General features: G+C 40.8%; 4 protein-coding genes across 8 annotated transcripts in view; all 4 read right to left on the bottom strand.

Moving 5' to 3' along the window:
• Positions 1 to 9,105, bottom strand: part of frmd8 (FERM domain containing 8) — an 11,199-nt gene extending 2,094 nt beyond the window's left edge. Inside the window, exons 1-11 of one of the 2 annotated variants that reach the window (XM_080780593.1) lie at positions 8,586 to 9,105; positions 6,374 to 6,471; positions 5,401 to 5,568; positions 4,698 to 4,799; positions 4,261 to 4,319; positions 3,819 to 3,985; positions 3,111 to 3,326; positions 2,635 to 2,758; positions 2,151 to 2,300; positions 1,694 to 1,931; positions 1 to 1,136 (exon numbers count right to left, since the gene is read on the bottom strand). The exon at positions 1 to 1,136 is cut by the window's left edge and continues 2,094 nt beyond it. In XM_080780593.1, the coding sequence (XP_080636719.1) occupies positions 1,024 to 1,136; positions 1,694 to 1,931; positions 2,151 to 2,300; positions 2,635 to 2,758; positions 3,111 to 3,326; positions 3,819 to 3,985; positions 4,261 to 4,319; positions 4,698 to 4,799; positions 5,401 to 5,568; positions 6,374 to 6,464 (1,428 nt within the window). In that variant the 5' untranslated portion in view covers positions 6,465 to 6,471; positions 8,586 to 9,105 and the 3' untranslated portion in view covers positions 1 to 1,023. The remainder of the gene's footprint in view (positions 1,137 to 1,693; positions 1,932 to 2,150; positions 2,301 to 2,634; positions 2,759 to 3,110; positions 3,327 to 3,818; positions 3,986 to 4,260; positions 4,320 to 4,697; positions 4,800 to 5,400; positions 5,569 to 6,373; positions 6,472 to 8,585) is intronic. The other variant, XM_080780594.1, reaches the window with a different exon arrangement.
• Positions 9,106 to 12,859: 3,754 nt separating this feature from the next.
• On the bottom strand, positions 12,860 to 17,119 carry rom1a (retinal outer segment membrane protein 1a; the record flags this gene model as incomplete). Its single annotated transcript, XM_080781110.1, has 4 exons — positions 12,860 to 13,042; positions 13,901 to 14,147; positions 14,512 to 14,942; positions 16,970 to 17,119. 4 exons carry the CDS (start codon positions 17,117 to 17,119, stop codon positions 12,860 to 12,862), a joined length of 1,011 nt encoding a protein of 336 aa, XP_080637236.1.
• Positions 17,120 to 30,876: 13,757 nt separating this feature from the next.
• Positions 30,877 to 42,346, bottom strand: zfpl1 (zinc finger protein-like 1). 4 transcript variants are annotated; one of them, XM_080779606.1, is made up of 8 exons: positions 42,203 to 42,346; positions 38,082 to 38,194; positions 37,855 to 37,966; positions 37,185 to 37,378; positions 36,748 to 36,826; positions 34,716 to 35,168; positions 34,302 to 34,425; positions 30,877 to 32,762 (listed from the first exon to the last, which is right to left on the bottom strand). In XM_080779606.1, exons 2-8 carry the CDS (start codon positions 38,181 to 38,183, stop codon positions 32,579 to 32,581), a joined length of 1,248 nt encoding a protein of 415 aa, XP_080635732.1. In that variant the 5' UTR covers positions 38,184 to 38,194; positions 42,203 to 42,346; the 3' UTR covers positions 30,877 to 32,578. The 4 variants fall into 4 exon arrangements, with proteins under 4 accessions (XP_080635732.1, XP_080635733.1, XP_080635734.1 ...); XM_080779607.1 differs by having other exon boundaries at positions 34,716 to 35,132; XM_080779608.1 differs by having other exon boundaries at positions 34,716 to 34,988.
• Positions 42,347 to 54,145: 11,799 nt separating this feature from the next.
• On the bottom strand, positions 54,146 to 124,386 carry flrt1a (fibronectin leucine rich transmembrane protein 1a). Its single transcript, XM_080780550.1, has 3 exons — positions 124,266 to 124,386; positions 77,613 to 77,886; positions 54,146 to 56,366 (listed from the first exon to the last, which is right to left on the bottom strand). The coding sequence occupies exon 3, from the start codon at positions 56,270 to 56,272 to the stop codon at positions 54,218 to 54,220; it is 2,055 nt and encodes a 684-aa protein (XP_080636676.1). The 5' UTR covers positions 56,273 to 56,366; positions 77,613 to 77,886; positions 124,266 to 124,386; the 3' UTR covers positions 54,146 to 54,217.
• Positions 124,387 to 144,179: the final 19,793 nt, after the last annotated feature.

Raw genomic sequence — 144,179 nt, 5'->3', positions numbered from 1 at the left:
CTTCAGATCAGATGTCATGCATTGCAGCATGAGTATAGGTTTGTTTTGGTAAACAGACTGAGGTTTGAACGGCATACACTCACAAGTCCTTGGATGGTTAGTGTGGGTCATATTACATTTCTTCGCCTCTTCGTTCACACAGTGGTGTGACACTGAAGTAAGCCATTTACATTCATTTTTCAGATATTTTGAGCTGGCCGTAGCAGATTTCACACTCGTAAATAAAATTATTTGAATCATTTTATTAGGAGTTATTTTATTTTGTATATATTTTTGATAGTCTATTCTGCACTGCTGCTTCACGTGTGGCGTTTCTATTGCTTGTTGCTTGTAACTCGGTCGTTTGGAAGCATTTTTAGGCGAGTGACTTTTTTCATCTGGGAAGAAGCACTTTGAGGACACAGCCTTAACCTTTTTCCTTAATGTAAAGACTTGTTTTCTTAAGCTTTTTCTAGTGTCTGCTGTGCTGAATGATTGTTCTGTATTTTATATTTGTCACCAAAACAGTGTTTTTTGTTTTTTTAAGTGAGTAATTTTCAATTTCCAAGTCCTGTAGAGGGCTCACTTATTATCTCTATGACTGAAGTCTGCACAAATAGGATTGCATAAAGAGGGAATATCTGTGGAGTTCTCTGTAATCTGTGCCCTTGCCTGCTCTCACCTTGAAATGTACGTTTTCCTGAAGGAGAACAGTGGGATAAAAGTTCATTTTCAATTAAGCCAACAGCCACAACATACTGCTTCAAAAAGGCTATGTATATCATATTTCATCCGTTTCATTGGGACCATAAAGTAGTCATGTTACCTCAACCTCTGAAGCATAATTGCTTCTTAGATAATTACTTTTTTCACATTGCTCTATTCTCTTAATATACACACACACAACTTTAAACAAATTATTTCCATTCACACCTAGATCCCTCTCTTGGTCCGTTGCATTTTCGTATTGTTATGAGTTGCTAACCCAACCTTCTGAAATGTCTCTGGTCTTTGAGTAGCTTGGAGCAGAGCTGGATCTCATGGCTAACCCTGTTCCAAACTCTCTGCCACCTGCACGGCAGAGTATGAGGTTGCAGGTGCCTGTCGAGTGAAGAAGGAAGCAGCTCTTTTAGGCTTCAGGCGTTTTATTTCCTTACCTGGAAGACAAGAGTTTTTTTTAATGAATGTGATAAATATATTACTATCAGTTTCTGGCTCCCAAGCTCAGCTCAGCTGCCAACATGGTGCTTCATGCTTGGTGGAATTATCCACAGAGAACAAGATACAGTAAGTCTGCCTGGAATGTAGAAATCTGAGATGGGAGATGACTTCAAGAGATGGCTCTTTGTGGCTACAGTAGAAATCAGTACTGCTGTACGGTGCAGTAGTTGACAGGACTAGAGATATTAGATGGTAGGAGTATAAATGAGATGAATGGACTGATGAGATGAGTTGGTACAACTAGTGAAACAAGATATGACAGGTGAAATGACATGTTAGGACTAGTGAAATGATAGGACAAGAGAAGATGAGAAGCAGAGAAGATGAAGAAGAGGATGATGAGCAGCAGAACTATAGAAATCTCATCATTATCAGGACTAGGATAATAGGAGTTTTGGTTGGACTAATGCACAAAATACTGTATCTATGAGGCTGAAGAAATGTACGCCTGATTCTTCATAGCCTGGCAGTCACTCAACAGCACGTGACTCACCGTTATCCACATAGCTAATGGTGTTGAGTGAATGGACCCGGCTGCACACCACACTGTTTTGGCGTTGCAACTTCCCACGACGCCCACGTCCTTTCGGCACGCCACCGCCATCCTGCGCTGCAGCCTGATGGGATGGGCTAAAATCGCCGTCATTTTCTGCTGCTGCGGCGGCTCCGGCACTTTCAGATGCAGACCTCAACTCCACACAGAACTCAATAAGGCCACTCATGAGCTCAGCCTGGAGACATAATACAAACGCGACAATTAAATCTAGTCCTTCACGATTATTGCCACATACTGTAACAATGACATTGTAAATAAATGCAATTGCAAGAATAGTGTCGACATTTTTACACTTTTGACTAGATTTAATGTGGGCTATATTTATCCATCTTTGGTAATTTATGTAATTTCAATCTGGTGTCCCAATTTATGTGCTATGTTTGATAGAAATTACTTGTTTTGAGTAGATCTTCAGTAACTTGTTGACAGGTGTGCCTTCTTCCTCTCCATCAAATTCTAGCCACAGAATATGAGAATCCCCCTCGTCCTCAGGGTAGCTGTGGTCCCAGGACAGCTCACTGAAACGAAGGCCAAGGAGCACATGCTGCAAGGAGAAAATAACAATCTTCTGAATAGATTTTGTGGGAATTCACACTGTGTGTGTGTGTGTGTGTGTGTGTGGTTCTATGAATAACCAAGCATACATAAAAGGAGAAGCATATAGAAATCTTGCGTGTTGATTTAACTGCAATGCCACACAAAAGCAAAGAGCAATAATGTTTGTGTTTTAAAGTAAATCGATTTGTGATTAACCACTTCAGCCCTACTTTATACCTTTTATTGTACAACAGTGTTGTAAATAAAGAAATTTAAATGATTTAATTAAAATCTATATGTTTGATTAACTGTTGCACCAATATACTACAGTAAGTGCCCACCTTCTCTTTGATATCCATCACGTAAACTCCATCCAGACTGATCCCAACATTGACTGCTTTGCGCCGTCCTCTTTGCAGGATTCCTTGGACGGGCTTGTCAATCTCTCCAAAGAAGAATGCACACCTGTTTAGGTTAAGTTGAAAACTTTAAAGACACGCCAGATTGCAGAAGTCGCCAAACTTATATTTTGTGTCGTAATTTTTTATCTTCTACATTGTTACCATCATTTTTCATGAATTTGTATCAAGGTGGCCATCAACTGTTTTATGTACTGTACAACATTGAGAGGTTGTACAAAAAATGACTTTTAGGTCTTAGACCAGCAAAATTGCCATGTGATCTTCAAGTTTGCTAAATCTCATCTGGACACAAATGACTCACTTGTAACACATCTTCCCGTTTTCATTGTGACACTGGGTTTTTAAATCCCATGATATTGCTTTGTATTCTATAAGGGTGTAATGGGACTTCATACCCGTAGTAAGGCAGAGAGTGGCATTTGCTGAGGTACTGGCGAAGGTGCTGTAAGGACTCTGGTGAGTTGCTGGCAGACGTGCAGAGCTTTTTGTATTCTTCCAGCAGGTTGTGCTCCATGCCTGCATGGCGGCTCCCTTTCCCTCGCAGAGCAGAGAGAAGTCCCCCCGACCCTGGGGTAACGTGTGCAGGCAGGAAAGATGATAGCTTCTTCTCCCTTTGGCAGGTAGATGGCAGCCAATTAGTCCACAAAAAATAAATAGACTGTATCCACAAGTTGGTCAGTTAACACCGATTCAAAACAAAACAGATTCTGCTGACAACCTCCATTCAAGTGTAAGATTGTACCAGGTCATGCTTAATTGGTAGCAAGCATATAAAAAGAGCTTCTGTGAGAGAAATCCAGCACCATGCACTTGTGTTTATACCCTCAAATTCAGGGATTTAAAACCAGTGACTGAATTGATTGTTTACCCGTTTCCAAAAGTCATTCACAACTAAAACAATCCAGAGCTGTTGAGAGTTGGAACACGAGATTAGCTCCAGAATCTGACAGACACACATACACACACAGAGCCTGTCATAGATGGCCAGGCTATTGCAACGCCATGCCGTAAAAAGAGTTGGATAGAGCTAAAACATAATTACGTACATAGGAGCATAAATCAGTAAAAGGTGGAGTCTGGAGTGGCTTATGGCTTTAACCTACTTCAAAATAGCAGTTAGTTTCTGGTTGTCCAGACCAGATCCCTCATCGAGAGCAAGAGAGAGAGCTCCAAGGCCTGTCCACTGCTCTGGGTCACACGGGTAGCGACCAGAGAGAATGTTGCTCCTGGCTTCATCATACAAAAGTCTCAACACTCCCTCATCATCCATCTGTTAAACAGTGACAGTAACAAACAGACATTTAGAAGGAGAATAATCGCAGTGCTACCAGTCAGCTTGTTATATCAATTGATTGTGGGTGTTGTGTAATTTATTGTAAATTATAAGACACAGAGAAAAACTGTTTCTGAATGAATAGGAACAATTTCCTTTCATTGGCATTTATGAACAATAAAACTGTGAATAACTATTATAAAGAATATTTTATAACAAAAGATTTTCCCCTTTAACATTTTAAAGGGGGGGGGGGGGGGTGTTAATTGTACCTGTAACTCTTTAGATTTGGGATAAAACACATTCCGCCTGTATTGTAGACATGGTTCATCTGGAGGGAAATAACAGAGGTGTTTTTAATCAAGAAAATATGTAAATCATGTACTGTATGTGTATACATAGGCATATGTATGTGCACTCTATTTTTATTCCTGCACTCTGTACTGTACGGCACAAACTTGGTGTGCCTTTTAAAGTTCTCTATAAAGAATTAACTTGACTTTTCATTTTTGGCATTCAGATTGATGTACTGAGGTAGATTAAGCTTTTTCTCAATCAAGTGTGGAAGATTTTCAAGTATTTCTAAAGGTTCATGTCAATACTGTTTGAAACAGTTGGGTGTTGACTGTTCTGGAATCACATACGCAAGCTTCAGCACCCGTCGGAAACCACTAGAGAACCAGGCCCTCTGACACAGACACACCCTCACCTTGTGATATGTCTTCTTCTGAGGCCTCAGTGAAGCGATATAACAAGTCTTGCCACTGTCGACACAGTTTGTACGGTTGGTGTCTCGGTTTTAATTGCAACTCTGAGAATATGGGAAAAACAAAATAAATCATAATAGCCCAATTAAGCAAAATCTTGGTTACCTTGCAAGATCATCATGTCTACGCAAAACAATATTCAGTAGACAAGAGTTGGGAGGATGGCTAAAGATGTTATGGTAAAAATACTGTAGTTAAGAAAATAGCACTGTAGATGGATACATATGGGCCTCTGGAACCACGCCATTACATCTTTAGACCATAATGATTTACTGTGACCACTGTGGGTCCTGTCTGTCCATAAATGAAAGGATATCCTTGTCTATCAACAACCCCAACAAAACAGTTAATATTACAAATTAATAGTCTCACATGACGATCTGTGATTTCCGCCATCTGGTGACATTTAATTCAAAATAACAGGCTTGTTGGTTTTCAAAGCAGTTGCCACAGATTTGTTAGCGGCTGTTCTCGCCCCTACATTGATATTAGTAGGTGGAGATCTCTCATCGTCTGGCTACGCAAGACTAGCGTATAAAACATGTTAAACACAAATACATTTCATGAATACTAATTGCTGCCACAATGTTTCCTTGATGCTGATGCATAAATTAGGCAAACAAGAAAAGAAAAAAAGCGTATTACCAAGCAGGGGAGAGCAGAGCCAGAAGGCGAAAGCATCCTGTGCTGAGTCAGGTATGTGGAGAGCCTCACGAACACTACGGCCCAATTCCTGAACAGTCACACCACCTACCCCTTCTACACACAGGTGCACTGCACTGTCACCCACCAGGTAGATAAACACATCTTGAGCTGTGTGACAGACAGACAGACAGACCTAGTTTCAAACATTTTTGCCTGTACGGACATGCCCAAAATAAAGAAATCTGGGTGAAAAGGCATAGGGTCGATTCATACTCCTATTTTAGAGCCGAATAAAAGTCGGTTCGGCGCTGTAGAGCCTACAATTTGACGTCATTTGAGGTTCGGGGGGGCGGGTACCGTCCTAAAGTCGGCTCTTCGGTGCTACTGAAATTCTCTGACGAGCCGAAATCATTTCGGCACTACAGCGCCGAAACAGGAGTATGAATCGGCCCTTAACCTGACTTTGCCAGCTGGGGGCGGTATTGGGTAACTATGTTCCCCAACACCACATCCATCTGGAATCTCGCAGGGAGTTGAGCTAACGCCGAACCGCTCCGTACCGAACCAATCAGCGTGAGCTAAGGGCGGGATATGTGCGAAACCGGATGTGAAGCTATACAGACACGTCAATATGATTGGTTGTGTTTGCACGCCCACACGGTGATAGACAGACGGTCCCATCCAATCATCTACCATGTATCTTGAAAAAAAGGAACAGCCCCGTCATCGAATTTGCTTCCGCGATCCCAGATCCCAATAAGCTGTGAAACAAACATGTGTAGCAAGCTTCTTGGATCTGGCAGCGTCAGGTTAGAAAAGGCTATCTTCAAAAGTAATTGTGAAAAGTAAAGAAAAGTCATACTGAGCTTAAACGTGCTTACAACAAAGATTCAATTTCAAAATAATGCAGTGAGGACTGGAGGGCAGCTTTGTTCCTCTAGTAATAACATTATTATTATTTGCAGTGCTGTACCACGAGTAAGTGTTGCAGAGGAAGCAATGCTTCCTCTCTGTGACTGATCATCTGATGCTTCTGGTGGAAACCCACATTCATCGCCTTCCATCTCTAGCCTGAAACACAAAGAGCCACATTCAAAAATGTGTCACACAATATAGTATTGTTGTGGAGCACTCGCTCTCGAACAGTCCATAACCACAGCATTACTCATGCTTGCAATTAGTTTGTCGAACAGATGAAATTGTATGCATGCACAGAAAAGGTGTATTATTATCTCACGTCACCCATTAGTTGCCATTGATTGAATAGTAATAATAATAAACTTGCTGTGTCAGTTACTGATAATTATTTAGAGATAATCTAAACTCATTTCAAAAGTAGCAATACATAATGCCAACCTTTATGCGATATCACAGGAAAAACTGCAGCACCACATAAAAGTGCAGTTGTTGTTTACCACACTTCCTGATGAGCACAGCACAAATATGTAAGCACTTTGCAGAAGTTTGCACTGGAATTTAGCGTTTATAATGAAGTTACTTTTTCAGATGCTCCGTTTCAACATGGAGCCTGCAAATTTTAAAGATGCTCAGATGATTGAATTTAAGAATACAAACTACATCCACCAGATCCAGTATTAATCAAATACATAAGACTGAGCAGTGAGTAGGGCATTTAGCATGCCCAAGGGATTCCCAAACAAGAGAAATGCTGCAACTCTAATGTTGGTACTGCGTTCTAAAAATCATTGCGTGCCAATGATGCTGAGCTGACTGACTGGGCCTTGATGTAGGTTCTCTTTTGAAGTAGAATTGGCAGAGTCCACTCCACACCACTCTCCTTGATATTAGTGATATTGAAAGACTTTATAAGGGAGGAACAGAAATGTAAATGTACATGTGGCTTTGGAGACAGTAGTCTTAAAATGCTGACTGAGCATATTATATTGTCAGTGAGAAGAACCACTTTGTTCAATTCATCATAACATTTAGAGACGTACAAATAATATACACATATTATATATATATATATAGCCAAAAACAGGAAATCATCATAGAGGGGGTAAAAAGATAATACAAAAAAAAGATAATGCTTCCGTTAGAATAGAATTACTGGTATGACCAGAACGTGAGACAATCTCTGCTGCTATCGAAATTTTATTTTCAGAAACCTCAAATCAGACCCAAAATTATATTTAGCTTAGCTTGTCATTAGAGTAATGCATTGGACATAGTCTTACAATCCAGTGGCTTGATCTTAAAATGTTTTACAATAAAAGTTACATGATGGCTTATGAATATGATTCAAACTAAGGTGTAAATGACTCAGACTTATTACATTTGACTTGCCCTTTACTCTTTAATATTGTGACTTTACTTGTTTAAACAGGGTTTAGGACTATTTGACAGTCACCCAGTTTTAGAGTAGACTGGATTTTCCAGACAACCAACAAAACCACAAGGCTCAGTCTACGGTTAACTACATATTATGCCTTACTTCAGCTATTCCAAGGAGATCTACAAGCTTTGAACATTTTTGAAAAATGTGAGGAGAGAAAATATAATTAATTCACCATTGATTGACATGCCTAGCCTTGGATCAAGACTATATGTATTTTATTTTAGTTTAATATAAATATATTAATGATATGCTTGCAAATGTCAAAATCGATTACATCTATGATTGATGATACATAATAATACATACAATAGATATATGATAGTCTTATACAATTAAGGCCCATGATACATGCATGATACATGCCCATGATGTGATATTGTCAGATAATCTCTGAAGATTTTAATTGAATCTACCCATTTTATCCAGAGTGGGTTGCAGACAATTCAAATTTCAAACAAAGTGAAAACAAAAAGAACAAAGGTTAACGTTAGGTTCAATCAATAACACAGGAAGTCAGGAACTAAACACTGAAGTCTGAGCGCCCTGCAAGAGGACGGTCTGCTACTGCTACATTTTTGTCATGATTTATGAACTATTATTTTGACAATGTTAAGCCTGTGTAAAATCAAGCAAGTCGTTGTCAACAAGGACCAATAAGAAATAATAACGATCTACCCGGCCATTATAAAAAATACTTTTAACAACACAATTAGGAAAAAGGGAATGTTGTGGCATTCCACATTCTGGGTTGTGTTATTGTGGGAAGCTGTTCATTAGCAAGTAACGTACAAGCCACGGTACAAAATGTTTTTCAGCGCCTACTCACCCTTTAGTACCTGTGAAATGATCTCCTCTCACCGCTTGTTTAGGTCCGATGCAGCCAGTATGACAGAAACTTCAAACTTACATAAATAAATAAAGAGGTATTTTAAGTTAGCTGCTGCTTGTTAGCCAGTTGGCTGCTAGCTTTCCCCATGAGCTTTCCTTCCGGGCAACTGCCTCAGCCTGTCCTAGGCAACTGCAACAGTTACGATGATGTGTGACAGTGTGACTCACGGACTCACGGTCGATTCGTCTATTTTGATCCAAACCTTTTTGGGGTGTGACAATCACCACATTCTATCAATAATAATAAATTAATAATGCAGGGGGGGGTCATATTATTAAACAAATGTAAGGTATAATTTAAAGAGCTGACTGCGAACAACATGGGATGTGTACACAGTAGTAATATTGTCAAATATAAATATTTTCAGAAAGACGAATATGATAAGAACTACACGAAATGATGAATGAAAACGTGTCTTTGCCAAAATTGGGTCGAAAGAGCCTGATCCAGAAAAATGATCAGATTTTTCAGTGGAAATGCAGACGCGTCATCAAGTCACGTGATCAAAGCAGGGAAAACAACGCCTCCTCCTCGTCTATTTAGCACCACCTCCAACGGCCAGTGGTCGGCAGTGTGGTTCTCCCCAAAATGATAATGTAGACCTGTAGGATTTGTAATTTTTGTATAGAAAATATGTGAAAATAAGTGAAACATATGAGAAAATAAGTGCATCCATAAGAGGTTACCTGCTATGTGGGCTGTATTCTTGACAATCTCAATGTTACTAAAAACTATAAGCTTCAGACCTCCTAAAACAAACTGATATGACTACGTCTCGTTCTCATCATTGACCCACCTAATTCCAACACACTTTGTTAGTTTGGGATGGCTCAGGCCAGGGAAGAAGACAAATATCAATGGGATTGGTATTTAAGAGGGACAATGCCCTCAATACTCATACAGTAGGCCTACCTGTCAAACTACTTCTCCAAAGTGAGTGACACCCACTCTAGAGGAAGCGGTCATCTGGTACCAACTAAGCTTGCATGGGGCCGCAAGGTTAGGTACCACCCAAATTTCTGAACAAAGGTGTTAAAATCCTCATTCTACTACTGAACTCTGCCACCACAATGTGGAATGCTCTGACATCATGCATTAATGTGTAACACTTACACTGGTTTCTTTCCAAATTGACCTGAAAAACATCTGACCACAAGGGGAGGTAAATGTAAGTATCCATCTGTTTTGTACATAATTATGGCCCTAATTTCTTCAATGCCTTAACCCTTATCCCTAAACTTCTTTGCTTTTTTGCTTTTTTAGGGGCGCTGTAGTTTTTTGTTCTTGTGCTTGTGCTTTTGTCCGCCTATTTTAACTACTCAGAAATACTCAAAATAGTAAAAACAATTGAGGAATAAAAGGCAAATAAGTTTATGGATAACTGGTAAGGGACTGATGAGTCTGACAATAGGACCCATAGTGTTTGTATGTAAATTGTGGATGACATGTGTTTAGTGTGTTATCCTTTTAGTCTTACTGGCTGGTTTACAATTCTGATTAAAGTATTCAATCAATATACATGTCATACAGTATAGAATCAGAAATTGCATAGTTGGCTACCACATATTTTGCATGTTTTTTTTGTTTTATCTCTACAAGTTAAAATATCACTGAACTTGTCTGAACTTCTCCAGGGACTATTTTCAGCTAGACGTTTGAAATCAGTCCTGGCTTATTATCTTTTTTTTATGGATTTAAAGGAGAATTCCATACTAGAAGGCGAATTCTTACCTTTATTTGTAGTTGTTACGTCCCCACCAAAGAGGTCCAGGTGTTATTTTGTGCAAAAGCGCATTATTGGCTATTTCCCCTGCATAAGCCCTCAATGAATTGCATTGAATTGAATGGGGCTATGGGGTGTTGTGCTAATTCGCTTATTTCCATCGCTCAATTTATTTTTATTTATATATATATATATATATATATATATATATATATATATATATTATCCTCTCTTCATAATGTAAATAGTATCCCAAGCGGCACACTTTACTACTTATTTTGATGGAAATAAGCTAATTAGCACAAAAACGCAACCCCCATTGAGGACTTATGGTAGGGGGAAAAGCCAATAATGCACTTTTGCACAAAATAACACCTGGACCTCTTTGGTGGCGACGTAACAACCACAAATAAAGGTAAGAAAGCCTTCTAGTATGAAATTCTCCTTTAAAACACAAAGATATTGTTAATTACACAAAGAATAGCCACACAATTAAATGAATTGTGTTGGATTGGACGTCCCTGTAGCCTACTCAAATGAAAGGTGCATGGCTTCTTAAAATAAAATAAAATAACTAAAATAACCGAGGGTGCTCTTATCATCATACATAAATCAATCAAATCATGACATTCCGTGCCACAAACACATTCCGTGCTCAAACACATTCCGTGAAACACTCAAAAACAGTAATGCTTTGGAAAATGGTCAGTAGCGATGTCAAGAACAGAGAGTCATAGTCAATGGCCTATGCTCCTTTAAATTGTACAATAGGACATTGATAGTACATCACACTTGACATGTACTGTAGTAGTGTAGCAGTGTAGGATTGCTAGGCCAGCAGGTTGAGTATTAACCTATGGGATTAGCATCGTTTTGAAAGGTGTCAGGGATAGAGGACACTCACAGCTTTCACTGCATTACTGACACATGTCATCAATCCTTTTAATCCTTGTCCAGGTGAATTAGGGTGAAGTAGCAGACAGAATGTAGGGTGTCATGGGAGCTATGGAACTCTGGGCCCACTGGCCGAATTCCACACAGGACCCCCAGAATTGATCAAACAATAAAACATCTTATATCTACCTACCGGTATAGATACCTGTCAACCTTGCACTCCTGGAATGTTCCTACGGTTTCACTCCTTGAATGTGTTCTCACGCAAAATGTGTGTTTTGGATCAACCAAAAGAAGAAAAGTGACACCACCCCACAAGGCAATTAGAAAGTTAATATTTTAATACATATACAATGTTTCTTTATTACAATGTCATACAGTACTCCTGCTTTGCAGTAGAGCGGTGTGCCTCATGTCTCTCTCTCTATGATCAGCGACACCATCTTTTATGTAAAGAATTAAAGATATATACATCAATATAATTTATCTGAAACAATTATTGTGTAATTTACCAAGATATTTGTGATTGATTTTAAAGAGGCTTTATTAGAAATTGTGATAAAGACGGTACTGCAGTTTGATATAATATACTCATATGGAGTATATTGACAATTAATTATAGAGTTTCTAAATTATGGAAAATAGTGCTTGCTTTTCTGGATTAAAAGGGCCATGAAGGTTCAGCCAAATTCAAAATTCAATGTGAAACCTGAATCTGAATATACCCCAACACTAATTATTTTATTTTTCTCCCCCATTTCCCTAGCCTGACTAGTCTGAATTTTCATTTTGTTCGCAAGGACATATTTTGGAGTGGTGCAACCACTCCAAGGAACAGCAATGTCCGTGTTCACCTATGTGTTGGTTCACCTATGTGTCCGCCTATGTATGTGTTAATGAGCACCAGTATGACTATTAGTACCAGTAGGGACGCTGTTGTGACAGAAACAGAGAGAGAGAGATAGTGCTGCACGTGCTGCACTGTTGCCTGCTAATGAGAGAGAGAGAGAGAGAGGAGTGGTGGGGGAGTTGCACCACTCAGTTGTGATTTTTTAATGGAAGCGATTCAGGGCTGGAACCAGGCTACCATTTCCCCCCATTTTCCATATTTCTCCCAATTTAGTCTTTATGCCGATATACCCAAACACAACACACTATCCCTCCCATTTCTGCTCCCTGCCAAGCATGCACCCTAACCAATTTGTAGGTGGCAGTTCTGCAGCTACAGAGAATGCCATCCCCACCTGGCTTTCCACCCACGAACGAACATGGCCAATTGTGTTCGTTGGAGCACCTGGCCAAGCCAGAGGCATCGCGGAGGATTCGAACCCCAGTCTCCACGGTGGTGGACAGGAACTTTACCCCTGCTCCACCCAGACACCCCGTAACACTAACTCTGTGTTTCTCAAGTCGTTAAACAAATGAATGTGCATCATAATAATAATAATATTAATACTATTATTATTATTATGAAGATGATGATTATTTTTTATTTTTACAGATACAATAATGTGATCTTGCGTCTGGTCATCATAGGGTAGGCTACATATTTCTCACCATTGGATTTTATTGTCCATGGTGGAAAAAAGGACATTCATTCATCGCCTTCATCCACCTGGTTCAGGTGGAGGATTGTCAGGACAGGCTTGAGATATTCCTTGATAGTCTCCTTTAAGTCTTTCTCCAGCAAGTACCCCTCTGTCGTAGACTCTGCGTTACTTGCTGTTACTGACTCCATGGAAGTCTGCAGGTACCGTACACTCACCAGCACAGATCCCTGGGAATGGCAAGGTGGAGAAAAGTGGGATCCAGTTAAACATAGCTTTTTTATAAACTGGGTGCAGCAACCGGTAGGACAATTGTGTCTCTGATTGGTAAATCATAGCCTTCTGTTCTGTAATGTCTTAAAAGTATAATAATACATCCACTGTATATTACAGTCAAAATGAATAAAAACTGATCATTTTCATTTGAAGGTTCCAGGATCATGGCAGTTTAATATGTTGACACTGACCAACATTCAAATTTCCCTCTAAATTATGTCCAGCCTTTAGAACTACTTTAGAATCATCTGGGAACGTTTTAAAGGACAGTGGGGTGTCCATTATCTCCTTCTAGGAGTCATCGCCATGCTGGCTTGCTAATGAGCTAAATATTACCAGAAACACATAAAGAGCTAGCCCAAGTGTACGGACACACATCATGTCCGTGTACGGATCATATAATGATGACCCCTGATCCCCTCCAGTAAGAAAGGTACTGGAGGGAAAACTCATGCAGGAGTCCAGATTGGAGAGGCAACGAAAGGAAGGCATTGTCAAAACCTTTTTATTTTATTAGATACATTTTCCTACCAAACCCAGGGTGAATCGAATATCTAGTGTTGAAGCTTTTCCCATGCACAATGAGCTCAGAGACACACAATTATGCGGATTGACATAAATCACTCATGTATAGTGGAGTGGTTCTCAACCTATTCTGGCCGTAAACCCACAAAATAATCATATTTGAAATGGGGACCCCTCCCAACCTGATAAGCACTTGGAATGTAGGAGTTGAGGCATTCAATTTAGTTTGACTATAGGTTCCACGGATAAATAGGTTGAGAACCACTGATGTAGTGCAAGTACAGTACCTGTATCAGGAAGACAGAAAGTACTCCAACAGAGATGGTGGTCATCAGGTTCCCGTAGTAGCTGAGTAGGGCTTCTCTGCAGCCTCGCAAATAGATGTTGAGCTCCTCAGTCTTGTACTCATAGTTGTAGTGAGCAGAGTCGTTGGTGAGTTGGTTCTGGATGCACGGCCGTGGGGAGGCTGGGTTACAGCAGCTGAAGGGGACTGAGTCCAGTAAGTAACGGCCTTCGATGTTGTTCTTAACACGTCTGGAAGGGACAAGACAAAAGTGGATTTTGTATGTTTTGTTCATTTTGAGATGAGAGCCATACATCTCAATGCTGTTTACCCATGTCTTTGTCCATGACTTTGACATCATGGCACAATTATTTGTCATTTTCATTTCATGTACATGAAATGTCATACATAGATAGTCATGTGGTTCTAATGCACTACTGTGTACTATTTGCTGACCAAACTACTAGGCCTATTACCTTGTGACCAGATAACAACTCTGATGCAACTTCAAATTATTTTCTGTATACATAGATTTCAGAACTTTCAGCCACATATAGACGTTGAACCTGGCAAACCAAGATACTTAGGGACAACTTGATGGACTGAGTTACTCACGTTTTCACTTCCTCAGAGTTGTAGTCAAGAAAACGGTTACTGATCCACTGGACTTCGAACCAGTCCTTGTGGTCATTGTTTCCGCAGCAACGGAAATCCATCTGCACGCGATCTACGCTCTGTTTCAGGAAGCAGCGGCCAGGGGTGTCCGTATCCTTGTAGAAGCGGATACCGTTCTTCAGACCAATCCTCAGGGAACTTGACAGGCTGAACCTCATGACAAAGCTCAGGACCACAGACAGCAACATGAGGACGGTGAAGAAGCAAGAGATGCCAAAGTAGGGCTTCAGGAATTTTTTCCAACTAGGGAATCTGCCAACATCTAGGGCATCCTGACTGATACGGCCGGCAAAGTAGTTGATGCCCATTGATACCAAACCGACAATGATGAGGGTGTTGGGAACAATATTAATATCAGAGTTGGCCATCACCTGTAAGTCAGACAGAAGGCAAAGGCAACTTATTAATTCATCTTTTCATCTTCAATGTTTCTTGAGGTGCCTTTAAACAGTTTATTTTTCTTGAAATGTAAGGCCATGCATGTCAGTGAAGACAGAACACAATGACAAAGGTGCATGGGTGATGCATTGGTCATCTGATGTCTTATGGCCAATTTATGTAACCCAAAGTAGTGGATATGAGTATGACTAAAGCTCACTCACTGCATTGAGTCATACAAGTTAGCATTAAAGGACTACTTCACCCATTTTCAACCTAAAACCTAACCACTATGTCGTGGGTAATCTCAGACACTCCAAAAATATAGGGCTTAAATGGTATAAACAAAATGTACATATTGATTTGATTAATCACAAAGAAATCTGTGGAATAATCACTGTGAAAATAATGAATAGTTGCAGCAGTGTACCTGAAGAGAACATAATAATACAATGAAACTCTACGATGAAACAGAAACAGGGCCTGGAGCCTGGTTTCCAGGGCAATTTAGATTTTGATTTGGGACCAAAAATAATGACCTTGTGTCTCAAATTCAGACAAATGTCTGTAGGCAGATTGACCACAAAGACTGTAACAACAAAAACACTTCCAAAAAACAATTCCAAGCATATATAGCTATGCTATTAGGCTTACTGAAAATTAGTACATGATGTTGTATTGTCTAATTTGTCTTACAACTCTCAATGTGCTGGACCCTTTACGGACCAGCAGGTATTTTATTATACCATTTAGTGGTGTTTGTAACGCAAAATCTTTATTATGACATAACCTATTCTAGTATATTTTGATGGCATATCACCTGCTTGGAAAGGGCCTTGCTGGCCAGTTCAAAGTCTTACGAGTGAAGGACACCAGGGTATTGATATCAGGACTCCAAGGATTTGGAACAATCTGCCTGAGAGCTTAAGTCTAATTTATACTCCATCGCACAACAATGTTGCTAGCATAATGTTGCTTGTTAGTTTAAATGTATTGTCCACATGCCTGTTTTATTGTGGATCAATTGATGCATTTAACATTTTGTTTTAAGTTCACATCAAGCGTGATAACTATAACTATATCTACATAGTCTAAAGACATTTAAGATTACTATTATTTATTTATCATTTGACAACTTGTTATAATTTTGATGTTTATTTTATTTGGTAAATGGTAAATGGTGCATTTATATACAGTAGCACCTTTATCCAAGGCGCTTTACAGAGATTGTGCATTACATTCACCCATTCATACACCGATGACAGAGGAAACCATGCAAGGCACCAACCTGCTCATCGGGAGCAATTAGGGGTTCAGTGTCTTGCTCAAGGACACTTCGACACTAACTCTGGGGGAGTCCTGGTTCGAACTGGCAAACTTGCGGTTTCCATCCAGTCACTCTACCCCCCTGCCACTGCTGCCCCTATTTGCCTGTAAACTGTTGAATATAACACATATAGTTTTAGGACATTGAATATAGTTTATAACGTTATTATAACCTAAATTCACTATTGCATCAAGGGATAGGGCTACCTATTTTTATTATATTCATGACTGGCGACCCTAACTCCCCCAGAGTTAGGGTCGAAGTGTCCTTGAGAAAGACTCTGAACCCCTAATTGCATGTTGGTGCCTTGCATGGTTTTCTCCACCATTGGTGTATGAATGTGTGTGTGAATAGGACAGTGAATGTAATGCACAATCTAAGCGGCTTGGATGAAAATATATATAAATATATATATAAATGCACCATTTACCATTTATGACTAAAGAAGGTCAGTAGACCGAAAGCTTGCTAAATAAATACATTGATTGTGCGCAGACCTGACTGTGCGGAGCTTCCCTTTATTTTTGACTGCAATTATGTAAAAGAAACACACAATATTTGTTACATATAGTAGCCTATATAATATTTAGTTGAATCTAAAATTCAATAAGAAATCAAAAACATAAAAACAAATTATAATATACCATAACAGCTACATTAAGATACAAAAACGTAACACTACAGGTACTGTACCTGTTCTCTTTTGCGAATCTCCGTCTTGAGGATGCAGCCCAGGGTAAATGTGAAAACCGCAGCCAATGTGGCCACCCACGACAGCATCCACAGGCCCTGGGCCAGCTTCACCCTCTTCTCAAAGGGGAACTTCATCGGCTTGTACACCATGGTTGCAGCAAGGGGTTTCCCTATGGGTTTCAACAGAAGGAAAAGGGGTGAATGTGACAAACAAAGGATGAAGGCGCTGCCTGTGACACTTCGTCCTATCTGTGAGGAAATTGACGTGACTGCAGAGACTAATCACCTGCACTAATACAAAATGCTACAGGAGAATTAATTCAAATTAAGATCCACAAGCAGAATTAGTTGGGGGAAGAATTAACTCTTGGGAGTGCTTTAAAAATAAAAATAAAATAAAATCAAGAAGGAATTGCGAATATCCACACAAGAAACAAGTAGCCATAATCCCAGATGTAATCGATGTTAATCCTCAGAGAAATCTGTGAACCAGAAAATCTTGGATCTTGGATACATTAGGTGATAGTGTTGAAGTTCACCTGCTTGGTGGCCCCAAAAATTGCTGAAAAAAGTCCAGATGTCACCTTAGATCACTGTTCACTATCCGGTGTTGCCACACTGGATTTGGCAAAACTGAATGGCTGGAACGATTTAACACTAATCCCTAACTATCCTATTAAACTGGTCTGTGAATCCAGGCCATTGTCTGCTCAGCACACCTATTCACTTTCAGATTGCAGAGGGGGGCGTGACTGCGTGAGTGACAAAACAAATTTACAGGCAGGTATATGATAGGGAGATATTATTAGGTCTAATATGAGGAGCATTATATACTGGAGCTGCTTGTGACTGGTGGAGAGCTGCTTGGAGTTGTTCCCCCATATCCACACCAGATCCACAATGTATTCATTAACCAATACAATCTATAAAACACAGAATTAGTTGGGGCCCATATTAATTTACATTTAGTAGTTTGGCAGTGTCACATGGCAAAAATAGCTGATATACAATATCATGACACGTCGAGAATGATGCTTCACATTGTGAGCTTGTAGATCAGCTATTTTCTCCCCAAAGGTTTTGAGGACACACTTGTAATGATGTGCCCAAAATTGGTTGAAAGTGGTTACGTTTTCATCCCTATTTGGCACTCCTAACTTTTTGTGATATTACAACTTCCACTGACATGCACATGCATCCATCTGCACCGACATCCATCTGTGCAAGTGATGCAAGTGCAAGTAAGAAAACATTTCTGTACTCATTAGAGTGCTAACGTGTAGTAATCCGGAAGTGAGTTTGCAGTTGTAATTAGTGTTCACTGGTCCAGTTCCAGTTTTGTTTTAATCACTTCAAATTTCACTTGTTTATATTGTATCCTGTATGAGTTCTCTCATACAGGATACAGTTGGGAGTTCCCCATAATTTATGTTCTGTTCCGAGATTGCCAGACCCATTTGAACAAATGTTTTTTATGTTTTTTGTAAAAGTTAAGTAAAACAAATAATACTTCAAAAACTTCAATAGGCTTTAATAGTGCTTATGAGAAGTGTGTTTATTTGTTGACATTATATGTGTGAGCATAGCTTTCGGGGAGGCCTACATAACAATCTAACAAACTTTTGTCCATCCACAGTAGTACTAGTAGTCCTCATTGGCTTTGGAGAAGGGAAGGTAGATTTGTAAAGAGAGCAAGTGTTGATTATCCTTTCTAATACCTACTCTATAAGATATAAGAGGCTCAGTAGCTCATTCTGCGACTCTGTTTACATACAACATCCTAGTTAGTGAATGCAATTGCACACTCAAGTAATAATGTTTGGCTTTTAATTACTATTTTAGTACTATTACACAATGGTCAAAGCCATTGTGGGTTTGCTATTATTTCACAACTACTATTACACTACTGTAATTTTAGTATTACACAATTACTACTACTATACACCAGTAAGACGCCTGAGGGCGAGAAGCATGCACGTGTTCGCCTCGTTGACATTGTAATTGGCTAGCAAAATTAGTGGGAGGGGCCTATGTAAGCAATTGCGCAACGTGCTGTCAGGCCAGAGCATATACTGTACGTGGCTACGTGGCATGCCACATAGGGGAGGGAACAGATGGTGGAGGTGAACGTAACACTGTCCTCCCCCTCCCAGTGAGCTGTGGCGTTCCACAAGGAAGCATACTAGGGACTTTACTGTTCCTATATGTTAACGACATGACATCAGCTTGTGGCTGCAACTTGTTCCTGTTCGCAGATGTTCAGCAGCACTGCTGGTCTCAGACAGGAACAAGCTGCAGGTCGAAAAGGCCCTCAGTTCTGAGCTCGGTAGAATCTGCACCTGGCTCGCTGATAACAAACTATCTCTACACCTGGGAAAAACTGAATCCATTCTCTTTGGTTCAAATAGTAATCTCAGCAAGGCAAGATGACAATATTATCACACAAAAAGATGAAATTACATACCTAGGTTCCATCCTGGAGGCTAATCTTTCCGGTGATAAAATGGCCACCAACGTAATCAAAAAAGTCAACCAAAGAACAAGATTCCTATACAGGATCTCCTCACTGGTCAACAAAACACCTTTTAGACCCTAACAGGAGCCCTCGTACAAGGTTTATTCGACTATGCATGCACCTCCTGGTACCACAGCACCTATAAGGCCCTTAAAACAAGGCTCCAGACATCCCAAAACAAACTGGTCAGGCTACTACTTGGCCTCACTCCTGCCAACTTTGACAGTCTAGAATGGCTTAGGGTTGACGACAGAGTACAGCATCTTGCAATGGGTCTGGTCCACAAGATTCGCTACACCACCAAGATATCCATGACAAGTACCTGTCTAAATACTTCCTTAATGTCCACACCCACAACACCAGAGGGAGTTCAACAAACCATGTCCAACCCAGATTCGGAACAAACATGGGACTAAATTCATTTCGCTCCTATGCCACCAAAATGTGGAAGTGGAACGCCCTACCAACAGTCATTAAGACATGCAAATCCCTTGACTCCTTCAAAACCGCTCTCAAAGGGCACCTACGGACAGCTGAAATTCGAAACTGGCCCCCGTAAAATCTGAATCCCCCACCCACCCCTTGGCCCTGTTTAAACAAGTGTAATGCTTTATGGTGTCGTCCACTCACAGTTAAGAGTTTTTGTATTGAGTTGTACTTCTGCAAACTGTTAATAAATCAATCAATCAATGCGCCTGGACCGCTAAGCCAGCGGGCGCCCAATTTTACACTGTTGCATGTTTAGTGGAATACATTTATAGATTAGTTATTAAGACAGTTGGAGATGGAAACCCTTTTCCATCTCATGATGAAATATACAGTACATAGGATGAAACACTATAACACTTGACTCATGGTAAAAGAAAATGTTGATTGTAAAATAACTATGACTTATTTAAGTATAGGGTGCATAGGCCGTTGACAAATGCCCATTTCATAAATTTCTTCTTTTTTGAGTGGTGCAACCACTCCTATAGAAACAGCAAAGTCTGTCCCTTCCTATGTCTGTCTGTATATATGTCCGTATGTATGTTTAGGGTACCAACAGGGGGCGCTGTTGCACCACTAACTTCAGACAGGTCGGATTTTTGTAAATATAGTCAAATAAATGCAATTGTTTATTGAGTGTACATTTTGAAAATGTGTTATTTGTCAATACATTGATGACAATGCTTTATTGTCTTAATGTTTATTTATAATGTGACACAAGTGAATCAGTTGGAATATGTACTGAGTCAGGTTTTATTCACATACACACCTGTGTAGTCATGCTTGAAACCCATGGCAGAAGCCTGCAATAGAATGAGCGGTAGATGCTTGATTTATCCTGCGGGAAGCCTGGGTTCAAAAGTACAGTAGGTGGTTACACTGGGAGTTCATCCAAGGTTTTCCCAGTGGGGTGGAGGTCAAAGAGGGGTGATTTGGCCAGGGAAGAATTCCCTTTGGCTGACCAGTTTTTGTTCATGCAGGAGACAGGGTTCACATCCATGTGGTTACACAACATATCATTTAGGAACTTGGCTTCGTATTTGGTATTTTATTTGAATCGGTTACATATAATAACATGATTTACACACCAAGCTACAATTTTGAAATTAAAGAGAGAAAGAGCTTACAGGAGAAAACAAAGAGATTATTTTTGCATTTTTTTACAGTGCATTGCAGTTGTACATAAAACTTCATAATTGTAATAACACAAATATATACGATATACAAGATGAAATATCATGCAAGAAGGGAATAAATACAGAGAAGATATATGTTTTCTACTCACGCATCCGCCTGGATGACAGGCGAGTGCTGGCGCTTTGGCATGGGGGGTCAGATCAACATATGGAATGAATTCTGTACTGGCCATATATGGAGCGTGTCTTGAGTGTACAGGGTTTGATGAGGTCAGATCAACATAATATAGAATGTCAGAACAGGTCAGCTCCATATATGGAGATCTAAGGGTGGCAGTGGGGGCAGTGTCTTCAGTGCACAGGGTTTGATGAGGGCGCAGGTAGAGCCAGGCCTTAATTTTCGGGCCTGTTGAGAACTCTAGTTTTCGCCGGGGCAGACCAGTCTAGAGTTTGAATGGACAGGTATCTGTCAAAAGGGGACACCGAAGAGGAAGGATGGATGGGGAAGGATCAACATATGGAATGTCAGAACAGGTCAGCTCCATATATGGAGATCTAAGGGTCAGATGTAGAGTACATTACACTACAGAATCATGTGTATGCTTAGAGTATATTTATACAACAGCCTGACACAGTCCTCATACTGTCCACAGTGATTGTCTTTGAAAATACCACAACCAATCATTACTTATTATGGTTTTCAACATTGTATTATGCTACGTATTGAGAATTGTACTCTATAGGAGGTAGAACAGGTGAGATTCAGGCATGCAGTGAGAAAGGAGCCTGAAGTAGGGGAGACAATTGAAATTGTGGGTCCCATAAAAATATATTACATCATAGTAAATGGTGATTCCAGTAAGTGTACTGTATATCGTGCACAGGTTTTACCGTCAGAGCTTTGTTCGCCCTCCTTCTAGACGTATTTCCACCACCTTGTCCCGTCTGTCACCCTCACTGGGCAGCATGTCACAGATGAAGTCATTTAGCATCTTCTGGGCCGACTGCAGGCCGGCCACGCTGCTCCCTGGTTCTGACTGACAGCCGCCCGTCATTCTCCATCGGTGAAGGGTCTCGTGGTCTGAGTCTTCAGCAGCTTCCTTCTCTGCACGTTGGAGGTCCTCGAGGCTACCATACCGGACACTGCAGCCGCCTTCGTCTGTCACAGCCGCCTCGGTGAGAGCACCCGGAGTGTTCTCGGGGTACACGCTGAGCTGGATGCGAGGTACCTGCAGTGCAGGTTGAGCATGTCGGTCGATAATACCCTCTCCACCTGACCCTGTGTCTGCATCCCCCTCTCCCTGCCTCACCCAGAGCCCATGGCTTTTAGAAGTCTGTTCATGGGGACCCCTGTCTGACCCTGCGAATACAAATATTGGAATGCCCTCGCCTATCTCCGACCAATCAGATTCCTCTTCCTCTGGAACTGACCCCAGTGGTTGGTCCTGCTGTCCATTTACGGCCTTTCCAAGATTATTACTGTCCATAATCTGCCCTGGAGGCAGAGTGACGGGCACAACCCATTGACTGATGGAAATATCTGACTTGTAATGGTGGTCAAAGCCTCCGTGTTGCATTGATGTTACCTAAGCAAGAGGCCATTGGGGAGAAATCGAATGATTCATAAAATGGATTGGCCTTAACTACTTAATCCCTTATACTTCATTGTATTATAAACAGAAAAAATATCTACCAGCTCACAATAATGATGTGGAAAAAAATAAAAAATAAAGGTGTGTGTGTGTGTGTGTGTGTGTGTGTGTGTGTGTGTGTGTGTGTGTGTGTGTGTGTGTGTCTTACTCTGCTCATATGTTTTGGTAAAACTCTTACTTTAAGTGTCTCCATTGTCGTGGAAGTTCTTGCATTGCCAAGCTGTTCTGTTGGTACTGAAAAACATTGATTCAACGCGCCTCCTTCCACAGTCTGGAAAGAAAGAAAATAAGGCATGAAGGCAAGTTATGGGTTATGTCCTTTTTAGTTTCACATGGAAGACATGAAATAAAATGTAGTGCGGATCTCACCACGGAATGAAGTTTCTGATCTGGGAGATTATTGGTGTGTGGTGTGGAGTTAAAGCTACCATGAAATCTATAGAAAGAGAAAGAGCAACATGATTTTCTTTACACAAAAAAGGCAAAGATAGACTGCAAACTCAAATGTTCTGTCAAAATGTATACGGTATGTATAGTTTTAAAAGCAAAACATTTAGTCCAGTAATAATGTAATTTGACCTCAAACTAATTGCAAAAAACCCAAACTCAGCTGATTTTGTATCTTACATATGTCCCATAGCCACAAATGTGCTGACCTCATCACATTTGTGATGACGGCTATGGCCGTTATTAGCCCAAGGAGTGTTTTTATGCAAAACTAATGCTTGGAATGGACTCAGCATCATGAAATACCCTAGTTTGACATGTCACATGCTACTTAAAGCAAAAGGAAAATTTGAAATTATTTGCCTTATATAGGATGTCTATGGTGGCCATACTACATTTTTGCAATTAGTTGGAGGTTGACCCCTTTTTTCCCCATATAATGCCTGTACTAATTCTGACACCCTCTATGGACATCCTGCTGAATTACAAGTAACAGACTTAATTATTCACATACTTAGGGCTTTGTAGCTGTTTATCAGCATTTAATTAACCACAACTGAGAGTTTTGAGAAAATAGCTTTATTTGAACCTTTTAAACTTTTCTGTGAGGCTGCTAAGCTCCTTTCGTGTCCTCTGAAGTTCTAGCTCCAAGAGCTGGTGGCTGCTCAGAAATTCTTCACCCAAACATTCCATTTTCTCTGCTGTCTGGAGCAAGCTGTGGTGCAGAACTTCATTCTGCTCCTGCAGGGTCCTTTGAGCACCAGCAAACAAAAATACATACGCTATGAAAACTAAATGGAATGAGTGAGAATGTAATATCTCTATTGAGTTTATGTTGAAGTGACACATACTATACAGCAGCGGTTCTCAAACCTATTAATTCATTTCAAGAACCCCTATAATCTCAGGGTTACAGACCAGTAAGGGTCCATTTAGAACCCCCTCAAGGAACGCCGAGGGTGCCTGGACCCCACTTTGAAAACCACTACTGTACAGTACACACCGTTCTAAAAATTAGAATTTTAGAATAGAAATCTTAGAAATTAGAATAATAAGAATTGCATTTTAAAATCCATGCTAAATACCAAAGTAATGTGAGAAATATCTATGAATACAGTATCATGTCTCATATAATTAGAAAGGATAGATGAATTAAACTTACATTCTTTTGCAGAGATCCTGTGCCGTACCCTGTGTTGAAAATGCACAAATATTTATTTTAGTGTTTTATAGTTAATTTTTAGACTTTTTAAGTGAGAATGGCAATTGATTTTTAAAGCTCCAACATGATCGACTGGGGAAACCAATAGAGAAACATGTGTGTGTGTGTGTGTGTGTGTGTGTGTGTGTGTGTGTGTGTGTGTGTGTGTGTGTGTGTGTGTGTGTGTGTTCTATTGTTCTTACATAATGAGGAGCATGCTTGATTACAAATCAATAGGAAACCAAATGAGTGGAACAATCTTACATAAGAACTCAATCAAAAACATAGAAAATGACAGTATTTAACAGTGGATGTACTGTACTGTGACATTGGACAAGTGGACATCGTTAGGCCTGTCACAATGTATTACATAATCGCCTGATCGCAATAATTTGAGATAATCGCAATTAGAATTAGAATATTTATGTATTGGTACCACTTTGTCATATCTGACCCATGCCATTTTTGTATACTAAGGCAAGCAGAAAGTTCAATGGCAATAAATCATTAATGGCAATTATTTGTTCGTGTAATATTGTATAATATCGTATCTTGTCAATCTCAAAGATCCTGAGCCAAACCAAACTTCATGTAAAAATTATATTGACGACATTCACGCAGTGGCAAATTCGCTCTTACAGTAAGTCCTACTCAGGGCGTGGGAAACCCCATCCTAGTCAAAGGGGTCATTCAGACCACAGATTCTTCTCCACAACGTGCTTATTTACGCTCTGTAATGTGATGCTTTTGCATGCAGAGAATAGCAGATGTACAAACTCAGAACGCATCGTATCCGTGGCACGTTGTGAGCTTGTAGATTGGCTATTTTTGGAACGTGATACCATCATACACCAGTATAAATCGGCTTAAAAAGGGTTTTGTCTAGTCTGACAGGACTGGACAGGAGTTGTCTCTGCATGTATTTAATGTGAAAGACCTCTATACAAAATGTCTTTACCAAAATTAGGCGATCTACAAGCTCATGATTTCTTGTGATGTGTTGTGAGCTTATAGATCAGCTATTTTTGGCAAATATTGGCCCATGAATCAGGATGCTACGGTTCAAGTGGTTAAGAGTAAAATGGCTGCTGAATGAATAGGGTAAATTGTACTACTGTACCTCATCCTGACCGCAGGGACTGCAAGTAGTTGTTGAGGAATCTGTCTTGCAGGAATGACACTCAAGATTCCCTTCGAATGCTGGAGAATGACCCTTAGATTGGCTATGGTGGCTGTGGAAATGACCCGTCTGTGCATTCAGGGCATGGTGACGGTGACGGGGCTCGGTGTGACTGGAGTGATGGTGACCGTCTGATCGTTGGGGAGAGGACTGGTGGCCGTGTTCAGAACCTGAGAGGGTCGAGGGGTGGACGTCTGACTGAGAGGTGCGATGCTGATGATGAGGCTCACCACGATGGAGCTGCAGCTGGGAGTCTGACACGGCAGGGTTATGAGACTCACAATGGTTGTTCTGGGAATGTAAAGGACTGGGATGTGATTCAAGACCGTGACTGAGATGATGATCTGGGCTGTGGTAGTCTGCATGGGGCTGGTGGTCTGCATGGGGCTGGTGGTCTGCATGGGGCTGGTGGTCTGCATGGAGGTGGTGGTCTGCATGGGGGTGGTGGTCTGCATGGGGCTGGTGGTCTGCATGGGGCTGGTGGTCTGCATGGGGCTGGTGGTCTGCATGGGGGTGGTGGTCTGCATGGGGGTGGTGGTCTACATAGGGGTGGTGGTCTGCATGGGGCTGGTGGTCTGCATGGGGTTGGTGGTCTGCATGGAGGTGGTGGTCTACATGGGGCTGGTGGTCTGCATAGGGTTGGTGGTCTGCATAGGGTTGGTGGTCTGCATGGAGGTGGTGGTCTGCATGGGGCTGGTGGTCTGCATAGGGTTGGTGGTCTGCATGGAGGTGGTGGTCTACATGGGGGTGGTGGTCTACATGGGGGTGGTGGTCTACATAGGGGTGGTGGTCTGCATGGGGCTGGTGGTCTGCATGGGGTTGGTGGTCTGCATGGAGGTGGTGGTCTACATGGGGCTGGTGGTCTACATGGGGCTGGTGGTCTGCATAGGGTTGGTGGTCTGCATGGAGGTGGTGGTCTGCATGGGGCTGGTGGTCTGCATAGGGTTGGTGGTCTGCATGGAGGTGGTGGTCTGCATGGGGGTGGTGGTCTGCATGGAGGTGGTGGTCTGCATGGAGGTGGTGGTCTACATGGGGGTGGTGGTCTACATAGGGGTGGTGGTCTGCATGGGGTTGGTGGTCTGCATGGGGGTGGTGGTCTGCATGGGGCTGGTGGTCTGCATAGGGTTGGTGGTCTGCATGGAGGTGGTGGTCTGCATGGGGGTGGTGGTCTGCATGGAGGTGGTGGTCTGCATGGAGGTGGTGGTCTACATGGGGGTGGTGGTCTACATAGGGGTGGTGGTCTGCATGGGGTTGGTGGTCTGCATGGGGGTGGTGGTCTGCATGGGGCTGGTGGTCTGCATAGGGTTGGTGGTCTGCATGGAGGTGGTGGTCTACATGGGGCTGGTGGTAGGTGGGGCTGTGATCTCCATGGCGATGAAGAGAAGTTTGAAACAGGTGCTCTGTAGTGTGATGAGTTTTACCGCCACCATGGTGATGATGTTGCCATTGGTCTCTAGGGTGACGGTGATGTGAACTTTGAATAGAGGTATCCCCATGGTGATGGGGATGAGATGGGCTACAGTGATCTCCATGATGACAGCTAGTATTTAGGTGGTGTCTTTGGTGATGATGTACACTATGAATGTGATGGGGTGAGTCTCTCCTAGAGTGATGGTGCCTATGGTGGCGGTGCATGAGTTTGTTATCTTTATGAGTTTGACAACTAGAATGGGAATGTATGCTAGTGCAACTGCTGGAGTCAATGGAGTCTGTACTGGCAGGCCAGTTCATCTGGGGTCTGGGCGTCTCCATTCTTCTTTCCATATTAGGTGAGGCCTGGCCTGAACTGCTTGGTCTATGAGTGTCTGTAACACCAAGGGTGGTGAGCCTCTGTGGGCTGAGAACCTGCCGAGTAATCTCATTCAGAAATTCAGAGAACTTAAGTTTCTCCGTTACCAAGTCTTTTCTGGCTTCATTCTTTCTCCTCAGAATGTCATCTTCATTGTCAGCTTCCTCTTCTTCACGGCTGATGAGGGCCTCCATTGACTTAGCTTTGCGGACACTTCCCTCTTTTCCTGTTACTGTACCTCTTGAAATCCTCTGCTTGTTCTTGCCGTTGCTCCTGGTGTTGCTGAGGTGAGACATTGGCCCTGTAGCTCTGGTAGGGATTTTCAAATGAACTTCGTCGTCTATCAAGGGCGTTGTGTCATCCGCTTCGTCAAAGATGTCAATGCATGATTGTGAATGCTGGGGCTTATTTCTCTGTGGATGTTTGCGAAAAGACTCAATGTAGCCGTCTGAAGACAGCGAACGGGAAGAGGATGAACTGCTGGAGGAAGATGAAGAAGAGGAGGAGCCAGCTGAGGAGGTTGCTTTAACTGGAGTGTGGGAGAACCCATCAGCAAAGTGTTTTTGTTGACAACCGTGGTGATGAAAATTTTCAGTCTTGTCAGCGTGATGGTGGAGGTCATGCTGGTGCTGGAAAGGACAATCCTCTGCTGTTGAATGGGTGCTATTGCAAGAAACCAGGGTGAGAGTGTTATCTTAAGGGGTAATTAAATGCTAGGCTGATTTTGTAGTTCGTTTTCCAATTAAGGTTCAAAACTAGGGCAATTTAAAAATCCCCCTTTAATTCTATTAATTAAAATGAATTGACACAAACTCCCATAATGTGGCTCCCTGCTATTTTAATAATCAAGAATAATATTAAATACTGTAATTGAATGAGCCCGTTATCACAATTAAGCACAGCTAGATTGGATGTATTAATTAGAAGCTCATTATTCATGTTCATACTTACCCATGATCTTCGTTATCTTCTGAATGATGGTGGTAATTAGGATGATGATGATAATGACCTCTGTTCCGTTGGTGGGGAAGGAGATTCTTGCCCTGAGATCTTGGGCTATTCATCTTCCCACGTCCATGGTCCACCTCATGGTAGTCATGAAAGTCATCCTGATCAGGCTTGCTGCACACGTTGCCTCTGCTGTCCTTGTGAGGCAGTACAGGTGTAAAATACTCCTCCATAACCCTGGTGTTGTCTCTGAAACCAGGGCAACAGGGGAGCCTAAACAAACATATCATTGATGTGATGTCAGGTGGAAACCTAGCTTGTACTGCATCATCCAAAACGGTTACTTTTCAGGAAATGGAAAGGAGACCGAGTTCCCTGAGGTTTTCGCCAGCTCTTGCATACGGGAGAGCTATCATTTAGTCAAAAACTATTGTTAATACTTCTCTTTGGTTCAATATTTATAAAACCCACAGACACACAAAACCACAGAAAATATAATAAAAATATGAAATATGGATACAGGGATTTTAGCTGTTTTTCACAGGGGGGGGGGCGGGGCATTCGAGCATGGGGCTAAATATGTATTGTTTTACAAAATGTTATAGCGATTTATTTTATTATTATTTACTATAGTCCTCCTAGATCACAGGATCTACTGAATGTGAAGGAGGACTACTGGGGGGAAGCCACACTGTGTGTCGTATAGGCTCAATATGTCAGTTTGACACATTCAGTAGATCCTGTGATCTTTTGTGGCCAGATGTAATTTATTGGGGTCTAGTAAGACTATAGTAAATAATAAAAAAATAAATCGCTAACAAATTTTGTAAAGAAATACATATTTAGCCCCATGCTCGAATGCCCCCGCCCCCCTGTCAAAAACAGCTAAAATCCCTAAAACAAAAGCAAGCAGCACATGAAATAAAATTAACACTCATCTTTTACTTTCTCTAATAACAACCTAAAACATGAACCTTGGTTGAAAAAAACTAAAGTTGTCCTTTAAGTCTATCAGTCTTTTGACATTCTTCTCATGAATCGGATGCAATATTCAGATTTTAATTTCATATTAACGTCGTGATGAATTAGTACAGATGAGAATCTAATTAATCATAAGGCAATTAATTAAAATTACTATTTCTAAAATAAATCTGATTAATTAGTTTGACCTGAGATTAGTTCACTCCTAAATTGCAGTACAGAAAACATAAAAAATCTACAACTGAATTGATCCCCAAGGGAAAATGTGTTTCTTCCAGCAATCAGTAGCAGGATAAAGATAGTATTCATAACATTACTGCCACCCCATTAGGGGCCAGTAAATCATCTATGGCAAATGCTAATTACAGTCCCGTCTGTCAAAACACAGTCAAGTCAGCAACAATGTGATGAAATGTTTTAATAACAAGCCAACATCTGTTTCTAGCAGCGTCTAACTATTAACTGTTGTTTTTACAAATAATTATATACATACCAGCAGCTGAAGGGTAGCTGTGCACACAGACGTCAGGAATTAGCCCATATATTTCTGTTAATAAAATGACCGTAATGCCAACACCAGTGCTGAACTCTGTCACAGAAGGCATTGAAATAACGTGCGCAAGGTGCTCGATGATGTTTTGTACCAGGAGATCAATGACGCCCTTCCTCTTCCTCTGTTGATCCCGTTTTAACTGGGATGCACATGCTAAACACATGCACATCATCAATACGTACTCTGTGTTATTATTGGCCACACAGTTGTTATGGAAATATAGTGGTGGGAAAGTAAGTACATTTACTCAAGTAGGCTACTATACTTTGAGGCAGGACTTTACTTTATACTTCTACTTCACATCTCAGAGGCAAATATTAGATTCTTGGCTATTATTGAGCTTTGAATGTTTTTATTTTTATATTGCACTATTGTTACTTTTACTTACTGTACAGGTAAGTAAAAAGAAGAGAAAAAAAACACCCATTTTGACATTGTATTTATTTACTGCAGCAGAATATCAACTTCTACTTTGATTCAAAAGCATGTATGGCAGTCATTACTGTCTATGACTATATTGTATATCATCTTGTATTTCTACCAGCTGGAGCTATTTTCCATTTTGCAATTTTCTGCATCAATTATTCAACTCAACCAATATCTGTTCAGTCAAAATGTGGTTATATCCCAGTGAATAGAGCCATGAAGCTGTTAGCTAAAACAGCTGACAGCTCAAATTTTAATATTACACACCAGATGTAGAATGCAGATGGTTTGGGGTTGGAAGTAGATCTGTGGGTAGAGTCTGGGAGTTACATGTAGAAGGTCACTGGTTTCTCAGCTCACCCATCTGAATAGCCGTCTACTGGGTGAAGCTGTAAAAAAGACCCCACCACCACCGACCAGAAAATTATCCGTTTCGTTTTCCGTTATTGACATGGCTGTCCCTATTATGTCAGTGCAGTGATCAAACCAATAACTCACAAAAGTGAGGATTACATTTTAACTGCACTGCATTCCAGTAGAATAACAAAGACAATTACACCCATGAAGAAGCATGCTTTAGAGGCCATTTAATGAACTCTGAGGTTATATACAAATAAGACATTACAGATTTGTGACAAAGACATCTGTCTCTCATTAATGTTGTAATCACCTATTGTCGTTGCCCACGGCAGCTTTCCCTGAATCAATGAGATAGGCCACAGCTCAGGCCAATTCATAATCAATTTCAACTGCACTGACATGACCGCCCAGGAGGAAAGATAATCGACAGTCCATTGAAGCAAAACACACTAGCGCATTCATAAAATAAACCGGCAGTGTTTGACAGCAAGGTTACTGGTTCAATTTGCCATACCAGTTGGGAATATTTGGGCTTCCCATAGAAAGCAACCACTGATGGAGGGATGTGCTCTTGAGCAAAGCAATTAACTTTGAGTTACTTCACTGGTCTGGAGCAGCTTGAAGAGTGTGATTATATTGGAGAGCTGCCAGGCATGAATGCAACTATGATTGTGAGGCAAAGCATTGCTAAAGGTCACCCTTTCTGCTCAACATATTCTGTTTAAGGATTCCAAAACAAATACCACATTAGGTCTGTTGTCCTTCTGGATTGCTGCAGCCAAAGACTGGATCATTCTACGAAAAACACACACTAAAATTGGACAATTTTATCTCAAGAATAAAAATGCGTTCTTTGCCTGATTATATTACATACTGTACTGTATATTAAACAAATACAATAAAGTCCATCTGTGATCAGTTAGGTTTCAGAGGTACAATAAAGCTGTGGAACATAGGGATGACATCCAGAGAACATTGGTGGTGGTGTCTAAACTGGTGAAATGTACATGCCACTTCACTATTATGTAATAACTTTGCAAGCACGTCAAAAAATCAGCTGATCCTAGCTAGACGACATTTTGTTTAATACATTCATCAGCATGCACTCACCTGGTTCGTAAAGCCGCCATTTATTTTTACTGCACCCAGCAGGTGGATCCTCTTTTCCAGCATCACTAGTAATAACAATGAAAACATATAAATGTGTAGATTCTGTATTTAATTAACAGTTTGGGGGAGAAAGGAGGAAATATTACATACAGTATGTATGGGAACCGTAAGCAATGCACTGTATATATTATAGAAGTTAGAATTTCTGAAGTAATGCAAACACCCAGTAAGAGTGTTAAAGTGTGATAATCCCTACAAAAATCCTGAAAAAATGGATAGAATGATACACAACTGACAGTTCAGCAGAAATTACATTTCTTCAGTAAATCAGCAGTTTTGTTTTTTGTTACCATAGATAAATATCAGATAAATATATTTTTTGTTACTTAGAAAGTAATAATTATTTGACAGTCAGAAAATGCACCCAAGTCAACCACATTTTCAATCCAACGACAGTTAGTCAGCCTTTGCAAAAATGAACACACATATCAGAACAATTATTGCTTTCTGTGAAGTTATGTAGTCACAGACACGAATGAATTGTCCGACTTTCAGGCAGCACTGCTACGATCGTAATTGCCAATCTGCTAGGAGATTTCTGCTTTCTGTGCACAAGGCCAAGGGTCCCATGCAACCACCTATTGCCAGATTGGAATGAATGTCCATTCTAAGGTGCATTGTGTTCTCGGCTATATTCAAGTTGGGGTGATGGCTCCCTCTGCTGGTCCCATCATGTAATAGAAAAAGTCTCATTTCAGCTGATTCTACACAGGCCAAGGCTGTGTAACACACGCACACGTGAAAAAGCGACAAAATGGTTATTCAGTTCGGCCCAATGCGGATATTGGGGTTTTGGAGAGGATCTAAATTGGGGTCCGAGTCAGACGAGGCACGTCCCAGTTTAGCCATGATAATGATGAGCGTAAAGAATCCAATAACTCCGATCAGAAGGAGCATGAAGATCCGTTGTTTCAGTGTCAGAGAGGACCTCTTTCCTGTTCGGTTTCTGGAAAATGAAGACGAGACATGATGAGATGAAGCTCGAGTAGCCAATAAGTTGATACAAGAAGCAATTATGCAATTAAGTAGTACTAGTAAGTAGTACAAAAGTCAATGAAAATATGAAATTAAAACAGGAGGCAAATATAAATAAATTAAATAAATTAAAGGAAGCAATTAAAGGACAAAACTATTTCATACTCGGGCCTGAATTCTGAACACTAGACCTTGCCATCTCAATATTCTGCCAAGCAACACTGTGGCTCACTCTAGTCGAGCCACAGCAGCGATGGCTCGGCTAGAGCGGTTTCCACGGATCGTTTGTTTACATCGACCTCCATCGTGATTTGACATAATTTGTCCGGAGATTTCACCATTTCTGGCGACAGGCACAGTAGAAAGAATTACTTATCTCTCTCCATTAATTAATCACCATCTGGTTGTGTTTATAGCCACTCAGAGAGGAACTATTCGCAGCCAACCTTTCTTCACAACTGCCCATAGTGCGGAAATTAAACAATATAAATCAAATTTTATTAATTACATAAGGCCATCTCTGGTCTGGCCCCATCCTATATCTCAGACCTATTTCAGCCATACAGTATGACCATGTACCATCCCAAATTCCTGACTAAAAAAGGGAAATTTGTCTTTTTCATTCAGAGCACCAACTCTCTGGAATGCCCTCCCTGTGGAGATCAGGGCCGCAGAGTCTGTGTCCCGGTAAAAATCCCTCCTGAAAACTCACTTTTATAAATCTACCTTTATTCCCCAAACGTTTTAACCTATTATGTCCTACTGAATTTGCCGTGTTATGTTTTTTTGCTCTATTTCTTGTTGTGTGGTGTGTTTTGATTCTCTGTGAAGCACTTTGTAGCTTTATTTTGAAAGGTGCTATATAAATAATAAAGAATATTATGTTATGTCTGACCGATCACATACGATATTCCGCTAGCAGAGATGTTCGGCTAGTTAGAACATCTTGGAGGTGCAAGAACTTCCAAAAACAAGGTACTGCCTAAATATAACTGCATTACAGTAATGTTTTTTATTCTATGTGTTTTGTAAATGACTAACTTTTATTAATAATTTTGTTACAAGGTATAGAGCGTCGCAGTCCCGCCCCCTTTCATGACGACGCCAGGCCCAGAAAATAATTCCCAATGCATTTTTCCCATAGACATTTCAAAACGTATTTATTTAAAGACCTTATAAGCAAAGTCAACTCGAGTTGTGACAAATCATGACAACAAACAATATTTTGGACCAAACAAATAATTACAAAGAAGAAAAAACAACGTGTTGTAACCTGCCGTTTTCTTATTCTTTCTAATTATTTGTTCGGCCCGAAGAATTGTGTTTGTTGTCATGATTTGTCACGACAAGAGTTGGCTTTGTTCGAGGCTTAAAAGGTCTTTAAATAAATACTTTTTGAAATGTCTATGAGGAAAATGAACGGAGAATCATTTCCTGGGCCCTGGTAGGGGGCGGGACTGCAACGCTCTATTGGAGTGGAGAATTAATATGACTAAAGATAATCACTCACTTCAGGATTTGAGCAAACCAGCTCAGAGTAGGCCTTCGTCGGTACTTGTCATCATCAATGTCGACCTGTGTGGCAGAGTTGTGACCGACGTCCCGAGTGTCATACACCTTTCTTGGAGATGATGCTGGGAAAACATTGTTATAATTATTTAAATAATTAATAGCATATTTGATCAATAGCCTATTGATAAGATACATTTACCATGATCAATCTGGCATCTTATTTGACCACATTTTGCTGTTTGATAAGGAAAACTAAACATTTGGTCTTTACACTTTAAACTGGGTTTAAATTGGGTAATGACTTCAAATATCTTAACGTTGAATTAAAAAAACAGAAGTCGGATAACAGTGAATGAAACTAGAGTTAAAAATCAATTAGGAAAACAATAGTGGGAACTTTCCAATCTCGTACCTGCATGCATTGTGATTGTGTCACAGGGTGGTGGGGCAGGATTGAAGTTTATCACAGAGTGTTCCTGCATAATGGGAGCCTCAACATTGAGATGGAGACCTCCATGGTCTTCCTGTGCTGGGGGTGGAATGGATGCCGGGGCTGCCATGGCATTGGAGCTGTATGTGTCCATGGTGTAGACCTCACTTGTTTCTCGCACAGCTGCGTTGGAATCAAAGTAAGCGTTTTCCCTCGCAGCTGCGTTGGAATCAAAGTAGGCGTTTTCTCGTTCTGCTGCATGGGAATCAAAGTAGGCATTTTCTCTTGATGCGGCATTGGAATCAAAGTAGGTGTTTTCTTGTGGTGCGGCATTGGAATCGAAGTAGGCGTTTTCTCTTGGTGCTACATTCGAATCAAAGTAGGAGTTTTCTTGTGGTGCTGCATTGGAATCAAAGTAGGAGTTTTCTCTTGGTGCTACAGTGGAATCAAAGTGGCATGAGAGTAAGTGTGATAATATTGAACACAGTATTTATTAATTATGCATTATAATTGACATGAACCCTAGCGTCCCTATTCTTGGTACATCATGGCAAAAGCACTCAGCCAAAAGTGAACGTTCAGCAAAAATAACAGATCTAAAAGTGAGCTTGTAGATCACAACACTATTTGTTTCACAGCAACATGTATAGGGTTTAAGTGGTTGTAAGCAGTGGTGTCATGCTCGTAGAACGCAGTACCACACCGTGGTACAAAAATAATTGTGACCAGCTTCAGAGGGAGGCAAAACTTCTAAGTTGGCCAGCATATGACCCTGACTTCATACCAGCAGTATTAGACAATAGGTATAAACAATGGCACCACAATGGCATCACTTCTATATGTACTATGATTAAAAATGGAAATATTGACAGTTTTGAAAACCTAAAGCAGAAATATGGGTTGGCTAACCAGGACTTTTTCAGATACTTGCAAGTAAGGGATTATTTTAGTAAAAAAGTAAAAGGGTCTACTCCAGGTATTACAACAAGCCTATTCACTGTATTTACAAATGCCTATGGCTCAGGAAGCAACAGGGGTCTTGTGAGTAAACTATATAATGGACTTATGTCGTTGAAAAAGGACTCTACAATATATGTGAAAGAGCGATGGGAAAAAGAGTTGGGAATTGATATACCGGTAAGTGATGAAGTATGGATGAATATATGGGAAACGCAATCAACGACCACTAATTCCTTGACTTGGAGAGACTTTTGTTGGAAAAACCATATTCGCTTCTTTATTACTCCAAAACAGAAGTCCAAACAGACTGGCAACCATATGGACTGTTGGAGAGAATGTGGAGATACAGTGGTTGATCATGCACATGTCTTTTGGTCTTGTCCTGTAATTCAGCCATTTTGGAAAGAAGTGACAACACTTATCTCAAACATTATGGGTTTTAGAATAGATGATTCATTCACATCTTTGTACCTAGGACAACTCCCAGACGGGCTAAATCGGGATGACTCATACTTACTTAAGATTCTACTTATAGCAAGCAAAAAAGCTATTACAAGAAATTGGTTACAAAAGAACTGTCCTACTGCCGACCTATTTTTCAACATTGTGAAACAACTTCATCACCTAGAACAGATGACCTATTCTTTAAGACTGCAAAAAAGAGCTGGGTGAAAGAAGATGGGAGAAATGGACAGAGTACTTAGCTGGGGGGGTGGATGTGGAGTGAATATGGGTGGTGTCCGACGAACGGTGCACGTGCGTGCACGCTAGAAGACGCACCTACCCTCGGGTCACGAGACTTACCAAGACGCACCAACCACCATGTACCCAGTGCCGAGTACCCCCCCTTAGGCTATCAGCTATGTGTTGCTGATGCTGTGATTGCGCACATGTAGGCGTGTGCGAGTGCATGTGCACGTGACATTCCGTGGTACCGAAAAAAATCACCATTACACCACTGGTTGTAACTTGTAAGTAATTACTATTAAGGATAAAATATTGTAATTTCAATACATTTTGCTCTCTTTTGGTTGTACATACAGCGATTACTCACCGTCAAATGTGGACCAATCTGAAAAGTCAGCGGCATCACTTGGGGTGCTCTCTTCAAGAACCTCTATTGGCTCTTCAATCTGTCAGCAGTCATCAAGAAACATTTACACATTTAGGGCAAGGGTATACGCATAAATAAACATTCAAGGAATGCTTCTGTAGGTGCCATTCAAAATCATACCTCTAGAATAAGAAATTGCAAGATTACTTTCATACTGTACAACGTATGTAGCTAAAAGTGCTGTGCACTTAAGTGCACTTACGTACTAAGGGAATTGACCAAAAGGTTGAATTGATTAGAGAGGTGTGTGTGTGTGTGTGTGTGTGTGTGTGTGTGGGGGGGGGGGGGGGGGGGAGTATGTGATTTACTGTACAGTGTACACACAAACGTTGAGTTGAGCCGACAATAAAAGTTTAATTCAATATACAAGCCCTTACCAGAGGCAGTCCCAAGCCTGCTCTGGCCCAGTTGACTTCGGACAGCTGTTCCTTCAACATGTCAGCCACTGGGCTCGCCAGGTTGGAGGGAGGGAACAACGGGCCCTGGCAAATGGGACACTGATATCCCGCCGGAGCAGTGTGCAGTGGCAAACGGGCTGCCAGGTCATTAAGACAGGACCAGTGGAATACATCTGGAGAAGATATAAAAAATAAACAGTGTGGGGGGGGGGGGGGGGGGGGCGGTATATATGCCTGTATACTAAACAAATAGTAAAGCAACATTGTCTGGGAAGGTCTTTCATGTGAATAAACTGTTGGGGTTTTGTGTGCGCGCACATTGTCTTTTAAAATCAAGAGTGTGTACTGTATACTGTAAACTAAAACTAAAGCTCTTGCTATGAGTGTAAATCCCCCCCCAAAAAATCCAGTTCTGGTAGACGATGACTCCGACGCCTGCATTATTGATGATGGTTTGAAGGTTATTCTATAGTTGCACTTTATTGTAGCAACATTGAAACAATTGAAAAAAAATGATAAATGCTCACAGGCAGGGGTAAGGAGTGTGTCATGTCAAAATAACAATGTATGGCTAGTGTTTGAAGATTGGTGTAGCTGGCATAAACAAGGATTCACTATAACTTTCACACCGGAATGTTGGCAAACTTACCATAGCAGACCAATCTGACCGTTTCGTCAGCAGAGAGTAGATTATGGCACAGACTGCAGTTAGGGTTGTAATCACTGTCCTGAAGCCATTGCAAATATGACTGCACAATACACTATAAGGATGAAACGGGGGGAGGGTAAATATAATCAAATATCTTATTATTAAAATCTGCATCTGAATCAACTTTGTTGTAGATAGGGAGTACATTTGGTAGATGCACTACTAACCTTGTTATGGTTTGAGACGAGACAGTGCTCACACACGTTCACGCGATGTTCAAAACAGAACAAATTGGTGACCTTCCTCTTGGGGCACTTACAGAGACCCATAGCCAGGTGTACTGTATGGAAAAGAAACACATAGTTCAATTTAAAGGTTTACAAAAGCAGAATTCAAGAGCATCTCAAACAATGTCAGTGTGCTTGGTCAGAGCTTTTTCAGCACCTTGCAGTTTCAGCAAAGTACCATTCAATTCAAAAGCCACAATGTTCTTTGTAGACACATGGCCGAAAGTATTTTGTATCCATCCACCTAAAAAAAGTTGAACTGACACAAGTTTATGGTATCCGTATTTCACTGAATAGAACACATACGTTTTTTTTACAACCCAACATTGAAAATAATAAAGTAAATGAATGGCATTGACTAAAATGTAATATTGGTACTCTCTTAATAGTTCGTAGTACAGACTTTGGAGGCAATGGGCTATATTTTGCGTGTCTTAAGTACCAGGTCTTATTACCTAACATGAGAAAAACTAAAGACCTGGAGGCGTGATCAATGCTCTTTGGCCACTCAGAATAGCCAAATGGCATTGATCACACCTCCAGGTCTTTAGTTTACTCAAGTTAGGTAATAAGACCTGGTACTTAAGACACACAAAATACAGCCCAATAACTGCAAAGTGCAAACTCTGCACTCTGTTTGTTACTAGATTTCTACAAATTGTCCACTGGTTGTTTGGACGACACTTCAGGTTCGATGAGTTCTGTCTCCCAACTGCAAGTTGTAGCTCTTTCCGAAGATGTTCAATGGGATTCATATATCAGGACTCAAACAGACCACTTCAGAACAGTCCAATGTGTTATTCTCATCAATTCTTGGTGAGTCCATGACATTTTGAGTTTCGAGTTGTTATCAAACTCGACAAATAATTTCAAACACTGGGCTGCCTATAAGTTTTGCTCAGATTCAAGGCACCCAGGCTGGCATCAAAGCACCCCCAAAAACATCACAGAGCACGTATCACGGTAAGCAGTGTTTGTTCCTTTGAAAGCTTCATTTAGTATAGAAATAGAATTACCAAAAAGTTCTAATTGTGATTCATTTGTCCAAAGTATAGTCTCCCAGAAGGACAATGGACTGTCAGCATGCATTTCGTCCAATGATTTCCAATCAGGCTTTTTTGTCTCTCTCTTTTAGAAGAACCAATCTTCCTGGGTCTTCTAAGGACATGATTGTCATTCAGATGGCAACTGCCACCACTTGAAAGTACTGCTGTACCGTGAGCTTGGCGATCAGCTTGGATCTGTTTTTAAGTGTCCCTGTTTCTTTCTCCACCATTTGAAAAATCTTTCCGTGCAATCTTTGGCCTTTTTTTATAGTCCCATGACCCTTCAATTTCTTAATAATATAGTATAACAGTATAGTCCCAGGAACATTAAGCTCTTTTGAGATAGTATTGTAACTTTTACATTGACCATGCTTGGCTATTAAGTTTTTTCCTAATCTCCTCATTCCACTCTCTGCATTAATGTTCAGTGTGGTACAGACAGTTCTGACTGCAGTTATACTGAAACACCTGTGATACTAATTAAAACAACAGTCTGCTTAAAATACCACTAGAGATATAACTTCTAGCTACAATAGAATGACTTTATAGATTAAGCAATAATTTTTCAGAACGTTTTAGTTTTCTTCCGCTGCAAACCAGACATGAATATTATAAGAATATATATTTTAATATGAATGTTTTTATGAACTGTTTTCAGGGGAAATGGTGGTGGATGCATTATTTCAAATGCAATGGTATCAATATTTCATTGTGAGGGCACGACACAATGGTCAAGCATTTTACAGGACATTCTCTAGTAGGCCTTGAAAACTGTATTAAAGTCAATCTTCATGAATGACAGAATGTCCTGAAATAAATATTTGAATTGAAAGGAATAAGCTTCAAATAGCTCAGTTGATAAGAGAAACAGAGGGGTATTGGATCACAATAGGCAACCAGAAGTGGCTCAGGAGGTATAGAAGAGCAGCCTGGGACATTATTTCCAGGACTCATAACTGTACTGTAGTTCCCGTTTGCAGAAGGTGGCAGACCCATTTCCAGTGCCAGGTCAAGTTGCCTGGTAAACCGGTGTGGTTTACCAGGCTGACTGTTGTCATTTCACAAAGCCAAAGTATTGCAAGACGTCGTTGTTGGCAAATCCCGATTGATCTACTACAAATACAATGCATGATAACCTTTGATCATGTTTGTCTTTCTAAGCTAGTCTTTGATCATGTATTAGTCTTTCTAAGCTTAACAGAGCCACAGAGATCAGATGATTGCGTCATCATTTCATTTCCATTTTGTCTGGCATTTCCCCAGGAATGTGTGATCCACTTTAGCCTCAATATTTTCTCATATAATTCTGGGGCGACCTCAAGTGATGTAGTTTGCTAAGCTCAGCAGCTCATCTGACAAATTGGATGCTGCAGTAACCATGATAATAAACATGCATCAAGTGGCTGGGATTAACTCATAAAAGTGTGATTAACATACACTGCGGAACTAAAAAAATAATTTTCTGTCAACTAATTTCTCATTTTACTCTTCATATGCTTTAGTTTCTACAACTATGCTGCTGCCTCAATAAATACAGTAGCTTAATAAGTAAATAATTTTGAATCGTTCAGATGTATGCAGCAGCTGTGCATACATACAGCTGTGCATTAATGCAACTTAATAACTTGAACTCTAATGTCTGATAATAGGCGAACAATTTAGCAAATAATATCTGTCATTTCTAATGCTACATGATGTAAAGGTTTATTAGTTAACAGGTAATTGAATTGCAAAATGTCATGTTAATTTACTGTTAAATCTGCATGGATACTGTGGGTTGAAAATAGTCTCCAGCTTCAAAATCAGGGTTTTTTTGTGCAAATGGCCATATGACTGGTCTTGTGCAATGACTTTCAGTATTTTAGCACAATGTTTGACTAAGAAACTCCAAATATAAAAACCATACACATATTCTTCTTATTATGAGATACACACATGATTGTTTTCTGATACATTGCTTGTTTAGTTTGTTCATATCTTCATACCAGTACATCCATTCATATCCAATCAGCGGATTTGGATACGCAATAGTATTTTCTGTGTATGTCAACACCACAACGCCTAGTAGTGCAGTGACTAATATGGTGAAATCACCAAGGCAATACCGATTCCCAGACTACTGGTATTCAAATCATAAAACCTTGATCATAAATAAATCATTTTATATTTTTTTCACCAAAGACACCCTGCCTTGCAATCTTTTTCTTTGCAAGTCTGCATTTTACACCTTTTGGAAATTAAGCAGTACTACTTTGAAAAAAGCTTTATTGTGTCGTATCATAATAAGAATATGTGTATTCATTCAATTCATTCATTCAACATTTAATAGATTAATCAAACAATATGTGCATAATAAGAAAATGACCCGTCTGCTTAGGTGTGTCATGTCATGTGTAATAGATGTGATATTGTTTGTATTATAAGTTACTGGTGGTGTTTTACTGTTTTATTCTGCTTGCTTACATGGAACTCACTGTCACATGCCTGCCCTGTTGGTGTGAATTCGATTATATACAGTATATTATTATATGCATATAAATAATTATTATATGCATTGTTTGTCTGTTTGATACATATTTTAATATATAATGTTTCTCCTCTCACCACATCATGTTGGACAGAATTCATACATAACTACTTAAGCCCTAAAAATAGCATATCTATCTACTAAAGCTCACAATGCGTTGTGAGCTTGTAGATAAGCTATTTTTGCTTAATTTGGGATATTTTGACAGGCCCAAAAGATAGTGTTTAAAGTTAAAAGTGGTTATGTCATCAGAATGAATGAATACTACTTCCATTAGTTCCATATCGATAACATCAGCTTGAATTAATACTCGCATCTATAATAGCATAAATCGCACCAATATAATATATTTGTGCTATTAATGTTATAGACATGACATATCTTCTTGACAAGGTTGACATTTGTCTGAGCTAACGTTAGCTTAGCAACTACAGCTAGCTCTTCCGAGACAACTAATTCATTATTGTGTTGTATAATTATAACGTTACCTGTCAGGCCAAGTTTATACAATTGTCCTCCGTTTCAGGTGAGTTGACGAAGGGGCATTTATGCTTCGTTGTCTTTATGAAATGTGTCTTTTAAAACTGCCAACGAGATGGATGTTGCACAGTAAACTTCACTGTATGTTTATATATGCCACGTCTCTTCCGCTATGCGTCTTCTTCGCCGTTTCTTCTTTTTGATCAGAAAGGCACCTACCGCCACCTAATGTACCGGAATGCAACATGTTTGCACTTTAGAGACAAGAGACTGTTGACTTTGACAGTTGTGATTTTGGAGTTTTGTGGACTAAAATGTATTTTGGTGGTAATAAAATATATTTTGGTGGTGCCTTGATGGCGTAGACTAGAGTGTAGACAGATTTTTTTGTATGCTGTAAATAGAAAATCTACAAGCTCACAATGTGTTGCGATTTTATTTTATTTTCTTTTCTTTCTTTCTTTCTTTCTTTCTTTCTTTCTTTCTTTCTTTCTTTCTTTCTTTCTTTCTTTCTTTCTTTCTTTCTTTCTTTCTTTCTGTCTGTCTGTCTGTCTGTCTGTCTGTCTGTCTGTCTGTCTGGCTGGACGGACGGACGTCCGTCCGTCCGTCCGTCCGTCCGTCCGTCCGTCCGTCCGTCCGTCCGTCCGTCCAGCCAGCCAGCCAGCCAACGAGCCTCATGCCAGCCATGCCATGCCAGTCAGTCAGTCAGTCAGTCAGTCAGTCAGTCAGTCAGCCAGCCAGCCAGCCTATACCAGCCATGCAGTCAGTCAGTCAGCCAGCCAGCCAGCCAGCCAGCCAGCCTGCCAGCCTGCCAGCCTGCCATGTTTATGTCTTGCTGGAAATTGCTGCTGGCTCAGGTACAGGACCGCAGTGGCAAGGCATTTCCAGGACAGATGGGCGATCCTGAGTGTTCATTTAACTCTCAGAGTTAAATTAACACTGAGAATATGACTGTGTAGTCAGTCCAGCATGTCCTGAGTATTGTCCATTTCTATTCTCATTTAATAACTAACACAATCAATGTTGTATTATCCAATGTCTCCATTTGTACTACGCAGACCATCCTTGTGTGAAATTGTGATTACGCTAGTGTCAACAGATGATAGAAATGTTATTACTCAGTTATATTAAAAACGTTATATTATGATCAAATATATGGGGTGTGTGCATGTATAGGAATCAGTGGCTTCGAGTATTTAGTTCTCATTAGTCCGTGGCTGTATAGGCTATATCAACATAAATGATCAGCAGTGAGACCTACCTAAAATTCTGTAATAATAGAGAACAGAAACTTTTTGTAGGACGACTGTGACCACAAATCTAGAAATCTGCTTCCACTCTCATTGGTATTTACACAGAGGACAATGTAACATAATTTGCATCATTGCATCCACAACACAACTTGGACAATCAGTGGTGTCTATGAAACCTGTAGGCCACACAATCAGCCAACATAACAGCGCTCCACAGCAATGGATGCTCCATTACAAGGCATTTGCCCCATTTGGGTAGCCTTTTAGGAACTGACAAGCATTTTTTGTTGTGTGTGCATGTGTGTGATTGTGCATGCATAATAATGACCGTCTATTCACGATATGCATATCTGCGGATGTGTGTGCATGCATGATGTGTTTGTGAGAGAGTGAAAGAAGAGTGTATTTTTCCTTCACAGCTCACTGCACAGCTGAATTGCCTGTAGAAAGGCGCAATGAGAGACAAATGAGAAAAGCAAAGCGAGAGAAGGAATAGCAATGCCCAGAGAAGTGGGAGGGGGGTAAATTGTGGTGTAACATTAACAAGGTCTGAAGCATTGAATCAAATGATGCCATTTTTTATTATGCAGTGTTCACCAATGACAAAGAAGACATAAATAAAAATGGAGTTGGTAATGTGGATTGTGGAAAGTATCCAGTGGTCCTGCACAAATATTGCATAGGCTACTCTTCTGTCTTAATTCTTGTTTATTGCAAAGCAGAACAAAATATGCAATATATTTTTAAACAAAATGTCTCTCTACCAACTAGTCAGGAAACTATTCTTTGTAACCTTTGTAAAGAAAGAAAGAAAAAGAAGATAGAAAGGGACATTTTAAGCCTGGTGCAGTAAATAGCAGGTATTCAACGATAGCTACATCTGTGGCAGCTGGCTGTCAGCCATAAGGTAAACCTGAAGACAAATCGTACAGGAGCTGGGAGAGATCAGTCCTTGAGCCGAGGACAGTGCAACTGAAGCAGAAACCAGAATGGTTGTTAGGTAGAGGGCTGATGGGAGTCGGGCAGAGGGGACATTGATTGATTGATTCTGGCAGTATTGAGCAGCCAACAGCTCCTGTCTGTGAGAGAAAGTGTTGAGATTTAGGTACTGGCTTGTCTAATGAATGTGTTTGTGAAGTTAAAGAGGGCCAGTGCTAAATCAGAGAGGAGTGCCGAAAATCAAGATGGACCCAGAAAACCACAGACAAGTTGCATGTGTATCTGCATGCATGATGGGCCTGTGTGTGTGTGTGTGTGTGTGTGTGTGTGTGTGTGTGTGTGTGTGTGTGTGTGTGTGTGTGTGTGTGTGTGTGTGTGTGTGTGTGTGTGTGTGTGTGTGTGTGTGTGTGTGTGTGTGTGTGTGTGTGCGCGTGCGTGTGGGTTCATCATACAAAGAAAATTGTGTGGTAATTTAACTCTGAGTGTACAAATGGGTATACTGTAAACAGAGCACTGCTGTCTGGTGGTCACAAACATACAAATGCTTACTTGCAGCATTGCTTGTGGAGGTCATTAAAATCACATGAAGCCTGATGGTTACAGTGGAGTGTTTTTATTTTATTTGATTGGTTATCCCTTTATAACATTTACTGTATGCGTCCTCTGTGTATTGTAATACATTTTATGGTGAAAACTACTTTGATGAATATGCTATGTAAATACATTTGACCCAACTGTGTGTGTGTAATGACAGTTTACTTTACAATTGAATTATAGCCATTGACATTTAACTTCATGCTCACCAACAATTGAAACTCATATTAACCTTTTGCAATGTGAAAGTACAATACATTTATCAGCTCGCCATAACGGTCTGGCACGTGGAATGACCAATCAGATTTCAGGGGTGGAAATATGATAAGGAGGGGCCATCCTCCCGGGTTTCCACAAGAGCCCAATCAATTCTTAAATTTGACATAAATCACTATTCTGCCAGCAATTAAATGCTCTTCGTCTACATCTATGTTTTTAATTGCAAATCTGAAACTCAACCAAAATTCAATTGACGATCATAATCACATCATATGATTTGGAATGTAATTACAACGTGGATTCTGTTGCTTTTCTAAGACAGAGGCTCAGAGGCAAATCTGTTGGGCTTAACTCAGAATGAAATTGGATTGGCTGATTGATTTATGTATGTCAAATGAAGGGCAAATAGATGGACGAAAAAAGAAACCACAGCTAGGGAGCGTGTGTGGGGGGAGAGAATGGGGTGTCACAGATACATGGATGAGGCATGGCGCTTGATGGTGGATGCGGAGTATTGGATCAGACAGAGACAAATGGAGTGTAAGAGACGGAGAGAAAGAAAATTCAGACATATGCCTGCTGACCTCACCCCTTTTCTCTACTAATCAATACGGGGAAATGCATGGGCGTGCGTTTATAGAGGTCTGTGTGTGTCCGTTTGCCCATATGGTTTTGTGTAGGTCTCTGTGTGTGTGTGTGTGTGTGTGTGTGTGTGTGTGTGTGTGTGTGTGTGTGTTGCCCCCCCCAACATAGATCGGAAGCACGGTGACAATCTTTCACCCCCTGCCTGACTCCTCTTGACTCCTCCATCCTTTCCCTATGCTTCAATTTAATAAGGCACTCCATATTCCTGTGAAAGAGCCAGTAGCCTGGAGCAGTCCAGACTGTCCTCTCCACTGTTAGGAGCAGCAGAGGAAATGGGGAAATAAAACGTCACTCCTCCACAAATGACTGTGTGCTTCCCTGAAGGCTTGCATAAGCTTCTGTGTATTTGTTCAGATTGTTTTCTATATGCTTTCTTTCATGTAAAAAAATGAACAGAGACAGAGGTCAGTTGTTGCAATGCATTTGATGTGTACTGATCAAATACTTCAGCTTGCTATTACGTCTTTGTCTCAAACACACACCCGCTCTGCATGCGCGCATGCTTGCATGCACACGCACACTTGCATGCACACGCACGCACACAAAGTTGGATACATAGGGAATAGATAATTCTTCATGGCAATATCATGGCTTCAGGGATTTATCACTCCACTTGGCATTGTGCCAAGAACAGCTATAGCCATGATATAACCACGATATATCACATGGATTACTGCTTAAATAATTGTCTTTAGAATGAAACACATGTTGATAGTGAAATAAATTGTAACAAATCAAATATTGTTGCAGTCCTGTTCCAGAGACAGTGTTTTGGGCTGGTTCTTTAATTGTAACAAATCAAATATCGTTGCAGTCGTGTACCAGGGACAGTGTTTTGGGCTGGTTCTTTAATTGTAACAAATCAAATATCGTTGCAGTCGTGTACCAGGGACAGTGTTGTTTTGTGCTGGTTCTTTAATTCTGGGCAGTGGTTTTGCTGCTCATTCCATGTTATACTTCTGTTTAAAGGTGGTGTAATTCTAGATCTAAATCTGTGCTGCTCCCAGGTTTTCTCCTGTCATAGCTGACAGACAGACTAGATGCTTTACTGACTGTGACCGGTGCACCTCCTGCCTTGATGTGTCCAGCATCTGACATGGGCCATCTGTGGTTTGGCCCCTATCCCAACAGAGCCTGTTCTTTTTGGCTACAAGAGGCCATAATCTCAAACGTACCTGGGTTCAAATCCCTGTCATGCACCCAGCATCACAGCAATGCATTATGTGCAATCAGCTGCTTTATTCTGGGAAGCAAGCGTGGCAATTATCTATCCAGTGTGAACTCATGGCCGATGCTGTGTGCTTTGGTCAAGCGTCATTAAGGGTATATATACAACACATCCACCAGCTTCTTCCCTTTTTTGTAAGATACATTTTCTTTGTGTTTTTAGATACACCAGGAAAATGGCTGTAGTGAAGATGGGGTGTACAGTACACTGTACAGTACAGTATCTGACACATTTCTTGAGTTGGCCTCGATTCCAGGAAGTCACAATCACGTGGTCAGTGGCTATTCATTAATAGGTTGAGCCTCATGTGTCTGGCCCCCCTACCAAAAAGCTGCTTCTTGTTCTGTCCATTGCTTGCCTTGCCTACATCTTGCTAGGCTGTAGCATGCATTTTTAACCATGTGGTAATGATTGTGTATTGATTTTGTATGGCTGCATTATTTTCCATGGAAATACCCAACATTAAAATGCATTGAGGTAGAGGCTAGTGAGTTTAGTAGCGTCATTGTGATTTTGTCAGCTCTGTAAAGCAGGTTTGTGAATGCATCTATCAGTGTTTGGAAATGACTCAGTATTTGCTCATGAGGCCACTTGAAATCAATACTTCTACAAGAAACCAGGGTGCTGTTAAGCTTTCATTTACAGGCTATATCTGTGAAGGGACACAGGAAAACAAACTGCAAAAACATTGTTCATGTGTATATGTTTCAAAATGTACAAAGAAAATCCCAACATATATGCTATCCTACATTGAAATATTATATTACAGTACTACTACTACAGTATCTATCTATCTATGATGACAAATTAATTTGAGTTAATACAGTAATTTATATCAATAATCTATATATCTGTCTGTCGTCCTTGCCCTGTCCGTCCGTCCGTCCGTCCGTCCGTCCACACACACACACACACACACACACACACACACACACACACACACACACACACACACACACACACACACACACACACACACACACACACACACACACACAATGCTATTAGGATGTTTTACACATCTCTAATATTCCTCTCGACTATAAAGAGGAACATTCTTTGTGTTTGTCTTTTTACAAAGAAATGTTTCTCAATACAACACAGAGCTCAAAAAAGATAGTGATGAGATGATATGACAGCAGTAATCTCCTAAAAAGGCAGAATACAAAAGAGAACTGCATAATGCCGGCCTGCAACCTTGTTCTGATGTTTTTAAAATGAAAGGCCTTTTTTGAAAAGTGTGTCGGCTGGAAGCTAAACCGACCCAGCAAGCATCGCAATCTGTCACATCTATGAGCCCTGCCCATGTGTGGTGCGTGTGATGTTAATGATGATGTAGTGGTCCTAATGTTGAGCACCATTTCCTTTAGAAACCATTTCAAAGTAGAAGACAAAGCGTCATCGGTCCATTTGTGCTCTCCGGTACTGTGTTTATGTATTATGTACATGGGGGGGACTTTGTATTTTTCATGGTTTTTTGGACCCTGGATGGAACCACATTCTAATCTGGATCATTAAAAACGGACAAGGGAGATGATGGGCAAATTAAAAGTCCCAGTCCTCCTGCAAACAGGAGCTGTATGCAAGCTGGTTGAAACCATCTCCAAACCATCAGTATTCAGCAGTGCCGTGTTCACTTTGTCTCTCTGCAGTTATTGTAAAATATAAAGGCAGAGGAGCCCAGTGGAGTAATATGTGTTCCTGATGGAACACGTTTTGACAACATTAATATTGTATAACGTCAGAAATTTTGACTGTTGTGTTGTAGATGTCAGTGTGTGATGACAGTGATATAAGACATTACTTCTTGAGAAGCCAGTGTTGTTTGATGCACTTTGTCAAAACTAACACAACTTACACATGGCCTGAATTCATCAATTGGTATTAAGTGGTAATGCCACACAGCTAGAGTCTGATCATTTTCAGCCGAAGGTTTGCCTTATACAGAGATAACAGATAAAAGGTATATTTCTTCTTGTATTACCACTATTTGCATATGTAGCCACCCAGGGGGTAATTCACAAAGCTGGCTAACTCACTAAGCTTAACTTCTGCTGCACTATGTAATACCCGGAGGCCCCTCAAACATTGAACATGCAAGTAAGAAAAATTGCCGTTCCATATTACCGTACATCTATGTCTGGCTTCCCAGCATTGTATGTGTTTGTGTGTGTGTGTGTGTGTGTGTGGGGGGGGGTCTCTAAAGAGTAAATCAAGTTGCTTAACTGCTCTCAAACAGTAGATACACAAAAACAGCATGATTCACTGAGGCTTTGTTTGAGGTTTGTTTTGCATTCAGAGTGAGTCTCACCATGTTGATCCTGAACAGTTTCATTATCCTATTGTTGCCACAAGGATGAAACCCATTTTAGGACATTATTATTATATTTATTATTATTATTATTATTATTATTATTAATAATGTATTTGTTTTTTGTTACTTGAGTCAGTGCTGCAATAACAAAGGTCCATAAACCATCTGACTATATTGTCTGAATAAATTTGACTTCAAACCTAAACTGGTAATGGTAAAATTGACCAACTAAATGCTATGCCAGTGTGACGGTCTCTCCAAGTTTAATGAGATACTCTCCCAGCAGTCCGTGGCCAAGAGACGGAGGCGAAAGAATAAGGCCCAAAACCAGACAGACCAGCATCAGTCTTTCCCTGTGTGAAGTGCGGAAGGGATTGCGAATCCCGCATTGGTCTACTCAGACACACTGAACGCTGCACCAAAAGCAGAAGAACCCCTATCCAGAGCACGACTCCATAGTCTCTCTCGACTGACGGATGCCAATGAGATAAGAACATTTCAAGTAAACTCTTGTAATAACCAGTCGGTTTGTTGATGCATATCGAGATCTCAGAAAAGTGAGATGGCAAACTAAGATAATGCTATTTGTGCTGTTCCAGTGCCTTCTGCACTTGTTATCCACATAATAAAATTAAATTAAATGGAGTCAAAATGGAAATGAGACACGACACACAACTGAATATTTTACATCCGCTATCTCACCTCTGCTCATAGTCATGCCCATTTGTGATGGGATCATTAAGATGCATTGCATACTTAACATTTAATTAGACATTTAACTCCCTCACTACGTCTTCCAACACGTAGGCTACGTATAGAAGGGAAGGGTGCATCGACAGAAATGTATACTTTGTTAGGCGACGGTAATATCACCCAATATTTATTGATGCATGCCTACTGTCTACACAGTATCTCCTTTTGAGTTACATGAACAATCAACTAATTGTAGCTTACATGTAACATTTTGTATTCAAGTGAAGGTTTTGATTATTGGCTCTTCGTAATTGTAAAACCTACTCTGATTCCATTTTGTATGTTTTCTATTATAAAGTCTATTCTGCTGTGGTTATGTCTCGCCTCACCTGTACTGATGGTGATACTCAGTTATTCCTCCAGACCGAGCTCACACTTGTATGGATTATCTGCTAAACCCAGCCTGCGGGGGCCTCCAACACAGCTGCAGCCATCTCAATCAGTCCAGTCCAACAGCCAGTAATTCCAGTGTCCATGATCCATGAGGTCGGTGTCTCCACAGTCACACACACCCACACCCACACACACACACACACACACACACACACACACACACACACACACACACACACACACAATGGCAGTAATGGCACCATGCGTCCCTGAGGGATTATCCATTGAAACGCAGGTAAATGGTCTCGACATTGAAGTGCACTTTCAATTTAAACTTGAATAGCCGTTGACATTATTTTTTTACCTTCAAGGGATTCAGTTGACGTTTTGTGACAAGTGATTAAGCAGCAGTTCTTGTGCCTTGCTCAAGGACACATGGGCTGTTGGGGGACAATCACTGCATGGCTGCTGCAGAAACCCAGCCTGCGACCAGTGGTGGACAGTAATGCACATTTACTTGAGTACTGTTACCTATAATTACATTTTTGGAGTAACTGTACTGTACTTGAGTATTTGTATTTTTGACTTTCACTCCACTACATTTCACAGACAAGTATTGTACATTTGACTATTGTACATTTGAATCCCTCCCTATCCCTAGAGCTCACAGTGCTTACTGTCACGTATTGTGAGTTTTTTTCAATACAGCAATGCATAAATATAAAAAATTATACTTTTATCAATTGTAATTCACTAAGTACTAAAGTAAACATTTGACAGAGCAACTTTCACTTGTAGCTGAGTAATATTTGACCACGAATATCTGAGACAAATACAGGGGTTGAGTATCAAAAAAATTAAATTAAAAAAAAGCAAATCCAAAAATGTAGAGCCAGGCACTGATGAAGGCTCATGGCCGAAACACACAAGCGTTCCTTTTTGGTGTGTGCAAATAAATAAATGGAAATGTTAATACTTTGTCCGCCATTTATTCAATTTATGGATGTGCTACCGTTTTTGAAAATGTTTAATTCCTATTTTTTGCTGGATTTGGGTTTAGCACTGAAAACCATTGCTGTGAAGTGCAACCTCTTTTTCTCACAGGGGTTGAGTACTTTGACCACTACTGCCTGCATGGTACCTCGTCTCTTTGACCGACCTGAGCCCTACATCAATGCTGTCATCATCTCAAAGAGAATAATTAGCTTTTGGCACAAATTACGCCTAACTATTATTATACGCAGCCTAAAACCAGCATAGGGGAGTTTGTGATGGCAGCGCTAATGTCCTTATGAACTTGCACCTGTGCCCGAGGGAAGGTGCAAGTTGTTTTTGAGTGTCTTTTTTAGGAAAAGTGTGTCGAAACTGTAAATTTGAAATGCTGGGGAAAAAAAAGATTATAAAATTTTTATTGATCCCCTCGGAAGATGAGTTTATAAAGCAAATTACACACATATCACATATGAATGTCAGCTTTTAAGCAAAATAACGGCACCATCATTTCCTCTAACTTCACCAGGAAAAAATTAAATAATATAAAAGATAAAATGAAATAAATTAAAATAATAATAATAATAATAATAATAATAATAACAGAAAAATGTGCACGGATTGGAGCCACAATTTTCTTTCTACAAACAACGAAGAGGTAATTGTTTTGAACAGAGCAACTATAAAATATCTATTATACCAACATTCCAGATAAATGAAATTTGACTTGTTTTAGACTTAGTTTTTGGATGCAAAATAAAAATATACACCCCTGGGACACATTGCTTGAAAGCACTGTAAAATTCTATGAGGAACCACTCAAGTAAGCACGACAGGTTTCCCCCGCAAAGAATACAGTGATGGGAGGGTATTAAAACAGCACAGAGAAACCGGTTGTGATAAATGATTTTATGCATGGGTAAACTCACTCATCATATCTGAGTAATCTCTCTCAGTGTGTCTCTGGAGATGTCTCTTGCCCTGTCATGCCTGCCTCTCTCCGTCTTTGCATTTATCCCTATACCCGAGCAAGTGCTAATACATTTACCTTAATAATAGCAGTCAAGAGTAGAGGTCGGTTTTTCACCACATGAACCTTTGTGTTCTATCCTGCCATATTAGGTGAACATTCAGCAAAAACAGATGAACATTTGGCGAAAATAGGCGAATAGCCTACTCGACAATGGCTGATCTACAAGCGCGCACACAAAGTGCGGCATTGTGTGCTTGTGATCTTGTTGCCATTTGCCCTATTTGACATACAAAGAAGATTGTAGGGTTTAAGTGGTTTTTAACCATAGCTCAAACAAACAGGCAAAGTGCTCCTCCAAATGAGAGATAATCTTTATGGGCACCATTGCCACACAAATGCCTACACCTCGCGCCCACTATGTACACACAGTGCTGGTCAACAGTGTTGCGGTTCTGACAGTCTCCTCAAAGTCCCTCTCACAGTTCATTCCCTTTATTCTGAGCTTAGTTTTGTAAAGGACACCTTCCCATGGTAGACTCTGTAGGGGTCTTTATGTCCAGGTGTCCTGTCAGTTCATAAATGGCATCTTCAACTGAAACGTACAAAGCAAACTAAACCGATGGAGTTTGGCTTCTAACATCTGAATGGGAATGTCTTTGGGTGTGGGGCAATAATCAAATATTAATACTGTAACATTGCGAATTGATGGCATCCCGTTTTTATATCGAGTACACGAGAATTCACTCTGGTGCAATCGAGAGATGATGCACTTAGAACTGACCACTGGGAGATTATCTCTCCTTTCCATCTTTATGTGAAAAGAATCCATTATTTCCATCAAACATGGGTATTCACAATGCCAATTGAAGCGAGTTAACACCACAAAAAGGGTGATTCTAGGAGAGGAATAAAAAAAAGTTATCACGTAAGCAAAAGGGAAACAATAAATAATAGCAGTGCAGGACTGGATTAACAAACAAACCCTGGATAAAAAATAGCAAAGAGTCTTTCAAGCACAGTCCAATGGATTATCTACAGGCCTGTGCTGCAATTCATTCAATGAGTCACCATTGGAGAAGTCCATCCCCCTTGTCAACAACAATATAATATAATATCAAGTCTACTTTAAGACAAGTGGTTAATTGGGCCATTTGAAACAGAGCAATTCACAGCTTTACAAAAGCCCCTTCCTTAGATAGCTGGTAGGGCACGTCAACATTGGTTAGGCCTACATTATCATGGCCAGTGAGCAGGGACTGTTTCCACGTACATTTTAAACTTAATAATGTATTAGTGTGTCCTGTGTCATGTGAAAGAAGAGCTGTCACGTAAGTGATCATTATTCAGCAGTTTCTTCTTTGTTTAACTCCATGTATTGTATACATTCTTTGCCTATACAGTATGTCACAGGGAAAGGACGAAAAAAAAGTAAAGAAAAGTACACAGAACATTACTAAGGAGGTGAAAAAAAATCACCTGGGCCATCGGCTCCTGCTGCCTGTGTACAGCAAACTGTGTTCTGGCATTTAATCAAAATAGATTTGAGTGCAGTGAACAGCAGGTTATTTGGAATGGGAGACCAGAAGTAGAAGAAGGCACAAAGGGATGCTTCAGAAGAGCCCATGCCAAGGAAAAATTGTGCATCTAAAACAGTTTATCAATGACAGTATGAACAGGTCAGGTCCTCTTTCTCCGGATTGTGCCCTGGGCCAGTGTAATAACTGGATGGGGGTGCACTACAAATACCCAACCTATGAACTTATGAACCTAGGATCAGGTACATCATGTGTAACAGTAATCTATATCTGGGATTCCTCCTTCTCTATAGCCTCGGTTAGTGCCATAACCTGTATTAGAGACTTGGCTGCCACCTTTGTAGAGGCCAGTGCCGTTGGAGGGAAAAATAGTTTGAATGATGTAATCTTCACGTAGAGGTTTAGGCTGCAGTGGCGGGCATGCAGCCATAGGTGTCATCTGGAGTCCAGGCCCTCTGATCTCCAGGATTGTGGTGTCCTTCTTGGTGCCTGATTCAATGTAGTCATCATAGGTCTTGCTTTTACGGGTGCTGCTGCGTTTGTAGTGGTCACGGGAGGACAAGTGTCCCGTCCTATGGCCATACCAGCACAAGATGGCAACTATAAAAGCCAAGGAGACAATGGCTGTGGCCCCACCGATGATCCCTGCAAGGGGCAACGTCGACATCTGTTGTGAATTTTGGTCCTCTGCCTGGTTTCCGTCCACGGAACCGAGCTCTGATGTCTCAGCTTTAGCACACACCAGAGCCTCGTCGTATTCAGGGTCTCCAGACATGGTCCTGCCTTTGTTCCCAGAACTTGCGGGCAGGGGCACCATGCAGATGATGTAGCTGGAGTGAGGGTGCAGGGAGGTGAGCAGGTACTCTCGGCGGTCGCCTCTTACCAGCGTTTCTGTGATGGAGCCCATGGCGTTGCTGGTACCCAGTCGAAGCCAACTGAGCCTGAAAGAGGAGGTGGGTTGTGCGACACTCCAGGTAATCCGAATGCTGTCGTGAGAGAGCGGCTTCACGTTGATCGCCATGTTCTTCCCGACGCCGCTGCTCCCCAAGGTGTAGTCCAGGCCGGAGTCAGGGATCCCGAGGCCAGGTCTCTTGGAGCGGAGGGTAAAGAGCGAGCCCTGTGGAGGGGTGAGGGTAGTTGAGCTGTCTGCTGACCCAGCACCTCCACCCACTCGGTCTCTGTTCCCCGCTGTCCGTACCACCTCACACTCCTCCATCTGGCTCGCCAGATCTTTCAAAGCCATGTCTCGTACCTTCTCAGGCCCATGGCAGGTGAGCCCCCGAACGGTGATGGCATTTCCTCGAGCGTGCAGCCAGTCGTAGAGCCAGCGCAGATTGCAGCCGCAGTGCCAGGGGTTTCCCCGCACCAACAGCTGTCCAAGACTGTCCAGGTCTCGGAACAGCCCGCGGGGCAGGGTGGTAAGGTTGTTGCCCGACAGATCCAGCCGCTGCAGCCTGCGCATGCCATCCAGTGACGCGCGTGGCATGTGGGTGAGGTCATTGTCCTGCAAGGACAGACGCTGCAGGTGGGCAGTGGGGAGGTTTACAGGTGGAGTCTGGAGAGAATTGCGCACAAGGGACAGCTCGGTCAGGTTGGAGAGGCGGGAGAACGTGTCGTCTGCGATGCGCTGGTTGGCCAGGAGGTTCCCGTCCAGGACGAGACTTCGGAGTGAGGAGAGGCCGCGGAAGGCATGGGTAGGGATGGTGGAGATACGATTGTCGTCAAGGCGGAGCTCCTCCAGCGAGGCGGGTAGTCCCGAGGGTATGCTGGACAAGTGGTTGCGTGAGAGGAAGAGCAGGCGGAGGCGAGGGTTGTCCACAAACGCATGGTCCTCGATGCTGACGGTGGAAATAGAGTTGTCGTCCAAGTGGAGTTTCTCCAGCAGCGGCATTCGGGCCAGGGCGGTACGGGGAATGGTGCGGATGTTGTTGTCCTGCAAATGCAGTTCTCTGAGTGAGGGCGGAAGGTGTCTGGGGAACTCGTCCAGCTCGTTGTCATAGAGGTAGACCACGTGGACAGCAAGGTGGTGCTCCAAGGAGGTGGGCAGGCCTGGGTTGTTGATGTGGTTATTTTGCAGGTAGAGGACCGAGGCAGATGATGGAAGGGGCGGGATGGAGCTCAGGCCACGGTCGTTACAGTAGATGAAGTCCTCATCACACCTGCACACCGAGGGACAGGCAACATCCCCGATGTATCCTTGTAGCGTGGCCGTGGCCAACAGCAGCATGTGGGCCCACAGTGTCAATCGAAAGGAAAACAGGCAGAGCCAAGACCTCCTTTCAACCACAACCACAGGTGCCATGATGATGATGAAGAAAAACTACTGGTCCTTCTTTTATGGGTCCCCTTCAAACCTTTAAATCAGAACGAGGAGCTGAAATCCTGGCACCACCACCCTGAGAAGAAAAGAAAAGAAAGAGGTATTTGTAAAAGTTAGACTTTCAGCACGAGTGAACACAAGTGTACAGTCAAAATAGATCAGGTCATTATTCCATCCTAAAATAAGGTTTTGCCCGAGTGCAGTTTCTCAATTTAACTTCAGCAGTTTCCAGAGAGAGGAGGAAAAGTGTTATTTTGGCGCTTGGAGATTAGATGTTTCGGAAAAGCTGACAACCCTGAACCTTCACACCCCACTTTCAAGTAGAGGGACAACAGGGACAAGAGTCTTGTGTGCTGTGATGTCTTTGAACAAAATGCATTAATGCTTTCATCCTCGTTACGACCTCAAACTAGTAATCAAAGCTAAAAAGCTTCTCATGCTATTTATTGTCAACTCACAATGTTTTATGTTTTAAATACCAGTATCAATCTTTTATGTATAACTTTTTTGAATAATGGCAGTTAGGTTTCAATGCCTCAACTGAATAAAACATGATGCAGATCAACCTTATCTATCAATGCAGAGGCTCCGGGTATTTTAAAAGCCACTCTGTTATCTCACGGACACAAATTCATAAATGCTTCACCTTTGCTTTTTAATCATCAATCATTGTAGGTTTTATCTCTTTGCACAGCCACTAAAACTAAAGCAAACAAGGACATAATTCATGGTAAGCCGTGACCACCTTTACGTTTGTGCTTGAACATTTTACATACAGTATTTACAGTATGTGTGTAATATACTCTGTATATATGTGTGTGTATGTGTGTCGCACGCGCACGCACGTGCACGCACGCACGCACGCACGCACGCACACACACACACACACACACACACACACACACACACACACACACACACACACACACACACACACACACACACACACACACACACACACACACACACACACACACACACACACACACACACACACAACCTCCCTCCTCCAGGATCTTGCATTAAAAAAATACATTATCTCTTCATCAGACTTCCAACCTCAGCCTCTTTATATCTTAATATAACCCCAGGATTAATTTAACCTTTCGGCATGCTGGTGGAGATAATGTGAATGTCACTCTTATTATCGCCATTAATCAACTTGTCACGCATTATTGTTTCGCAGACTCAACTCATTTGCCTCGTCTTAACCTCTCCTTGTCTGTTTCAGATGTGTGTCGATGACCATTTCATGCTGCTGAAGTCAGCCTCATTTATAAAGGGTCCTTGTGCAGAAATTCTATGCCTGCAATCGAATTGAAGCAAATGCATCAATTTAACGTCATTACTGCTGGCATCCCTGTGTATTCGGAAAAATAGAAAGAACAGATGTACAAGCTCACAATGTGTTGCACTGCATTATTAAAGCATAAAAACCTTTACCTATAGTAAAAGATAAACATAAATTGTGTGTGTGTGTGTGTGTGTGTGTGTAGGGCTTAACAGTGAAATTCATAACTTTCATGTTCTGCACAGAAATCGTGTGTGCTCTGTGCGAGTGCCGACATTTTGACTGTTTGTTGACAGCCAGTTATTTGAATCTCATACAACAACCACTTAAAATAACAGTTCATTCACTAAAATGTTTTAAGAGGTTCATGCAGTACATCTCACTCTCTCTCTCTCTCTCTCTCTGTCTCTCTCTCTCTCTCTGTGTGTCTCTCTCTCTCTCTCTCTCTCTCTCTCTCTCTGTGTGTCTCTCTCTCTCTCTCTGTGTGTGTCTCTCTCTCTCTCTCTCTCTCTCTCTCTCTCTCTCTCTATATATATATATATATATATATAGTTTTTAAATGTTGGTTTATAAAAAATTGCATTCTATATCTGCATGCTACAGATTTAATCTTATGTATTTTTTGCATGGATATGAGTGTGAATTAATGTGTGCCGTCTGTGCAAAGCAGAGAATATTTGGGTATGAAGGAGGCCTATAGAGATCAGGGGGCTCATCCAATGAGTCTGTCAGACATGGGGGTATCTGGGTCAGTCCTCTGAAAGGTGGATGAAAGTATAAAGTGAGACTGATGTGTTTCAGGGGGCCAGGTTTGGATTAGTGGGTCATATGTGATTCTGTGGATTAAGCAGGTGTTAGAAAGAACGACAGATAGATTAACTTTGAGCGTATTTTAGGCTCCTTTTTATTTGCACCATGGCTACTCATTGCTCAACTACTGTTGCACTTCACTGCATCCCTACACAATAGATTCCTCCATGTTGATTTGACTTTGAGAGTCGGTGCATACATGCATTCATAATAATCAATAATAACTAAATGCACCCAGAAGCAGAATGGTTCATTTGTTGTTAGTTGTTAGAAACTATAAGTCAGGTTTTGCCTGGAGAGATTTAACACCTTGTTTTCAAAATATCAGAATTAGCCATTCTTGTCATTTCTGTATGTTTTATTATTATTATTTGTATTATTTGTATTATGTGATGATTTCACTTTATACCTGTGTATTCCTATATACAGTACTACTATGCCTATATGGATGTCCTTGTGTGTAATATGACAGATTCATGCAGCAGTAATTGACTGACAGATGGTTTGCGGGCTTGCTGCCCTGCTTTTACAGACACCTGTACTCCATTAGGTTAATGGAAGTATATGAATGAATTTAAATACACTCCCAAACGGATATACCCTTGAAGAAGGGTATATCAGGTTAAAACCCAAACATGTGATTCCTTTTGTTCAGCCTGAACGCTGGCTTTGAGTTAATTAAATGAAGAGCATTCAGCGCACCGTACCTGTGTGCAATCCACCAAACTAAATTTAAAGTTGCAATCCGTAAGTTTCATGTCGTACAAGGCATTTTAACCCCGTGTCATTTTAGATTTGCAACATTCGTGGAAATCTTAACTAAAGTGAACATTTCTAACTCAAATGTTTGCCTCAGGAGGTCCCTGGAACCAAATATTTTGAGATGGGGGTCGACGGCCAAATACATGTCATTTTGGGGGTCCTTGAGATATAAAAGAAAAATAACCACTGGCATAGAAACACAAGTTTTTCTGAAAATAATTAGGATTTAGAAGACATTTGTAGAATCGGCCTCAGATCTTAATGGGTTAAATCAAATCTTGCATGTTGAAGACCATCTTGCGCTGTCCTAAGTGTCCTTCCCAACAACATGGTTTACATTTCAATGGAAGAATAGGGAGTCCAGTGACTCCAGTCCCACTTCAACCAATGGAAGAATAGGGAGTCCAGTCCCCCTCCAACCAATGGAAGAATAGGGAGTCCAGTCCCCCTCCAACCAATGGAAGAATAGGGAGTTCAGTCCCCCTCCAACCAATTGAAGATTAGGGAGTCCAGTCCCCCTCCAACCAATGGAAGATTAGGGAGTTCAGTCCCCCTCCAACCAATGGAAGTACAATTTGATTAAAAAATAATAATAAAAAACAAAAGGTTCAGGATTGCAACCTTAATTACATATACTGCATACACTGTAGTGCAATCCACTCCACAAACCAGTTCTTGCCTACTGGGTGTACTGTTTTATTTGTATATCTTTACTCTCCTTAAAGCCATCAAAACTTTCAAGGAAGTTGCAGAAGGCTGGTGATATAATTTTTCCTTTTACAGTATGCATTCAATTAAGGATTTTATGCATTATTAATGCAGCACTGAGGCAGGAGACATGCACTCTGAGATACTTCTACAATGACTATTACACTGTGCTGCATATTGCATACAAATCCATAGTGACAACATGTGTGTGTGTGTGTGTGTGTGTGTGTGTGTGTGTGTGTGTGTGTGTGTGTGTGTGTGTGTGTGTGTGCGCGTGCGTGCGCGCCTGGAAAGTATATGCGTGTGTGCGTGTGCATATGTCTTCCCAAGAGCGATCAAATTGCAAACATTGTCTCTTATAGCCCACATATATGGCTGCTGTCTGTCGCAGTTATCTGTATTCAAAGGGACCCAACACATGAGGCAGTGGATGGGGGTACGGGGCTGGGCAGGGGGTGGGGGGCGTGGAAATGGGCTAGCCAGACAGACAGCCGCCTCAGGCAAAGCACGGCACACACAACAGCTCTACACTGTCCAATACTGGAACCCAAGCAAGGAAGAACTGGATCAATTTACATGGATAGATAGAGACAGATTAGGGGGGAGGGGGAGAGAGAGAGAGAGAGAGAGAGAGAGAGAGAGAGAGAGAGAGAGAGATAGAGATGGGAACACATTGACTGTTGCCTCCCTCAAAAAAAAAATCCTCCACATAAAGATAAGAAACCAGATTCAGGGATGACCAGAGAGGGTGCCAATATATCAGGAAATCCACTTTACTGTCAGTAGCGAGGGGATAATTGTGGCACCCGGCTTATCTTACATGCCATGTCTACGAATGTTATTACAGACGTGCTGTAGGCACTGGGAGACGAGGTCAGGGTGATGCAAAACAGAGAAGACTACGATGGAAATAAATGGAGGGCTCTGAGATGAAAACCAAAACAAACAGAAAAGCCCGGAATACCATGCCCTATTTACCCCCTTTTTCACCATTGTACACAGGGACTGAATTGATGTCTTGTTTGGGTACACACTCTTTCAGGTCAGTAACTGACTGGCTTTTCATGCCAGCAAATTATAGAGAATGTGTTCAACTTCAATCCCCAACACAATCCAAAACAGAGGACAGTCTATTATTCATTAAAAAAAGAAAAACGTATAAGAGAAAACTACAAAGCACAGGAATGTCACAATTCAAAATGTATTAAAACACTCTCAATCACGTTCTGTAAAGTGAAAATGTGAAAATAACCCCTAAAGAATCCCTGATCTCTGTATCTGTATTTTGTTGATACAATGTTATTTTCAGCCAAATTAACCAGCCATTGCAAATGGTGAAATATGTATTTCCAGATACATATAATTTGATGCATTTGTGCACATTCTGCACTAAATAAATAAATGTAGATCTGTTTTCAAATAATCTACCGTATGGAAAACTGTAACAGAGAGTGGGTACACTGGCAAGTTTTGAGATTAGATATTTGCATGTATGTGTTTAATCACTTGAGCTCTACTTTTTGAAACATTGTGGTCAAAAATGTGAATGTTTTTTAACAGATTTTTTTTGCCTATAATGATTAAGCCCTAAAGGGATTTCCAGATTGAAAGTGTTTAAGTGCGTGAGTGTGTGTGTGTGTGTGTGTGTGTGTGTGTGTGTGTGTGTGTGTGTGTGTGTGTGTGTGTGTGTGCTCTTGTATGCAGGTCACGAGGCATTCAGGTTAAGTGACGTGACATCGAGCTCCATAGCACTAACATGCTCCGCCTGGGATTTCTACACAGCATCTGTCTTGTCATTTATCTATTTGCCCATCCCCTCTGTTGCTGTTACACTGTAATATCCCCAGTGTCAATTTAACTCTGAATGTCTGAACATTGACCTTACGGGTCCATTGTCACATTCTCAGAGAGCTAAACTGACACTCGGGCTTTTAGAATTTAAGGCTCTGGGATTTTTATTATTTATTTGCTCCATGTCTCTGCCACAAGAATCCCAGATAAAAATTAAATCCCCACCTCCCCAAGTATTAATGTTGGAAGCCTAAAGGCTTCTGGCCTCAAAATTCAGCAACACTGAGCATAAAGGTGGAAATAAACAAACACATGACATGAATATATGAATATAAATCCATACTATAGAGTAGGTGTCTGATATGAGTGGGTGGGTTACTTAAAAACGGTAGGCAATCTGTTACAAATGACTGACCTACTGTAACTAAGAGATTCGACTCCATGCTGTAATGTATTATTCACCATTATCATCTCCTAATTAAAATGGTGACACATTATTTCATGTTTTGTACAATCATGTTTTCATCATAATAAATGCATGCACTCATTAAGATGGGTTGCGTTGGGACAGATAACAGCAAGACAAAAAACAAACAAACAAAGCCAAGGTCCCACATGGGACTCACACTCTTTGATGAATTAAGGTGTATCAGTGTAGTTACACTCTTTGATGAATTAAGGTGTATCAGTGTAGTTACACTCTTTGATGAATTAAGGTGTATCAGTGTAGTTACACTCTTTGATGAATTAATGTGTATCAGTGTCGTTTCAAGTGTGCAGATGTTTCCGACTTCAACTCATCTCAACCTCGCAGTCAAAATATTTAGTTCCCCCTTTCTTTTCCCAGGTAAGATTGAATGGTAACTATTTATTTAATATAATAGGAGTGGAGAAAGACAGGAACTGAGGGCAAAGAGGGTGAAAGACATGAAAGACCACACATGGCTTCGACTGGAATCGAAATGATTATATTTCCACCACATCCCAAAAATATTATAATCAGAGTATTGAAATGCAGAATATTTATTTTAAATTGTTTTCTAGTGCTGCAATGCCCTAATAGCTCTTTTCCATGTGTACCATACTGTCTGACCAACCATGACAATTTGACCACACTATCTGCGGTTTTGTTGTTTGATGTGATTAAAAAAGGAAAAACATTTATGGAAGATGTATTGTGTTGTGACATTACGCTCCCTTGTCTTCGGTGGATTTGATGCACAAAACACCATCCTGACTCCATCAGCCTGACAGAGTTGTTATGCAAATATAAAAGTTGTTCTGGGAAATGCAATATACCTGAGTAAACTGTCAGTATTCCTACCAAAAAACTAAATCTAAAGCAAAACAATAGTCTGGTAGGAATGAAAGCTCAAAACGCTTCTCCAAGTAAGTTGCTGGCCAAATGACTACATCAAACAGTCCAATCATCTCAGAACTCTTGTCTTACATCAATGGATTTGGAAAATGCATTTAAATATGCCAATTTAGTGTACTTTTTACAGGAAATCTAGGGGGTTGCACATTGTCCAATATTTGCAAGTGCTCTCTGCTATATTAATGCAGTGCTGGTGAACTCAGGGAGTGTAAAAAAAATAGACCCAAATGGACACACATTTTGCTGTGTACTGTATTCGGGATAAACAAAGCTGACAGATGACCCAGATGACACAATGTCCTCCTCCCGTCTTAAGTGGTTTTATAGTCTGATGTATATTTTCTTTGTGCGATAGTATCGCTCAGTGAAAATGAAACACTATTAACGTCATATACGACAGTATAATTTAACTGTATGCCACTGTCTGACAACCCACTGTTGGGTCACGCAGCTCACGCTCCAAACACTGATGTAGGCTTCTTCATTCCTTCTACTTAAGAGGTTGCTTAAGCTTCAAGCCTTTTAAGAGTCTAGTTTTAAAGGCGGTCATTATGACATGATTGATGGTCACTAGCGATGCCAAACAACAACAACAACAACAAGGCTGATATGCTTGAAGGAGGAACATTTATCGCGCTTTATAATGCAGGACTTGGTCATCCGACAAGGTGAAGGGGGGTCTGGGGGATTTACAGGCCTCACAAACAGAAGTGCAGCGTGCCTTCTTGTTTAAGCACCAATGAGGCCATAGATGAAATCAGACATCTCTCCGTTATGCCAATTTATGCTCGGTCGTATGACGATGTCACATGCTGAAAATAGCTGATATACAAGCTGACAATACGGTGCAGTTGCGACGCGTTGTGAGCTTATATAGGCTATTTTCGGCCAGCAACAGCGCCGTACATACACCGAAGTATAAATTAGGATTTAGGATGACAGGGAGATGATGGTGATGCAATAGCTCATCCTGTAGGTTACAGAAGCAGTCTTTTCACTGGACGGTTCCTGATTTCATATCCTGACTGGCTGAGAATATCTGTGTGAGTGGTGTTGGGGAGGGGTGATAAATGCTCTCCCCTCCCTTAACGGCTATCATCAAGGTGCCCTTGACCTGAACACTTAATCCCCAATTGGTCTAGATGAGCTATTTAGCGGCCAGCAGACTGCTGTTGCTCTGGGACCGATCCCTGCTGTGGACGTGTGTGACTGACTGGTCAGCAGAACACTGCTCAAAAACTATCTGCAATTTTCAACTTTTCCCGGATAAATAAAAGGTTAAACACGTACTGCCTCATTCGCCTGAGACACCTTCACAGTCCAAACTCAAGTCACACACACAGAGATGTGTGCTGTATATGCAATGGCTCTTCATCTTGTTCACAGCACTCGGCACACTCATCCAGTGTGACCGTGAAACTCATTTGGAATCGACATTCGCCACTGAATTGATGGGAATCTTTTAAATGCTCCTGCCTGTGTGCTAAAGAGAAAACACATGCTAACATAAGTACTTTTAATGTCTTTCTGTTTTATTTAGGTGATCAGCAGAGATACATCATACAGCATAAGACATGAGCCACATACAAAACGAGGCTGTTATGATTATAGTCACCATGGTTAGGCCTCGATCCAGTCCAGAGAGGCCCACACATTTAGCCTGACAGATCTCCAGAATACAGATAACTGTCATTGTTGCTGCATGATCCAGAAAGCCCACACTGGCTTATCCAGAATGTGTTTTAAGCTCGAATATATTGTCAATGGAAATCTTGCATGTCGAAAACCATTACAAAGGGGGGGGGGAATTACCTTCATTGAAATGGATCCAATGTAGAATGTTATTTAATATCTCTTGTTAAGACCTTTCATTGGTTAAATATTTACATTAAACTCACAGACAGATATATCCTCTTTCAGACTGGTGTCCCTATTTTGGGCGTGTCAAAGAATATTAAAATATATATATATAGCAAAACATAGCTGATCTACAAGCTCACAATACATCGCAATGCATTTAATGTATAGTTATTTTCCCCACGATTGCGTACCACTGTCATACAACAAAGTATAAATATATATCAGTATATCATATATATATATCAGTGTTGGATTTCTCTCTTCTAAAGCCAGCAACAATCTATTAGATGTTGAGTCGATCTCCCCTAGGATTCTGGTCTTAAGAGTTGGAGGGGAATCCTAAAACAACCATGACAAACAACCAGGCAAAATCGACCATCTCTCAGAGCAACACACCAGCAAGAAGCACCATTTAGCATGGAAAACAATCAAAGAGCTGTCGGGCAAGAATTCAAACTCCACCATCCGAATCAAAGGAGGGTCAGCCAAAAAGCGTATGGAAAACTGGTCTAACCATTTTAAAGACGTGGAGACGGCCATATATGATGGCGTGATGTGTCACAAGGCGTGATGTCATGAGGCATGACCATAATATAGGCATGATGTCACGAGGCATGACCATATATGGAGGCGTGATGTCACGAGACGTGACCATATATGGAGGCGTGATGTCACGAGGCTTGACCATATACAGTATGGAGGTGTGACCGACCAACCGACAGGAACTGCAGGTTTTCATAGTAAACTGCGACCTACAGTCGCAACAATACTATATGTCACATTTTTCAGCGGACAGTCAACTGATTTTTATGGCATTCGCCTTTATTTTATATTTTTTATAGAGGGACAGACAGGAAATGGGGGAGAGACATGCAGTAAGGGCCATCTGGATCGAGAGTCGAACCCGTGGCACACTGCCAGACTTGGGCTACCGGCCAAGGTGCCTGGACCGCTGAGCCACGGCCCAGGCCAGATATTTGTGTTACGTATTAGTATAAGTAGTCATAAGTAGTATAAGTATGTCAGTAGAATATTTTCATCATTCATTTCTTTAAACAAGCTTCTATACAATAATTTGTTATCCATCCGTTTCTATATTCACTGTTGCAAATTCTACAGGTTCTTTTTGAACATTCTCTTTCTTTGGTTTTATTCCAATCCATATAATTTTATCTTAATTTTTTATATTTCTGGAGAGCACATTCTATCTGTGCTTTTTAAAAGTGCCATATAATTAAAACGCTATATAAATAACGTTTATTATCATTATTATAGAGGTTCTTCACCAGCCGGCTCTAGGCCAGCTGCCAAACCAAATAGCCATATTTTTAAGATGGCTGTTCTAGAATGGAAAACAGATGAGACACGGCCAGAACATCAACAACGTTGTGAGAATTAAGTAGGGGTGTTCCAGTGCCTCCAGACTACCACCAAACTGCTTGTCCACGAGGCAAGGTTTTAATTTGAGAGTATAAGGAAAATTCAGTTTCTCTATTTATCACTCTGTTACCAGCAGTCAGTGTGCCATTTCGCACGGCTTGCCAAGTAAATATCACACCGTTACATCTGCAACTCCCCCAGTACATAAACATCCCCCTCTTGCTCTATTTTGCATTCCTCAACCTCTGCCTTCTTAAACTCTTTACTGAGTTCAAAATATGTGTGCTTAATTCAACTGTCAAGAGTTAAATTAACACTCTGGATTTCGCTGTGTACAAATAAAATGGCAGTTCACTGGGGGTGTTTTGGCACTACATCAGCAGCCTGCTACAGTACATCAAGTTTGTGCAATCTCCTTATCCACTATACATTTTCCCTTGCCTTATTATTGCGACCGAAGGTCTTACACTTATTATTATAAGTGTGTAGAATCTCAAACTATAGTAAACTCTGGAGCTCGATTCATACTTCCTCGCACGATGGTGTCGCAAGTACACCTACAAGCTTGAAAGCGTCACATCACGACATGTTGTGAGCTTGTAGGTCGGCTATTTCCGCTGCCCGACGCCGTCGTGCCATGGAGCATAAATTAGGATTCATGTGTGACAGTGAGACAGAAATGAAGCATCAACAATCCCACTTCACTTCTTTTTAAATTACGTAAACAAGTTAACACAATATACATTGCAATTCACATCGCAAATGTAATATTCAGCAAAGAATTGGAGGCAGATATTTTATTAATATCATGCCGACTCAGCCATCACCATCAGCATAATGACAAAAAGAACCTCTCCCTCAGCATAATGACAAAATGAACCGGCCACCGGCTCCAATGAACCAGACACTGTATGTAAATGTCAGAAACCCACCTAGTGAATCAACCACTTTGGCCATCTTACTAAAGAGAAAAGAACACAAGGGTGTTTTTCCTAGAGCAGTGCTTCCCAAACTGTGTGGCGTAAGGATATTGCAAATGGGCCCGCAAATTATTGGCAAAACACTAAGATTTTTATTGTGCAACCAAACATTTCTTGGTATTTCTTCTATGAAACCTTGAAAAAATGTAATTCTAATACTGATAAATAGGAACTACTGTATGTTAGTTCCATTGATTCAAGCCGGCACACAATTGTTTAATTGATTATTAAAATAAACATGCTCTGAAAATCTGACCTTTTAACACGGCAGCTGTGGATAAAATGTTGTGGGATTTCAAATCTGCTATTCTCAAATAGGCAATGTACTGTATATAGGATTAGGGTTAAAGTTTTAAACAGATTTCGATGCTATATTAAATACTTTTTCTGGGAGACCCCTGGGGGTCCCTGGACAACACTACCAGAAAGGAGCCAATTGCCTCTTCTTTAATGGGCCACTGACATTGACGTTGCCCTGACTCAAATCTAGACTCTCCTGTGGGTCGCATAATGTGTGGGATGCTCACCTCATAAACCCATATGCCTGGGGTTCAATCAATCTGAAGTCTTCCTCCTGTACCTCTCCTACATAAGTCTCTCTCTCAGCTTCTAGATACTCGAAAGAAAAAAGGGGGAAAAAACTGCCTGCTCTCCTTAAGAAACAACCTGAAATCTTATGTTAATTAAGCTATGTATAATGTAAATATATTTAGTAGCAGGGATGGAGAAAAAGGGCTTAAAGTGGATGATGTTATTATAATCTCGAAAGTTGTAGATTTTATATTTAAGATACAGGGTTAGAAATTACTTTCTTTTTCTCAGAGGCTTTTTTACCTACATAATTGGTTTTCAGGGGCTTTTTTTGGGAGGGGGGGGGGATTACATTTTATAATAATGTTAAACATTCTTACAATTTAAGCAGTTGCAACTCCTTAAAACAACCTGATCTATAGAGGCGGAAGTGGGTAATCGTGTTTACTTGTTATTTGCTTTAACAATAACAGTCATATCGTCGCTGTTGGGAGGATACCAGTTTTTGTGTTGTTTCGAAAATATTGAACCAATGACCAAGTATCAAAAAACGCTTCAGAAAAAAGCTCTTAACTTAACAGCCTCAACCTGTCTGTGAATTAAAGCACCTAACTCCTCCCCCTCTCCCCTGCGTGCCACGTACAGGCTGCTGCTGCAATCAGACATGGAGTGGAGGATAAATAATTCTCTTCGCTAATTTACTGAAACTGCAACTCTGTCTCTGTGAATCCCAGTCTTTGCAGAAGTTATTGTAATATTTTATTTTAAGTCCTGCTTATTATTGTAGGCCTATATAATAATGAAAGCAGTGTCATGAAGGGCAATATACAAATTAAGTCAGAATACAAACTTTGATGAAGCAGTATTGCTTTTTTCAATATAATGCTTTTTTCAATATAAGGCTTTTTCATTTCCTGAAAATTTTACATTTTGGACTTAATAATAATAATATAGCATGTAAAAGTAGTCCCTTGATTTGGGTATTTTGTTCTGTGTTTCATTCGTCTAAGGACTAAACATGTGTGAGGATGTCTTGCTTGTTCACTTTTGCTTTCAACTTTGAGAGCTGCAAGCTTCTCCGGCAAACGGGAATAGGAACAGACTGTTCTCCTGACATACAAGTACCTAGTACTTCAAAGTGAAAGCCACACAATCAAACTGCTTCATGTTTGATTAGGGTCTGTTGTGAAGCAGTTTTAGGTGCTTTCCACACGAACGGCTCGGGCTGTTAGCCGCACAAGTTTGTAAACGTCCATATTGCGGTTATGTTAATTATGTATGTAGTCCAGACGAGAGCGGTAGAGCTCCGGACACCCAGAGAAAGCTGCGTGTATTGTAGGCTAAATGCATATGTGGCATAATCATTCAGTAGGCATGCATGGGCATAATGAACTGTAGCTGATGTTTTTCTTTCTTTTCATTAGAAATCATTACAATTTGAATGATTTTACATAGGCCGCCGCCTACTAATTTTCTCATATATCCTCTTCTGCCAGAAGTAGGCTACAAAGTATAGGCCTACATTACTACATAAGCATGAGATTAATAGTTTGCAGATCTTAAAACTCACAACGAGGGGCGGCATGATGCATCGTGAATTTATGAGTTTGACTTTGGAGATTGAATATATATTCGCTGGTGCGCAACACCTCTGAATGTCAGATAATTGCTTGTTTAGATTGTGCTGCCTGTATCTTGTATTGCCATACTAATCTATTCTACACTACACCATTTAATAGTAACAATAATGTAGAAGATCATCCGTTTTTTCTTGTCTTTCCAGATTGGTAATCACCATAATTTAGGCTATATCTGTTCTCCGAAAATAGCTCATCTACAAGCTCACTGCATGGCTGCAGATCGGCTATTTTTGGAGAAGAGATTTATAGACATTAGGCCTATTTGCAAATTATATAAAATAGCTGTGAGTGATACTGGAACTGGAAAGCCTGGTGACTTGAGGTTAGTTTGTAGGTGGCGAGGGGACCATTGCGTCACCGTTTCAGCAAATAGAAAGCATTCTCTGTACACAAACTTTCCCACTCTGGAAGGTGGTTTAAAAATTAGCCGGTTAAGTCCCCCAAAACGCTGTCTCCGTGTGACAGAAAGGGCAGATCGGCTAAATACTTCCCGGGGTAACACAGAATACGTCCTCATCTGGATACCCTCTTACTTTCTATCCATCTGTCTGTCGGACTGTCTTTTGACCAATTTAGCTGAAATTCTGAGGAATATGATCCCTCTTGGAGAGGACGTAGCAGAGTATGAGGCAGTGGTTTGTGTCCCAGCTCCGGTCTACGGTCTTGCTCAGCCCCTGAGCAAGACACGTATCCTCAGATGCTCGCACAGGCACTGCCCCTGTACCTGATACTTAAATGCAGATATTAAATTACACTGTATAATATGCTGTCACTGATTATGACAGAGATATGACTGTGGAGTAAAGAGATTTGGCAGCTATCATCATGATTGAAATGAGTAAAAACAGGCCACGAGTCAGCAGGACCCTTTCTACATAATGAGATGGATTTTTGATTGATTGATTGATTGAAAATTGTATTAACAGATTGCAGAATAGGTACAGTTCAAGGAAGGTTTGGTGTTTTAGTAGGGCCTTGCTGGGATGTGGATCAGAAGGAGTTAAAAGCTAAATCATTTCCTGGTCCCATTCCAGTTGGGCTATAAGCCATGTTGTACAAATAACGCTCAGTCCAAAAGTGATCAAAATTGCTGATAAAACCATTGCTGTACAAAAGACGGCTGAAATGTTTACAACTGATGGACATAGTGGGAGTAGGACTGGATAGAAGACAATGCTTGCCTAGGCTTTCAATGCCATTGACTCCATGTTGCGCTGGAACACCTGGTTCATTGTTTGTCTGGACAAAGATGTATTAATAACATGCAGACTCAGCCAACACCCTCAGCATAATCACACAATCAACCAGCAACCAGCCATTGGCCAAGGTCATTGTAGTTTTAAATGTTTCATTTGTCTTTATTTTAACCGTGCAAACGGCTCCAATGAAAGACACTGACTGGAAATGCCAGATGCTTGCCTAGTGAATTGGCCATTTGGCCATTTGACTAAAGTGAACAGAACACAGGGATATCTCACACTTTACTTGAGCATGCAAATTCATACATGTCATTAACGCTTAATTAATGGTGAATAAATGATCAACTCATACATTAATTAATTCTGAATGTAGCGTTAACTCATCATTAATTCTTGGTCCTCACCATTAACCAATGGTGAACTTACCCAAGTGTAATATGTCCCTATAGTTAAGGATGTTATTCCACAGTTCCCAGGGTGAGTGTTCATAGAGAGTAGGAGTAGCAAGGATGGTGGGTCTCTGAACGACCACCAGAGACCCACCCTCCTCGCTCCTCCGAAGAGCACTCATCCTGGGCATAGAAGAGCACTCATCCTGGGCATAGAAGTGGAACTGTGGAAAAATGCCCTTAACTAGTAATGATATATTACACTTGGTTAAGTCATAGCCCAGAAATTAATGATGTGTGATGTATGAATCCATCATTAATTAAGCATTAATTACAATTATAAATGTGCCCCCTCAAGTAAAGTGTGACCGAAAAAACTATACACATTTTCCAGTGTTCCTAGGATTTTATTTGAGATGTGTTTGTTCAGATAAAGATAGTTGCTCAAATCAGTTTGGCGAGCAGAATTTGTTCTGTTTATGTTACACCAATTTTCCACTGTACTGTAGGTTGACTTAACACTGAGCTTATTTTTGTATTATGACAATCTGAATTAAGGCAGAATTTGTTGCAGTATAACAAACTCAGACACTAGACGTAGCAGATTCAAAAGGCACTTCTGAATGTGGAAGACGGCAACAGAGAAACCATTAGGGACGACTCATTTCGCTACTGCCAAAACTTCAGTTACATCAGTGACACGTCTAACTAAGCCTGGCACTCGTGTGTTCATCTGCAAATAGCAGGACCAATAAATAACCCAACCTTGGGTCAATGGCCTGTGACAAGACTGTCCTCCCTTTTTTAAGCCACCACTGACATTAAAAACGAGATTTTCCTGTTGATGGCATTATGTGTGGGATGCTCACCTCATAAAGCCATACTTTGCCTGGGGTTCAATCTCACTGAAGTCTTCCTCCTGTGCCTCTCCTACACAAGTCTCTCTCTCAGCTTCTCTCCTCAAACAAATAATAAATCAGGCGTGGGGTGTTACTGCCTGCACTCCCTAAGAAACGACCTGAATGTGCTTATGAATTTGCTTATGAAATAAAGTTGATACAGTAAACCTATCTTCTTTTTATCTACATGATCATTAGGGAGAATAATCCTTGAAATACATAATGCATGTCAAATAGACAAAGGCTTGCATTGTGATTCCCTCAATGCATGTGGAATGCGATTGGAATGCACGATAGTTGCGGTACTCTAATTTAGAAGAAGTGGTTTGATAAATAATTGGCTGAGGGTCATTAGGTTTTGTTTTAAAATATACTGTTCCACTACTACTGTACTAGTAGTATTAAAAAAAATCAAGTTTCCTAACTTCCTGTATTGTATATTTAACATTGTATATTTGTATTTATTTATTTGGTTGTTCATTCATTCATTTTACATCTTCCTGCCCAGGGACACTTTAATCTTTTCCAAAGGAGCGTGGATTTAGAGAGTTTTGTAGGCTGCCAAAGAAGGCGATACATGTGTAAGTGCTGGAGATAATGGATCAAATTCCAATTGAGAGTACATTTGGGCCTACAGGCAAAAATCTTTAACACTCAACCACTGACAGACACGGTAGCCTCCATTATCTGTTGAGGTCATGACCCAGCTCATGACATGTTGTATCTGCCATGAAGCTGTACTGAACTGTTCATTCATAGTACTTAAGCAAAACAATCTTGTATTGTTTTATTTAATTTTTTTGCATTTATTTTCCACCAGAATTGGACCTTTGCATTGAACCCAACCTAACTATTATTAGTGTGGTTACAGACTATTGTTATTGTAAATGAGGATACTTTGGCACACTACTCCTCCCACAGTTTTTGCCACACACACTCGAGCCATCGGGAATCGTGTGCTTGCATTTTGCTAAGAGATCCGTTGTATAGTTTAATTGATATTAATTAATTAGTTCTCCATAGACTTATAATGGGGAAATCGAAGACTAAATTTAAGTATTTTTTTCCCTTGGAGACCGTAAGCGCCATATTTACAAGACTTGGTGCATGGGAGGTTCATAATAATTATGAAAATTAATTGAAAAGGAATTACATCACTCGGCCTCATTACGTTTTTCCCTATAACTCTTGAACCGTAAAATCAAAATGTCTTTTTCCATGGATTCCATGGACACATATAGGCCACGCCCATTTTCGTCAGGAAAAATAATCCTGCAAATTTGAATTTTCTTCTAAACACACTTTTGGCTCCTCCTCCTACAGATTTTGTCCAAATCTCACAAAAAACGGCACACATGATCTCCGGACCTATCCGATTAAAACACGAACTGCAGAATTTTGGTAGTGGGTATCGTTCGGCCGTAATCGTTGTCCGAAGATAGTTTTTTACAAAAAATGCCATGAATCACTAACGGAATGTCCAATCCATCCCAAATTTGAATCACATGTCGCGGGTGGTTCAATCAACCAAGTTCCAAAAGCAATTCCATTTTCATTCATAGGGGGTGCCGAGAAATGTAACCGTTTGTCGCAAAAACATGATTTTTGGGGGATGATTGGCTGGCAACATTAGTGGGAGGGACCTATGTAAGCAACTGCGGCAACCACACATTTTCTAAATTGCAACTTTTCTAGCTGAGCAGTGCGCAGCCGCTCTGCTCCTGGGAACCAAGGCTTGCATTTTGGTAAGTCCTTAACATGCATTGTCTTTTGGTGTGGAAAGAAACATGCAGTTAACATGCAAACTCCATACAGAAAGACCCCAGTGGAGTTCAAAGCCAGGTTCTTCTCTCTGCTCTCTCTCTCTCTCCACGCACGCAAGCACCCCCCCCCCCCCCCATCTACTAAAAGCAAGAGCAGGCAGCCGCCTCCCATGGCTACGTTTCTGCCTCCCCTCAAGAACCGTTTATTTAAAATGATATGCCGCCTATAGCCGCAACTCAAGGCGTACAGACAGTGTATCAGACAGAAGAATACACATCTATTATCTGTGTCTGGAGAGGTTTGAGTCTTTTCACACTCTGGTGTGAAATGCTCCCCTCCCCATTCACAGTGACGACGTATAAACACCACACACACGTCCCGACGTCACCTCATTCTTCATTTGATTGTTGAGAAAGCAGAGCATAGACAGCGCCGGAGAAAGAAAAACGTTTGTCCAGGCCAGGGTAAACTTATTACTTACTTATTTTAGACGCGAGGATGCCTAAACCTGTGCGGTATAGGGCAGGCTACCACCAAGGCACTGCTTACATCGTCAGCCCTCACCACCACCACCCACGCTGGGGAAGAACCATGCTTTTGCATGATTTGTTGCCTGTCGGTCTCTACAGAGACAATCGGGTTTCTATCAACTATGTATGGAGGAGCTACCAACAACACGGCTAACAAAATTCCTAGCTACTGAAATCAATTAGAAATCAATGGGAAATTACGCACATAACAAGCAGCTGCGGTATCTTGGCTTCAATATAGCAATTTCTTTGGACTCTGTTTTGACGCTTTTTTCCCTTTTTCTCTCATGTAGGCTGAAGGCTCCATTATATCTGGTGCAGTGCTTGTGGTTCATGAAAGTACAAAATAAAAGTGTATGTTGTTGTCATCATTTATCAATCATTTAACTACTGTAGGCATTTGTAGCCTATAAGAATATAAGCTACAGCTACAGCTTCTGTCTATCAATCTGCGTCGAAGCCGGGTGCCTGCCTACCTCATATTGGCTATGACTTACTCATAAAGAATTCCTGGCTCTGCGCCTGACACACACAGTATACTCTATCTATCCATTCATTTCTATATTTTATAGCCAAATTATCATCCTTCTATTGTTGGCTTTATCTATATCACTGCTGCTGAAATGACCCAAGTTCCTCTTGAGGATCAATAAAGTATATTAAAGTGTATTCTATTTCTTATCCTTTTCCACCCCCACGGCTGCCCCTTTCTCACAGCCAAGTATTGTTTATGCAAATTATGATGCATAATATTGAAAATAGAAGTTAAACTCTTTTGAAGACGTCAAGTTTCCATTAAAAAATCAATTATGCAATGAATAGCAATGGAAAGGCATGTGTAGAATAAATAATGACCGTGTGATGGTTCCGCTGTCATCTTTTCCGAAAAGTAATGCATTTTTGAAAGACTTTAATTTTTCTCGCGGAAGTGTTCTCTACCTGTATCAAGTCCATAACAGCATTAACACAGCCTGTTCATTTATTTCAGCCCACTTAATGGAGAACACAACATTATATTTGTTATTTTGCATAATATTTCAAAAGTAAGCTTATATGTGTTGGATAAATGGACAGAAACATATCTAACATCATTCTACATACATATACGTATACGTACAGCTTACTTTGTTTTTTTCTCATATCTCTCTCTCCCTCTTTCTCTCTCTCTTTGGAAAACTCATCTGTCAGTAGAATAAGATTTCATCTGTTCTCAATCCTCCTTTTTCTGCTACGTGATTTGCCGGTTTGGTCATTCTTTCTGTCTTTGTGTAAATGTCCATGCTGTTGGAAGCACAGTTCTCATGGGCAGAACAGACCAGATGATACACTGTGCGCATAGTGTCTATTTGTCTCTCCCACCCCCTCCGCTTGTCTAGAACAGTGCTCCTTTAATCCGCCCTTAAAGGGACCATTTACACTCGGGCAGATAAAAACCTAAAAGATAAAGGAAAGAAAAGGAATCGTCACAACAAGACCCCTTTTCTAAGTCACTAAAATAAATAATCTTTACTTCACTGCAATTCACTTTTGTCCACTTATTCTCCGATATATACTGTATTACCCTCAGCTGCATGTGGTTGACTGAATGGTGTATAGTGGTTCAACTTCCATGCGTTTGTGTGCTTGCTCTCAGATGAACCTGAATGATACGTTATTATTGTGGTAAATAAATCGGATTAATGTATAAATAAAATTCAGTTCAGCGGAATTTAAACTTTAACAATACTGCACAGTAGTAAAACATTTACAAAGGTGAATTAAGGACTCGTAAAAAATATGTCTGTGTAATAGAGATGTGCGCTTGTGGTTGTTAGGCAGAAGGAAGTCATTAACTGCACCGGGAATGTATTTGTTGAAAAAGAGAATAAATAGTGTTGCTCATCATTCTATGTTCTTCCTTGGTGGTACAATGTCTGTATGCCTTGCACAGAGTTCAGAACAGATCTTGTTTCATTGTACTGTATAGATTGAAACAGTACAGCTCCAGGATTTAGACAAGATCATATCCAGTAAGTCCAATGGGCTCCTTTGTGGAGTGGCAAGATGAAAAGTGTTGTACTGTACACCTACAGTACCCCTGCAATGTGATTGCCGTAAGACCACACTGTTATCCTTTGGGCAGCTATTGTGTCTTTGATATTTGAAATGCACCCACAGCCTGGTGGCTCAGCCAGTTAGTGCACTGACCACCATCATGATATTGCGAGTCACAAGGACTTATGTTCGAATCCAACTCTTGTTTCGCATGTCTCCTCTCTCTCTGCCACAGGTTGTCTGTCTCTCAACACTCTCTTGTCTAAAATAAAGCATAAAACCGAAACATCAAGTCAAGCTCCAAGCACTTCTTTGCATTGCAAATGCCTCTTCCGATTCAAACTCTTCCGACTCAACCTCAGCCCTTAGCACTTGATCTAGATGTTTTAACACAATGCTAAAAATCTAATTTAGATAGCATGTTATTTAGACAGATGCTAAGTTAATTGTTTACCTGGCATCTTTTAGTTTCAATGTAAAGATACTTTTGTGATAGCGTGTTGTTTAGACTGATGCTAGGTTGTTGGTTTACCTGTGATCCCATAGGGTCTTCTAGCCTGTAGTTCGGCTATTTTCATAATATTGATCTGTGTAACTGAGTCAAACAAACTTGTCAGGGTGGGGGGTCGCCAGTTCAAATCAGATTATTTTCACAACGTGAAATGTTTGGGAGCCCTTGCTCCAATTGGACGTCTCACCCGCTGGGCACCCCGCCGTAACAACAAGGAGAGGGACACTTTTACCCCCAGGAGAAGTGGACGTCTCACCCGCTGGGCACCCTGCCGTAACAACAAGGAGAGGGACACTTTTACCCCGCCATAACAACAAGGAGAGGGACACTTTTACCCCCAGGAGAAGTGGACGTCTCACCCGCTGGGCACCCGCCGTAACAACAAGGAGAGGGACACTTTTACCCCGCCGTAACAACAAGGAGAGGGACACTTTTACCCCGCCGTAACAACAAGGAGAGGGACACTTTTACCCCCAGGAGAAGTGGAACATGCAGTACATACATCGGCGCGCGATCACTAATTGCAATTAGTAGACAACTCTTGACCCCAATCAAATACAGACGCATGTAATCATAGGCTGCAAAAGAAGGCATACACAGTAAAATAGTCAGTGTTCATTTAACTATGGGGGTAAAAAGAAAGATCAAAAGAAAAAAATATGCAAATCCATTATGTTTATTGCCGGTGCAGAACAAGTTAATGAAGACCAAATTGTTTGGTCGAACAAATATTTAGAGCATAAGCCATTTAATTTAACTCTGAGAGTGTAAAAATGTAACAAAAAAAGAAACACTGAGGATTTTGCTGTGTATAAACACATTAAAATGTTTCAAGTCATCAGGATACATTTCTATTACTGCTTACTTATTGCAGTGGGGCTCACAGGTCAGGGGGAGGTGTAGTACCATCTGCACCCCTACTGCCCCTCCAACGCTGCTGCTGTGGCTGCCACAGACGCCATTAAGTGCTCCTTCCCACCATGTTGGGAGTGGTACATTCCTGGAACTTCTGTTGGGGGGGCAGTGGTTTCCCTTCGTCCGTCTTAGCGACTCTGCAGGTTATTTAAGATTACGCCCAGGACTGATTTCCTTCTTTGTCGTCATCATCATCATCACCACTGGTTTGATGCAGCTACACTCTGTGAAGCGAGAGAGAACGGAACATTGAGAGAGGTGCTTTGTCAATTCAATCCTTGTAGTAGCTCAATGTTAATATTAGGAACACGTTAGTATAGTGCCTGTGTCAGTTTTGGAATACATAGTGATGCTGGAGAGTTGCAGTTTTACAAACAGGAGGACCACAGATGGAAGGAGGGTTCTGATAAAACACTACATCACTCATAAGGTTGTCTAAGCCAACACGGTACTAAAGTAATTGTGAAAACAACATGCAGTACGATCAAATGTGGCAATGACAGGCAAACAATCTCTCTTTATCCAATTCTCTCTCACACACACACACACACACACACACACACACACACACACACACACACACACACACACACACACACACACACACACACACACACACACACACACACACACACACACACACACACACACACACACACACACACACACACACACACACCTCTCACACACAGACACGCTGCTATGTGATCAGACTTTCAACACAGCTGCACATAATGTCTGTTCACAGCCAAGGAGGTAGGAAAGAGCAACTCAGACGACCAGAGATAACGAAATGACAGATACCGTGCAGAAATGTACCAAAGAGAGATGTCAGTTCAGACAAACAACCCTGACAGTTATCTTTCCTCTGGATTTGTAAAGGTTTTTAAAAGTCACATCGTTCCAGGCTCATTGCAGGCATCTTCATGTTATACATTATGTTAAAAGTTTTGTGCAGAAACTTACAAAAATACTGTATTATACTATGGCATTTTACTTTGCTAACTTTTCTGATGCCCTGTCATGTTAAAAAATTCAGGCACATTCCAGAGCATAAAAGGATCCCGTTCAAATTCAAGCACACTGAAGGATTTCCTGTTCCTGTATGAACTCTGTTTCTTCCTTAATACATATTTCTCTTTCTTTCCCTTTGATTTTTTTTCTTCTTTCAGGCTCAGTTCAGTGACAGTGTAAGATCTTTAGAAGGGGTTCATTATTTCCAGTGCTACATTATAAAACTCTGTCATAAAGGGAAAGAAAAAGTGACTTAATGTGTATTGGTTCATCACTGAAAATCCATTAATGGCTGCTTCCCCACTCTCCACAAGGAGGGGCAGTGCACCAAAGCATTATGGTCATTGTAGGAATTCAGCAATCCAGTCAAACCCAAGTCAAACACACAGACTTATTTTTTTTCTTCTGGCCATAGGCTGCAAATTTCAAATTGTGCTACTGATATCTACAAATACTATTAACATTGAGTGACTGCTGTTTCTAACAGTGGTAGAAACAGTGGTCTCTGCAAAATAGAACTAGAAATGTGCACACTAGAGTGCAAATTATCTTCTAGGATGCATGCCCTACCTCCCTCCATCTTCCATCTGTGTGGTGCATGTGATGATGACTTTGGGGTTGTGCAAGTGCATGAAAAGGCAATTCATTCAGTCCTCCCAGGTTTCCAAAAGGTGGCATACCCGTTTCCTGTTCCGGTTAATTTTCCCATTGTTTCATTGGTTCGGCAGCAATCAATCAAATCAATCAATCAAACAAGCCAATCAAATTGTAGTAGACTACTAGACTTCACCGTACACCACAATTTTGCAACAATACGATTATCACAATTCATGTTTCACTGTCACTGCGTCATATTTGTATTGATAATAATTAACTGCCTTGCAATTATCATTCCTGATAATCATCCAAAGTAATAGTGCTTTAAATAAATGTATGTAACTAAAGTGTATACCGCAAGGACACGCTTGGCAAGACCTACACTGTGAAGTGCCTAAACGGAAGTGCTGGAATTTGGCGGAAGCGGAAAAAAGTCAATTTCCAGGGGAAGTTAAAATGCTGGAAACCTCACTTCTGGCTAGGCACTCTCTGCATTAGGTTGTGACCAGGCTTCGCAGGTATGAGTACAGAAGAACCGCAAGGACCAACTTGACTCTAATTCATAATGTCCTGCTAGTGCATAATTATTGCATAACAAAATAATGAATTATGCATTCATTCTTTAATAGTGCAAACATAATGCATGTTTGAGTATGTCCTACATGACATACACATACTAAAGTGGATTTTCATAATAAATTATTGAATATCAATCCACATTTTTGTTATGCCTGTGAGCAATTTTGCAGTGAATGATTGTTTGTTACTGTAGAATGAACAAGCTCTTCTCATAATGACAACAATGTGGAATGCATGGAATGGAATCACAAAACTGGGACCACTGGAGACATACACGTTCAGTATGTCAACAATTCCGGCATTTCTAGCAACCCAAATGAACCGGGACACATAAATGTATCGTTTGCGAGTCCATAAAAGCAAGTGAGAATGGGAAATTTTGAATAGCCAATGTATAAAAATGAATGTGATGCTATATTAAAGGGACACTTCACCCTTTATGCAAAAAAATATATGTTAATGACGTTTAGAAGCTTTAGATCACTTTCCTTGGGGTCTTTATGTGTGTAATATGTGGTTTTAGATATTTTAGATTGTAGCAGTGAGCCTGTTGTCTCTGATGTCATGGACACTGGTCTCACTACCTTCCTGGACATTCCAGGAAGGAAGTGAACCCAGTGTAAAATATTTAAAACCACATATTACACACATAAAGACCCCCAGGAAAGTGTTCTAAAGCCCCTAAACGTCATTAACATATTGTTTTGCAAAAAGGGTGAAGTGTCCCTTTAACTACTTTTGAACTAAAATGACACACTATGCTTTCCCGGTCTTAATGGGTTAACACGTGTCCGATGATCAGGTTGGGAATATTGCAAGTGTGAATGCAACACAAATTGAGTGCAAATGAAAGCAGTCTGAAGGAGTGACGGCACACTGTCTCTCACAGTGTCTCTCCTTTAATCTGCTTCAAAAATAAAAACAACACTACTTCACAAGAACAATGTTGATGTAATGAAGAGATTTGCCCATTTGTTTTTTCCATGCCTAGATTGTCGACTACAATGCAAGTATTTTTTGCACACCTGCAGCCAAAGGGAAGGGAGCCAACTGTCTAGTAGAGTAGAAGTAGACAGATTATGCCTGATTGGCTAGTTTTTCTCCGTAGCCTGCCGGACGCATATCGTATAGCCCGGAGGGACAATTGTTCTGCGGTTGATAATTCACAAACGTGACATAATTGTCATTGACCAATTTTAAATATATTTGGGAATTGAGTTCCTTGGCCTGCGGGCAGCTGGCACATGATTGACCTGAATAGTTTGCGAGATCAGCTACGGACAGTCACACAGACACACAAATACAACCAATTTACAATATTTTGCCTGCCTGACAGGGATAATAATAATAATACGAATACATTAATATGTAGCAGGAAGTGATTTACAGCTTTACTTACAACCTCAATATTATTAATAATATCAGCTGTGTGTGCGTGCGTGCGTGCGTGCGTGCGTGCGTGCGTGCGTGTGTGTGTGTGTGTGCGCGCGCGCGCGCGCGTGTGTGTGTGTGTGTGGGGCATAGTATGAATTTCCATGCCTGTCTGTTTTTTAATCACACTAAGCATCACATTCTTTCAGATGTTGGATATCTCATTTAGGAACAGAACTCTTTGTTTTCTCTTTTCCGCTCACTCCTAACTGCAGTCTGCATCAGTCCTAATAAGAAAGCTTTTACAACAGTTAATTAAGACACACTATTATGCACTACGTAATGCTCAATTTGTCCTCTCTCAACCCTGATCCCTCTCTCCCCCTCTATAATTTCATTCTGAATCAATCTACTGGGCTCCTTTGGACTGAGGAAGTCAGTCCCAGATGCTTCACTCGGCCCACTGTAGCTTAAGTTTAGGATGGAAGCAATCAATTACTCCTGAGAAAACACCTTCACAGATCGGCTTCTATTGTATGCGATTACTAATCTGTTGTCTGTTATTTAATTTGTTAGTACTGTCTGACCTGCACTGTTTATGTACTTTATACTGTATATCTATTATCATGTACTCAATTCGTTCAACTTCTGATATATATGATGTTTTCAAAAGCACCACGATAACCATCTCCATATTTTTTATTCTATTGTTATCAATGGTGTTGGTCAATGGTCACCCTTTTTACGACTTATATACGAAAATATTTGATGAAAATGATTAACAATAGCTTGTGACTAAATCTTGTGAGTCCGTTGAATCCATTAGAACACAGGTTTTCATTTTCTATTTCCTGAAAAGTAACAGTTTTGGACATACAGTGCAAGGTTTCCACTTTCCACCCAAAGTGGACAACGTGTAAAAGTTATTATTCGGAGAGTCTAGACAAAAGTTTGGGAGGAGAGGATTGTCACATTCTAGATGATGCACGCTTTCATAAAGCGCACAAAGCCTGCGGGTGTCCCACGTCAAAATAAATGTCATGCTCTATCCCCCTGTTATCCATCATATTACATGCTGTCTAGCCTATCCCCCTGTTATCCATCATAGTACATGTTCTATCCCCCTGTTATCCTATCATAGTACATGCTGTCTAGCAATAACTGCCTCCCCGCCCTAAATACACACACACCCCCTTCAGCTGATTTCAGCGAATCCGTATATTGGTATACTCAAGTGTTGCAAAGTACAAATTACGGAGTACATTTTCTTTTTGAATATCAATGCATTGGTGTATTGAAATTTAGAACAAGAAATAACTATAATCAGCTATTTGGTTAATTCATAAGATCTTTTTGGCATCTTTGGTGCACAACACGACACGCAACCATCAGACATGCATTTGCAGCACGACAGTTACATTTCCTACAGTATATCCTTATCAGATCCACAAACTTAATATGAAGAAGTCTCAAACTAGTGTATATTTTATTACTCTCCCCCTAGACACACCTTATCTCCTTCATACTGTATGTATATATGAGGACTATTATCATTCTCACAGCACCTTATAGTCAGTCCCTTGCCTCTGGCTGCCCTATCTGTTCCCGATGCCCTTTCATACGCTCTTCCAATAGTTCCCCTCTGCCACTGCAGCGTCTGATCAGCCATCGCTTTACATTCCCAACCTCAACACAGCCAGGGGAAAGGTTGCAAATATGACAAGGAAAGGTAGGAACCGTTGAAACAGGCAATGGAAGAACAACACAAGGTGTACAAGGTTTTCGCTATACAGTATACACCCGTGCACGCACACAGTACACTGAATGTATATGGAATGTATATGGGTGTATACAGTATACGTATAGTCATGTGCGAAAATACATAGTAGGCCTATACAATTATGCCATTGACTGTGCTAATGCTATCTACACACGCACACGCACACACACACACACACACACACACACACACACACGCACACGCACACGCACACGCACACGCACACGCACACACACAGTATATTGAATGAGCCAGTCGGAAGAAGTATTAAGTGATAAAATGTTGAGAGTAGGGAACGGATTCATTGAAGCGTAAATATTGGTGTGGACTGAGCTGTGTGTGGCTTAACCAGTGAGACTAATGTAAAGATGGAGGGAATGTTAGAGGAGAGGAGCAGGTTTGAAGTACTGAAAATTGTGGAGGACAGATCATTATTCGACTTTCTGCTGAGGGGTATTGAATAAAGCGTCCGACTCCCTTTTATAACAGGACAAAGAGAAAGAAAAAGTGTGTGTGTGTGTGTGTGTGTGTGTGTGTGTGTGTGTGTGTGTGTGTGTGTGTGCGTGCGTGCGTGCGTGTGTGTCTGTGTGTGCGCGTGTGCGTGCGTGCATGGCTTGCGCACATAGCTCGACAGTTAGTGTCCTGACTGATTAATTGTGATGTCGTGAATGCAAATCCAGGTCCAGTGTCACCTGTCAACTACGCCGTCATTTCTTTGGTCGCTCCATTGTACGCAAAATGAAATTAATAACTTGGCGTATGCACAATTAGCCCAGAGGTTAATCTCACATTGACAGGCCTAGTATCTCATCCTTGAAAGGAAAGGAAAACTTGAAACGAATTGTATTTTTTGAGGAGCAGAAATGAAACGAAATCATCTGTAATTATCAGTTAGGACTAATACAAATGTTAATTTGAAATCTCTATAATATTTACCAATAAGTCATTCCTGTCCAAACTCCAGACAGCAATGTGAGATGTGTACTGTAGATACACTATAGCTACAGTAATGGCTCCAGCCATTCTGCCCATTATCCAGTCATCACTGTCTAGCCTACATCCATTCAAGGATGAGCAAAGGTAAATTGAGCTCACTAATGTTACAGTGATAAATGTCATCTAAACACAGGATTACAGTAAAAGTTGGGCTGCATTCTAGTGCCATTGGACTCCCTGTCATGACAGTTAGTGTGGAATAGGGTTGGTATTCGGACTCGGTTTCAGACTCGGTTCCGACATTGCGGATCCGGAGCCGGTTCCATCGTTTTTTTATTAACGGTTCCCCAAACGGTTCTCATCAGTTGCATCATATTTCAATGTGTACTGTATATGTAATATACAGTACAAATTGCAATATACAGTACAAATTGCAACAATTATATTGTTGTGGTGGCTAGCTGGTGGTGGTGGTGAAGTTTAAATAATAGTGCCACCTCATAATTGTAAAGTGCAATTACAATAATTGAATTTGTGTTTATTATGTACTTGGTTAGGTTAGTTATAATATAAGCATAATGTATGTCAGAAAGAAGGGGGAAAAATAATGTTAGGATCCGTTAAAGGAACCGTTAGGAACCGGAACCGTTAAGAGGGATCCGGTAAGGATCCGGAACCGTTAAAATCCTAACGAATCCCAACCCTAGTGTGGAATGTGCATTATCTTGACCAAAGTTTATTCTTTTTCCACTGAGGTCATCACCGACAAGACCTTATGTGTTCTATATGTACCAATACCATTCCCTGAAGAAGGCTTAACAGTTGAAACGTTGGTTTCATGTCTTAATCTGCGTCCTAAATAAAATATTGGCACTTTGGCTATCAGCGTGTGTGGCCACTTTCTTGTTTTTTTCAAGATGACCTCTTCAGTTTATTCTCCAGTGGACCGGCACCGCTACAAGGACTTTGGTGTGCATAGTAAATAAACAATATGCACATAGTCTATACACTGTTTTTTTCATCTATTTGATGTACAGTAATCAAATAATTTTTTAATTCTGGCAATAATGTGAGATTCTTCTTGTGTCGACAAGACATTCAGTTACAACACTAACTGTAACACTAGATGTGGGTCCATGAAAGAAGCGTCCACGTCGCAGCCCTGGGAGTATTGACGAGATCGAAAAGATCAACAAGATCAACAAGATACTGCTAATACTATCACCACTACAAGCAACAGTTACAAGCCACATATATGTGAGATGACATTGACATTTCTATGGCATAAATTTCAATTTCAATTCTCATGCTTTATTGGCATGAGAAAATATAATGTATAATATAATAAAAACAGTTGAAAATGGGGAACATATTTACAGTTGGAGGGGGTACATAGCTGTCATAGCTCTGTAAACAGAGCTATGACACATTGCATCTGCAACATTATACTTAAATGTATCACTTGGATGTTACGTGATGTCACGTGCCGGACACACAAACTGACGGGAAATGCACGATTCCAATTCCATAGTTAACTGCGACCTTTGGTCGCAACATATATATATATATACACACCATACATGTATACATGGTGGTGTGTATACAGTATATATACATGAAACGAAGACTCTCACTTCCATTCATATTATCGGATCTGGGAGAGTTGTTCATTGGATATAGTCTCCATACATGGGGATATTCGACTAGGACGTCGGGCTATAGGACATATCCGACTAGCACGTTGGGTTATATGACATGACATGTCTAGTATGACAATCCCTATATTTGGTAGTGTAGTGCTGATATCAGATCGATGTGGTAGAACCCATATATGGATAGATCTTATTGGCTCAGTCATCGTGATAAAGCATAGTCGGATAATATATAATAGAGGTCTGCTCAAGGCAGGAAGAAGGCGGCGTACTGGGCGTAGCATCCTCGTTTAAGTTCTAATTGGACACCACTACAGCGGGTCCTAACATAAGCAACCAGCATCACATAGCTATGAGCTATTTTATATACATATTACATAGGCTATATACAAATAATGGTGTGTGCGACGTGCGTGTGTGTGTATCTATATAAAGTATTTGTTATTGTTTGTTGCTCTAACTGGTTCAATAACATTGTGTAGGGGATGGAATGCAAGACGAGAAATATAACGACATCAGTTCTGCTGATAACGAGTTGATTGAAAAGAGAAAAATAAAACGTTTTTTTTTTAAAAACCCTGTTCTCCACACTACATTTTAGTGGTGTGATGGGCCATTTGATTTGAGTGAACCCATCCAGTAAAATATGATATGCCTGCACATCACTGGCTAATAGGATAATGGAGAAGCATGTTACCGCGTTGAGTTTGTTGGGAAAGCAGAACAAGGAAATGGGATACCGGGACTTGGCTGGCTGTTTGCAGCAGAGACAAGTGAATGAATGTTCTACATGCATATTTCAAAAATGAGAAGTTAGTCAGTGAGTCATTTAAGCAAACTGTACACTATTTGTCAAGCTTGTAAACTCGAAAATCTGTTGTTTCCGGAGAACAACACAGTCATGAGAGAGATTATAAATTAGGCTTTACCTACATTGACAATTATAGTCCCTGTTCTTGTTTAGTTTCTTGTTCTGTGTGCTGTTATGATTTCTATATTTTCTGCGATTAATTGCGCAGTCCTTAACCCCACTAAAGAAAGAGAGGTACGTGGCATTAGACATTTTTATGTCCACTTGAACATTAATTAAAAGTTATCCACTGATGAATTACCCGGTGATGTATTGTTTCACTGACCGTAAAAGCACTATATGAGTCCCAGAGGGATGGTGCCCGGCCACTAAATCTGTCATCCGTGTTTCCATGCTCTCTGCATTTGACAGTAATGAGCAAGGCCGGTTTGACTGGCTGCTCGGTGGTTGATTAAAAGTAGAGTGTTTTCTTTTACCACAGTGATTTGTTTTGACATGTTCTTTTCTCCCAGAATCTCAGCTGGAGAAAGTATACCGCAGTACACCTGGGTGTTTCAAAAGATATCTCTCCTAATTAAATGAAAATTCACCATTCAAAAAAATGTCAAGTCGTGGAGCAAAGTAATCAAACTGTATTCACTGAGTTGCATCTTCATTCTGTAAGCGGGGGTCCACCTTGTTTCAGTCTAATGCCAGATTTGCTAATATGCAGCCATTTACAAACACATACATTTAACAAACCTCATACTGTACTATACAGTATAATATAGTTACTAATACCTGCATACACAATCGCACATACTGTAGCTCAATTTTGCATGTTGCAGGTATACATGCCAAAGACCTATTGTGGCTGTTTTATGATGCATGATGGGATGGTAGGAGATAAATTGCAGAATTGCAGGCTGAAACGGTTTATGCCTTTGGCTGAGTTTGATAAATTCTGTCCGCTGAGCTCCACTAATCACTATGGCCTGTCACACAGTACGACCACGCCCCTCCTCCCCGGACAGGAGAGAGATTTCTGCTTCTGATCTCAGAGCATGTCGCTGGCAGTGGCAACTACTTCTTTACACGCACATGTGCAAACCACAGACATGCACAAATCATGCACACATGCACTTCACGCACTCATCAGTGGACACGAGTGCACATAAACATGCAGCGCCGTGTTCTTAAGTGAAGTCAGAAACTGCACACTGCAGCACAAAAGAAACTTCCGTCTCCATCATTTGTCTTTTCCACCACCCACTGTATGTTCACGCGCACATGCATGCATGAGTTTGTGTGTGTGTGTGTGTGTGTGTGTGTGTGTGTGTGTGTGTGTGTGTGTGTGTGTGTGTGCGTGCGTGCGTGCGGACATGTGTGCATGCGTGTCTGAGCTATATCAGTGTAATTGATGCAATGACTGGAAATAAACAGGCAATTTAAGTGCTGGACACCTCACTGCTCTGTGTCCCACCTCTCTGCACTTTACCCCACCTCACTGCTTTCCCTTCCTCCTTCCTCCTTCCCCACGCACACATGCACACACGTGCACACACGCCCACACGCCCACACACACACACACACACGCTCGCACGTGTCTCCCACACAAGCAAAGGTAGAGAGTGAGGGGACAATGGACAAGGTCAATTGAGCGCGTTAGAGAAAGGGGGAAAAATGGAATAGAGGAAATTAGTGACTATGAGAACAGAGGTCACACGGAGAACACACACTAATCGCCTCGGTGACTCATGTCCATAACCCACGTTGAAATGATGCTTTGAAAAACGCCCATGGGAGCAGAAAGCAGCGACTGACCAACCGTGTTGTCACGCTGCCACCACCGGCACAATCTGAAGCAATTCCTGCTCATGGGTTCGTTTCAAATCGATACGTTCCCGAGGATGTTCTGAAAGGAACGGTGGAAATGATACCTTCAGCTGCCTCCAAAGCAGTGCAGTAAGTCAGGGAGAAGAAAAGGCAGTTTGATGAAAACTCTTTATATCAGTACTTCTATTGCTTTTTATTCTTTGCTTTTTTTTCCTTTTTTTAATCAAAACAAAGTTGATGCCAAATACGGTATCACCACTGAGCCAGCCACAAAGGCTTAAGGCATCATATTTTCCGGCTTGAGCAGGCCAGGACCTCGTGCGGCAAAGCTACCGTTTCACAAACCATGTTGACAACGATGGAATGTGGAGGTTGCTGACTTGACTCCATGTGGCGAACAACCATGTGCGATTTTGAAATAGATTATAACTAAAACTGTCAAATGATACAAAAATAATAACTAATTAATCGCATGAGCTGCACTAGTTGTGAATAATTATATTTTAATCAAATTTCTTTAATCATATTAAAAATCAGGGCTATTAAAATTTGGAACTAAATGAGGAATCCGCACAAACAATGTGCTGTATAATATCCAGTGGTGGTGAATACTAAAGCAATAAGCCACAAGAGGTCTCAGGTTACCGTGGATTAGACCACGGCTGAGAGGCGTAGTGAGACCCGACGCATACAAATAAATGTGGTGAGATTGACCCAACTCACAAAGTGGGCATTCTGACATCCTAGGTAGAATGTGTCTGGACAGTGGACACACTGGACACTGGACAGTGACCTCCACCTGGACTTTGAAACAAGTACATCATTCTCTTCTTTTGCGCCTAATCTCGCAAACCACTGGTCCGATCAGCAACAAATGTCTTGTACATGCTGCCATATATTTTTATGCCAATCGACCGTCCGCCATACCCCCATGGGTAGGTAGAGTAGGCAACAGTATTGTTACTTTAAAATAATAAGTGGATGCAAAATTAGGCATAAACAGTATTAAAGTATCTAGTGAAAAGACTACTGAGTAAGTACTGAGTTACGTCATACAATCTGATTTATTGTTTATATAAATCAGAATGTACAGTAACTGAATTCTCTAAAATATAAAATGGTATGCTTGTCCAATAGAAATAATAATGAAGTAAATATTTACAAAATAACAAATTAAAGCAGACAAGGCAGCCAGCGCATAATGTAACTATTGTTTAGTCTGTCACTCATTCTTCTGTGTGTGTGTGTAACCTCGCATCGCCTGGCGGTGCAGAGATAGTCTGTGTGAGTAGTCATATGACAGTCAATGCAAACACCAGTCATTCCTCTTTGGGTTCTCTGAGAGAATGAAACAAACAATGAGACAAATCATACATTTATTCTTTGGCCCAAAGGGAGTAAAAGTAAAATATAAAAAAGATCTCCACAAATATAGGCGATAGGCTATATGTTGGATGAAGTGCTCTTACAAGTAGGCTACAATTTATTCAAAAAGTTACATAACTAAATGTGACGCAAGTGGTGCAAATGTAATTTCTTACCAACGACCTCGAAAAAGGATACTACGGTAGTCATTAAACCAACAGATATTTCGGTGGTGCTATATGTACTATACTGAATATTCCCCAAATCCGAGACTGTGGATAATCTCACTGGGAGACATACTGTACTATAGCAGCTATTGGCCCAATTACTGAATATGTACATGATTTCATGGCTATGATTAATATCTAAAAATCTATTCCAGATTGAGATGAGGACAACTGAATTTGGGTAAAATTAAAGTTTATGTACCAATGGTTGATCACAAGGGATGTTTTAGAATGATGCTCTGATGCATTTCCTCAGTCAAAGAGCTCCAGACGTTTTGCCCAGCACACAGCACATTAGAGACTTAGGCAGAGATTGTTTTGAAAGGAAACTTTTAGTTTGAGAATTAATTCCTCTTCCAACTCAAAGGGATCTCAATGGGAAGTATAATGAGTCCCCAATTTCCACCAGCACATTATACAGTGGGGATGTTATGTAGATGATGTGTTTATGAGTTGGCAGTGTTATGAGGATGCTCTCTAATCTAATGGAGGTTTTCCTTTTATTTTTTTCATATTTTTAACAAGTGAACATCTGCAGCAAAATGGCAGACTTCAAAAAGCAAGCTGGTTCAGACATAAAGCATATCCTGAACAGTGGATTAGTACACCCACAGATAAGTACAAAGATTGTATACAAGACTAGTGTCTCACCAAAAAAGAAGAACACCAATTGTTAAAAGTACTGTACAGTAGCCTACATGTTGTTTTCTACTATTATAATGTAATACGTTTGATAACATTAATAGGCAACATTGGCATCTACTAGTAACTAAGCACAGGCAAACAATTACAGTATAATAAAGACTCCCCCCCAGAAGCAGTCCATATATAGGCCTACTGTACCCTCCGAGTCTGAATACAAGGCAAACGTTTGTAAAAAAATCTAATTTGCCTCCTATAAAACAAGGCACTTTTCTACATGATATTCTGGAGGAAATTATATGTCTCATGATGATGCATGTCATTTTACCATAAAGTGTACTACATACAACTACCTAAACACACACAGAAGAAAATTATCACTGTACTTAAAATAATGTTGCTTAATGAAGTGCCCTTGTGGTCTTGCCTATAGTAGGCTACGGATAATACAACGACCCTTAAAACAGGATAGCAAGACACAGAAGCAATGCACTGCAGAGTCCAGATCAACGCATTTCTCAGCAGCACAGTACAGTGACACATTTTCGAGGTGCAGAGCATGCCAAGACTTCAACAAGTGAAGACAACCTGTCCTTGACAATCCATTGCAGTGACTCAGGCGTTATTCAGAAGGTTTGAATAAAAAAATGAAATGATACACGTCTAATGAATAAAAAGAAAATGAAACGAGACACTTCTAATGAATGCTAACTCCAGTTAAGAATCTGGAGTGTAACGTCAGTGTAATTTATGGCTTTGTGCATATTCCTCTCATGATTTGATTGAACCAGCAGACCTACAGTCTATACTGTGAAATGCCGTTTATTTTTTACAGTGGCTACAGTATATGTAATTACTGATGTATTTTTTTAAATATTTATAATATACATTTTGTCTCTGTTCAGCAAATATTATTTATTTTATGTATGTCCTCTAAACCAGTCATTCCCAACCTGTGTGCCGCAGCACTTTAGTGTGCCGTTTGATATGTCCAGGTGTGCCGTCTGATTTGACAGAAAGTAACACTAACCAAGCAATTTTATAGCTACTGGGCTGCAGACTTCCGTCGTTGTTGTCACACGTCTAACCATTAGACGTGCGATAACAACAACGACGGAACAATAGACTCTAACGACCCTCGGCCATTGAAATGTTAATGCTAAAGAGATGCATCCATAAGACGCTACATTTCGCTCCCTCCAGAAAGACACCACCAGAACCCGACAGCAGCACACACAGCGCCGCCGGGTCACCTGCATCTGACGACGGCACAGCCAGCGGCCCCTCGCCGCCGGGGGGAACAACAACAACGGCGACTAGCCGACTACCAACGCAACGCCTACAAAGAAAGCCACTGCTAAAAAGCCTACAGTTAGTTCAAAATGCTGCGGCGCGTGTGTTGACAGGTACCAGAAGAAGAGACCATATCACTCCTTCACTGGCCTCCCAGGCCTCCCTACACTGGCTCCCGGTCAAATACAGAATAGAGTTCAAAGTTCTTCTTCTCACTTACAAAGCTCTCAATGGTCAGGCACCACAATATCTCAAGGATCTCATTGATCCCTACAAACCGAATAGAACAGCAGTGCGTCTACAGTATGCAAATACTGTAGACGGTCCCAAAAATATCAAAAATTACAATAGGAGGCAGGGCGTTTAGGTCCCAGGCACCTCAGCTGTGGAACCTTCTCCCGGCTTCGGTCCGTGGGGCTGACACGCTCTGCACATTCAAGACTAGGTTGAAAACCTTTCTCTACGACAAAGCCTATGGCCAGACTTGTCTCCGGGTCTAGCTGGATACCATAGTCGTACATTGTTGTGTGGGTTTGTCTCCCAGCAGTACATGTAATATACACTATATAGGCTCCAGTAAGGCCTGTCTGGGTGGATCTTTGTTGGTTGTAAAGTGTCTTGAGACAACTTGTTGTGATTTGACACTATAATAAAATTGAATTGAATTGAATTGACTGCCAGACTTTACCGTGATGACTACATGAAGTTTGGCTGCACGTTTACTGGGGATACAACTAACCAGATTCCGCTGTGCATCGTTTGTGGATTCAAGTTTGCAAACAGCGGCATGGTTCCCGGTAAGCTGAAGCGTCACCTTGCGTCACCTTGCGTCAACTCGCTACAAAGGACAAAAACATTTTTGTGAGTTTGAAAGAAAAAACTAGAAAGACACAGCGAGGCAGGCAAGTCTCTTGATATGCAGTACCACTAATACTTCTGAAAAAGGTTTGGAATTAAGCTACCAAATCGCAGAGATGTTGGCAAACAGTTGAAACAGTAATAGCCACTTCATTCATGCGGGGGGGGGGGGCTTGGTGGGACCAGATGCTGCAAATGAATTAGCAAATGTGCCACACTCAAATAGCATTGACGACATGTCTGCATGCAGACATCGAGTGTAAAATTTGGTGGATGAATCAACAGATATAAGTGGACACGCACAGCTGTTGGCAAACGTGAGATTCATTGATTGTGACACAGATGGTGACTTCAGAGAGATTTACCTGTTTTGCAAACAACTGCCTGGAAATACAACCATAAAATAAATCTTATTTTTATCAAATATATTTTATCAAGTACTCAAGTTTAAGACCATTGTATTGTGGCCAAATATTTTTGTTCTTGTTTTTGCAACTCTTTTTTAATTTAAAAGTATTACTTTGCATTGACAAATTGAACATGTGTGTGCTATATTTTGTATATAAGTTTTCAAAATTAAATTGGTGAAACTGAGGCACTGTCTTTTTCTTTAAAGTTATTTGGCGAGTGCTGTCATGTGTGCTTTTAAAAGTATATTGGGTTGAGTATCAAAGAAGTTTTACTCCGGGAAGATAAAATCTAAAGTATAATGGGTTTGGCATCAAATAAGTTTTGTATGTATATGTAATATAGGCCTATATATATACACCGTATATCTAGGTGTGCCCCGAGGTTTTTAGCCTATGAAAAGTGTGCCCTGGGACAAAAAAGGTTTGGAAACACTGCTCTTAACAACTATTTAACTATAATAATCAGAGAAAATAAGAAGCAGCACTGAGTGATTCTGTGATATGGAAAACTGTAAAAAATGAATAACAAAATGCAGTTGACCTCAACTGCATTTTTTAACCCTTGCTTTTTGACAAAATAAAATATTTTCTACTTGAAAATATTTAGAATAGAGCTGCCTTGGACCTTCTTCAAGGTCTTTGGTCAAGGTGTTGAACTGCATCTGCTGAACGTGTGGGGAAACACTGCCCCTTTGCTCCCATAGAATGGTAGTAAATGGGACACTGACACTTTTGACGTTTATGTGTGAACGTGTCCTAATGCAACAATAACTGATGAGTTCCACCTGTGTCCATCACCCAGCATGGACTTGAAACATTGTTTGGTTGGATTAATAAAGTCTAAAAACCATACTGTAGCTCACCGGTGTGCGGGGACTAAATACATCATTCAATCAATATATATCAAATTTTAAGGCTGGCAAAAATAATGCGTTAACGGCGTTAATTAATTTCGTTAAAATATTTAACGCAATTTGAATTAACGCATGTTAGTGTTTCCCCTAAACATGCGCCCGTGCGCGCGGCACAGGAACGTCCAGAACATAACAAATCTGTCACTGTGTAGCACACAGTCATGATTGAACAACACCAGAGAGATAGCTTTTGTATTGTAGTTGGGTTGCAAAGTGGTTTGATTCTGTAACTCTGTTGTGTTACTTTGTCTGCCTAGCAAAGCCCCATTAGGCTACACTGCACAGTCACACACACGCACGCACGCACGCACGCACACGCACACACACACACACACACACACACACACACACACACACACACGCACACGCGCACGCACGCACGCACGCACGCCTCGTCGTCTCCTCCAGTTTTCCTCCCTCCTCTGCACGCATGCACACTCGCACACTACTAGTGTGTAGCTATCAGCGCGCTGCAAGAATCACACATGTTTTATAGTACCGTCGGCGTCGGGTCCGTCGCAACTTGTGGACAGTTTGAAAATGCGGGTCCTACGTGCATTAAGCCATTAACGTTGGTCCGGCTGGTTTCATTTTGTCCTACGCGATTAGGTGAATCAGCATGGCTGCGCCTGCAGTAGGCTATTACCTAGCCCCATATGTGCCCTCTCCCTACGCTCATTCTGTAGCTCCGAGATGAGGTCACACACTGGGCCCCTCCCACCGCGTTTCAGAAACGGCGCAAGTTTCCGCAAGAAGCGTTTATTATCCTTACCACACCATTAATCCAAAACGTGTAGGGCTCATGTAGGTTTACACTAATTCAAATTTAGGAGCGGCCCAGAAAATTCAACTGGCCATTTGAACTGAGCCTTTACGTCCCTCTTTTGTCAGTCGCTTTCATGTTTATCAAGGAAGTTGAAAAGCTTTAGCGCCTCCCCGGCGCCTCCCCTGGTCGAAAATGTCCAACTGACTTCAGTTCACTCGACATGCACGAGCACACGCACACTTCCTTGAAAAACATGGAAGCGACTGACAAAAGACGGGACCTAAAGGCTCAGTTCAAATGGCCAGTTGGATTTTCTGGGCCGCTCCTAAATTTGAATTAGTGTAAACCTACATGAGCCCTACACGTTTTGGATTAATGGTGTGGTAAGGATAAGAAGGTGGGAGGGGCCCAGTGTGTGACCTCATCTCGGAGCTACAGAATGAGCGTAGGGAGAGGGCACATATGGGGCTAGCTATTACCAAAACAAACACATGGTACTTTTGTGTCGCACATGGAAAGCAACTGAAAACGACCATGGATATATTAAAGACAGTTCCCCTGTGCTGCTGTGCACAGCGGAGATAATGCACAACTCCAGGTACGAACCAAAACACTGACTGAAGCTGATCATTCACGACTAACTATCTCCAGACTAGTCCTGCAGTCCCGCAATGAAGGAGAGACAATCTCGCATTTGACAGCCCTAATATCAATATCAAGCAGTTTAACCCATTTAGGCCTGACCTCAAAATGTAAACAAAATCTTCTAAATCCTCCTTTTCTGAAATAAATATTTTCACGATTAAAAAAAAAATAGCAGACCTACAAGCTTGTAGATCTGCTATTTTTCAATAGCTAAATTATAACATAATGTTTAAAACACCAAAAGGGGTTCCCGCCCCAAAATGGGTTAAAGTCCATTGTCACTTTACATTTAATACTGAGATCATGTGCACATGCTTTGGTTAAAAATAAAACTGTTTTGATTGTATGACCTATGATTCAAACATTACAAGCCAAAACATAAAGCAGCCTGAGGCTGATCGGTCCAGTTTGCAAGATTAGCTCCGGGGAGAAAGCAGGAGTGAATTTGAAAACATAATCTCCATCCCCATCCTTGTCGGAGATAAATATACAGTATATTTAACATTTAAAATGCTGATATGTGGGTGTGGGGGCCTTCTCTGAAACCCACCAAACAATAAAACCAAACAATAGAATGCTTTAAGGGCCCCCCTCTGTCACCAACACAGAAAGATCCAAACAGAGATATTTTGTAGTCGTCTTCAAGAATGATGATCTAATTCCCAAAGTGGAAATGCACATTATTACCGTACCCGCACAGTCAGAAACATCAAAGTAGCAGCAAATGTAAACAGCCTTGGGTGGCACTGCACTGTCTGTATTACTTGCATGGGCTTGCTGTGTCCTTGCTGTCCGTTCTTGTTCATTTGCCTCAAATGTGATGGAATTTGAAACGGCACTTTCTGTACATTGTTTTCTGGATATTCTGAACAAAAGTCAAGCCAAATTGCGCTAGGGAGAGATTGAAAGAAGATTGAAATTGACTTTTGTCCAGAACCAATCTCATATTCCTCAATCAAAACCGTTCACAGAGGCTCTGCGCACTTCTCATCTTCAGCAAGTTGACACCATAACAAGACCCAAAGGGACTGTGTGTGTGTGTGTGTGTGTGTGTGTGTGTGTGTGTGTGTGTGTGTCTTTCAGAGCGAGACTTTTGCACTTGGAAAGAAGAAGAGTCATAGGAGATACATAAATGGTGCATTTATATAGCGCCTTTATCCAAGGCGCTTTACATAGATTGTGCATTAGATTCACCCATTCACACACCGATGGCGACTGAAACCATGCAAGGCACCAACCAGCACATCAGGAGCAATTAGGGGTTCAGTGTCTTGCTCAAGGACACTTTGACACTAACTCTGGGGGAGCCCAGGTTCGAACCGGCAACCTTGCGATTACCATCCAGCCACTCTACCCCTGAGCCACCACCGCCGCTACATAGATACGAATGTCAACATTTCTGAACCAAAACATGTATAATAAATAATAAATATCTAGATTTGGCCCATGTCGACTCACTGACATGTACTATCATATGTGCAATAACTGAGATTATAAAATGATAAGATTATATAAGTAAGATTATAACTGATATTATAACCGTCTGCGTGCCTGCCTTGTTTGGAACGTAATTAAATAACTCAGAACGTGAGAACACTTGGCTCATTAACTATTTATAAGTCTTCCCCTGCACTCTTAGGAAAAAATAACTCAACTCAACTAGTGAAAGGAAATGCATTAATATTCGTCATTTGTGTCAGCTACATTTTGTCCCTGTGTAGTTGCCATTGTACAAGCCCCAAGTTTGTACCAGGCCAGAGGTCTGAGGTGAGATGGGAGCATCATTACAGTACACTTCACAAGGCTCAAGGCTTCAGCTTATCTTGGAATGCCTGCTTTGTTTTCAATGCCAACATTTTCATTGAGTCCAAAATGGTTGTTTCGTAGTCTTACTCCTTCCGCATTAACATGGAATGCAAAAGGCGTGCACACACACACACACACACACACACACACACACACACACACACACACACACACACACACACACACACACACACACACACACACACACACACACACACACACACACACACACACACACACACTAGTCTCAATCATGTCCCATGGGGCACATCAAAAAGGAGATGGGCATATCCAGCAGAATGCATGTTTATATTTACTACCCCCAGGCAGCGCAGGCAGGCAGCGCAGCGCAGACAGACAGACAGACAGACAGACAGACAGACATACAGACAGACAGACAGACAGACAGACAGACAGACAACAGTGAAAGCTTAGAGCTGATAAGTCTCTGAGGAGATTTGAAACAGGCCCATGCGTGGTGTGCACGTGGGTTATTGTGGAGGAGAGAGAGGCTTAATCAGTCATTAAAGAAGAAGTCCTCCCTGCTCAGTCATGTTCTTTTAGAGTTTAGACCACTCATCCAAGGAACGGCGCTGCAACCGCATGAAGGACCACAGTGACACATCACTCTCACAAGGCCATAGTGTGGTTACATCTGATATCTCATGTACAATGACTTTGCATTGTTTTGACAATTTTTGGCTATTTGTGTCTCACGATGTTTTGTAATGTGTCATTGTTTTCTCATGACTGGAAAGCACTTTGGAGTAACTCCTGTTGTTTTTAAGCATTCTATACAAATAAGCATGTGTGTGTGTGTGTGTGTGTGTGTGTGTGTGTGTGTGTGTGTGTGTGTGTGTATATAGTTTCAGCATGTGGGTTCATCTGTGTCTACTGTATGTGCAATAACTATTTGCTTGTGGTTGTTGTGCGTGTGCATCTGTGTGTCTGCGAGTGACCATGCATGGAATCGTGACCATGCATATACAGTACAGTATATGTGTGTCCAGTATAACAGCATAAGTTATAAAACAACCAGTGTGTGTTCCAGGCATTTGTGTGTGTTTGCCTGTCTTTATCTGCATGTGTGCATGAGTGTGAATCCCTCTGATCCCAGGCTGCCCTGTTAGTATCAGTTGGAAACAGTCATTCCTCATGAATATTAAAAAGCTGCGGCCCCGGTCGTGCACTCTCCCTTTTTAAATAATAAACAAGGTCTAATAATTTAATGGGGTTGTATGTTGACATATCCCATAGGCCTCCATACTGTACTATATGAGCACTGATGGGAGAAAAAAAAGGATGAAGGGTAAAAAGAGACAAGTCAGGCCTTGACAAATGAAGGGAGACAGCGAGGGAGAGAGAGCTGAGAGGGAAACAGCGGGCGCAGTATCCATTTATTTCTAGAGAGCCTAATCCTTTTTCTGAGTCGCTCTCTGGCTCTCTTTGAGTTTGCAGTTCCTCTGTGCCTCAGACCACTTCCCTCTTCATCCCTACTTCATTAGGTTGATAAAATAATGGCCAACACTCTCTGTTACGCTCATGTTGATAGAACGTCGTAAGGACTGTCTTTCGCTTTTGGAACATTATCTAAGCTGTAAAATGCAACGAAGGGCAGCTGAGACTCAGTCGGAAGTGAATCACTTTCCTTGAAAAACACATGAAGAGTGGTTCATAAAGCCATTTTAAGCTATAACATTGTTCTATAAAGCTTTAAAATATCCCCAGGACAAGAATTTCACTTTACTAAAAGCATCAGAAAACACATCAGTAGTGATTAGTTATTAGTTAAATACTGTATATAATTTCCCATGGTCCCTAATGTACAGTATGTTTACTGACAAGTTATTATTCGGTCTCAAACTGCGCCTCATATAATCCTGAGGTGTGCAGAGCCAAATGGCAATTCGGACGGACTGAACAGTACTATAAATGCATCGTTCCCAACATGCCCCAAATAAGCCGGCGGCCGAAAGACTAGTGTCACTAATGGTCTGAATAGATGGTGTCATACCACATTACCGATTAGTATATCTATGCATAGAATCATTTACAAACAGCTTCATGGATACATTAGCAAACAAGACCCAAAGCTTTTCTTTGCATGAACATATGGGTTGCCTGTTCTCAAAAACAAATGAGATTATCACTAACTGGATAACAGGAATTCTCACTGTTGAGCCTGATAGTACTTACAATGCCTAACAATGGTGTCCCGGGATCTACAAGCTCGCATCATGACGTGATGTGAGCTTGTAGATCTTCTATTTTCAGCGCGGGACATCGTGTACCATCGTACAACCCAGTACTAGGCATTACACATGCCATGCGTTTTACTGTTACCCTTCTGTTTCACACTTTGCTCTCTACACCTCTAACACCCCCATCCCTCCAACACCCAACCCCCCCATGATTGCAATCTACCTCCTCCTCACTCCCTCTATCCACTGATACTGAGGAGATTTCAGCTCCACATGGCAGGATTGACAACCTCTTTACGTGCGGACACGCGTGTGTGCACACACTCACCTCTATCTATTCGTGCACTCCCATAAACATACGTCTGCACACGCACACCTTTTTATGTCAGCTCCCTGCTGTGCTCTCATACCTCATTGACCACAATGTAATACTTCATTAGCTATATTGCAGGTTTTACCCTTCTAAGTGAGATTAGCTTCCTTTGTCTCGCTCTTGGCCTAAACCTCCCAGTCATAAACCGCACTTTCCTGCACATACTTGCCCACAAAGCAAATAACAACTTCAATGTCGAGAAGGCGACGTTTGCCAAGCCATTTCTTTCTTCCATTTTTTCCCCCTTTTTCTTTTTACCGCAATCCACTCTTTTCTGCCTCAGACAGCATATGTGCTGGATAAGCTCCATGGGCCACAAATGATTCATTACGACTGAGCCAATGAAAGCTTTGATTCGGAATTTGGGAAATTGCATAATGAAGTATTGCTGTGACGGCCAGAAGCTTCCGTTTCATTCGGTGTAAAATGGAGAGGACAGGCACACATCTGGCTCACTGATAGAGGTTTAGGGTCAGTAGTTGACACAAAATGGGGATGACTCCACTTTGTATAAAACTTGTACATTGTGGCAGAGATGAGTATAACAATTTACTGTACAATTCGCAGTGTTAAAGTTTTGCTCTCCCAAAAATCTACTTTTTTCTTTGGGCAATCTTAAGCTAGTCTTTTAAGTGTCTTGGACTCTGCATAATATAATATCTCCAAAGCATTAATATAGTGTTCTACAACAAACATCTGGTCTTTAGACATAGCATTCACTGAAAACTGTTTTGACGCAGGACAGGCAACTCGGTTCGGGTGTAACATCACACATCAAACAAAAAATGAAGTATGATGGGACGTTGAATGATCCAAAACAAGGGTTCGACTGTCTCCGACACGAGGTCCGGTCAATGAGGAAGACTGGCTTGTTATGATTTTGCCAATGACGGGTTAAGTGGCCACGTGCCCATGGCCCTGGAGCCAATGTGGTCCCTTGGCCAAAAGCTTTATTCATGTAATACGTTGTTGGAGTAAAAGTAATATGGAGTAAATGTAATATTGAAAATCTAGTATGATTATGAAATAGTTTGAATGTTTTGTAAATTAATGATTTAATTACATAGCGGCGTACGTACAGCATGACACCATTGACACTAGGCCTGTCAAAAAAAATCGATTCGAGTTAGAATCGCGATTCTAATGCTGTCCGATTCAGAATCGATTCTCATTTTCCAAAAATCGATAAAAAAAAAAAAAAAAACAACTTTTTTTTTTCCACAAATGTACCTGTGCATGCAATGCATTATGGCCTGGGTTTCTGCATAGTGCATTTACTACCAGCTAAGCTAAGCCTGCCAATTGTATTTATTTTACACCTGTTTTAATACTAATGTATTGTTCTGGTATTGAGTGAGAAGAGATTTTGTAACTTTTGTACTGGTTCAAATTTGTGCAAGCTAAATACATGAGACATGTTCTTACTCTTGGATTTAACCTTTGTGTGTTTAAATCATTCAGTTGATAAAACCTTTACAATTATACAAGCTTTTTACTAAATGTACTCTGCTTTCATGCCAGAAGACTGGAGTAGATCATGCTAAAATTCTATTTAATTGTTTTTAATAAAATAAAATAAACTGCTTTAGAATCGAAAAAAATCTTTTTTGAATCGAGAATCGGAAAAATCGAAAAGATCGTTTTTGAATCGAATCGTCACCCCAAGAATCGGAATCGAATCGAATCGTGGGACACCTAAAGATTCGCAGCCCTAATTGACACCACTGTCAACATGGAGAAACATGCGCTTAGCAGATCGGCAAAACGTACGCTGATTCACTTTCATTAGACCTGATGGACTGAACCAAAAATAACATTTCACAATTAATATAGCCTATAGTATATACATTACATTACGACTGTATCTGAAGCTTCCTGTCAGCAACTGCAAGGGAGAAGGGTCCTTTTTACAAAAAGGATTTAGTCTAGGATGAGAATGACACAGAGACACCTGGACATGCTGTCACTCTTGGCCAGTGAATCAGAACGTCTGGGAGTTAGACTTTGATGACTTGATCAATGACTTCAAAGAAGGCCAGAAGAAAGTCAGTGATTTTGGTAGTATATTATACCTTTCTGTATTTATCTGCTTAATATTCTGATAACCTGGGATTTTCACTACGGTTTTATTTAAATCAAAGTGTGTTTGACTCCTTAATGTGTAACAAACTCGTTTTCTGAGTAGTAGGCATATCTTTTTTGTTGTTGAAGCAGGTTGAAGCATACTGTATGTCTGGCTGGACCTGAGTTATGCTCCTTAGAAGACTAGAAGTCAGTTGGCGCTACTTACTGTAGGCTACAGAACAAAACATCTCCATAATGGCAGTAAAACTAATATAATTTCAAAGTAATACTGGATTACCCAGATTCTGGTGGTTCGAATATATACATATTCATACTGGAATGCAAAATTAGTGGAAGATACCCCCTCTCCCTCGCTGATCGAGCTTTGATCTGACGTCACACACAAAAACAACCAGCCTAACCACTGATTGAAGGTCATTACACAATACACACCGGTGGCAGCAAATTAGCGATGGGACGTGTCGTGAAAATGCAAAATATTTTGATGCGTCTGCCTATACACATCTAAATCATTCGTATATGCGATTATTCACCACTCCTCTCCTCCTCCTGTTTCTGATTATTTACCACTCCTCTCCTCCTGCATGATCTCTGTTGGTATCCTACAGATGTTTCCACCACTTCTTCACTACCGTGATGCAGACAACCCTATGGCGTTGAGGCCCAGAGTCATTTGTGGTCCACGGCCGCAAACCCGCGTCGTCGGTAAAATAAAAATATGAATATGCAATGAGTTTTGAGTTTACCAAATTTTGCCAGAGTCCGTTGGGGGCTGCTGCTTGCACACCAGTGCCCTGCTCCGCCCAAACAGCTGTGGTGTGGTGGAGGGTAGGGTAATATTTGGAGGAAGTCATAAGAGGCGAGGGTGCAGTGGGCTCCCCCAACCTCGCAGAGCTCCGGGCCGGCTGCTGCTCTGTTCACAATCACGGCAAGTACGTTCACAACTACTACTGTACTACTGTACGCCGCTGTTTATAGACCAACGCTCAGTCTGGGCTGCATTTTGATTGGTCAGAGGTGTATCATTCGCCAATGAATGCCTGCAAAAAAAAAAAAAAGGTCTGATGTGGAAGCTTGCTTTGACTTGACAAAAACCATTCCCTCAGGGCATAATCTGTCCGCCTACTTGCCACAGACACAAAACTCTAAATATATTTGGGCATAAATTGCACGCCCACCTGTCGTGCGAAATAACGCTGATTTGCACAGACTTTAACCTTAGATGCATCATACCGTATATCATGAATGACATAGACCAAACTCAACATGGAAGCAAGCCACGCCGTTATTAGCCCCTGTCTTGTTTAATACGGGACAGGAAAAGTGTAGACAGAGTAACAGGATGACAGTTAGGCTAAAGTCATGAGCTGTCTCTTTCAACCTATGACATTGTCCGTCCCTTGGTTGTTTGCATACTAACTGGTGCTGGCTGGCACCCCACAGGACGTCCCATGTCATTTCATTCCACTCTGCTCACTCAATCTGTTTTGGCAGAACCAACACGCAGGGGAAGCACAGTCTCCGTCTGAGACTTTTCAGGGGACATTTTCAGCACAATTGATCTTTATACTTCATTTCACTAATCGGAGAGCCTGGCGCACAGAAAGGGGGACTGCTGAGTTGTGGGAGGCGTGCAGGCAAGGGGGAATGGAAGGGGGGCAAGGAAAAGGCCAAACAACAGCAACAACACCAGCAGCGTGACAGCTGTGTGGGCTGGTCCGTGTTACGACCCAAGAAACATAAAATATGTGCACACACACACACACAATGGACTGCATATGCACGTACATGCGCAAAGACACACACACACACACACACACACACACACACACACACACACACACACACACACACACACACACATCTTCGGTTGCCCTTTCCACCTTCAAATGTATCCAGTCTCATCTGAGTTGTGACTCATGTAAGCATCCAAGCCTCTGTCTTGCAGGTGCTGAATGCGATGTATTAATGTAATGGGGTTCAGGGTAACTCTCTGCCGAGTGTCATTACCTTGAGCTTTCTGTGACAGTTTGCTGGTTAAGGCATATGCCTTACCCACTTATGACTGATTGAAGCATTGATTCTGTAGGACGTACTGATCAATGTGGCCGTGTAGAAAGAAAGAGAGAATCCCAACGTGAGGGTCGAATTCTTCACAACCTGAAAACACCTGAATCTATTCCCCCCCAGCATTACGAGTAAATGTGTTATATTATTTACTTACTCCCCACCATTGCCCTGCAAAACATTGCATTTCCCACACTGTTCCAGAGGACTCTTGTGTGGATTTCTGAGTATGAACCACATGCTCAATCATAACGCCAGCCCTGCCTTGGGAACGCTGGAGGACAGATAGTTGTCGGAGCAGTGCACCATGGTGACGCCATTTAGGAAGACCAGCCAAGAATTCCAATTTATGTCCTTTTTTCATCACACAATGACCACAGAAAAACACATTTAGAATAAAAATGACTTTAGGCTGGAGAAAGCATCTTGCACTGTCCATGGAGATATCCCTGCTCTCATTATAAGATGAAACTGCATATTGAAAATGATCACTTGGGCGTTGGCAGACGCTTCCAAACCCAGGTGCACAGTGGTTGAAAGCAAAACGCCCTTTAAAGTGACAGTTTTTGTGAGAGTTAAATACTATATTCAATAGTAATCATTTTCTAGAGTTTCTCCAACGCTTTAGTAAAGAGTAATAGTATTTTCAGGTTGGTTAACCAATTATATCCAACCAGGAAATAGAACAGGATGGATAAACAAGTTAAATATTGGAAATGATGACACTAAGAAGTGAGCAGACAAAATTGGATCAGGAACACTCAAATTGAAGCTGATCAGTTTCCCAAGGACAGGAAGAGACTCCTGTTACTGAATGATTGAAAATGTGAAAATTGTATTCACAATTTGTAGAATGGGTACAGTTCAAACAAACTGTATATTTAACAGTATAGAGCTATTGAATTTAACACTTGTAAAATGTAGTACTATACTGTATTTTTAACTGAACCAGATGTAACCAGAAAAAGTGCTCCTCAGACACAGGTCTCCGCCAGGGCAGTAGGCTATTGTGGGCCAGAATGACTTGAAGCATTTTGTTCAAAACAAGCCACTCCTGCAAACCTTATGCCAATCTTAGCCAATCAGTATGGCCTGCCAGATCACATGACTATACAGATTATGTGTACTGATTTGCGTAATGTTTGGACAAAATTGGTTGGAGTAGGCTAATATAATTTAGTTAATAATATAGTTTCTATGGAGTGTGAATGCAAAGTTTCACACCAATCAAACGCAAAATGGCCTGTTATAGCGCCACCATGATTTATTTCAGACCTCCAGTTCCAAACACAGAATGGGGGGACTTTTTACAGCTCAAAGGTATATTAATGAGTCATGACATAGTAAAATGTTGAAAATGAGTGGTATTCCCCTTTAATTGCATTAATTTGTATGACATTGTCAACAATGTCGGTCATGAGAGCCCTACTCACAGATAGATACCTCACATACGGTACAATACAGATCCCTTGCTGACATGTTGCAACTTGCACGACACTTTGTTGCCGAAGCACGATGTGTCCAGTTCCTGTGTCTTAATAGGAGCATATCAAGGGAGGGAGTTGAGTTTGCAACAAGGGGTTACAGTCGCTATATAATGCACAATCATGTTGCACAAATATTGCATCATTGTGGGTTTGAAGTAAAATTCTCATAGATTCTTCACAATACTGCCAAACTTTTAGCTACAGTATATACAGTACCACTAAATAAAGCAGAGTTACCAATGGAAATTGTTAAATAGAAAGTATTATTTGATTGTGGACGGGTAAAATCTATCAAAACAATAGTTTGTATAATGCCATTTCCATTTTGTACTTGACCTTTTTGTGTTTTGCTTTTATGCAAAGCACTCAGCATGTAAGCAAGTGATATTAACATAAAAAGTTGTCAGGTCATCTATATTTTAAATCCTTGTCAGATTGGGTGACTGGGAGAGAGTTGAGTGCTCATTTACTTTTGAAGTGCTCCCTACATTACAGCAAAGGTCTGAGAAGAATTCTGTAAAAACAGACACAAAATAACTTGAAAATGAATTCAATATTCTGCCCATGTGTATGATTGTGATTAAGGTGCACATGTGCACACAGCTAAATGGGATTTGAATTTTCAATAAAAGATACACTGAACTGCAAACATGAAGTGGCATAATATAGTATTAAGGTATAGTGGGTGCCAAACTACAGTAAGCACATAAGTGGTTTTCACCATTTAAACTGTAACTTTCCAAAACAAAACTACAATAACGCAAAAAGCAGATCTAAGCTCACAACGTGTAACAACTAACAACGTGACACGTTGTGACCTTACCTATAAATAAATAAAATGTAAACTAAAATGTTCCCCTATACAGTATCACATGCTGCAGCTCAAAATAGGGATACCAATTAGTTAAAATGCAATGTAATGTTTTATCTGGAATTAAAAATATATATCTTTAAGAAAAAGGAAAACAACTTTGTTAAAGGACAATACCGGCATCACTATTCACAACTCCAGCCACAGCCGCCACACATGACCATTTAAAAGTAAATGGCTTTCTTTCATTTTTTGATTGCTCGTATGTTTACTTTGTCCCTACTCAACCACATTCATTGCTAATGATGAAAGGTTGTGGAAGAACTTGCAAGACTTGAAAACAGGGTTTCAAAGACATGAAGGTTGACAGAAGAGAGAGCCACCCGAAGTCATGAAAACAGGGTTTCAAAGACATGAAGGTTGACAGAAGAGAGAGCTACCTGAAGTCATGAAAACAGGGTTTCAAAGACATGAAGGTTGAAAGAAGAGAGAGCTACCTGATGTCATGAAAAAAGTAAAAACAAATGGAACAGAGTATACTGTAAGGCAGTCTGATGTTGAGCTCCCAGGCACTTTATTTGCAGAGAAGAAAGTACAACGTGGGTCTTCATCAGGTGTGACATCTGGGCATCTACTGTAAGAAAGATCTGTTTTCTGTCCCAAATCAAAACTTACGCCAGGGCTCCACTGGGCGCGTCTGCGTCGCGTCAGCGTCACAGTCACAGAATGTTCCCTTTTTAATCAATGAAGGGTGGCTCCACTGCCCGCGCTGTGCGTGCGTGCCGCGTGCGTGCGTCACCATTACAATTGAACCGGTTCGTTTTTTTACGCACGCGTCGGAGACGCAACGCACCCAAACGCGCCCAGTGGAGCCCTGGCGTAAGTGTGGAGAAGTATTTTTCAGTTTTTATGCACAGCTCCAAGTCATATCTTCCAGAAAACTGCAAGTCTGCTACAACTCTTCTATTTTCCTCTCTCTCTAGCTAAAACTCTTTCCGTTTTCTTTGTTTTGTGTAAAGCACGTTGAATTGCCTTGTTATTGAAATACAGTACAAAATACAATGTACTATACATTGTTTTATTATTATTTTAAATGCATTACTCAATTACTCATTACTCTACTACATTGAATCTGTTCTTTGTCTGTCTGTCTAAACAATGGATGCACAGATGAAAATAAAGTTCACCAAACATCCATTATCATTTAACATTACTTTAGTCGCCTCCGTCCTTTCTAGCAGGCTGTGCTGTCACTGCTGTGTGTATTATCAGCACATTTGAACGAACACTCAACCTCTCTCTCCCTCTTTCTTTAATGTTCTGTCTAAAATAAGCAGTGGGTACTATACATTTGTGGAGTATTTTTGGACATAACACTACATTTCTAAGCCAACTATTGTAGTTTTCAAATGAAGTGAAAATAGCAGATCTACAAGCTCAATGCATTGCAATTTGCACTTTTGAATACTACATTACATTAATACATTTTAAAATACTTTTTTTTTATCACTTTATTTTTATTGATGCAATTAATTAACATACATACGTACATTTTGCTGTTTAAAATACATTTTTAAAAGCATGTATTTATGAATACTTAAGTACTTCTAAATGCATGTACTCCAGTACTTTAACTCAAGTATAAATTTGACAGTAGTTGAGTAATATATATATATACATACATATATATATATATATATATATATATATATATATAATAGTATATATATAATGTATATATTGGACTTGGACACCTGGAGTGTCTATACTTTGAGTACTGGGTCTGATTACTTTGCCCACCACTGAAAATAAGTGTAAATTTAAGTTGGAGGCGAACATAACATTTGCTACCACAGTACATCAGGCCAATCTCCATTAAGTCACCCCTCTAATTACGGATCAGTGTTAACGATAAGGAAAGCATTTACGACGATACCTATCTGGTATCAAGCTGTCTCTGCCTAGACATGTTTATGGCCTCATGTTTCCAAAAGTCTTTGTCATTCTGACACTAAAGGCTTATTTCATCACTTTCAGGTGGAAACCTTGTGTCCAAAACCGATATTTTTTATTTTGTTTATTTTAAAACATTTAAAAATAGCCGATCTACAAGCGTAGATCGGCATCACATCACGTCACGGCGTGAGCTTGTAGATCAGCTATTTTCACTATTCACTTGTGTGCGACACTCTTGTATGATGAAGTAGCGCATTGATTTACAGAAACACATAAAAAGGTCGACATTTGGAGATACAAGGTTTCTGCCCAACAACAACGATCTGTAAAAATATATATATATTTACGAAGTGAATTTATAGGAGGAGGGTCGTCTAGAAGAGGGTCAGTCTGACTGCGTGTTGGTTTGTCCGGGGGTAATCCCACTAATTGCGGGACCGATCGGGGCCAGAGAGTTCTTGTGCATCAGAATCAGAATCAGAATCAATCTTTATTGTCACATAACATTACAAGTAAGGTGGGTGAAAAACTTGGTTGTGCTGCAAGTAGGCCAAGGAAGTAACTCCATCCATTTTTTTCCTCACATTTTATATTCTTTGAAATACTGATATTTCTCTTTCATTTAATAATTGAAGTCAAAGAGGGTGGGATTGAAAACTTGCACAAATGTGGAGTCAATAGTCATACGTCATGGATATGTCATATGGCCATATGTCATGTCATAAAGTCCCAGATCCACATGGAAGCTGTGCCGTTATTATTATTATGTCTTGTTGTGACATATAATATAACAGTTGTTCAGTGAAGCACAGATTAGCTTTGGGGGTTGTCTCTCTCCGTTTCTCTCTGTCTCATTCTCTCTCTTTCGTTCCGTTACTTCCTCTCTCACACACAACTGCGTGCATGCACGCACGCACGCACGCACGCATGCACGCAGACTCGCAAATCTGATTCTTGCTTGCTTTCAAGCACCATTCTCTCATTGCAATTTGCTCTATATCCCTGTTTCCCACACACACACACACACACACACACACACACACCTCAGCCCGTCTCTCGCTCCCTCTCATTCTCCCTGTCCGACCTCATCAGAGCAAAGCAACAGATCCCCTGATGTCCTCGTCTCTTCATTACTGCCCTTTTATACCTCTTCTGCTTCTACCTGCATTTCGGCTTCATCATATTTATATTCAGTTGTCTCTGTGCGCGTGTGTGTGTGTGTGTGTGTGTGTGTGTGTGTGTGTGTGTGTGTGTGTGTGTGTGTGCGTGCGTGTGTGAGTGCGTGCAATGCATGTGTGTGTGTGTGTGCGTGTGTGCACGTGCTTGCTTTACTATACTTCAAGTTCTTACTATACCACAAGTATAGTAGAATATGAGACATTGACGTTGTGAGGACTTAGTTAAAAATGGTAAAAGATTTGAAATAGCCTATGGCATTCACAAAATTGCCTTCCTAAAATGTTGACGTCGTCACAAGTATAGTAATACAAACCTCTGTCTGCGTGTGTGTGTGTGCGTCTCCATTCATGTCATACTACAGGTGTATGTGTGTACGGTTTGTATACTAAAAGCTGTTTGCATATTGCAGTCATTACCGTTTGCTGCAGCCACCTGACAGCACTAAACTACATTCCATTCACGGTATATGTTCTCAAATCAATCACAAGACACACGATACATTCAGACAGTTATTGTTGTTGAATGTCAAGTTTACTCTGATTATGCATTGCACATTCATTTCTGTTCTTCTATTCCAACAAGGTAATGATCGACTTCCAATACTTGTGATAATTTGTAAGTACCAAGGCTGTGATTATCTATTGAACAAAAAATAACGCCTCAGACGACTTCTTTTGAGTCTCCAGGGAAAGCGTTTTACGTTTCACAGATGGCACAATTACAACAAAAAGACAAAATGCACCACAAATATGAACATTTCGGTAGCATTCCAAGACCTTCACGGGGCGTCTTTCTACAGAGAACAGAAGAGCTTTCTGGAATTTAAAGAAAGAATCGTGGGGGGGAGAAAGCCAATGATGAGTGTCAAATGGGTATTTAATTATTGCTTTAACAGGGAGCGTGTTGCGATGATACTGCCTTCTGACTCAAAACAAAGAAATGTGTCTTTACTGTTCGCTGAGGTCTCATGCTGGTTACCCAGCAGTGGTTTGATCTTAGTTATACAGGCTTTGTTGTGTTTGTCACATTAGACCGGGCAATAAAGTTTCCGGGCAGTAAGATTTACAGACATACTATAACGCTAAGCTTGGAACCACTACTGTGGTTTGGCTGAGAAATGGTCAAGTCAAGCTTTGTTTATATAGTGCATTTCCTAAAGCGATGAAACACAATGTGCATTACATAAAGGCAAAACACAAAGCTGAAATATATGAAACCAGCCATGAAATGCATAAAAAATACATATCACTCCACATTATATGCCCCAGGAAACATCCACACCGTGCAGGGATGCATACACACGTGTGTCCATTCATGCACAAATTCTCACCAAGCAAAAAAAACAAAAGTCAAGGCAGCAGCCTTCCATTGGCTATAGACCGTAAGGCTATGAAGCAATATAGATCTGGGCATAACTGGCAACGGATATGGGATCTCTTAACGCCCAAGCCACACCTATGCAACGGGTAACTGAGGTGTTTTAGGGATTCAGACAGGTAACCAAAAAATCTACTTTAGTGGGGGAACACCCCTTCCCAACTGCTAAATCCCCAAAGAAAGATTGAACGAAACATGTATTTGGTTTTATCACTTGTTTCTCACTCAAACTAATGGAGTTGAGTGAGTATGTAATTTCCACCAAAATTATGCAAGGGGAATTCTGAGAAAATCCATTGCAGAACCTCTACCCATGGCTTTGTTAACTTGACAAGCATGCAGTGAAGCTGAAATGAAAATGACAGACTTGCCTTCACACCCATAATGACTACATGTGTATGGAATCCATTTTATAACGTCAATATTGATCCAGAATCTCATGATACGGAACAATCAATGTTTCTCCACCTTGCGCTGCTGTGGGTGGACGACTCCCACAGCAGGCATGTATGGATCCCCTTACCATCGTCGATTCGACACGGTACATAATGAAGACCGCAATACCCGGTGGGCAGGGCGGGATATGACGCGTGCTGCATGTGCTTGGGATATTAAAAGAGACAGAGAGAGGCAAGCCGCGTATGAATTAATCAGGTTTCACTTTTATGTTCCTACTGTATGTGTACAATATGCCCTGTGAGCTGGCAAATATGTACACTTGGCCTGGCATGGCCGCTGTACCTTACTGGTAACCAGCTGTCACTCAGGAAGAGAGAGAACGAGAGGAGAGGAGGGCCACTGAAGATGGAAAGACCTTGAGATGTGAGATGTTGACATAAATCGCTGTCGGGCAGAAACCTTGAACTGTGTGTCCAAAACAGTTACCTTTCAGGAAATGGAAAAAGAACATGTGTGTTCAACCGGTCGTCCCTGTTTTGGGCATGTGATTAAAGTACGGGTGAAGATATTCAACAGATTTTAAAAAATAGCTTGATGTTTGGTGAAAATGTATCTACGGCTCATACGGCAATTTTCACTGACACTGACAAAGAACACCGCCATACGTAGGCTACCAAATAGGACGTTCATTTGTGATATAAGCCTTACAAGGTTTCTGCTTGATGCTATTGTATCAGTTGCCATACATACATCTTTGCTAGCAAAAAAAAAAGAAAAGTGTAATGGCTTTCCTATTGTCCTCTCTTTCCACCCATTCCTCCCTCCTGGTAACAGACCGTCCGACTCCCTCCTTCCTGTCTTCCGTGTTTGTCCAATAAACCAGAGCCGCCATGAAGAAATAAGAGATTTCTGTTCGCTAAGAAACAGCTCACATCAGGTATACTACAGAGCATTGGAAGCATGAATGTGATATATATAGGGAGGCTAAAACCTTTTTATGGGTTTTAAAAGACTAAATGTAAAGGAAAGGCCATGGCATAATACTGGTACTGATGGATGCATTTCACCCCAAGGCCTGCTGTGACATTTATGATATGCGACAACGTTGGATTATTATTTGCAACTACTGGCCAGTGGCCATGCCAGCCAGGGCTTTCTGCACTTTCCCTTGAGCCTTGAACCGAGAGCCATCATCTCACCAGCACCACGTACGTTAGTCAAAAGGGTTGAATACACACAACACAAGACTTATACCCAGTCAGCTACATGAAAATTATACCATTCAAGTGGCAAAAGGAGAACTATTAAGATTAAGGTCTACACCAAGGGCCTATGTCACACAGCATCAAGTACATCATGTACGCAGACTGAATACATATTGAATATCCCAGATGACAGTTTTATCCACCGTCTGGTTTTCACTCATCCCTGTGCTAATTACTGTAGGTTTACATTTCCTAGAATGAAGTGTAGCTCTGCTGTTGAAACACATGGCTCCTCAAGCTGCTAATGGGCAAAGGTGTCACCAGCTAAATTAATGTTGCTGTTTTAGTCCTTCCAGTGTGTGATACAAAGTGCAAACAGGAAGCCACATTATTGCCTGAAATAAATAAATAAATATATTCACAAAACATTCTACTTGGTTCACCTTCACTTTTTCCCTAATTAGACAAACACTTGCTGGCCGGCCTCATTTAATCAAATCATTGTTACAAACACTGTGTTGGGAGTCTTGTCTCATCTGATTTACGTAGTCAATTTCCCACCAATACGAGTGAGAAAGAAAACAAAACAGTCTTCTTCAAAGCACAATGATACACCACTTTCACTCGACAGTGCCCTACAATGGAATAAGATAAAACGTTATTGATCCCTGTGGGGAAATTGTGTAAATACACAGATTGTATGCAGTTTTACAAGCGAATAAAAGCCAACAGAGCTGATTTGCATTCTATGTTTTACAGAGATGCAGTCTTTTTTTGTAGAACCTATTGCAGCCTCATGCTCATTGCTCATCTCTGAACACTTACGTCTCTGTGATGCAAATAGTTAGAGCCAGACCCATATATCAGACATTATTTGACTCTTTTGATGGCATCGGTATCAGCAATTATGCAGCCAATCTGCCCTTTTCAACCTGGCATCCCTATTTTTGGAATGTCAACCTGGCATCCCTATTTTGGGAAGCTCATAACCCGTCGCATTGTGAGTTGTACTGTACATCAGCTATATTTTAAATGTTCTGTTTTTTCCCCCAAATTGGTTAGAATTGATTTTGTACTTTTTGACAAAATATCTGAAATCAGGTAGACTTATCGAGATCGGAATTGTTCCCAGAAATCTGCCATCGGTCAGGCTCTTCAACTAGCAAGTAAAGCCTATTCAGCCTTGCAGCATGCCATCTTCTATCCATTATAGGGATAAGTGGCAAAATGAAGAGAGAAAGTTAGATCAATAACACATTAGCAGCAAGACTCACAAAAAAATGTTCGTTCACATGCTGTGATTGTAATAGGAATTGCAATTAATGTGGACTTAAACCATCTGGCACTTTTTGGCAGAGCATTTCCACAATTTTTCTAATATTAGCCTATATATAGCGTATTTAATACAGTGCGTGTGTGACACTGTATATAACACGTCTGCAGTGCAACGTGTTGTGTGCTTGCATTTGTTGTGTATGTATAAATCAGGGGTTAAATGACACTCAGTGCCACTTAAAGGACCACTTCACCACTTCATGTCACTTCATTATGTCAGCACTACAGCGGAACGGACAGACGGTGAAATCTCTACCGAAGTCCTGATGTCATTGGAACAAGTGTCTAAATGTATGTCTTTTTTTTTTACAAGATTTTACGGAGATTTCTTTATAATTATTTACTATAGTCCTTAAGTCCTATAGACCCCAGCAAATTCCACAGTAATTGTTTTCCGTTTGTCTGAACGAACAACTGACTACTAGAGGGCTGCCATACTGTGTGTCGTAGGCTCAATGCGTCAGTTTGTCACCTCCCCCTTCACATTCAATAGATCCCGTGATCTTTTGTGGACAGATGTAATTTCCTGGGGTCTAGTAGGACTATAGTAAATAATAACAAAGAAATCGCCTTAAAAAATGACATATTTGGCCACTTGTTCGGATGCCCCCGCCCCCCTGTGAAAAATGTTAAAACGAAAGAAAGCAGCAAATTAAAAACATTTAACACTCATCTTTTACTTTCTCTAATATCAACTTAATATATGGACCTTGGTTGAAAAAAACTAAACAAAGTTGTCCTTTAAGTGGTAATGTCCAAGATACATCAATATCTTCCCTGACTTCCGAAAAACGTGGCAGAAAATAATATATTATAATTATAATATTTGCTTGCATTTAATGCAATGAAATATGTTCTAGTTCAAAGCCATATAATTTTCTATCAGTGGTCATTTGTATTCACAATCACAATAAACCACAGATACAATAAAACCACAATCACCAAATTAAGAATGTCTTATAGAGACATGGAATTTCAAAGTCTTAAATAAAAGTCGGTTTAAAGTCTTTAAAAGGTGTTTATAATAAATAAATGTCCATCAGACACTCAGGAGGAGGAGGAGGAGGATGGGTGTGGGGATAGGGAGAGGGCAGTTAAGTCTGATTTATAATTTGTTATACGCTGGTGTCTTGCACCGAAATAGCCAATCTACAAGCTCACAACACGTTGCAGTGTTACCTGTTGTGAGCTTGTAGATTGGCTGTTTTTGTGCACAATACTAGCACGCAACTATGTATAAATCAGGGGTTTCATGCCACTCATTGCTCCTGAATATATTAACCACTTAAAAACATATATACTTAGTTGACTGGAGTCCCCCGTGGGTCTAGTCTATACTAGGCCCCTTTTTGCTTTTTCTCTACAGTACACTAAACATCTTAGCTAAAAATAGCCTATATGCAATCTCACACTGCATTGAGTTGCGACACGTGAGCTTGAAATCCGCTTATTCTGATGAATGTTCACCCCAGAATAGGGACGGTGGGGTTCATGTGGTTTTAATCCATCCGAAATATGTTTCCATTCTATAAGGGAAAACACACCTCCACCACAGAACCACCAAGAATGGTGATTGGTGCTAGAACTCAGTGACCAAAAAAACTGCACTGAGCAGCACTCAGTGAACTTCAAAGTTCTGAGCTCCCCTGGCATACAAACTAGTGTTCAACATTCCTCTCAGGGACTCAGGTAGGTATATACCACCTTGAAAAGCAAGGCCAACTATCAGGAATCTCTCATGCTGAAGCCCCTATATCACACAGTTTGCAGCTGACAAACACAATTCAGCCACAGATGAATGGTCACTCCGCATGCTTTGGACAGAGTGAAAGTAAGGACACAGTTGCACAAAATAAAAAATCCTAAAGGCATCTGCAGAAGAAAAGCATCAACGTATTAACATTTCAAAGACATGATTTGAATTTACCTTCACAGACTGGTGCCAATGGGTGTATAATGGGGCACTGTATTGCATGTTAAATAGACAAGTGATATTGAACATTGCCTTTGGCTGGCTGTTATGATGCTCGTTATTGTTGCAATTTTACAATCATTTGTGGGCTATTGGAGGGTTTCCATTTTCAGGTCATTTGTGGGTTATATACTGTATCATTAAATTAAGCTGTGAAATCCTGTGGTCTCTCTTTCATGAAATTCAATCAGATTTTAATTCAACAGAACTTTGACACTTCAAGAACATCGCTTTTGATCAGATGTCTCGATAAGACATAGAATAATGCCACACAAAAGAATAATTTCTCGCCTGCTCTGTCACAGGCTATCCACTTTTAACCCATTTAAGACCAAGACCAGATTCTACAAAACGTCTTCTAAATCCTGACAGTTTTCTGAAAACCCTGATTCAGTGGTTCCTAAAGTATTTCATGTCAAGGACCCCAAAAAATATATGTAATTGGCCGCCGATCCCCATCTGAAAATATTTAGTTCCAGGGACTTATATTCAAAGAATTGCGCCATATTAAAAAAAAAAATTCAAACATAGCAGATCTACAAGGTCATATAGCGCTATGAGCTTGTAAATCTGCTCATTTTCAATAGTTAAAGTATAACATAATGGTTAAAGGTGACACAAATGCGTTCCAGTCCTTAGGGTTAACATTTACCCAGGCAGGCCGTGCCGATTTCTACGTCACAAACAACATTAATTGGTGGGAAAGTCATCCACTGCACACACACATTAATAAGAATAAAGGCAGGGGAGGGAGGGCACTTCTGCTTGGGCTGGCTCACCAAATTCAATCATCCCTGCTTTGTGCCTAGCCTGGCTGAGTTTCACTTATTACAAGGTGAGTCAGAAATCCGGGTTAATGCGTCTTTTGCTTATTACGGCTCACATGAACATTCTATGACGTGGAAAGCCATAGAAAGTAAAAAATATGGAAGCCTGTTATAAGCAGCTTTATTCCAATGTACTGACTTGTAACCTTTATATTGTTATACCCCACACATATAGTGCAGTAACCATCAGAGGTACATGGCATTGTTAAACCCTTGTATGTTTGTGTACTATACTAACACAGTAATGTGCTATGCACCATTCAGAAAATACATTACAATAAGATAATTTTGTGCTGCATACTACTGCATACTAATCTGTTTTACGTAATTGAGAAATGAGGGATGTTATTTAATTGTGTGTTATATATATATATATATATATATATACTGATATTGATGTAACTGAATTAATGCAATTCATGTTTTAGTTTTCTTTCTTTTTTTATGTGTTTTGTAATATGTTGTGTGTGGACCCCAGGAAGACTGACTGACTGCCATGGTATCAGCTAATAGGGATCAATTTTCAAATAAACCCTTCCACAACGACCACGTAAACAATTAAGATAGCACTTCTCGTGTCCATATGTACTTATTTGCCTTGGAAGAGCTTGCAGTGAATATGGCGATATTGCATTTCCTGCAGTGTCAAACGTCATTAAATAGCACTTGTAAAGCCCAAACATCTGCAGTGCAGATGCCAGAGAGTTTACAGTACAAGTGTGGATAAATGAATGGGAGACATGGTGCTGCTGCCTCATTTCCAGTTCAAGCCTTGAATTACTGGTCAGAAAGTGCCTCGTGTTGTGATCTCCCTTTTTTCCCCCACCTTCTTCTCCGTAAAGCACTTTCAGATGCCGGCCACTTTCTTTAAACTATCTGAACATCAAATAAATTTGATTTGACAGGATAAAAAGTAGCTAGATGAATTAAGTTGCACATCAATTACCTTATTAATTCACATTCATCAACATAATGTCAGACGTGACTGACATAGATGTTTTAAAGAGACACTGATTTAATTTAAAGACATGTCATTGTCTTTGACCAAATGACCACAAACTAATTATCTCTGCATCTGCATTGGTAAACAGCAGGGTAAAATACTGCTGGCAAACTGAGGTTCATTTAATCAATGCAAGCTGACTGGCTTAGAGACAAAAGATTGTGACAGGTCCTCCCTCTCCCTCTCTCTGTCTCTCCTCCAAATAACCTCCAGTGGACAGTGGCTGTCCAGCTGAGAACCTAACCCTAGCTAACCCTATAAGTACAATACATATAACTGAAGTATTCTACTGTAGGTAAAAGACTAAGCAACATAGCTAATCCTAGTAAGCAGGTATTTAAAGTAACTACTAACTTCTACAAAACGAACACGACTATAAGTTAGCATGTGAAGGTGTGCTCATGCCACCCCATGTCACACGTGGGGCAGGTGTGTGTTGAGCCTAGTTGCACAGTCCTTGCAGCGTGCTCATGCCGCTTCACCTCCAGGTGGGAGACACCTGAGAGGCAGGAAGAGTGCCAGTCTCGATCTGCTGCTATCCTTTCCAGGTTGGAGGCTGGTGTGTTGCAGTTGGTGCGTTCGTAAATCTCTTCATAGGTCATGTGGTGCTCCCATGTGATGCCCAAGATCCTTCACAGACAGCGGATGTGAAAGGCTGTCTGTATGGTGTCCAGGCTTCAGAGCCATACAGTAGTGTGGACACACATACTGCCTGGTATACTGCTAACTGCTGATAAGTGACACTAACTAACTGTGTAAAGAATGTAAGTAATAAATGAATGTAATATAACTAAGTAACGTTATTCAAAGAGAATCTCTATAAACTATGGCTACAAAGCCTTTGGTTCTAAACAAAAATAGATAACACATACAATGCTGATGGCAGATACATCTCACCCCGCAGCACCACCAAGGGATGATGCAGAAAACAAACATTTTCTAGACATCAGACAGACAGACAAAAATGTAATCCCTATGTCTCATGGGACCCAAGGGGAGCGAGACAAAAATGGCAGAAAAATAAAAGACGGATCAGGCCCATGGCAAGGGCACTGGAGACAGACAAGCTCTCACTGTCTCCCTGCTGTACATCGCTCTTACTGAGGTAAGGATTGTCATTTATGCTGCCCCTAGTAGAAAATGGCTTGAAACAGAGAGGTCTGTTGCACAAACTTTAGAGAATGATAGTTTCAACAAACACTCAAACTCAAAGTGTTGACGGGTGGAGTGACAACAAAAGGGAAGAATGTGACACCTCATTCTGAAAATAAATAGAAAACACATAAAATAAAAATAAACAGTATTTCTGTTTTTGAATGGCATCTATTTTTAAATCAGTTGGCAAATATATGGTGATAATCTTTTATTTTGTTCCCTGGTATGGTGGGAGGTGTTACTTTGCCATGTAGATTAACAACATAAAAAGTCAAAATTTTTGCAAAGATATTCTGAAAACATGTATGTTCTCAGGGTGTCAATTTAGCTCTCATGTCATTCTTGGACCCCAAGGCAAAAGTAAGAAAGGGAGGCCTAAAATGACGATAGAGAAGGAGCTCCAACAACACCACAGCTGGTGGACCATAGAGAAGATGGCCAAAGACCGGCATAATGGGGATAAGTAAGTAAGTAATTCTTGGTGGGTGGACTGAAAATGTCTAGAATAGACACTAGGTTAGAAGAGGAAAATGGCCACATTAACGTGGCAAATTTCAGGACCTGTTTCTCACTACTTTTTAAACAAAAAAGGTTTTGTAATAAAAATAAATCTAATATATAGGAAAACAATGGAAGCTTGTCTCACCAATGAAGTGATTTTGTTCACACAATCTCTTAGACTATAGTCTATTTTCTCCTTTGCTCAAAAGAAAAAGCCACTTGGGACAGTATATAGTTAACAATGCAATTTAGATGTAATATATTTTATTGGAACGAGCTGTTTTATAGTAATCGTCTTCTGAATATTTATGTTTCCTCATGAATATTGATTAGGCCCTGCTGCTCACATGACATTTTGCCCATTGCCACAGAATGATCATAGTGTTCTCACTGATTATTCATGAACCTCCTCAGTCGATAAGTACTGACGCTAGCAACAAGACTGGGGTGATTTCTGTGGGAGGTCGGGACTGTGGCTTTGAAATTTAAAAACACAAGTAAATAAGTATAGCTATATTTGACATCCAAAGTAACACCAACTTAGTATGGGGTCTTTCAATCTACTTCCACAGTTTCCTGATAACTTTCCACTGGGGAATGCTGCCAAACATTTCTCAGCAGCAATGGGATCTATAGGGAGTGGTGAGACCGACGTGCAGTTATGTTCTTATTCTACAATCGGGACGTTCACAAATTCCCAATGCATAACTATACTGCTAACTATACTAAGACTTTTGTCTTTGCCCTGTACAATCTCTGGTGTGTGATTTTTTTTCCTCTTCTGTTTACAACACTAGACATCATTGTTGTAATGAATGGATGTTAAAAACAAAATACGACCTCAGTTGGTGGCTGCACAGTGCACATTTTCAAATCTCTAGCCTACAACCCCACCAAAGGTCTGACATTCGGAATCACCCTTCGGACATGCGGTCGAACATGCGCTGCTCCGTGCTTGCAGTTATGGTTAGGTTAGGGTTTGAGGTAGGTTGACGTTTTAATGACATGATTGTTTTTGGTAAAATAAATTATTCAAATATGTTGTTTTTATAAAATAAAATAAAAATACAAACAAAAACAAATTAAAAAATGTCTTTGGGATTAATAAAGTGAATTTTTTTACAATATGTCCATCCATTACCATTATACAAATTAATTCCTTATTTATTAATTTTACATTTTGGAGGAAAAAAAGCCAATTTAACACTGAGGTGCCCACAATGTTTAGGTGACCACTCTTCCTGCAGACCTGCACCCTTTTCCAATGTGAAATGCCACCAAATCAGTAGGCCTAATCCTTTTCCACTTTCCGACACAAAAATAATATGCTATGGGAAGCTAGTTTTCGGTGGCAGCGTGGCACGTTGTGTTTAACCAAACATCAAGTTTACCTCAGTGTTTTTGGCTGGGGACACGACAACATGTTCTACTTCTGTGTCTTGATCAGCGCGAGCGGCGTGCACAAACTGCACATCATCATAGAGTTGTGACTCTGAGCTGCGCGCATCAGAGTGTGATTACGTTTAATTTGCCGACAGGAGTCGGGACAGATTGGTGTTTTTTCCGCTACATAGTACTGTTTAGGGTGTGTTTTAGCTGGGTTTTCACCTATAAGACTCTATGGAAATCTGGGACACTGTTGTACGAAGTCAAAAGACTGACGTTCACACATGTTCAGGGACAACACTGCGCGTCAAGACTGCACATGCGTGAATTGCATTAAAATATTTAAACGAAATTAATTAACGCTGTTAACGCGATAATTTTGACAGCCTAAATATATATATATAGAGAGAGAGAGAAAGAGAGAGAGAGAGAGAGAGAGAAAGAGAGAGTGTCCATTGTCTGGTGTAACCTCACGCATAGCCATACGTCGCCGAAACCTCACGCATAGCATATTTGAGCACCTAGGGACATATAGCCTGGGTACTGGGTTCCAGCCTGATTTGCTGCGTTCAGCGGATCTGAAATGTCACTTCGCAAATCGGTCTGGACAGAGGCTGCTTGACACGCATTTCATAATGTCACCTGTTACGTAGCCACGTTGTTGCTGATATGTCATCAGCCAGCGCCACTCTTTCCATGCTTCTCACTGTTGACAAAAATAGCGCCGTTTGAGACTTGAGAGTAAAAACCTACGGTAAAAAGTAAACAATTCAGTAGTCCACTGTCAGATGCAGTAGTACAAAGAAAATGACGGCTGTGTGGGGTGAGTTTAGTGAATGATAAGGAGTCGTCGCAGGACAACAGCAGTAGCTGCACAGTGTGCATTGATACAAGTACGTCAAACTAGTGTTTTTCCTCAACCTGCACCACAGACCAATCAAAAGCCTCGGCTCCATTCCAACCTTCATATGTCCCGCCTATAGGAGACTCTCCAGACTATTTGCGAAGTGACATTTCAGATCCGCAGAACGCAGCAAATCAGGCTGGAACCCAGGCTAGGACATGTAGGCACCTTGACGAGTGCCCACCTGTATTAGGACAGGACAGGTAACCAATCACAGCGCTGATATAGTCTGTGGTCTGCCATAACCTCATCTTTCCCAAGTTTGTATTAGCCGGTCACGTCACACGTTTTTCTTATTATTATTATTTGTAATTTGTTTTGTGTGTCGCACTCGGATGGCGCTAGACACTAGCTTCTAGTTGCATACAATACAGACCTGTATGTAAGGCGATGTAAACCAGAGCTTATCTAGTTGCATACAATACAGACCTGTATGTAAGGCGATGTAAACCAGAGCTTCTAGTTGCATACAATACAGACCTGTATGTAAGGCGATGTAAACCAGAGCTTCTAGTTGCATACAATACAGACCTGTATGTAAGGCGATGTAAACCAGAGCTTCTAGTTGCATACAATACAGACCTGTATGTAAGGCGATGTAAACCAGAGCTTCTAGTTGCATACAATACAGACCTGTATGTAAGGCGATGTAAACCAGAGCTTCTAGTTGCATACAATACAGACCTGTATGGAAGGCGATGTAAACCAGAGCTTCTAGTTGCATACAATACAGACCTGTATGTAAGGCGATGTAAACCAGAGCTTATCTAGTTGCATACAATACAGACCTGTATGTAAGGCGATGTAAACCAGAGCTTATCTAGTTGCATACAATACAGACCTGTATGGAAGGCGATGTAAACCAGAGCTTATCTAGTTGCATACAATACAGACCTGTATGTAAGGCGATGTAAACCAGAGCTTATCTAGTTGCATACAATACAGACCTGTATGGAAGGCGATGTAAACCAGAGCTTCTAGTTGCATACAATACAGACCTGTATGTAAGGCGATGTAAACCAGAGCTTATCTAGTTGCATACAATACAGACCTGTATGTAAGGCGATGTAAACCAGAGCTTATCTAGTTGCATACAATACAGACCTGTATGTAAGGCGATGTAAACCAGAGCTTATCTAGTTGCATACAATACAGACCTGTATGGAAGGCGATGTAAACCAGAGCTTATCTAGTTGCATACAATACAGACCTGTATGGAAGGCGATGTAAACCAGAGCTTATCTAGTTGCATACAATACAGACCTGTATGGAAGGTGATGTAAACCAGAGCTTATCTAGTTGCATACAATACAGACCTGTATGTAAGGCGATGTAAACCAGAGCTTGCCCACAGTTCCATAACACATAGTTTGAAAAGGTGGAGGTGATGTCAGCGTACAGTATGGTGGGCAGTATGGTCAACTGCTGTGAAGGCTGCCAGACACAGGCATCACTGCCAGCAAGAGGGTACTGCATCCAAGGATGTCTCTCTTCCAATATTCAGAGGCTGAAATCATTTGGGGGCACCATCTGTCCGTCTATCGCCCTGCCCTGCACCATAGACTTGAATTAAACCAATATAGCACAGAGTGCATGTGCCTCTCCAGTTCCCAACGTTGTGATTTAAACCTGCTGTCTTGTGTTCTAAAGGCAGAGGCGCTGATTCTTAAGTGTCCGACTCCTAATTGCTATTGGTTGAACCTTAATCATAGGTCCTCCTGATTGGCTGACTGCCAGCTGCTAAATGTAGGCCTATGTTGGGTTAAAGTAGAGTAGTAGACCATGGGCACAGTTGCAGGTGTATGGCCTGAGTAGCCTTGTAGCTGTTCACAAATAAAGCCGTCATTCAGATGAATTTCAATGTTCTGAATTCCAAGGGTGCAATTTTCTTTGTTCAGTTTGTTTTTTGTTTTTTCAATAGGCCTACTGACAACACAAATACCGCTTTGAACATTTGCCAATGTTACTCACTGAAACAGTGCTTTTCAAGTTGACTATAGGTATACCCTATGGTCAACTTGAAAAGCACTGTTTGGCAGAAAGAGATTAATCTTATTACAATCTGAACAAAAATATTTGACACTGAAGATCAGAAGCATCTATTCATATAGGCATAGGCAATGAGCACAACTTTAAACTGGGGTCAGTGATGTCAAGGCGGTGTGAGCTCTCAGGAAATTGAACAATATTTCTGATTCGCAATTAACATTTATGGCCATGATCCACGCATGCGCACAGAGACAGAAAAGAGATGAGAGAGAGAGGGGGGGGGGGACAATTTTACAACAGTCTGTATAGACCCTCTTGAATTAATAGCCTCGCAAACTTTTCAGGCAGTCTACATTCAAATATTTATTTTGAACCTATATGTTTCTGAAAGGTTCTTAAGACACTGACAGATATTTTGGCACCACTTTGGACACTCTATTGATAGATAAATTCTTATAACCTTCACATATAGTCTGATATTTTACACAGGATCAAAACACTGCTTGTGCTCTGCTCTGCCAATCAATTTAGAGAATGAAAAGGCTACATCACTCTGGCTTTTGATGGTGGATCTATGCCTTTGTTTGAATTTCTACAGCGCAAAAGCAAAACCTCTGACTATTAGCCCTGCATGCCTTGATTGCCTTCTCATCATGCATTTTCAATCAAGCAGTTTGGGAAACGCAAATCCCCCTCTATAATGTTCTACACAGCCAGAGATAATTACGGTCATCTTTTGCAGCCGTGCCTTAGCTTGCACAACGAGTAAAAATACTTGTTGGACATATAAAGACAGTAAAAAGATACATTGAAACCACAAAACCCATACAGTCTTCCGAAAACGTGCACAGGCCGATAAAACAACACCATTGTGCCACAGTCCAATTCATATCAATCAAGATTCACTTACCGGATAGTCCCCCTCGTTTTCTTTCTGTTACGTGTGGAGCAAAGTCCCTCAGCTTTGGCCACAGCGTTTTTCACATGGATTCCCCGGTGTCCTCCCGAGACAGCTGAAACAACAATTTTGCTTTTGTATTCCCATATGTTTACGGTAGTGCAATTAGGAATGCTCGAGTTCATCAGTCACTGGATAGCCCGTGATCATGCGCTGCCAGCTCCTCTATCTCGCTCTCTACTCCTTCTCTCTCGCTCTCTACTCCGTCTCTCTCTCTCTCTCTCTCTCTGCTTCTCTCTCCCTCTTTCTCTCATGAAACGGCTCCCTCTGCCAGCTTTCTCCTCACATCTACCCGCTGCGGCACTGTGTGTGGCTTGCTATGGTAATACAAATACATATAATGTGCTTGACATGTTGGGGAGAACTTGTGCTTTGAATTATGAGCCGTTTGATCGTCCGGATTCGTCCCTGTTTGTTCACGCTTTGCGAGCACATTTTAGTCCCTCAAATTGCGCTGATGGGGAAGACACGTCCTATTTGTTTTACGAAATCACCAATCTCCCAGCTGACGCTTGAGGATTGGGGTTGGAGAGGGTGAAAGTAAAAACAATGGTAGGTTTTTAAACCAGAGCAATAGCCTATACGCAAAAATACAGAGTCGGTTGTAGCCTAAGACTTCTCTGTGAACATAGAGAGGTGTACATTTTTCCATTATGTTTCTCCCTCTCCCTAACCTTACTGTACCTTTCTCAGTCTCAAGTTTCTAGAACTGTTGAATTTAATTTAATTGAATGGTGACGTCTCAATTGACCTTAATCATAAATCCAGCCAAATTCATTAATTCACATCTTTGGACTTTGTGGTTGATTGATGAATAGATGATAGGCTGCCATTAATTAAACTTAAAGCTGGTATAGGCGGGATCCGGGTCTAAAGAAATGTCTATAGGCCCTAGTACTACTACATATTTCCATCCGCTCTGGCTTTTGTGATTTAGGTTGACCATGCAGAATGGTCTATAACTCTATGGACTACCATTCAGAGTTTCAGACTACAGTCTCCATCTAAAGATTCTAAACCAAGGGGTGGTGGGTGAGCATCCGCTGAGTCACAGGCGTGGAGAACATTATGTCAACTCCACAAGTTCCACAACATATTGCATATACATTCTGAAGAATGGGACTAGCAGGACACTGCCATTGCCAAAGACATCAAGAACTGCCAGCCAGAAAATTGGTGCTGTGGGAACCAACATGCAGGCATCGATCACGAGGACGTCCCACACGAACATACGTGGATGCATGTACTCAAGAATGATGCAGGAGGGCAAAGTACCAACAACCTGACCAGATGTATGGAGAATCAGGATGACTGGAAGCAATAATGGAGTGTTGCTTGGAGACCAGGGCTGGGACGCAGGGACCTTCTGTTTCAAGGTGGCATCTCTACCCACTCAGCTAAAGCCTAAATAGTGTAGGCCTAGCCACACATTGGTGAAAATTAAATTCATTCAAATAATTTTAAGCTTTAAATGGTATGGATTTTTTACTTCACTTTTTTACACCTTCTAAATCCTGACTTAAGTTTTCTGAAGAGCTTCAGATTTATATATTATATATAAATAGCCTGGCCTACCAGTAAGACGCCTGAGGGCGAGAAGCGACCTCAAGGTCGCGTGCACTCCCCATATATGGAGGGTATCTTGAGTGTACAGGGTTTGATGAGGTCAGATCAACATGATATGTCAGAACAGGTCAGCTCCATATATGGAGATCTAAGGGTGGCAGTGGCTATAGAAAACCCCACCACTCTAGCTGAGAGTGGGGCGGAGCAGTAGCAGGTGTGCCGATTGTTGGCCCCGCCCACACCACCAACAGGCAACCTGCTACTGCTCCGCCCCACTCTCAGCTAGAGTGGTGGGGTTTTCTGTAGTGGCAGTGTCTTGAGTGTACAGTACAGGGTTTGATGAGGGCACAGGTAGGGCCGGGCCTTAATTTCCGGGAACTCTAGTTTTCGCCGGCTGCCGGGCACAAATAACTTTGGGGCAGGCCCGTCCAGAGTTTAAAAGGACAGGTATCAGTCAAAAGGGAGATATTGAAGGATGGATGGGGAAGAATGTCAGAATAGGTTCTGACATATATCCATATACTAATATTGATGACATCAGGGATCTCCATATTTGGGCTTAATTGCGACAGCACGTTGCATTTACTATGATATGATACCTGATTTACTATCATCCATGATGATGTCATAGTGATGTCACGAGACCTTTGCACAATATATGGGGGCTTTCCCCATGTATGGGGATGATTATGTCATAGTGATGTCACGAGACCTGGGTACAATATATGGGGGCTTTCCCCATGTATGGGGATTTTGAGTGACGAAAAACACACGATTCCATAGTTAACAATACAACAGCTAATGTTACAAAAAGTGGTTCCCGGATTGAAAGGTATAACAATGAATAGGTGTTCCAGCTCTAAATTGCAGGCTATACCTACCATCAGGATTTAGATGTAGACTAGACCTGTACTACATAGAAGAGCCACTCAAATTCCCCCGGCTGAGACAACAAATATGTTGTTCCACGTCAATTCCCACGTTTGGCAGACAGACATAGATTTCTTCCAGTGTTTCTTTCCATTTAAGCCACTCTGGCAGCCAGAGTTGCATGCACTTGATGCTAGCTATTCCATTCAATTATGGTACTGTTAGTCCGAGCTAGTACACCGCGCCTTCGAGGTGGACCTCAAATTGGTCAGACATCTGTTCTAGTCCCCAGAGCTGAGGTGGACGTCCGTTCACTGTCTGTTTTGGCTTGGCTTAGTGGGATGAGGCTGCCAGCTTGACAACTGTGCTGAGAAAGCTCATAGGTGGGGTCATGCTCCAACCGGCTGTTTACATTCAAGCTACTACTACTAGGGTTTTAAAAAAAACACTCAATACACATGTCAATGTGAGAGCTACACACAAGTCAATCAGTAGCATTATAACGTGTTGTACAAGTTTCACCTTTGACCCTCCGTGCTCTGGCTCACGTCTTGTCTTACAAAACCAGTTACTGACGAGTCTAGTGATATATTTATTTTATATTTATATTTCTACAATTTGTTTGATTGTACATGCATTTACATTCACATTGTGTGCTCTTGTCTACATCAGCTTACTTGGGCTTACTATTGTAGATGCAACATCAAAATACAGAGCATTAATTTAATTCTGAAAGTGTAAAAAAAAAAAAAAGGACCCAAGTTCAGTTAAATGAACACTACAGAGTTTAATTGTAGGGCTTTAATGTGCACTTGCTCAAGGACAATTTGACAGAACACAGCTGCAGTGGGAATTGAACCTAGGTCCTTTCCATTAAACTGATGTGACCACTGACCACTACTCCATCCAGCCTTAAAAAAGTCCAACTTTGTTATTTGAAGTCTGTCAACTCAACTTCAAGTCAAGGGAACCAGAACATTAAAGTGTACATAAACCTAATTTAGATTGGGCTCACAACTCCTACATTAAGATGTGTGATGTAAAAATGTGCCTCTTTTGATAATCACTTTAAAATACAACACCGGCGTACAATTAGGACACAACAGTGCTTTGTTATTATGTATGGATACTTGCTGGGTGTACTGCTCACCCATTAAATGCATTGCAAGTATCATCATGGAAGTCTAATAATATAATTTTTAAAAGCTGCCACGATGCAAAACAGCCAATCAATTGTCCGTTTTTGTTTGGATGAAGCTTTGTCACAAGAGACGTGCGAATGGTGCATTGGCACAGGGCCTCTGGTGGGGTGGCCTACCTTCTGTTTCTGGGCCCAAGCATAATTCAGACAATGCACCTTTAGGATTTCTAGCATGCATCCTTTCATTGTGTTCATATCAGTGGAAGCACACATTCTCTGCTTGTGACATATGCAGTCAAACCCTGCATTTATGAATTTGTAAACTCCCAGAGTAAAGTTACACTGAGAATTTTATTATGTACCTTCTGCTCAATGTCATTTGGTGCTTTTGTTGAGATATGAGGACAAATGTTTTCCTGCTACTCTGTGCTGTCTAGTATGTCTGTGTTACGGCCCTATGTGGCTGGCCTTAGTCCCTCCCTCTGGGCACATATGTGCAGACAGTTTTACGTCATTTCGAGTTTTTAGACAGCTGGTGGATGGAAAAGAAGCTCCACCCCCGCGGCTGACTGCCGCGACGGACAGATTCCCGGAAACGCTCTCATCTGCGGCAGTCGTCCGCGGAGGTGGAGCTTCTTTTCCAGCTGTCTAAAAACTCCGAAATGACGTAAAACGCAGCTTCTTCTGTCCACAGCTGTCTGCTCATATGTGCCCATGAGGAATGTTGTTGTGGTTTGTGTTTAATCCACTGTCAGTGTTTTTCAGTGCTGTATGATGACTGGAGGGTGGATTGGAGGAGTGGCTTGGTGTCTGGAGACACCTGCAGGCCTCATTTTTCAATCAACCAGCCACCAGTATAAAAGCCTGAGAGAAGCTCCTCGTCAGCCTTGCCATCCGTCACCTGTGCTGAACCCTGTTTGTTTGTAGCTAGTACTGTCTGTAGGCTGAGTGCCAGATCCCTTTTTGCAGAGTGCTAAAGGTACACTTTACTTACTGTGTGTTTAAAGTACAGACAAGCTAAGCTATTTCTGTAGTTAAGAAATCAATTGCAGTATGTCAAAACATTTATTGAGTGTATCACTTTCAATAGGAAAGCATTGGTAGGGGTGTACTGCCATTTCCTTTGAGGCACATTTTTGACTGTTTATATTTAGTTAGGGAGCCTAACTAAATTTTGTTTGTTGTTTTGGCCTTGGCCACGCTGAAGATATAGGCTTTCCATATTTATACTTTGATATTTATGTTGTAACCTCAATTTGTGCGTAATAATAAATGTAAAACTATTGTTTTGGTTAAATGTCTATGCCTCTAGACTCCATATAAGGTAACAGTCTGTATCTTGTTACTGGCTGCTGTAATGAACCATTTCACCTTTGGGGATCAATCAAGTTTCGTTCAAGTTGTGTTGCTCAAAAATATATAGAAATATACCGGTGTGTGTGTGTGTGTGTGTGTGTGTACATAGTATTTTGTGGAGTGAGTTTTAAAGTATGTAATACTAGCCAAAATATTGTGTTTGCTGAGCTTGTGTTGACGAGGAGTACCCTAGTAGATTAGCTAGATCATTTGATCATTAAGTTATAGAGTCGGATATATTCTTCTATGTCTTCTATTCTATGTCATAATAAATCATACCTCACCTCCTTTCCCTATGGTATTGACTTCCTTAAAATTTGGTACACCATATGGGTTAACAGCGAAAAGCTTCCACTTACAGTCTGTAGATTGGAAACTAAATTAGTCGCAGTCTACTGTAGCTGAGAATTCACAAATATATTTGAAAGATATTGATACTGTATGCTGTTCAACTTGAAAAATAACCAACATGTAAAGGAATCATGATAATATTGTGGGTCGTGATACTGCTTGAAAAAAAAATATATATGATATATTTTTCCATATCGCCCACCCCTATATGTTATAGGCTCAATCCGGTGAGTAAGCCCTGTTGCTCGCTAGCTACTTTTGACTTGAGATAGCATCTTATAAAGAAGAGATGTGATTGTTCAAAAATAATTACATACAGCCCCAGCCCCAGTCAGAAGGTTGATAGTGCAAGAGGTAGGTTATCTTAGGTAAGATTTATAGTGATTTGAAGGAGGCTGAGCAGTTTGGAAAATAGGTTTCCATTGCTCGGTCTGAGCTTTTACTGGCAATGGAGCAGATACTGCTCTGTGATGTCAGCACAGTCTCATTTGTACTCCTACTCTTACTGCTTCCTGTGCATTGTGTTTGCAAATACAGCTATTACCATGTTCAGGGCCGGATTTACCCTCCCAAGGGCCCCGGGCTAGACAACATCTCAGGACCCCCCTGGGCTACGCGGTGCGTTGCGGCCGGAAATAAATTGGGGTATTTTGTTTTAATTTCGCTGTCATTTTGGGGTACCCAGCCCCCCCAAAAGAGAGAGACAGGCAGGCAGACAGACAGACTAGTCGCGGAATGAATGCAGCCACTAGTAGCCAGTAGTGCACTAATGCAGTTTTACAGCAAAATATTTCACAATGTGCTCTATAAAATCACAGTAAGAGAGATAAATAAATAAAAGAAAGAGTAAAGCCACTAATAGTGCACTAATGCAGTTGCCAGTTTTACAGCAAAATATTGGGCGTATTTGAGAGAGAGAGAGAGAGAGACACAGACAGACAGACAAGTCGCTGTGCATGGCAGGCTTTAGGGCAGTGATACTCAACCTCAGGCCCGCGGGACCATTATGACTGGCCCACCAATGAAAATCTAAAAAAAAGAAAAGAAAATCTGGAAAATGAAATAAAAATAAATAAATCTGAATGAAGTTATCTTTAATTACATTATTATAAGTAATACTATTAGAGTTGTACTATTACTCGAACGAAAATAAAAGCTTTGGGGGGGGGGGGGGGGGGGGGGGATGCAATGCAAATGAAAGACATATACTGTGTATCCCTATTCCCTGACATAATTTTATAGCTAAACGGACAGAATTCTATTTTATTTGAATGATGAAACCCAGCTGCCATTAATAGTTGGAAATGGAAATGGAAATTGCGGAAATGGAAATTGCGGAAATGGTAGAAATGGAAATTGCGGCAATGCGGAAATGGAAATTGCGGAAATTGCAATAAATAACTACTCATGGACAGACAGACAGGCAGGCAGGCAGGCAGAGAGCTACTCATGTTATGTTATTATGTTATTATAACAGCTACTCATGTTATGTGCAATAATTTGTGCAGTTATGGAAACAGCTCTTTGTGTTTATGCAAGAAAATGTAACACATTTATTTATTTACATATTGTGTGCATGCACATTGTACTTTGATACATTTTGCGAAAATAAAGCAATTGAAAGAGAGAAGTTATCAAGTATCATTAATGTCGTAATTTTATCTACTGGCCCCTGGCCCCTTGCCATTTTTGTAATGTGGCCCACAGGTAAATCTATTTGAGTATCCCTGCTTTAGGGCTTTCCACAGCTACCCCACAACACAGCATCACTGTTTGCAGTGCAGACAGCAGAGCAGAAGCTCAATGTTTTAACCATAATACTAAATATACAATAACTGAATTGGATTGCAATTTCAAATCATTATTTATTTATTTATTTTGGGAGGGGCCCCCCCAGTTGGGGGCCCCCATGCTGCAGCCCACCCTAGCCCAAAGATAAGTCCGGCCCTGACCATGTGACAGGTTCCTTTCATCTGTGGGTTTATGTTTTTCTCATGCCCCGCATGTAAAGCACATTTTTGTGTGGAGTTTTGTGGAAAACTGGAAATAATAAAGTCAACCCATTTTGTGTTGCCTAGAACTGGAGGTCTGACAAAAACAGTAACATTATGAAGTACAGCTTTGTGATGTCACTGAGATGGGGGTGCGCACGCTTTTCCGACACACCGAAGATCCGAAGCGGGGGGACATGTGATATATCAAGCAACTATAAGATAGGGTCAAACCCAAAAAGAAAAATCACACCCGTGTGAAGTGAGGGGCGCTAATATATTAAAATCTAACTCATGTTGATTAGGTGATGTAATGGTGATGTAAAACAAACAGTGACAAAACATACATTAAATTATCTTTAATGTTAATGGCATTTAATGTTTGTGTTAGGGACAAGATGACATACATTTTCCCTTCATTGTCAAATGTTGTTTTGTTTTTAAGTCAATGTTGTTTTTAAAACAAACATTGAACTAAAAACAAACATTAAACCTGTATATAGGAGGGGCCCTCAAAATTATATGCAATATACACAATGAGCTATATAAATATTGATGAAATTCACTGCTGGACTTTATAGCGTTGGTAGACTGAGATGACGTCAGCTTTTTTTGTTACACTGATTGGCTGAAGGGGTTGTCTGTCAACGCTGTAGTCCCGTAATCATGCAGAGACTCCATTCGCATGAATGGAAATGCGATTTCAACGGGAGTGGTTACCAAAGCCACAAGATTCTTTGACGTGGTTGAAAAAAGGCTGTTCTGTTGACGAATGACTGTGAACTTCAGTTCCTGAGGAATTCTAAATTTCGTCAAAACTGCTAAAATGACGGAATTCTTACGGAAACAATAATGGGTCTACGCCCTTTGGACTTGATCCCTAATAATAACTAGAAAAGTTATCCCTATTTCCAACAGCTCAAAAGAAAAAAAATATATATAATACCAGAGCGGGTTGTGTAAACATTCTTGGCTTTGATGGTATCTTAGATTAAGTGTAGTTTTATTTGATGCAGAAACACAACATAATTGCCTATACAAGTAACATTAACGAGTGTCAGCTGGACACACATCTCAGCTGTGCTGAACTCAAGTGGAGTCTCTTTATTATGACTTGATATGATGTTTACTGTGATTATGGTAAGCTTGCATTTCACAAACACAACATAATAATAAAAACGTATAATAATCCAAAAATCGATTTTTGGAAATTGTGAATCAATTTTGAATCGTTTACATAACACAAGTTGTTCTGACAGCCCTACTCTAAAGAGTTCAACTCCAAAAGCACTTTCACTTCTATCCTTAGGGTGTGTGACAAATGTGAACAGTTGCACATTATGTTTTAGAAATGTCAAAGAAAAGTTTCAAGCCTGGCGGAGATATACACTTAGCAGAGTGTCCTTTTCTAGTATGCATTGTGGATAATACAGTAGTCTATTTAAACAAATGTATGCCCTTTAAGATATGTGGGTGAAGCAGACAGCTTTTTCACGAAAAGTGTAGAAGTTATTGTAGAAGCAAGTGAATAAGTGTGTCATTTTCAATAAATAATTGAAATCTCTACATAAAATACATAATATTGTTGTGTCCCAAGCTGAGGCTGGGAAAGTCTTTCCAGCATGCCTTGGGGCGTTTGGTATTTCTTATTGTTTTATTGACGTGTACTTGTTATTTGCTGTGGGGTTGTGCTTGGGGGAAGATTTATGTGTTATAAATGTATTTGTTGTCATTGACTATATAGACATGACTACATATACAGTAAGCCTATGTGTGTTGTTTTTTTTGTTAAGTGCCTCCCTCCCTTCAGTGCTACAGTGGTTTGGTGTTACCTGCCTGCCTGTATTAGAAACATCTGTCATTACTACTTCCAAACTAAAATCTACCAGTAATTACAATATTTAAGTGGTAGATTAGAGCTACAGAACCTGATTTTGTGACGTTTTACAATAATCCCCCTCAAATACTAAACTGAGACTATAACTGTGATGATTTTCTAGAATTAAGTGTACATTGATAGCTACAGACAGTAGAACTAAGTGTACATTGATAGCTACAGACAGTATGTATATATAACTAAGTGTACATTGATAGCTACAGACAGTATGTATATAGAACTAAGTGTACATTGATAGCTACAGACAGTATGTACAGTATATAGGTTTTTGTGTGCTTTAAAAACATTGATAATCTCACCAGTCCCCACATCGACAAAGCTGCAAGTTTTGATGGCTCTGTAAGTAAACTGTTTTCTTACTTGTATTTGCCATGACATGAGTTTAGTTCAAAACCAGGTCTCAAAACTCAGGTCTCAATAGCTGCAGGTATTACTCTGATGTGGTGTTTACTAGATTTAGATTTCACTTCTATTTTTAATGCATCCAAGTACCAAATTACATTAGTACCAAAAAAGGAAACAAAAGGTTACAATATTTTCAGGCTTCTGGTTATAACCATATTATTAACAGCGCCATGCTCACATGCATGCCTATTACACAAGAGGGTGTGCTTTACCGTGATTATTGGCACGACAGTGTTGCTGCAGGGAGGAACTCCCCTGTTGAGAGGTGCACTTGACCAAAAGTCAGCTTCCCTCCCAGAGCCTCGTGCTATTCTGGGCATAGAGGGAAAAACTAGTGCTGGAAACGGACGACAGCTCCCTATTGGTTCACCAACCTATGTGCCCGCCTCCCCTCCCCCCTGTGTAGAACACACTGACGTCACCAAATTTGGAGCGACGCCCCTCTGAACTTATTGGTTAGTGCTCCTACGCCACTTTTCCTGAGGCGTTCACCCAGGTTATTTTTACCAGCTGCTGTGTAAGCACAGCTGGTCTAGAAAGATGTTCTCTCGGCTTAGCTTTCACACCCACTCGACCTATCTTTCTCATTGGCTGCTGTATTGACTACCTATCGTCCTGATTGGCTGCCTCATCTCTAGGCGAACCAGACACTTTTTGTCTCTAGCCAACCCCTCAGTCAATGGGATAGCATTGCAGCCAGCAACAACCTAGTGCGTGTGTGTGTGTGTGTGTGTGTGTGTGTGTGTGTGTGTGTGTGTGTGTGTGTGTGCGCGCGCGCGTGTGCGTGTGTGCGTGTGTGTGTGCGTGCAGCTGGTAAAATCTGACTCTTGTTTTTCCTTTGAAAACAAAAGGCCTGCGGTCTGAGGCTATACCCTCCCACAAACACGGCGAATTGTGTTTGTTGGAATGCCCAGCCAAGCCGGATGCGGATAAAGAATGCTTGTATACAGTAGTATTATTACACTTAGGACAACTATGTTTTTTTGTTTTTTTCTTCTTTCTTTTTCTTTTCTATTTTCTTTTACTGCATTTTACTGCAACAATATAACAACCTAAAACATGAACCGGTTGAAAAATAAAGTGGTCCTTTAACTAGCTGCACTTTAAATGAATCACACCGGGCCGTGGCTCAGCGGTCCAGGCACCTTGGCTGGTAATCCAGTCTGGCAGTGTGCCGCGGGTTCGACTCCCGATCCCGACGGCCTTTACTGCATGTCACCCCCAATCTCTCTCCCCATTTCCTGTCAGCCTACTGTCTGTCCCTGCATTAAAAATATAAAATAAAGGTGAAAGCCATAAAAAAAAAATGGTTTTTGTAATTTTATTAATTATTTTTAGTGATTATTTTTCTTTTTATTTATTATTAATACATGTATTATTATTTTTGTGAACTGAGTGGTGCAACTTGTAGTACTGTCTAGTTTGTTATCAGTAAGGAGAGAAAGTCGTCTCTGAAAGGAGGGAGCTGTGTTGTTTTGTTTCCTGAAATCAGAATTTCAGACTGTACTTTCTTGTGTTATATGGTGTTCATTACCTGGTACTGGTTCAGAACTTGCCTGTACAACTGAAGTTGCAGGTGTTATTCATTAGTGGGCTAGGCTGGTTGTGTTCATCTGGCTAAAATCAATACATTTCATAGTGTCTGCAATTGATATGAACATTGCTCTTGCATCTTGAACATTTTTCATTAGGGCCAAACGATTAATCGACTGACAGAAAATTAATCAAGTCCCATTTTTTAAATGAGATTATCTGTTTAGTGATGATGTAAAACAAAATCATGTGCTATTTACAGCTTCCCCAATATTTGAATGCTTGTCTTCGTTCCATATTATCAAGCAGTTTCAAGTGTGTTCAGATAACTTGTATAACTGTCAAATTATTGTCAAAAATGTATTCAGTAAGAATAATAATTAAAATAAATTAGCTGCAGCTAATTTTAGGTAGTTTCTTTGGCTTTTACAATATTTGCTCACTTTATTGTTTGATATTGTGTCCTTGTAAGCCATGCCACTGTAGGTAACTGCCTTTTGTGTTATCCAGATGGCAAAGTACTTTTATGATGAAGCGGCCCTGAACACATTGTCCCTTTAATGTGAAGCTACTCTGCAAAACGTGCATTGCCTTTTAACATAGCCATTTTGCGTTGGCTAATTATGTAATTTTTTGACTGCAGGTTGACTAATAGCCTGGTTGTTAGGACACCTGCTGGGCAGTGCAGAAGGGTCTGTCCCAGTACCACCTGGCAGATAGCAGTGATGACTGAGCTGGAGGGATGTTTTTTCTTGTTTTGTTTTTTCCTGTGGCTGAGGCAGAAACCATGCATGATAAAAGACAGACTTGAATGGCAAAGAATGCCTAGTTGCCTACAGCCTTCTGTCTGAGAGAGAAGAGGTACTGTAAGTAAGAGGGCAGTTTGATGGAAAGCAACCACCACTAAGTAAACAGACCTGTCACATGTCAATGTGACACAACATCTACTGGAATAATAACATGCCCCTCTCCAGTCTCCACCCACGTTTCCCCCCTTTTCAGCCTGTGCACTGCTCAGGAAGATTGGATCTGTCTCGCTTTCTCCCTCTTTGTATGCACTATTGTGAGTAGAGACTTGTAGTTGTTCTGTTGTGGTGCTGTAAGGCATGGGGCAGTAGTTTTTTGTGTGTGTTTTGCAGTAGAATGTCCTACAGTAACATGGCTTCTGCAGGAATTCATGAATGAAGAAAGAAGTCCGCACACAGGCTCTGCTCCAATGGTGTTTTGTTTTATTTAAAACACCATTAGCACAACGTTTCATCCGTGAACGGCCTTCATCATTCATGCAGGAATTCCAAATATGTTTTAGTGCGTACGATATCTTGCCATAGTTTTTATTAACTTAACCTCATCGTATTGCATGCAATGAAGATGTTTATTGATATGCGCATGTCTTAATAAAGTAATGAAAAAGAAGAAATGTAATGAATTTCAATTAATGTTTGGACAATTAAATTACCCTTATATCCCATGAAGTAAGAGGCAGGCACAGTCCAACTTGCTGCAAGTAAACAAAATAAATCAGGTATCTAATCCCCTCATGACATCTTACACCTCCCTGTCCTCTCTCCCCTGCCACTGTGCTCTATTGATGCTGAATTTCTTTCCTTCTCCTCTCTCTCCTTGGTGTCTCAGTGGGAGTGTGCAGTAATTACGCAGTCAGACGGTGTTTACAGATGCAAAAGCGCCTTAATTTATTCCAACAGTTTGCAGTAATTCCCCGGTTTAATTTATAGCTCCTCTATGCACTGGGAGAAGGGAGGGAACCCGAGAGTCAAGGCAAGGGGAAGAGAGAGGGAGCATACGTACATTATAAAATAGAGTACAGAGGTCTACCACTTTATACTATAAAGTCTATTAGCACAAAGAGACAGACATTTGTCTTTTTCCATTATTTGAATAGTGATATCAGTTCAATCATCCCCCTTCATAATGAAAAGCATGCAATGAATAAATATTGTCATGGCAGTACTGTTTGGATATGAATACCATTTGCAAGGCTTGAATATTTACCGTTGGTATCATGTCATGCAAAAAGAAAAGCTGTGTGAGGTGAGTTCCTAAGCAGCATCGTCCAAGTTGATTAACTTCAGAGTTTAGCTTGCCACACTTAGAATTAAGTAAAAGGCAAGAGAGTGAATATTTTACAGAGGATTTCTTTGCAATCTTCTTCAGCACAAATTTAAGTTTAAATAGTAAGGTCCATTAAGATCAATTTTACAGACTCAGTTAAATTAACAATGAGGATTTAGCTGTGTACTTCATCTACTTGAATATTGCAATTTTCAGTTACAACAGTTTGTCACTGGCTAGCGAAGATAATCAATTTTCTACACACCTTCTCCTTAAAGGGAGTGTAAGCCTTTCTTATTCATTATTGAATGCCACATTCTTTTTAGGTCTTTCAAAAGGCATTTCCTCTGCTGCTCTCTTGATTCAAAAGTGCCATCAAAGTGTGGCGAGAGAGACTGTCAAGACTAACGTAAAATCTGTCAATGGAAATGTGGTGATTGACATTGAGAAGGGGATGGCTATCCTCAGAACTGCCACAAGGGCCCTTATAATGACCTTGTCCAAACCACCTGAGACAGATATAACCCCCAATCCAACTCTTACAAGATCAAATGTATTTTTTGTTTTCTCATGGTGAAGGTACCCAAGGAAGGAGTTCAGAGTTCTGCCATCTAGCATGGTAACCCACTCTCTTCTGTCCCACAACAGGGAATTTCATTGCTTGTACTCCTTGGTAGGAATTGATTCTGCTGTTGACACCGAGCAGACAGAGAGAAAGGCAATGGAGATCAAAGCTAAATATAATGGAAATATTGATCAAAGTCAATTTATTTGCCCATTCATACCACACACTCCTTCCAAGAAATATTTCGTTACGGAAACATATCCTGTCTGAATAACTGATTGAAGATGTTGTGTTTACTTTTCTTTTTACCCTACTGCAGTATCAGTGTTGAGAATTTTATTTACATATTGATTCACTTGTTTTCATTGAATCTCTTGCTTGTAGTTTTAATGCATCATGAATAAATTGCTTCTTTGTCCCTTCTCTGTTTCTATACTGCTCTGCCAGCCTCTCTTTACTTTGTTAATGTATGGTATACTGTACGTAGGTGACAGGTGAAACAAACAGCAGCAGGGTAAAACATGCCAATCGATGCTGTAAACAACAGCGAAAAGAGACGGCAGAAACAGCCATTGTGGCAGCTGAGAGATGTACTACGAGAAATGGGTGAAGGCGGGAAGGAGTCATTTTTCATTCCGGCCTTTAATATCTAATTTTCCTGTCGGTTCAGCAGAAGCATACACCCATTCTGGCACTAATACATTAATTTGGTGATGCTTAATTTATACACTGTCATATGACTGTGTCTCTCGCCGAAATTTGGTCGAAAATATCTGATAGCACATCGGCTAATTTTGTCATGGAATACAGCAGGCGCAATGACGTACTGTAGGCCAATACATCTTTACGGATCAGTTTGAGGGGCTGAGCAATCTGATCCAGAACCGGGTGTTGATTCTAAATGTGTGACTAAACCCTATATGAATTTGATGACCTGATCATTTGTTATTCCTAACCTTTCAGCTTGTTTTCTCTCTGCTTGTGTGAGAATTAATCCTATTTATATCCAATGCCACACTGGCATTGGTCTAATCTGTCTGTCCTTGTTTCTCCTACCTGCCTAAACACTCCTGGGAGTTATTGTCAGCCTGGATAGCTATACTTGAAGTTGGAGTGGGGCTGTTGTTGAGTCAGCATGTAGTTATTGTATGGCACCTTTATGGAGAAATTACACAATGGGGATTAAATTGAAACAATATTGCAAGGTACAGGACAGGTATTTCCAGGAGAACAATATACTTAAAATCTACATCCTGATTAATATTTGTGGTATTCAGAGAGAGAGAGAGAGTTTGGATCGGTTTAAGCATTGGCGAAATTGGATATTGATATTTGATTGATATCTTTAGCTCAAATTTAGCATTGTGGCCTGAGGTTGGCTTTAGAGGAAAAGGTCATAGGTCGACCACAATAAGTAGGGTTGATCCTCGCTGGGCACATTCAGTTTAACACTTGTTATATAGTGAGATATTGTGTGTGCAATTTGAAATTCTTACCAGAGGTCAGCACTAGAGAAAAAGGGCATTCAGACACCAACATATACTGTAGGGGCCATCCCCCGGGGAGCATGAATGCACTCGACAAGTTTCATGGCAATTCACTCATTCGATTTTGATATATTCTATATGACAAAAGGTCAGTGGACATCGTTTCTAATTGAGGGTCCAAGCAGAGATGCTGCTGATATCCTACTGTAGCTGTTAGGATTACTAGTCAACAACTGGGGAATGAAGGGACCAGAGGAAGCTGTAGGGAGTTTCTACAATATAGGGTAGGCTACAACTTGAAGTGAAAGCGCCTTCAGAGGTGCGCTCTAGAATGCTAATTCCAATTTAGGGTTGATTTGATAATGTGTTCATAATATATGACATTGTTTGTAAGAAAAGAACGCCTCTCACTAGTTTTGGAAGCCAATTAGGCTACAAAAGAAGTATGGAAAATAATAAATTTTACAGTTTGACGTTCATTGTCACATGACTCTCCAAATCATATGTATCTTATTCAATGAAGTCATTGAAATGCTGACCGTTCCAGCAGTTTGAGAGATTAGAACGGAAGGACGGACGGAGAGATGGACGGACGGAGAGACAGACAGACGCAGATACAGTCCCCGGCATTCGGCCTGACTAAAATCTTAAAAAGGGGTTAATAAAGGTGCATCCGGACAATATAAAAAACATGAGCACTCCTTTGCAAGCTGTTGTCCAATTTATTAAAATGATCAATTCCATTTGGCAACCTTTTTTGACACACATTGAGAGGATGAACGCGGCTGACATCAACAATCCTTATTACACTGACCCTACTGTAATTATATATTATTATATATTATTGTTTTTTTTTAATATACATATTATTTTTAATTATTATTATTATTTGTTTGCATACTTCTATTAGTCTTCTATTATGTCTATGTATATTTGTATGTGCCTTTTATTTCATATGGTGCAAGATACCGGGGTTGTGGCTCTATCAGAGCGGGAACTCTGGGAGGGAAAAAAATAATAATAAAAAAAGTTCTAAAAATGTTGTATAATATTTTCATGTGTGAACATTAATAAAAAAACTTTGATCAAAAAAATGATCAATTCCACTGAGGAAATCTAGCTTCAAATCTTTTTGTAGTAGAGAACAGTGCAGCATAGCGCTAAGCATGTTTCTCAAATTAATTTCTCACAGCAGGAATTGATACGAGATCTAATTTTGTAATCTCAAAGTGTAATGTTAACCTTGTTGAATGAGAAACAAACCTCTGCCCCAAATATTCCATAACGGCCTGTTATAGCGCCACCATGAGGCCAATTTTGGCAAAAAAAACCTTTCTGTAGATTACTCATACACATTTTATCCATACATCACGCAATTTGGTATACACTATCTCCATTCTCCATAGTCATGTGATCAACATGGATCTGCAATATCCCATATTCCATCCTATTGGCTAAGATTGGCTTCCAAAGCTTGCATGATTGGTCCGTTTCGAACAAAATGTCACAAATCACAAACACAGTGTGCAATTTCCGTGAAATTATACACACACATTTCCACTAGGCTGAGGACGACATGCCACCTTTTTTTTTTACCTATAACTGCATCGATCTGTGTACAACTTTCTATGCACACATTTTCCACATCTCGCAGTTATAGCGCCACCATGAGGCCCATTTCTGTAAAACACATTTGTTCATATTAGTCGCACAGATTTCATCCAAATCTCACGCAATTGGTACACATGATCTCTGTAGTCATGTGATCAAGACGAGTCTGATTGATTTCTCAGATTCTACACTGATTGGCTAAGATTGCCTTCCAAAGTTTTCAGGAGCGGCCCGTTTTGTATGCTGAAAATCATGAACGCAGGGCCCGAGTGCTGTGAAACTGTGCACGCATATTCCCACTAGGCTGAGAAACCAATGCCACTTGACATTTTTCAAATCAGCCTATGCACAAAATGTGTGCACACTCCCTACTCCCAAGTAAAAACATCTGGCCTGCATTTTTCAATTCTGCCTTTTAGAGCGCCACCAGGAGCTCCATTATGTGCAACACTCTTTTTCATATTAATCCTTCAGATTTGATCCAAATATCAATGCTGGTGGAGACCTGTGCTTCTGAGGCCTACCATTGCATGGCACGTATGACTGTGCCCCACCCAATGTGTTTTCCCCAAACCCCGTCCAGGGTTATGCGAAATGCGAATGACGTACAGCTAGCCTCTCGAGAAGAGAGTGTGATTGAGAATATGCTCTCTAGAACAAACTATGGCATGCAAAAATTTCAAACTTTACTTTTGCTTTAAGTATCATGTGACATGTCAAAGTAGGGGGTTTTCATGAATCCATTCCAAGCATTAGTTTTGCACAAAATACACTCCTTGGGCTAAAAACGGCCATAGACAAATGTGATGAGGTCAGCACATTTTGGGCACATTTGGGCAAGTGGCTATGGTTGCTTTTAGCCCAAGAAGTGAATTGTGTGCAAAAGCCATGTCACACCCCTGTCTTAGGCGAGGGTCGTATGAACATCACAGATGGCAAGGCAACACATTATGGGCAGAGTTTTAACCAGTTTTATTTCCCCAAGTGCAATAAGTGACAACAAACAAATACAGAGGAGACCGAAACATCTCCTCAGAGACTGAGACCTTCTTGTCCAACACCAGCAGACAGCAGACTGACTGGAATACCAATTCTCTGCAGCTATATATGGCCCCTCCCACCAGTCAGGACCAATTGATAGAGGTTAACATGATCTACAACATGTCAAATCTGCTTGGGTTTGGCACAAAACACATTTTCATACACCTCAATTAATTTAAGCTTGTAGATCTTTTCTTTCTCAATACTTTAGTTTTCCAAAGTCCTCTTTTTAGAGTCCAGTGTCCCTCATGACAAATACTGGCCTATCCACAGAGTTGGTTTGGCCCAGTAGGTGCATAGCTGGGCTTCCACGGGAAAGTTTTCCATTCTGAGTTTACAACAATCAACCCTGGACCTATTTGTGTGTATGACCTACATGAAACACACACCTACTGTACCTAGATCAAAGATTTGATATAGCAGGGAATGGAAAGGGGAAAAGGTTTACAGCTAGGCTGAACTTGATCGATGCTTCACTAATCACTCACTACTGCCAGTCTGCCACTGCTTATGAAGTTGGGGGCTAATAGGCAGGTTGCCCTGTGTAGAATTTTCTTTTCTCTCTAACGTTCACCTAGCATGCAAAACACTAAACTAAATTCCAAAATAGTTTCCTTTGTCAGAAAGTGGTTTGGACTTAACACCCACATCACCAGAGACATTATTTTCAGTCCAAACAGGAGGGTGGGTTTGTTGTCCCAAACTTGGAGTGGATATACTGTATAACACCACAAGGCTGGCTCATTGATACATGGCAAAACACTGATGACAAGACTGTCAGGGAACTTGCTAAATCTTCTCTGTTTCTAGACATGAAACAACATAAAGTGCCCTTGTCAAGAGAGGGCGAGCCAAGTGTCCTGGGGTTCAGAAGAAAGCCTGGACTAGCATGGACACACATGCTACTGGGTTTGGGATGTCGTCAGATTGGCCTGACCTCAATGACATTGCTAGGCACGACATAATTGTTGACCTATTAGTGAAGGACATAAGGACCAGTCTGGAAGAGGCATTCCTTACCAAGGTGCTTAAGTACCAACGTCTTAAGGATGCAATTATACAGCTTGTTTACAAATGTAAACTGCTTGTGTTCATATTTGGAAGCCTCTGTAATGTCCATAAATCAGCTGTGAGAGGCCTGCAGATTGCAGGAATTCCCAAGCCAAGAGCTAAGGCATTGGCAAAATTATGTTCAGTCAGTGTCTGTGTATACACACTAGTTTTTTACCAATGCAACAGGCAGCAGAGGGGCTAAACCGAAGGTTGCCTAGGTTGACATCAGGGATCTCCATTAATTATATCTATATAAATGAGCCAAAAGGGTAGGACACAGAAATCTTCATATGGGCATAAAAGGGACACAGACAGACATGCACAATGGATACTCTTATAACGGGATACAACATTGCATAACTGGGTGGAGCACGCATTTCCAACTTGCATCGTTCTTGACTTTCATTGTTCCAGAGTACGTCGGGGTAGTCTATTTAAAGAGGCATGAAACGCTAAGCTGATTTTGTTTGTTTTCCGGTTAAAAGGGTAAAAACACAGCAGGCTTCAAAAGGCTGACCTTATATTATACCATCATTTAAGCAATGCAGCAGCAGTTAATAAAATGAATAATGGTTGAGGCCGCTGGCATAAACACTCTATGCCGTTCTTATGAACCCCACCCACTAGTCATGATCCAGACTTCTCTTTCTATCTAAAGGTTGCTTAAATATATTTTTAAATTATGCTAGTTATGCCCTAACCCAAAACTAGTGTTATCTAGTGTTTTCTAATTTAATATAATAATATTTATGTAATAAGGATTTAAATGAGTATGTGGTTCAATCATTCCCCATCAGAGACCACCTGGCGCATTGTCTTCACCACATCTGTCAATTGGCATTACCTCGTTTGTGTAGAAAAAGTGTGTCCCATATTATTAGAAACAAGCACTTCTACAACTAATTGTCTTCGCCAGACCGGACACT

The sequence above is a fragment of the Protomyctophum bolini genome, assembly GCF_963924005.1.
Source record: "Protomyctophum bolini genome assembly, chromosome: 13".
NCBI classification, from domain to species: Eukaryota; Metazoa; Chordata; class Actinopteri; order Myctophiformes; family Myctophidae; genus Protomyctophum; species Protomyctophum bolini.
The sequence above is the reverse complement of the archived record's forward strand: the minus strand, read 5'-3'. Positions and strand labels throughout refer to the sequence as shown.

Bases quoted from the DNA above. Each gene is read 5' to 3' on its own strand.
- zfpl1 (XM_080779606.1), bottom strand. From the start codon at position 38,183: ATGGGTCTCTGTAAGTGCCCCAAGAGGAAGGTCACCAATTTGTTCTGT. The intron at 37,967-38,081 runs GTTAGTAGTGCA...TCATCCTTATAG, and splicing joins TCGTCTCAAACCATAACAAG to TGTATTGTGCAGTCATATTT. The intron at 35,169-36,747 runs GTGAGTAATCGC...ATTCCACTGTAG, and splicing joins AGATTGGTCCACATTTGACG to CACCAAGAGAAAACTCCTAC.
- flrt1a (XM_080780550.1), bottom strand. From the start codon at position 56,272: ATGGCACCTGTGGTTGTGGTTGAAAGGAGGTCTTGGCTCTGCCTGTTT.